Here is a 144179-nt window from a genome sequence, read left to right as displayed (position 1 = left end):
TTTCCTCCTCCTATAGCAAAGAACTGTTGTTCTCTAATGGATGGCTTTAAAAGCTCTATATAATTGATTCATTCCTTCTATTTTTCAATGACATTTTTGAGTTATTTCTACAGACTATTCTTGGCTTCCCTCCTACCAGCTTCGCCTGACACTTGCCTAAGGGGCTTCTGCATTTGAAATCGACAGTTGCAGAAATCTCTTTAAACTTTAGTTCTCTATCTTTATTTTTGCTCTTCTTTTACATTGCCATAACAGCAGCCTGCATTTTGCTGTAAGAAACCCACTGGGCACGACTTATTTTGTTTCCCAAAGTAGGAAAAAGTTTGAACTTTCAGGAAACTATGCTGAATTTTCAAACAACACCCAAGTAACACATAACCTTACTCACTTGCCATGTCCTTTAAAAGCCCAGCAGAACACACATTGCTTAGCAAGACCTGGGGCAGATTTATTAAATACTTAGAAGATGCAGCTGGATGCCAGAGGGGATAGGGTCTTGCATCCCCAGCTGACTGGGCAGGAGGTACCTCTCCATTTCTTGCTCCAGGACCCACAACAGACACTCTGCACCAGTACACAATGGGGGTCTGCCTGTGTTGGGGAGGGGTCTAAATCGATTTGTGGGCCTCAAAGATATTATTGCTTGGATACAGAAATCAAAGTTGCCTCAGGCTATGTCAGTTCTGTGCAGCTCATGCTGCCCATATGACCATACAAAGAGCACTGTTTTATATGGCAACATTTCAGGCCTTGTGCAATTCCAGCCCACAGAATATGCAAAATTAAAGATTTATCTTTTTTTTTAACATATCTTTAGATCACTGTTTCAAGGCTGTTTGAATATGAGGTGAGAAAGCTTGCCAATTCCTTAACAAAAAAACTTACAAATAAATAGAAAATAAAAACACTCTGATACATGTGTTGCTCTGATCACGATTCATTGCATCCCATTTTGTCACAGAAAGAGAAATAAGGAAATAATTTTGTCTATAAACAGTCTTTTGAAGAAAGGAAATAATTAAGAACATATAAGAACATTCCAGAGGAAGCCTTATGACATGGGCAGACTTGACTCCTCAGAAGGGAGAAGGGAGGGGAGATTTGCTGCATGGCTGAGGTGCAATCCAAGACATCCAACTATATCCCCAGCAGGATCACTGAGACTCTGCATGGCCTTGGGAAGTTAAACACCTGCAGTATAACCTTGGCCCTATTAAAATCAACAGGCAGGATCCCCATCAGCTCCAACATTGCAGAGACTTTACCTTTTGTGCTTCAGTTCACTGGCATCTGTACCAGGTGTCACAGCCCCTCCTGAGCACACACAAACATGCCAATAAATTGGGCAAGTGCCATGATCCCAAATGCCATAATCCACATGTCTGACATGCTTATCTCAATGGAAATCTCAGGTGCCTCTGGAACAATCCAGAGCATTAATTACTATAGTCCTGTTAAAGTGCCCAGTCTCTGTTTCTATGGATAATGACCAAGATGATCTTGTCACGGTGCAACTGGAGACCTTGCAGCCCAGATTAAGGTAGGAGGGAATCACTGACTGCAGAGGGAAACAATTAAAAAGAGATAAGCCTGGGCAATGTGCTAAGCAGTCTCTTAGGCTAACTGCTGTGAATTTTGGGAGGGCATCATGGCATATGCTGATTTTAGGGAAGACACTGAAGCTGCTTCACCAGCAGTGATGGGAGCACTGTGGACAGAGGGAACAAGAAGGGAAGGATGTACACAGCCAATTTGTTTGTAAGGACATAGATTGGAGCGAATGTTAATCTTCCAAACCCCAAAACTCATCCAAAAATAATGACAGAGCAATGAATACCAGCAAATAAACCTCTCTGCAATGTTTATTTAGCTCTGACACAGACTTTCTACACATGCAGATAGAACATGGTAAAGCAGTCCATGTATTTGAGCCCCTGTATTGTATTCATATAGAGTCTCTAAGAGAAAAACACAAACTTCCAGAAAGTGTTTGAGAGCTTTGGAGGTGACTGTGATTTAAAGAGACACTAGAAGAATGAAAGAAAACCAGGAAGACAGTGGTTAATTGACCTTTATTGTGCCTTCTGGTTCATTTAGAAATGGAAATTAAATTAACATGATAATTCAGTCCTACTGTGTTAAGACTGCTATAAACCCATTAAATTTTATGGCTTCTGATTTAACATTTTTTTCTATTAACTGGGTTTAATTTTCAATATTGTTGTGCAGGTTCTGAAAAGTGGTAGTTTAAAAGAACCCAGGTGGATGAACAACTGTGTAGCTGCTTGAGGCCAATGGCTCAGTTATTGAAAAGCAGGAGCCCAGACTCTTACAGAAATACACTGATTCTGGCACCCACCCTATGCAAAGCACAGGGAAATACCCAGTAAAATATTGGCTTCTATCATTTCCAGAGTAAAATTAAGCCTGCCTGCCAACCCACACACTAAATTTAGTATCAAGGAAAGAAGGTAAATCTTTTGAATTGTGCTCTCTCCTGATTCAATATACTAGTTTCCAAGAAATTTTAAAACAGGGCTCACATTTGCTGTGTCACCTTGCTCCTTCCATCAGTTTTCTGGGCTACTTCTTCAGAAAGAAAATTGATGTACATTTCACAGCCCTAAACCTGCAGCTAACACTGTGTAGATATATTCTGGTGGCTGCACAAAGCCTGAATTTGTTATTCCTTTCTATTTGATTATTGTATTGAAATAATTCTTATGAATTTACAAAAATAAAGTAATCAAGTTTAAAGTAGAGCTGGCTGGAAACCTTTCAGGAACTTTCATCCTACAAGCTCAGAAGGGGTGACTGAAAACACACACACAGAGCAAGGTTAGGGAAAGGTTTCTCATGTGCACTAAATATCAGTGACAGACCTGGAAATGTAAGGGTAATCCTCCAAAAGTGTAGTTCAGAGAAAAGTGTTAAATATTATTCTCTGCAAATTTGTATGGGTATTTTTTCACACCTTAAGAAGACATTGTGCAATGTTGCCATGTTTTTCTCATAGCAGTCATTTTTGGGTGCTTATAGTACTTTAAAATAATATTTTTCCTGCCATGAAGTAAGAGTTAAGTGGAAGGAGATTGTTATTATATGCTTTTCTTTCTGAGTACTATTTATTTCTATATGCATATTCTTGCTTAAATAAATGATACCAAATTCATAATATGAGCTTTCTGTCTACTGCACATTTTCCCATGGTGAGATGGTTACTTTTCACTAATTTTTCATAATAAAAACATAATTGCACACTAAAGGGATCTTACAGAAATCAGAAATACAGAAAACAACTTTTAACTTTTCATAGCAATGTATTACTGACAAAAATCCCACTCCAGCAAAAGTGACACAAACCTATCCTACATTTTTCCTTCCCTTTTTTTTTAGCTGAATCTAGAAGAGTTCACCAACCTCTCCATGTACCAACAATGTTCTGATATGACAGAACATATCAGAACTTGGCTCTTTAACCTGCCAGAGCTGTCAGCAAATTAGGGAATAAGACAGTTTCCTACTATTCTTGGCAATAAAAGCCTGTCTATGTCAATTCACTTTACATTGATATTCATCATTCAGTCAACACTGCCTGCTTTGCAGTTTGTCCACAAATTGCCAATCCCCAACAACATTTCTACCGACACCAAGCCATGGCAGAAGTAGATCTGGCTCAAGAGAAGCAGCAGGGACCTTTTTCCAGGTAAGTGAACTACCAGAATATGATCTGGGAGAGGAGTAGAGGAGGCAAAAAATGAAAATGGACGAGCTTGGAAACAAAGAATTGAATGGGAAATGGGCCTGAGCAGAATTCAAATGGCAAAATTCTATATAAAGAAAGCTGTGGGCATTATTTATAAACTTTTTACCTGAAAACTCAGAGACATGGGAGGTTTATTTAGCTTACCAAACCTGATTTCTAAAGTTTTTAGCATGGTGGTTTCTAATCTTTCTTTCAGATGATTTAGAGTTGCTATGATCCCATCTTTCCACTTTCCTACCACGGAATGAAAATATGTGTTCACCAAATCAAATTCTACAGCTATCACATGCTGTCCTGTATATACATGTCTGTAAATACCATGATCTCCAGAAAAGAGTCCAGCTGAGGGTTGGATCAAGTGTATATGGTCTTTGTCACAGCAGATTCATCAGTCCTAGTAAGGCTGTTTCAGACTTGAGACTACTTTTACTCTTATTTTGTGCAGAACAGTGGAAATTCACCTCCTTTTCCTAATCCATGACTGACAGAAAGTCTGTCTCAGTGTAAAACATACAAAGGCATCAGCTCCTATGATGCTTCATTACTCCTGCCTGGAAGAACATTTTGTTTTCACCATCATAGTCAGAACAGGAAAAGCAGGACCATGTTCAGGTAACTTTAGACAATGTTGAAAAAAAAGGTGAATTATCTACTTTTTTTCTTCAAAGAAAAAGGTCAAAACTAGGACAATTTATTAGCTAGGGGTCACTGAATACTTTCAATTACTTTTTTTATCATATGAAAGAGCATAATTTTTTATTGAAATAGAGAGTCACAGGGAATATTTGTTTGTGATTGAAGCTTGGAAAATTTTACTTGAAAAATCCAGATCCTGTTAACTAAGATTAAGAGATTTTGAAGGTTTGGGATTTATGGAAGGAGGTGTAAAAAACTTTTTTATTATTATTTTTTGGTAATCAATAAAATCACTTTCCTACTAGAACTGAATTTACACTGAGTTCTAAGGCAACTATAATAAAGCTGCATGGCAAGCTGCAAACCTCCTTAATGCTGATTCTTTGGGAGAACACATTGGTTTAGGGAAAAGCCTGAGTCACTGCAAGTTCTACCATGGGAGAAGGGCATGAAGGGGAATGGAGAGTGAGAAAAGGGGGAGAAGAGAGGGTAGGATGTGCTTGTTTCCTGAACCATTCAGGTCATCCCAGTTTCCCCCTGCAGCACTGCTTGCAGGAGACTCAAAAAAGAGACTTTACATCCTGGCTTGGCTCACAAGATCTGTGCATGGGCTGATGTGAATCTGGGGACAGGAATCTGGTCCCAAAACTTGCATGCCTTTCATCAGCATTATGGGATTTTATTGTTCTTATGTCTTTGAGTTTTACAGGGTTTATGGGTTTAAACCAAACAATTAACAACAGAATATGGTTTCTGTTTGTGGTTGCATTCCAACATTGATTGTGAAATGTTAGAGTGACACATTCCCTTGTCCTTGTGTATCCCAATTACTGCTGCAGATGTACATCTGAACACAATCAGTTTGTAAAGTTCTGTTGTTCATCTGTCTAAAACTAAAGACCAGAAAACAGTCTTTAATGTGTTTAAGACTTAAAAAAAAAAAAAACAACACTAAAAAAAAAAATCAGGAATGTAAAGGGAGGGAGAGAAACCACAGAGACAGATTTCTTTTTAAATTCAGTCCAGATTGGTGTTGCCCAAAAGCTGTTCCAAATAGCTCATCGTTCTACTGTCGCCTTTGTGATAGCAGTTGGTGGCCTCAGTCACATCATCAGCATGTTTTTACTGCAAGAAGCCTCCCTTTCACCACAGGAAGGTCACAAGGAGCCTCAGCAGGAGGGCAGAGGACCCTGGGCCACACAAGAGCTCCACCAGGCTCTTCCACACAGCAGAGGTGCCCAAGAGAGAAGCCAGAGCTACTCCCTGATGGTTGATTGGGAGAGTGGATCCTTGGGCATGGAGGATGCATGGAGGAATGCAGATATTTGCATCCTACTCCCTGACAACTCATTCAGAGTCAAAGTGCCATGCTCTTCTGCCATGCTCTGTGGTAACCTGCCACCTCCCTGGGCTCTCAGGCACCGTGCTTGGCCACAGTGCTTGCCCAGTCCATGCCATTACCTAATTTTGTGGGCCTGCAGTCATCACAGGAAGGCATGCAGCAATATGAATGACTGAAAAGTGAATTAATATAAAGTAGTAGCAAGCCATAATTTTAATTAGCTCTTCTTGTGACTGAATTTTTGTTTCAAGCTTGCACAAACAAATTATATTTCGCAAGGGAGCTCTCAAGCAAACATGTGGCAGTGTACTCCTAGCAAATAACTCAGATCAATACTCATCTTTTTCCAGACTCAGATTGATTAATATCCATGACATACTAACTGCAAAATGATCACAGTATGATTAATCCTCCCTGTGCAACAGAAATAACCCATTAACTGAACCAAAATACACAGTGTGTCAACACCTAGCAAAAGCTTAGCAAGATGAAAACTGCAGAACTTTGAATCTGACTGTCAACCCTAAACTGAGCAAGGCAGCAAACAATCTGAATGATCCAATTGCATTGTGTAATCTCACTGAGCCCAGCAGAGTCCTGGGCAGCATTTTATCCTCATTGTTCCAAGTTTCCTTGCCTACACCAGGGAGAGTCAACTGCTCTGGGGATCTTTCTGATTCTCAATAAAGGTGTGAGAAATTCACCTTTCCAGGGGACAAACTATTCAAACTATCCCCTCCCTCACCCTGCTGGCCCCCTGCTTTGGATGCAGCCCAGGGTGCCACTTTCTGGGCTGGGAGTGCACATTGTCAGGTCATGTCAAGCTTCTTCATCAACCAACACCCCCAAGAACTTCTGGTAATAATACCAGTAAAGAAGTTAAAAAGTGGGATATTTTCACAAGGAAATAACTGGGAACAGATGACCACAGTTCAAGGCAGTGTGAGTCAGAGTTGAAGTGTTCCTTTTTAACCATCTTAGGTCAGCCAAGCTACTCTGGGAAGAACAGTGTAACTGTGACTGATCATCACTACCATGAGGTCTTGACAGCTGTGATGTCTCTTTTTGCAGCTATGGCTTGCTTGATGAAGAAAGATGCAAAACCAGAAGCTTAAAGATTGAAAGTTCTGAGTTCACACTTTCTGGGAGTTAAATCCTATGCTGAGAAAGCAAAAGGATCATGGAAATACTCTCAAGCCTGAGATCAGAAGTGTGGTATTCAGCATCCCTCCCAAAACTGACTGCCAAGACTCCTAGTTTCAGTCTTGTTGAGGTAGCAATCAATGACGAAAAATGGGGAAAGTGTCAAGGTGAGGGAAATATTAATATCTCCAGGTACCAAATTCCATTTTACTGCTGCTTTCTGAGCCAAACACAAACACTGCATTAGCATTGTGAGCAGAACCACAAGCTAAGAATTGCAAAAACCTGGTGCAACTGTAATAAAAGCAGGAAAACTTCCAAACCCATAGAAGTCCAAGGGGATTTCATTCACAGTATATCTTTTAGAAGATAAAAAGCTATTTTGACCATATTTTAATATGTTTATCAAAGGAAAGATACAAATCCAACAATAACAACCCAAATTTATCACAGATGGAAAATGGGAATCAAAGGGTTTTGCATAGAAATCTGTTGAAGTCAGGTTCTGTTTAGACAGTAATTCCTGAAAAGAATCAAACTACTTTCCTCTCCAGTTTTAACTTGAATTGTGCTCTGGATGTTGGAAGCCATCTGTCCTTGAAAATCCAATGCAACAGAAACAATCCTGGCTGACTTGAACCACAAATACATGGTTATTTCAGTATGCATCAACAAAAAAAGTGTTGAGGTCAAACCATCCCAAGACTATTTCAGTGCAAAATGACTACACAACCATTTCGACATTTGTAAGAGAGTGTCTGACAAAGTAGAGACTCAGTTAAAATGTAAGTTTGAGTGAAAGTCATATTTTATATCAAAATTTATATATACTGCCCAGAAGGATGTGCAAAGGAGCAAGGGAGAATCCACTTCCACTGACTCAGGAATGGTACCCATAAACTCTCCAAGGCATTGCTCATAATGATACTGTTTGTAAAAATCTCTATTTTCCACAAAGAGAGAAACAGAGTTTGATTTCTTAGTACTGCAAAGAACAGCATATAAGTAGAAAACAGCAACTGGTACAAGGAACAGAAGCTAAAAGACATGCAGGTTATTGAGTGGAGCAAGATAAAGTTGCTCAGTCAGGGGCAAAGCCAACAAACTGCCTGGAAGAGCCTGAACTGTCACTCTGGATGGAGGTGAATACTGCAGTCCCCACTGCTCCAAACTGCTGCTAGGGTAAAAAAAATATCTCAATGAGGATAATTGAAATCTGATCCAATGAGACCCAAGGAACCTCCAGCACCATTGTCTTGAAAACAATCTTATTGGAACTCTTTGTGTAGTATGAAAAGCAAAGCAAGTGATCACATGCAGATGCAGATCCCAGCTCTCTTCTCTTCTTCATTGATTGTCTACTAATGAAAAATAAATAAAGATAATTTTAAAATTATTTCATTGCAAGGAGATTTAAATTTTGGCCTTTAGACAGCTTCTTTTTTTCCCCAAAGGAGGTACAACAGGTACAACAACCTAGACATACCACACTCTTATCTTTTTATTTCAAAATATCAGAGCACATTTAACTGTGCAAATATACCTCTCAAGATGACAAGTCATCAACATTAAGCTTTCCAGCATATGACATGTAGTATATGACCTACTGACCTGTATATATGGGGGGATTAATGAGCTAAATACAGCCTCATTTCTTACAGAAAACCTCCTGTCACTTAAAAAGAGAGCTGAGATCTCTGGTAGCAGGTCCCTGTCACACCTGTGCCTATCTCCCACCTTCCATTGCCCAACTAGTGGCCTGTGCTACACTTAAATGAAAACTGGCACTTGGATAGGAAATGTGAATATCGAACACTTTCAGAAAGCAAACAATGCAAACAACTGGAGACCATCCTTGTTTTCTCACAGTCCACCTGGCCAGAGTCTTGCCATGTGTGAGACACAAGGAATCAGACTCCCTGGTGACAACTTGATATCCCAGGGAGATCCAATTGAATGCTTAGCTGATGAGACATAAATAAGATAAGTTTTTTCAACAAACTAAAATATCTTGATTTAAAAAATAAAAAAAAAAACCCTAAGTAATTTTTGGGGTTTTTTAAATCTAATATTTTAATTGAAAATATTTTCTGAAAACCTGCTGAATACAACACTGTTTTTCTGGGATTTTTTGAGGGAGGAAAAAAAAAAAAGAAGGAGAGAGAAAAGAGACATATTTAATATGGGACTGGAGAGGGAAGTCATGAGAGAAAAGCATTGTTGGGAACTGCCAGATTTGCTGAAACCTCTGCTAGCTTGCAGATGAATCAGACCACAGAATATTGAATCAGTAAGATTTATGACTGGGAATTTGAGGAAGTTACCTGTGATACAGAACACGTTGTGTGAGTGAGATCTCCTGTATTCTCCTGGCAGAAGTGTATAATGAGCCGGGAGCCGGGTCCCCCGCACTGCCTTTGGAGATGCTCTTTGACTGACAGCTGAGCTGCAGCCAGTCAGCCACGGGAAAACAAGGGCAGCACACTCCCAGGAGCTACACAGCAGTCCTCTGTGTGAAACTTTCTGAAACTTAGCAAGCTGAAAAGGGAGGAGGGGGAGAAGTAAAACAAGTATAAACTTTCCTTCTCCCCTTCTGTCATTAAACTGACATACGCACGCACACACACAGAGGAGCCTCAGAGTCATTCAAGCACCTGGGAGGGCTGGAGCAAAGGTCACAGAGTCCACATTTATTTACCCAGCAGCTGCTGCAAGAAATGCAAAAAAGCTCCATTGGCATCTGGCAGCATGAAGAGCTAACAGGCGACTGTTTTCATGGAGGTTTCCAAAACGCTGGAGCACCACACACTACCCCCTTCTCACTGTGCCCACCAGAGTGATTGGCTGCTCTAAAAGCTAAGCTAAAATCCCACCTCTCCAGGCGATCCAGGCTGCACAAAGCTGTCTCAGCTGTCTCTACAGAGCCCATGTTTTTTAGGGGCAGGTGCACACCCCAAGCAGAGCAGGAGGCTCCTCTGCCCAGCCCTGAGCAGCCTCACTGAAGGGAAGAGCACAAGGAGCCCACTGGGCTGCAGCTTCTGTGCCACATCCTGCACTCAGCAAGCACTGGGGCTTGGCCAATAATGCACTGTGGGTTTCATCTCTCAGAGCAATTTACAGCAGTGTAATAATTATCTCCATCTTATAGACAGGCTTTTCATTGCCACAGGGACTGACAGGGATAAAAAGCTCCATGTTGTTTGCACCAGCTCTTGTTCCATCTTTTAAAGCACACAGCTGTAGAGGACAGAGTAGGCTCTCTGAGTTCACAACTGCACGGGCAGGATGCAGAGAGCTACCTACTTTCTTTACAATGCAAGCAGAAACCAGCCAGGTGCTTCCACAGATTTATAACCACATAATTGCATTCAAAAGATGCATGAGTGTTGTTGGATGCTGCTGGGAACCAGGGGAAAAGTAGCCTTGAAGTCTTGCCTTCCTCAGCCTTCACAAGGATAAGAAATTCTAACAATGATTATGCACCTGCAGGGTGTGTGAGAGCCCTGTGAGTGTCTCGTGATGTTTTGCAGAAAGGATGTTTTCAAAGAGGTGTTGCCTTCTTGGACCAAGAGTCTTTTCTATTTTGTTTTTCATGTACTACCCTATATAAACTGTAGTGTTTCTTTAAATAAAGCTCTCTCCTTTGCTTCTCCATTGCATGAGGAACTATGTTGCATTATCCTTTCCACTGCTCACCTATAGCCTAAAATGCAACACATGTGATCTGATAAGACACTGGACAGCCTGCTGACACCTTCCATCTTAACTTCAACAGCATCTCCTTGCAAATGTGTGTAACTATAAAATTGTTTTCTCAAACACTTCAGTGTTACAGCTACCAGATAGAATGCACCAGAATGTTTCATATGAGAATAAAATAAATCCCGTTTTCCCTTTGAAATTATACCTCCATTACAGAACCTTAGCAAAAAAAAAAAAAAAATGCTTAGCAGATATCATTATAAATTGTCTTTTATAGTGTGACATATATAATGACACTGTGTTTCTCTTTGGGCAAAGGCACAATACTAACATTGAGCAAATCCTAACAATGCACAGATGTGGATGGCACAATGAACATCAGTGCTGTCCCTTACCAAAAAAAACCCCACATGAAATACTGTATCTTCATAAATCTTATGGGTTTTATGCATTGCTGCCATTGGATAAACAACAACATATTGAGAGGTGCATTTTGAGGCAGAATGAGTTTAGTCAGTCTACCTAACTTAGCTGAACTTCACCGTATGCTGATCTGAAGGCCGGTATCCATCACCCCACTTTACAACATGCATTGCTGCCAGCATAACAAGGCAGGCAAAAGGGAGGAAATGTGTTTGAACCACAAAGTGAGAGATGTTTTCCTCATTTATTAATTGTTGTGCTGCATCCAAGATATTTTTCTACAAGAAAAGTCACACGCTCTTCTTTCTTTTTAAAATAAAAAATTCGTGCCATTGTTTCTGTTGTTCCAGGAAGGTGCAAAAACATTGTACCCTACTATTTTATGTTTTAAAAAGGTGACCTATACTTTCCATTTCAAATGCGGTTTCTTTAATGAAAATATTGTAATGTCAGTCCATGCAAAGCAAATGCATATTAATATGCGTTTACATCTGTCTCATATTAATATTCATGCCTGAATCCACATCCCTACACAAAGCCAATTTTCTGACCATCTGTGTGATGGCTGGTGGATGCAATGAATAAATTTTATTTGTGAGGGGAGTGATAAATCATGTATCTTCCGTTTTTCACCCACAATCTCTCCTCTTAGGTGCTAAAATGTTTTCATTGTGGTTAAGAATTGTTAAGAAACCAAGCTGATTAACTCCTTAGCACATCAAGTAGCTTCATTTGTCTGGTGAAAGTCCTCAAAAAGGCACAATATGACTGAGAAAATAGAGCTGCAGTTTTAGCAGGTTTAATTATTTACCTTCTTGAATTATTCCAGTCTCAGAATCACACTCAGAGTTACAGTAGAGACCAATTTTCTCATACTGATGTTGAGAAAACAACAAGGTCTGCAGTTGCAGGGAGCTTATCTTTGGAGTTAAATACTATTCAAAGACAATTGTAACCAGAACTTCAGCAAATACTCATGGCTTTATTATCAAATTCACACAGCTTTATTAGTGTTAAGTAACTGGCTGGTTACCAGCCAAGAAAGCCTGATTGCTAAAGCCCCAACTCTACACCAGCTTCTGAGTTTCCAGAATACAAACTGACTCTGACTTTCACTGCAAAAACAAGTTTGCTTCTAAATTCCCAAAGGATAAATTTTGACCTTAGTCACACCAATGTCCACCCAGAGTAACTTTTCTGGTAGTGAGAACAGTTTTTTTACCAGAGGGTTATTCAGTTCATAGTGTAAATGTATGACAACTGCACAAAGCCAAGTGCAATAACACTCAATTGTTGGGTGTAGATAAAAAAAGAATAAACTCTCAGCTGAGTTTGGGATCCAGGCAGCTGCAAACCTGGGAAGGTGATTAAAATGTCTTGTGTCCCAGCACTCTCTTGCCTTGTCCACACCTTTTGGTTGCTTGGTGGGTTGACTGGTTTTTTGAACCAGACCCCTAAACATAGACATTTGCTCTTACTCAGAAGAACAAAATCTGAACAGATTCATTCCTACATCCTGCCTAAGCACTGCAGTAATTTAGTGAGATGGTACAAGGAGTGCCACAGCTTCCTCTCCCTTGGACAAACAGACCACACCTGACACAGAGGAGCAGCAGCACTGGGTTCATCTCTGAACACATCAGCCCTGGGCACATACACTGAAAAAAATGCTGGAGTAAGTAGTGCCAACACCAGCCACCTTAGGCATGGTTAAAGTGTTTGCTTGAATAGTAAGAGATTTGTGTTGTAAGTCTTTTTCCAGTCTACAGTGCTCAAACCATGGCTGCTATCAGCCCAAGGGAATTCCCTATCCTTCAGGCTGCTTGCTAATCTTCACCTTTTTCTTTTGAATCAGCTCCTCTGAAGGACATGTATGCACACACAAATTTCAAATCAAAACATGTTTTTGCCAATACTAGAGTAAATTATTCCCTCTCACATTCTGCAGTGAAGTCAGGTAACTGAAATTATGGTGACACTATTTAGTTTGAGATACAAAATTCTTTCCTTAAGGATGGACTTCGCACATTTTTGTAAATACAGGTTACAGAACCAGCAAAAAGGTGAAATTATTTTTTTCTCCTTCTAATGTAGGTCAAATCATGTCAGCAACAAATAACCTACTTCTACCTTGACAAACCAACCGTAGGTAGTTTGAAGATTATTGTGTACTGAACTGGAATCTGAAAGAGGAATTGTGAATGAGCTTCACACTTCATCAGCATAATTGGCAAGAAATTATTTGTAGTTCAAATAAAAACATACAATTGCTAAATAAAGAAGCTCAAATGCTACTACAGAAAATAAGCAAGATTGTCAGTCAATCACAATTTCCAAGAAATCAGATTTGTGAGGAAGTGCTGGCTGAAAATGCATTTATGTCTAATATCCTTTTGTCTTAGCAAATTGTGTTCTATCTACAGCACATCATAATGGGAAAACTGGGCATTTCGAGAGACTGCAAAATCCAGAGGTTTGAATCTTTATTCCTTCATTCCTTTTCATGAAACAAAGACAGGACAAAGAAGGAGGCGGCAACTTTCATCACGACCTTGCCACTCTGGGCCAGTAGTGGCCCTGAAAGATATTGCTGCTCTCATGGGTGTCAAGGGACCTATGAGAAATGAGCTAAATTTCATCAAAGTTCCCAGTGGAAAGCATCTGTATTACAGATACTGCTAGGAACTAATTGGTTTCCATGACTAATGAAATTCATATGGAAATATTGATCAAAACACTCCCCTTAGGTTTCTGTTGAAAGTGAAGTGTGTAAAATTAAGATATTTAATACATCTAATATTTTATATTTATTCCTAATAAGTTTAAAACATAAAAATCAAATGGATAGATGCATATGAGCCACCTGGTCATGTTAAACACGTCCCTGCTCATTGCTGGGATGTTGGATTAGGTGACATTTAAAGGTCTCCCAACCCAAATTATACTATGGTGTTAGGACCTTTTACCCACTTGGTAAAACAAAAAACTTCTCAAAACTGATTTTCTCTTCTCTTATTAGTTTACTGAATCACTATATCCTCTGAGACACATGGAAAATCTCTTATTCACAAAAACAGCAAGGTAATAAAACTCCTGATGTTCAAAAGGGCTATTCACATGCCAGAAGATATGAATGTTTATAGATGCTTTATTAGGCTGTGACCTGAATTATTATTGTCATTTTTAAGATTGCAACTGGCCAGCATAAAAACTGTGTGTGCACAAAGGGTGCAGAACGAGCCATCAGAGGGAGCAAAAAACAAGCATGGCCTGCCTAGTTTCCTAGTTTCTGTAGCTTCCATTTCACATCCTCCACACACTCTAACTAATGGGACAATCAGCCAGAAATTTTAGAAAGGCAGAAATCAATTCTGCAATCAGAGGGCTCCCCAATTCAAGCCTAAAGGGGAATTTTCAAAGTCCCTGCAGATCCACTGTAATTGTGCTGAAAACAGATAAAAGCTGCAGAGCTGCCATGGGAAAAGCCCCTGGTACCAACACACTCCCAGAGACCCCAGGAGTGCACTCAGCTCCCAATGCCCTCTCTTTAGTTACCCTGTCATTCTTTGTCCACGGTCCTCCCTACCCAAAAAAAAATGGCAGTAGCTTTGTATGTTCTAAGCTTCAAAAGATCATTTGTGTCTAAACACCAATAAAAGAACTGTTTGCACGTTTCCAGGAATGCCAAAACAGGAGGGGTTTTTCCCCTCACGCTTTGGGCAAAAGGCATATGTACACTGTTATTCCCTCCAGGACCCTCTCAACAATTCCAGCACCTCTCTGTGAGACTAATTAGAAGAGAAACAGAGAGGAAGCTGGTTTTGAATCTGAAATTCAAGCCTGAATCAGAGAGCTCGACTTCTTCATTCCCATTCCTGATGCAAAGATGGGACAAAGCAGGCAGTAAAGCCCTGCTCAAGCTCCAGATGCTGTGTTAGTGTCTCCTTTGGTGCCAAAGCACACACAGTGCTCACAGAGGCCATGAGCTAATGGAAAGCAGGCTGGACAAAGAGCTGGTGGCTGCTGAGCCCCCTGGTCAGTGGGGCCAAGCAGCACCTCAGACCCTACAGCCCCATGGTCAGTGCCCAGCCCTGGACAGTGAGTCCAGGCTGCAGCCACAGAAGAAAGGAAGCAGTGTACAATAGTAAAATAGCTCCTCTCAGATCAATTGCATTTCTTCATAGTCTTTCTCCTCCCCAGCATCCTTGTGGGCTGTTAGAATCTCCCTGGAGAAAGAATTTTAATTTTAAAAAAGCCTCTGGTGGATAATGTGCATGTAACTCTTCCCAGAGGAGCTGCTGCACTTGCAGCAATAATATCCATGCTGAAGGCTGAAATCACTGACAAGCTGAGCTAGGTGCTCTCTTTTGGCATGAGCTGCCCATCCACCCAATGCCACCATCTCCTGTCCAGTGTGATCAGCATCTGTGAGCTGCCCTCGGGACTGCAAAGACAGCTGAGATATCTCAGCTGAGATAATCTGCTAATTTTATTGACTCATTCCAAGTAAACTAAGCCTATTCTGAGAAGGAGATTTTAAAGAACAACCAGGAATTTCTGAGTTCCCACCAAACTGGTGCTGCATGAGTGCATTGAAAGACCCACTGAGGGGAAGTTAGGTTGGAGGGAAAACTCTCATTGCTTTTCCTAGGTTTTGAACCCAACTTTGCTAGGGTTTCACAGGTAGAAATCTGCAATAATTCCCCTGTAAACCTCCAGTACAAGATGCATTTCTGTGAAATAACATTTTAACAGCAAACTTTATGGCAAAAGTTGGAACACACTACTTCATCTACAGAAACAGTTTTCATGGAGTTTGTCTGAGTATCAGTAAGCTTCTGCCAGAAAATCTTCTCCAGCAGCAGGATAAAATTTCTGATCAAACTGGAAAAAGGATATTGACTCTGCCTTTGTAATGGGGATGCCAAGAATTGTGCAAAACTCCAGTTTCCAGATCTGCTCTGCCTGACTCAGAAAAAACATGACCACTTAAAATAGCCTTAGAGCTTAATTTTTCAGAAGTGTCTCTGGGAATTGAGGGCCTCTGCTTGCCTCTCTGAAGATGCTTCAATCTCTATAAGAAAGCTGAATATTTAGAAGTGTGAAATACTCCTTGAACTGGCAGGGGAGGCACAGCCATGTGGTCAAGGCTCAGACAGTAACCTGGCACCACACATGGATGAAGGTGAGCTTCTCCCAGGCAGGCACAGTGCCCTAAACACCTTCTACAGCCCCACACATATATCTCTCTTTTTTCCAGAAGAAAGAACTTGAAATATTTTTGTCACTTCCAGAACAGAATAGCAAGCTCCTTTAACTGCAGAGGTTTTTCAGGCCAAGGAAGACAACCAAGGAGCTCACAGATATGGGTTTCCCTTCTCACCTCCTGCTCCATCAGGAGATTCTTCCTCTTGGCATGCTTGCATCTTCTTTCCATCACGCTCTTTTCACTTCTGTGCTTCTCCTTCTTGCTGTTTGATGTTTTCATCAGTTCTAACGCACAGTAGGTGAAGGATGAGCATCACCACTTCCCCTGGGCTACCACTGGCCAGACCTCTGGAGAAAGGAGCCCTCTGGCATCCTGACCCTCTGCCAGAGCTCTCTCCACCTCCAAGGCACCAGAGCTGAGCAGCAGCCTCATCCACCCTGCCCCAGCTACTGCCCCCAGCCCTGTTCATGCTGTTCTCTCAGGCAGTGTTTCTCCTGTTTAGCACATAGGTACAAGGAATCTGAAGGAAGAGTGATGTTAAAATGTTGCTGCAACAAAGAAATCATTGATGTTAAACTAGAACTATTTCCTGAAGAGATACCACCATATAGGATTGACCTTGTTCTCACTGTTAATGTAGGCAAATGTTGGGTCAGCACTCCTCTAGTTCAACAGTGGTCAGGTAATACACAGGCTGGTGAACTTTTGTAAACAGGCAAAATTTAACTGCTAAAAAAGTCATTTTAAATGGAGAAAAGGGTGAAAATTAATAACACCTATCTGTCTATGCTAAAGTTTTTAAAGCACACCACCTCCTCTAGCAGAAATTCTGAATTCTCAAAATGCTCATCTTGCCTCTGCCTATTTTTTTTCTTCCAAACCATTGCCAGTTTTCTATTTCAGCTCCTCACCAGGGGCTCTGCACATGAGAACACTGTGTCATCGATGCAGTTTATTTGACTGTCCTTAGTGCTATGTCAATTCTGAGAGCAGGCAGAAGTTTTCAGATAGAAAATGTCACCATCAGAAAATGTAGAAAAACAGTTCATGTAGATGACAGAACTCAAAAGTCTTTCAAAACTGCCTTCTTACCTTCTAAGCCTCTGTACCCAACTACAATCTCTGCAAGATTTCCAATTTTTTAAATAAAATATTTCTATTCTTGCTCAAACTCTTCGTAATTTCCCAAAAGTAGGAAATACTCAGAGCTCCTCTTTCTATTCCCCAAACCAACTTAGTTATTTTTCCAGGTTGTGGAATTTCTCAAAGATGGCAAACAGATCAAACCTGATCAACTAATTAACCCTTCCCTGTTTCACCATCAGTCACAGTTTCTACAGCATAAAACTCATGTTTCTGTCCAGGGAATTGAATTTCTCAATGCTGCATTAAATCCATGGAGGCAGTTTGGAGAATCATAAGCTCTTAAAACTCTAAAACATTTAAACTCAGTCAGATACAGGTTGGGATGGGAATTCTCAGATGTGGAGCTCCCTGTAGTTTCACTCACTCACTGGACCAATGCCAACCCTATGAGCCAGCATAAAACCTAGTTTGTAGTTACTGCATCTCCAGGTGATTATCTAAAGGAAGCCAAATCAGCAAAATAAAACTTAATTTTTAATTCAAAAGCAGAAAGGTCTGCAGTTTGAGAAGGGCTGGGCTGTTCTTAGCAAGAGTCTGGAAATATAGTCTTTATTTTAGATGTTCCTCATGTCACTTCACTAGTTGCCAAATGATATTAGTAAGAATCAGTTCCAGAATGAGTACACTTCATTTTTATTAGTCAGTATAAATGATCTCCCTGCTTCTGGCAGATCTTGGGTTTTCAGCTAACAAGCACCAAAACCTCTCACTGACAATGAGCAATAACATCCTGAATAAGCACAGGAACTCACTTATCATTAAAACTTCTTATCTCAAAATCAGCTGCCATATCACTTGGCATGAAGGAATAATTGTATTGCATTTAACCCCTCAATAACTCAGCTACCTAAGTAATTTCCAAATTATATGTTCCCTTCTCCTGACAAATATCCCTTCTGACTGTGAATATCTGTGTCACTGTGTGAGCTACAAGTTCCTTGGAATGAGCAGTCTTCCTTGCAGTGTTATTCCAGCTGATGGCAGAAGCAGGATGAGTGATTTGTTTGCTTTGTGAGGCTGGCTCTCATTGTCCTCAATTCAACACTAACATCTTGCTAATCCTGCATTTAAGTCTACAGACACTCATGTGCCCCTTTTTGGATCTCCTCACTGAAGTATCAAAGGCTTGGAAGGGCTAACAATAATTTCTCCATCTGTAGGGTTCAAAACAACTTGAGGATTAAAATCTTTGCAGTGGGTAGGTTGTAAATTATGTATTTCTCTGGACATTACTATGAGTAATTCTGCTTCACTTGGGGTGCTATGATCCAAAGTCAGAAGGATTAATTAAAGGATTCATTTCCTTCTTGATTCATTATTGCATGTTTTGTTCATTTTTTTCTTATGTTTCTACTCGGTTTGTGTACTAAAAATATTTTATTCATGGATTCTTACATAATTTTCCATGACCATGGCACAAGACACATTCAAATACTTTTTTCCACATTTTCAAATATACATCTCATTTTATAGTTTATGATTACACAGACTATAACTGCACTGTGTTCTTTTATTCTGATGGCATGACACAAAAACAATTATAAGCACAAATTCAAATTTTGCAGCATAGTACTCAATTTCCTGTTACAAAATATCCAGATGGAAGACTGTGCTGGTTACTCTATAAGGTTCTTTTTGGGAATGACTTTTGCCCAGAGTTTTTCACTTTATATCTTCCATGTCCACAAAGTTAAAAGACAGAGCTGGAAGGGGAGGACGAGAAAATACTAGAAACCCACATCAAAATTTTAATGAGATTGCAATATCTCTCATTGACAGCTTTTTCATCACAATTTTGATCAACATAAAAGTTATTTGTGCCTGGATAAGAATTTCCAGTGCAGTTGGAATGGCACAGGATTCTTCTGAAACACTCCTGCAATTGTACAGTCATAGTATACAATAAACCCTCTAATTAGCTGTGGTACAACATTGCTCTCTATTCCAGTTTACTGATAAAGTTAAGGGATGGTGTGTGCTTGTGTTGAATACATTAAACACTTTGCTCTGATCAGATTCCATGCACATTTCACAGAGGAGAATACATCTGCTCCATCAGTGGTATAAAATGGGTATTTCCTCAGGGGTGTGTAAAGTGTATATAAATCTCTGCATCTGCCTGAGATTTGCATAGATGCTGGAACACAGGTCACTTGTGCACTTAGTTTTCTCTGTGATCTGGGAGTAATGCTGGTTAGCTCTCAGTGCTGCAGTGAGATCACAGACATTTTTTGCTTACATGTGTAGAGCTTTATGCTGTTATGCATAAGGCTCTGTGCTGCATTCTGCTTTTTTCATATTAGAATTAAAAGCTTCCTTTGTATGGTTTTGATGTTCATGCACCCAGTTAGTTTCATGTTTTATGTTAAATAAATAATTCACATATTTTGCCCACCAATGACTCATAACTGGTCTGTATGTTGAAAATATTTGTCCCAGCAAAGCACCCTTTTGTATAGCCTATTGTCTCACATTAACTCACTTTTTTCTCAAGGAATTCCCCCTGCAGCAATCCCCACTGTAAGCCATTAGCTGTGCACATCTGCCCACTCTAATGACCACTCTAGTGTACACATACCTGACTGCCATCTAATTTAGACATCACCCACAGGACACTAACACTAATGTCTCCTGGGCCAGCTAAGTCCTGGATTATTGACTAGCTACAGTTATCACTTCATTTGGTCTTTGGAGGTGAACCAAGTGCACCTGAGGTCATAAATAGGTCAAATGATTATACAGCTTGTGAAGGATTCGAGTATTTTTGTTACACTAACAAGAACCAAAAATACACTTTCTAATTTGTTTTGACAGGGGATCCAATTGCTCTGCCTTTATGCAATGTCCCCTTTGTGTAGCTATGAAAATGCAGCCAATTAGGCATAAAATTCTTTTTTCCCTATGAGCAGCAAGTTAAACAAATTGATGCCATTTAAAATTAACATGGAAAAAAGAAAGAAAATTGGTGGCATCAAATATCCAATAATCAATCTTTTATTTTATAAAGCAAAGAAAAAAAGGAAGAAATCAGGGCTGCTATTTCTAATTAAAGTTGCAAATAGAGATGTGATAAACAATGAGGTTTATGATTGCTGCCTATAAATATGTTGTAGGGAGGTAAACACACGAAGAGAGAGCTATTTAAGCTAAAGGAAAATGAGAACAAATGGGTATAAATTGTTCCTGAACATGTAAGATTGCATTTAGAACATTTTAAGCCTTTGGAAGAAAGGGTTCCTGAACAGTCCTTTAATTAATATTAGAATGGGGAGGAAAGTATATAAGACAGGTAAATGGAAGATTATTAAATAAATTCTACAACCCGTTTTCATCTGAGAGTAAGGGATTGCACACAGTAATCAAGGATTTCCCCTTCAGTCTAAAACTGTGTTTGCACACCAGGGAAAATTCAGATCTGTTGCAAGAAGCAGAGTATTTGTACCACTGCACACTTTTACATTGAAAAGGAAAAAACCACCTTCTTCGCAAACTCAGTAGACAAATTGGAGTTAATACCAGTTCTGAATTTGGCCCAGTGTGGAACAGATTCAAATTTTCATGTTCCCAATTAAAGATGTCCAGTACAGAGCCCTTTCAGGTAAATACTCAGTCGTAGCAAGTAAATGTGGGAGAACAGAAAATTCTTGGGTTTCCCCTTCTGTGGATACTTATGTGCATGTCAGCCCACAGGAAGGACTGACATTGTGAGAACCAATTAGAGTGAAGCCTGGATTTTGACAGGTATAGACTTATGAGAAAATATAAAGTATATGCTTAAGAAACAATTTATTTTTGTGCAAAATATGCAGTGGTTGGACACACAAACAAATGTGAGTTCTCATGCAAATCAGCAAATCTACTCAAGAGCTGAGTGTGCATGATCCTAGATATCTCAAACCCCATTGCCTTCAAGTGAGCTTGGCACTTACAAACGTGTTTATAAATTGATCCATGCCAAGATGCCTGAATTATAAAATGTGAGTGCATGCTGTATTAAAACATTTTGATAATAAAGTATAAAGGTAGAAGAAAATTAACGTACAGCTCTTCTGTCTGTTCATTTTTGCTTCAGGGTAAGAAGCAGATATATTGTTTTCTTCAACCAACTTTCTACAAAAACCTGTACTACAGCAAAAAAGGTCAATGCTACAAAACTAGGTGCTGTCCTCTCAAACTTTCATACTTTTGCCTAATGTTATCAACTATTGTATGGAGCATTGTGTAAAATCCTGGGATATTCATTTATTCACATTTCTTTCTTAGGTGTTTTTCGTTGCATGAAAAGTCACCAGTGATCTGCCCCTGACCTGCCTTTGACTCTGGGTGAAATTTGGTGACTGCTGCATTATCAGCACGAGGGGATGAGGAGGCAGCTGTGCCCTGGGAGAGCTGGCTGAGATGTGGTGAGACATCCAGGAGCCAAATGGGAACCTCCCTTGTTCTCATCACATACAGCAAGTATCACAATAAATGGGGAGTGATGAGACTTAAAAAAAAAAAAAAAAAAAAAAAAAAAAAAAAGATGAAGAGGAGTAATATTGTTACAAACAGCAGCAGCATCCCCAGAGTACCACTGCAGCTCAGAGAACTGTTGTTCTGGGAATAGCTTTGCTATTAGTACTAAAAATTAAGCAGTCTCACTAGATGCAGCTAACAGTTTTTCAACTGTCAAAGTGTTTCATATACAGTATCTCTGTTTCCCAATTCCATTTCCTCATTAACAAAGCTAGAAAAAAATTACTACATTAATTAGTTCTCCTTCAGGTTTGTGTTTTTTTTTTCTTCTAATTACACTGGCTCCCCTCCCCTTGCCCATGTTCATCAAAAAATGTCACCACCTGCAGGGGAGAGATTTGTGCAAGCCTTGGCTGAAGGATCAGGACCAGTGTTGGAGCAAGCACTGATTCATTCTTTCTCCTGCACAGCAGAGCACCAGAGATTGAAACCTATCCCTTGAACACAGGAGCACTAATTGGGCCCAATGCAATGGTTCAGCATCCCTAACAATTTGCACTGCTTTTGGCTGGGGTAGAGTTAATTTCCTTACTAGTGGCTGATGTGGGGTGGAGTTTTGGATGAAAAGTGTTGACAACACAGGGATGTTTTAGCTATGGCAGGGTGGGGCTTACACAGAGGCAGGACCTTTTCTGCTTCTCCACCCCACCAGTGAGGAGCCTGGGGATGCACAAGGGGCTGGGAGGGGATGCAGCTGGGACAGCTGTCCCCAGCTGACCACAGAAAAACTCCAAACCATACACAATCATGCTCAGCAACAAAACTGGGCAAAGGTGGAGGCCGGTGGAGACTGATGTTGCTCTGGGCACTAATCATTTTGTGGTGAGAAATTGTTTGCTTTTGCATCATTTGTGTTTCTTGGCAGTGGGGGTGGAGAGAGAGAGGGAGGGGTGCCTTCCCTCTTTGTTGTTTTTTACTTCCTTTGTTTAATTGTGGGGGCTGTGGGTGGGGTGGTGTTAAATATTATTAAACTGCCTTTGTCTCAATCCACAAGTTTTCTCACTTTACCCTTCTGATTCTCCCCTGCATCCCAGGGGGAGTGAGCAAGCAGCTGTGTGTTCCTTGCTGCCTGCTGGGGTTAAGCCACAGAACCACGCCAGGGCTTTGCTCCTTGCTGGTGCCCTGCTCTGTCCCCCAGCCCAGCAATGCAAACCATTACAGGGACACACTGGAACCTCCAGCAGCTCCTGCTTTCCCACCCAGCTGCAGCAGCAGGTGTGCATGGGCTGCTCACACACTTACCAGCACATTTCCTGCACTCAGGCTCCAGCCTTGTTAAGGCTTTTGTTAACACCAAGGGGAAATAAGGATAATGCCCCTTCATCAGTGTTTTCCTTGGTCTTATCTTCCTTTCTTCTCCTCAACCACAAAAATGACTGTTCTCCAGACACTACTTTGTCACTCAGCACTTTACAGGGGAAGAGAGATGGGAGAAATTGTTACTATTTCACAATTATTTTCACAATACAGTAAGCACGTGCAAGGTGAAAGGCTGAGCAATGACAGCAGTACAGAGGCAGCTGCTGCCTGTGCCTCACATCCCTTTTTCAGCCTGTCCCCACACAGCCTGCTGGTTTCATTTCCAAAAAAAAAAATCCCACTTAAATATCTATGTACTAAAAACATTTGCCAAGGAAAAAAATCTCATTTGCACTTCACAATGCTGAATGTAATTTGATTCCACCAACATGAGAGGTTTGCAGCATTGCACAGACACCTGTGTGATGAACCAGCTGCCTCTCTCTCCATGACATGAGCACACAATGTGCACCTGCAAGCCCCCATCTCTCCCTTCAGGAAGAAGTGTACAGCATTAAAATGTAGACATCTTCCAGAGTTTTTGGAAAGGACTCAAATCCAAAAACTGAACTGAAGGGGTAATGCCTGGGTAGAAAAGTCTTTGGTGCTATATCATTGTTAGCCTGTTCTTAAGAGGGACAAGGTGAGCTCCAGTTTGCACTAACTGGGTAAATTATCTTAACAAGAGTGATGTCTAAATTATCTTTACAAGAGTGATGTCTGTGCATTCAAGACTGGATTTCATGCAAACTACAGTCACTGAGGCCAGCCAGGTTCTGGATAGTTTGATGGCTGTTTAATTGACTCAGCCACTTTTTATCTGGTCACAAAATCAGGAGCAGTGCCACATGACATTATTAGTTCTATAAGCATCCTGTTAATTTCTCTTCTTCGCTGTCCTGTGAGTGCTCAGCCCTCCTCTCCACTCAAAAAATAAATGTCTGGAGAGCAGACAACTTGCATGGTTTATGGACTGGCAGAGGACCCAGGCACCATGGCAGAAGGTGCCATCTTCATCTGCACATTTCTTTCCTGGGCATGCACGGGGTGTGCCCCACAGCAGCCCCTTCAGGAGCAGATGCAAGATGAGGCTTTGCTCTGCTCCCCATCGCTGCTGGGAAAGCACAGACAGCCCTGTTTAAGCCCCTGCCTCCAGACCTGCCATCCTCCCTGTCCTTGCTCCTGCCTGCTGGGGCCTCTTGCCCCAGGAGAAGGGAGAGGAAAGGAGAAGGGTCACAAAGGACATCTTTAGGGAGCGAGACACCCCTGCCAGCATGCCTCAGCCTGAGCTGAGCTCTCCTTCCCACCCCATGCCTGGGCACTCCAGCCATTCACTTCCACTTAGAGTCACTGAACACATCTTCTGCTGCCCTGCCTCTGGCTATGGTTAGCCAAGTTCTCATTCTTTAGGCAAAAGATGTGACAGAACACATTAGATTTCAATAGATAAGCTCTTGATGGAGATTGTTGTGAAACTTTAAAAAGTTTTTGGACGAAGAGTCATGCAACCGAAAAAATGACCTCTTATAGCACAGAATATCCTCAATTTATCATTGGCTTTGGAAACACTTTTTACATCTGGGCTTAAAAAATGCAGACCTCTCAAGACAAATACATGGTTTATTTTATTTTCTGTTTGTGTCCCAGTTTAATTTAAACAGGGTATTACAACCATACTGCTGCTTTGATATGCTAAGTACCTGTCAGCTCAGGAGTGCAAAATAGTTTGAAGAAGCATTCTTACATACATAAAAATATGATATTTTAATAGTATTCAGTTTAATCAACAGCAAAAACTAAATCTAAGATCTCAATACTATTAGATTAATAGATCTGCATTCTCTAAGTTCCAGCTCAATCAGGAATTTATAAGACCTAGAAACAGAGCATTTTACTCTTCAGTATTTGATATCTGAAGGCAACTGGTTTAACACATGTGCTAGCTTGTTTTTTTTTTCCTGTAAAAATAAATAATCTAGAGTAACCTGAAATTAATTTCATCATTCAGAACTTTCAGTGCAACCAAAAGTAGAATGTATCTAGTTCTGCATGTTACCTTATCTTATGATTGATTTTTTAAGCATTTTTGTACTGTTCTGTTTTGCAAACATTCTTTTTTAATTTTTTTTTTTTTAAAAAGGACACTATTGTTGAACTTTCTTTTACCATTACTGTTGCTGATATCTGCACTCCACCAAAAGGAACAAGTTTATTCGAGGAGAGAGGATCAGAAAGTTAATTTTCATTTTCCCCATAAAAGTAACAAAAATATTTATGAACAGGAGAAGTTTGCTGGAAACTAAAACCCTGACTTCCTTCCCTGGTGTGAGAACTACAAAACTTTTCAGCTATGATTAATGAGAGTTCTAGGTCAGAGCTTGTAGTGATGACAACAGGTTAGTGAATAATAAGGGAATGATCTTACAAAGTAATGAAGTATTTCTTACAGTGTATTTCCCAAGCTGCACACACCACATTTAATACACAGCTGATCTAAGTGAGAATGCTTCAGGAAATGTTTTTTTGAGGATAAGAATACCAGGTATCTTGACACTATCTCACACTCTGTATTTGTTCAACATTAGCACTCCTTCACCATGAAATTTAACTTTCCTCTGTCCCAGCAAGCACTGTCCTGAAATTATCTACATTCTTCACATCACTTGCCATTCCAAATAATCCAGTCCCCAAGGTCCAATTAGCTGCCTGTGGCTCAGGTCCTGCCCACAGGTGTTTTCCATCCACCACACTGCATCTTTCCTAGATCAGACTGAGAATCCAAGCAGCAAACACTGCCCAAACAGTGTGAATTTTCTCTCTCCATGTTTCCTACTGGGTCAGGTAATGCTTGAGAGGTAAAAGATTTCTCTAGTGTCTAGGCTATCCTAGAGCATGGTGATAACCAAGGAGAGTTTTTATAATGAGCAGACATATAACTTGCTAATTCTCTTATTGTTTTTTGATATTGACAATTTGTCATACATTTAAGGTATTTTTAACAAAGAAATAAATAAAAATAATGTTCCTGACCAACAATGTTCCTGTTTCATCTGCATTTAAGTTAGTTGTTGCAGTTTTGTTCTCCTTTGGACAAGAGAGTCACTAACAAAATTTTTGTTTGCTTGTCCATGTACCAGTTTGAAAAAGTGTAGTTCAAAGAGATTAACTTCTGGTTTTGGTAACAAAGTCTTGAAATAGGCCAGGATTATAAATCAACCTATAGGTTGTTTTTTATTTTAGTTAAATAACACCCTAATGCAATTTCATTCAGCCCTATTAGTGTAGACTAGCCACATTTTTTTCCCCTTTGTTGTTTTTTCACCTCAGCCATGATAACTCCACCTTCCAGCTGATGTATTATTAAAACACAACTGTGTCACTCCAAGTGTATTTCCCATTCCAAACAGATGCTTCTAGTTTTAATGATTTGACTAAAAAGATCATACTAACTGCCTGTATTTCTCCTCCTCATTTTCCTTTTAGTCACAAGGAGTAGCTGGAAAAGCTGGACAATCCTAAATAATTTTGATAGCCAAACCCCCTCCTCTCCCCATATGGCTGCTTGATCTCTAAACTCTTATATACACCCTCTCTTACCTATTTTGCACTTAAGCAAGCTCAGCAATGCTTCCCAAAACCACACTAAAATGATTCCCATTACCTTAATAATAACCCTTCCTTTCTGCAGCTTTGTGAGGTCTCTGAATCCCTTCAAAAAATCCAGACTGAAATTTCATTTGCTTCATTTTGCAGTAAAAATGCTAGAGCCACATTTTGAGTTGTTCGTGCTTTTTCCCCTTTAGTTTTTCTGTTCCTCTTTCATTTCTTTCCTTTTCTGCTTTTGAAATCAAGTCATACAAGACTCAGATTATATGAGTAGTCAAATAGATTGCCTTCATATCAGCTTTATTTTATTAGAGAAAACAGATAATAGTCCCCAGGTTCTTTCCCTCATCCCCTCTTTTATGCATGACCTAATCAGGACTCATCAGATGCACCACAACGACTGTCTCAAGGCTGTACCAGCTAATAACAAATATCACTGCAGTCACAGTCACCTGTTTGGGGCTCAGGTGACAGGAAATGGGTGAACTCTACGTTGCTCCAGTTAGAGCAAGGTGGGATCTGTTAATTAGCACTTTTTCTGGAAGTTGTCTCTCCTCCCAGTTTTTCCTTTACTGACAATTTTCAGCCCATCAACATCATATATCTATCCCTCTGAACAAATCTACTTCTCTCTTGAATCCCTCTGTGAAGTTTGCTAACAGTACTCACAGAAAAAAAAAAAATACACAGCAATAAACTTTGTAATCTTGAGTAGTTCTTGATGTGTACAAAAGCTTACAATACATCAGTCCCATCTGCACTGTGCAGATGCCTGGAGCACTCAACACTTACCTTCCAGCCAGACTATAACCTTTTTCATTCCTGGCTTACTCATTTTATTTCTTACCTTTGTAATACTTCACTTGTATGTGTGGTATATTTTATAACTCTTGTAGGTTTTTTATAACCTTTGTGCAGCAGCTAAATTTGTTTTTCAAAATCACTCTGATCTGCAATTGAAACGTGTTTATTTTCACAGCAAAATTTAGTCACTCCAAAATGGTTTCAAGTCTCCAGCTTCAGAACTACAATAAAAACCCCTGTAATATCTGTTTTCTTCTACACTGTTACCTGAAAGTCTGCAAGTTTAAAATTACATTGGATTCACTCCTACTTAATGTCCTACAAATACCTGTAAGATTATTCCAGGTGCTGTCTGCAGGAAAAAAAATCTGCAGAGTGGCACCATTTATTAATCTCTGGTTACTGATTCAGCAACAGCAGTAAGTGTTCAGATTCTTACTTCCTACGTTGAAATAAATTAATAGATTCACTCTCAGCTCCACCACTTTAACACAAATCACAAAGCCTGACCTCAGTATGTAGCATCTCAAGAGAATCTATAAGACTGAAAAAAACAGAAGATGAGCTGGCTTTTCTCCAAGAGGAAAGCTAAATGCCAAAAGAACAGGCAATATTACCAGTATTAACATGTTTATTGCTGCTTTTTTTTTTTTTTTTTTTTTTTTAATTCTCAGCTCTGCCCAGGATCTGCTGGATGTAGCTAAGGAAAAGCTGCTGCACACAATCAGGTTTGACTCCATGACTCTGGATCTACTTCTCCACCTCTAGTTCCAGTACTGTTAAAAAGATACTTCAGGCCACTCAGATTTTATATTTGCTGGCCTAAAATCTAAAGGAACATCTTCTCTTTAAGGACAACACCCCCCACCCCCAGAAGAGCCTCCTTAGGCAGAGCAGACTTCCATAATCCTGCAGACACTGGAAACAAAGAGCATGGTAAAACTAATTAAAAGCCAGACTGGCCCAGCTCCTCTGCAGAAGAGGTTGTGTGTCTAGAGCACAGCCTCTGCTGACTAACAGGGAAAGCCATGCTACACCTACTCATAATTATGTGAATAAAACCATTCGTTAATTGTGTTTAAATCAGTTCTGTATCATCAAAAAGCACTATTATATTCTCTTTTGTTCAAAAAGCTTGTTCACATCTTCTGAAAATGTGCTGTTATTTCATCTTCACACAGAAGTTTTACTCATAATATAATACAGCAAGGAGAGACTTTTGAAGACTCTGTAAGGGTTTGAAAAAGGAACTTTTGTATTTAAAATTCTAATTATGCCAATAGATAACTTAAGACCATTCCAGAGGACCTATTATTACCTCCTGAACACACAGCATAAAACTGGATTTCAGCTTAAAAACAAACCCATCAAATTCAGATAGAAAAGGACTGCCTTTGAGAGTAGCACTATAAATGTATTTTTAATCACAGACATTATGATAGAAATAAGACTTGAGACTGTCTGCCAGCCATTCAGCCCCTCTTTTCTCCTGGACATCCCAGGAGGAGTACTGGTTAGGCAACTCTGGTTAGCATAAGACACTGCAGGCAGTGGCATAAGATGATATAAAGTTCATGGGAATGTGACAACAATGAGTTTCAGTCACTCAAAATATGGATTTGAACAGATCTGCCAAGTCCTTTGTAATCCTTAAATTCTCTAAGGCACCTACACCCCCAGCCCCTTTTAACACAAGTGTGTACTTTCACCACCCAAATTTAGTTAGCCCCACATATCCAGTGGAAAGAAACAAGTTCTTCAAGGGGGTGATTTCTAAGGAACAACATATGAGTTATACCAAGTCACAAGAAGAAGCATTGAGACTTTAAATGCTGTACTCCAGGCCTAAGTTAGAACTATTCAACAAAAGCCCTTACAAAAGGTAACTGCCTTTGGTGATTTGTACCCTGTGCTGCTGCTCAGTGAATTCTGAGGGGAAATTCTGCATCCATTAAAGGCAATACAATTTCCCTACAGCAACAACAGCCTTTCACTTGCTTAGCTCTGAAACAGTTCATGGTTAGAAAGTTATCCAGCCCTAAAATCTGAAAGCTAGGGCTCAAGACAGAAGCCACATATCCATTACTACTGCATACAATTCAATAAAACAGCAGGAGAACACATCTTTGTAAATATTTTTCCAGATAATAATAGAAAATCCTTACAAGTGATTCCAAACCTTTTCATGCTTAAATGGTATAAATCTGAAATAACTCCACTGGAAATCATGGAGTTCCAAGGCTGTAAAGTCTGTATCAGGATCAGAGGCTCAAATTATTCATTTTTGGCATACGTACCAACTTTTCTTCATGTATCTGACTAAACTGCTAGGTGTAATTTAGCCAAGAGAATAAGCATTATTTGAATTTACAGGCTAAATGATTGCATGTCCTGGGAAATCCTTCTAGCAGGTGCACTTTCATCTAAAGCAGATTTAGCTGGGGCATCATTGCTAAGATTGTTGGCACCTGGCTCTTTATCTGTAACAATCTAGAAAGAGTTATGGCAAAAGAAAAAATCTGTGTTGGAGCAGACAGTGTGCATTAGACTCTGGGTATGTGTAAACCCAACACATCCAGCTGCATTCTAGGCATTGAAGAGTTATATATACCCACTGGAAGTGTACCATGGTTCTGGCAGAAGTTCAAGACTCTCTGGACTTATATAACCCCCAAAAGACTTGTTTAATAACCAAAGTGGATGAAAAAAAGGTTAGCATATCAGTCATTTTTTGTTCTTATATAACAAGGCTTCTTTAAGCAATAAAACTGAATTGTCACTCTAAAAATGCTAAATTACCTTCCAAAGACAAAATTTGCAGAAAAGCCACACTGGAACAATCTCAGGGGGAAAAATATGTTCTAAACAGCAAAAACAAAAAGTTGATGAGTTAAACAAAGAGAAAAATACATAGCCATGGATATAATATCAAAGAATTTGAGAAGAGGCATAACCCCAAGAGTTATCCAGAGACTTTGATAGCAGACAGAAGAGAATTAAATACAACACAATACAATAGGTAATTTTTGCATCCAATAATTAATAAGTAGTTTATTGGTATAAACTGTCCATTCGTAGTACATCAATTGAAACAAACACATTCTGTGCTGAAAACTCATGACACTTTCAATATCCTCTTTAATTCACAGAAGTTAGAAGAACTGATGCAGCACAGCTTCTGATATTAATTACTGTCCTTTGGCTTTGCATTATTCCAGAGACTCAAGTGGCTTTGAGAGCAGAATCAGCCCTTGTAGCTAAAATGGTAAATCTGCATAGCAGGCACTACACACCTGAGACAGGGACAGATTAACTCCACAAGACATCTCCACAACTGTAATACCCAGGCACTGTTTTGTAGCAGATCTCACCAATGCCTTACTCAAACATCCTGGGAGGCTGGGGGCCTGGCAGCAGCCACCTGCAGGGATCTAAGTGGATTCAGCTCCTTTGAGTTCAAAGTGCTCACTGCTCCTTTCTTCTGGATCTTTTGACTTTTGGTTTTAAGGCTCACTTTAGTGTTGCCTTTCCTCTCTCAGCTGTTACACTACTTTCTCTGACTTCCAGGGACATTTTCCCCAGTTTCCTGTTCTGTTCCTTGTGTCACACATGCAGCACATGGCAGCACCTCTTCTTGACTTCGCAAGAGAAAAATTCTCAGGAAAAATGTTATTACACTAACTGCAACCCATGTCAGCTACCATCTGTTTGTCCCAGCTTCCTTGAAGGACCCCTTTAATAAATGAGACTATTATCAGCACCAGGGCCTGCCATGGCAGGTGTCCATGGCATTTAAGGCTTACTGGGAGGTGCCCACTAATGCAGCCAATGCTTCCAGGTGGCCAAGACAGAGGCATTGAAGACTCCAGCAACTGTGGGTGACTGACCAGCCAAAGAAAACCATACCATTGATATTCTTCCTTCTTCCAATTCATTCCTGTATCTACCACTATGGTACACAACTATCAAGGCCATTCTGGCTGCTTCCATGGCATTTCTGAGAGTTATTGAAAATCTGTGTGTTTTAATATTTCTTTTACATCAGATGATTTCGTATCAGTTGCATTTGGGGTTATATTTTGGTGCTAGGTACAGTAGTTAATGACTAATCAACCAGAAAACACAGGTGGTTTATACAAAAAAAAAGCATCCAATAACTGCTACATTGGAGTCAGTAAATACAGTCTGATTGGAAATGTCATTAATCAAATCAGATTCACATGTTGTTCTGAAACACACACATCTTTTTCACCCACATCCTTTTCATACATAAGGTAATGCTGTTTTCTTATACCTCTGCAGAGTGATGTTAAAATGATACACAGGCAATCATTTAACTGAGAACTTTATCCTGGATAAAAGTGAAGAGTTTCCATCAAGTCTGTGCACTCTTTATCCATAGCTGAATCCAACACAGTCCTTCTGATCTCGGTGGGGAGGACAGTCTCCATCTCAGAGCATCTGCTGCAAGTGCTGTTCTTAACCAAGAACAAGAAAGTTTGGTTTGTGTTTTTGTTTTTACTTTCTATCCCTTCAGTACTTTCAATAACATTAGATCTTTTCATTTGTGGATTGATTTTTTTTTTTCAGACAGGCAACATATCTCCTATGAATCACTGTTCCAGTACTGTGGCTTGGCTTCTGTTCAGTCAGGAGGACTTACAGATCTTGTACAACACTGTAGGGGCTCCAGCTCTCAGGCTACTGATCTGCCTGAGTTCCCTGTTTCCTGCTCCTCTCAGTGCCATGGCCAACAAGTAGGATCAGCCAAACCTCATATATGAAGCAGCTGTGCTCAGGGTAGACAGAAAAGATGTGTCATGTCGCCTGAGTGTTAAACACTGGACAAGTTTGAGCATAGTTTTTAAAATTTTATTTTCGTATTTCAAATATCTTTTCATGTAGCCTTTACACTTCTACCAGTATGTGCTACTACTTTATCTGTCTTATTTAAATATGTCTTGGATTCCAACTCCTTTGTTAGAGTGTCTTTTCAACTGGGAACTATTACCTTTCCTGCTAAACTTCTCACAGGTGTGTTAGTTTTTTCAGGTGCATTGTATCCTCAGAGCTATACGTGCACCAGCAATCAGGGGAGACCCTGAAATAATAAATTTGAAAGTACTTGCACTCAAACAAGGCCAGAGATGCTGTAATATTTACCATTTTCTCTGTCCCAGTCAGGCTACATTCTGATTTTTCTGCAAAATGAAAGTCAAACCCTTAACTTCATTATCTTCTCCATGAGTTTGAATTTGAGAAATAGAACATGTTTTTCTGATCCTTCTTCCCCTTTTTAGATTTAGCTGGTGGGGCTGGCCTACTTGACACCTCTAAGAAGTCTCATCCCCTGAAGTGTCAGCATGTGTTTTTTCCTTTGACTCTCTGTTACTCAGTCTCCCATATTTCATTCTGCCAGGTGCAACAAGCATGCTACTTTATCCATCTTTTGAACATTTGCTTCTAATGTATGCTCGGCTACCTGGTGGTGTGTAGCTGACACTGTCTTTAACATGCCTTGAATCCATCTGTCTGTTGGGCCATATGGTTGTAATTTATTTGGCAGCCACGCTCCTAATCACAAATGGAGCATCCTCAAGTCTCTTCTATTCCAGGAGATGCAATAGTTCCTCATTCCAGCATTAGGATTATTGGGAGATTCATTTCTCAGACTTTCCCTTGCTGCTTTGCAACCTCTTGTAGAGCTATCCTCAGTGTTCAGCAGTTCTCCCTGGGGATGTCCAGCAATGCAAAGCCTTTGTGCAAACCCTAATGCCAGACACAATCATTTATAATTTTTCCTGTGACACACAGGCCCAAGTCATAGCCAGCTTCTGTCAGAGAAACATCTGTCCTTTCGTTGTCTGAGCAGCTGTGCTGGCTCTCTTCCTGTAAGTTGGAAATACTTCAGTCAATTGGTGAAAATATTATAAGTTTGGGATAAGAAGGGTCCATTTCACAACCTGCTCTATAGTCTAGACATCCTCTTGTGAGTTTATTACTTCTGCATGTAACTGGTGGTCATAAATGTTATATTCCTAACACACATCACTACATCTTCACTCATCTGAGATCATCAGGCACCACTTCATAATCTTCTCAAAGTTTTATTCATTTCTGAATTTCCCTGAGGGTTAGCACATGTTAACAAACAGATTTGTGTGTTTAGGCACAGTCAAGTTTTTATCTAAGTTGATATGATACCATACCACTTTCCATCCCACTAACTATCCCACCAAATCAGAGAGGGTTAGATCTGCTGTTGGCATTACTATCTTGCCAAAATTCTGTGTCCTTCCTCAAGATGATGGATCAGGCCATCCCTTAAAGGCTTACAGCCTTGAATGCTGAAGCTGAAGGTGCTATTTGCTGACTGCATGTACTTTTCCTGCAGAGCTGGAGCTGGTGCCTCACTTCACAACCTGAAACAGGATCTTAGCAGTGGCTGATCCACCAAGGTGTCTTTTAATGCCATCTATCAACCTGAACATAAAGTAACAAAAAAAAAAAAAAAAGCTTTTCCTGGATCATTTTTCTAATACTTACAGTCCCCATCACACACATTCTGTGTGAGCTATTCCCCCTCCATTGTAATCTGGGCTGCCTACAAACCAACCAACATACCCTCTAATTGTTTAGCTGTGTTGCTTTTACAGTACCACCCAAAAAGAGTAGTTTCTGTGGATTTGGTTTGGGCAGGAAGCCCTCATAACCTTACATTGCCTTTTCTTCATCTACTATGAAATCAGACAGAGACAGGGATGGAGGCAGATCCTGACCTCCTCCACTGTGTTCAGCTGAGGCAGTGGTCACAGGTTTGGTGTGACTCTTACAAGCCTTTCTTGACAGCAGATGCATCACCAGGTGTGTCACAGGTGCCTCTTTGCATGCCATAGCTGACTGGGTGGGAGGCATATACCTTTGAAGAGTGAATTGCTAACTTCCAGTTATTTCCAATCTATTTCATAGTAATGTATGAGGAGATAACTGCTCCTGTTTCAGAACAAAGTTATCTCGGTGCTTCCACCTTCCTTGCAGTCAGAGAAGGAAACAAAATGATCCTTCAAACCCCTAGTCCTGCCTGGAAGCCTATCTTTCTCACTTCACTTAACTTTCAAGCCCACCCAGAAATGCCAAATCTGATGCCAGAGTGATAAATGTGGATCGTGGGCAATCAAGAGCTGAGATAAAAGAGTCCATCCTCTAACAGAGGAGCTTTACTGGAACATACACAACCCTGCAGAGCTAAGCAGTGATATGTAGCCCTTGTTAATAAACTCACCAGTCTGCTGGCCAGATGTCCTGTGAGTCATGAGACTGGAGATGCTCTACAGCACAGATCATGCAGATTCAACTCCTTAAAGTTCAAAGCATCCACAAGTTCAAAGCATCCACAACTCCTCTGTTCTGTTCACCTTTTACAATTTTTTCCAGTTCTTTGTTTAAAGCTCATCACTTTCCCTCCCTGAGCTGTTGCATTCCTTTCTTTATCTTTCCAAGAAGGCTTTTTTTTGCTTTCTTATCTCCTGTTTTGCTTATGGAGTCTTAGATAATGCAATGGCAACAGCTACTCTTGCTCCTGAGGAGAGGGGGAGGAGGGAGGGTTCAGCCATAAAACAATTATGTCAACTGTTACTTGTGCTGGCTACAGACTACTTGGCCTGCAGTCTACTGACTTAAAATAAATTATAGATTAATTTAAATTTAGCTTTTATTTGTTTAAATCTAGTCACACTGGTTGATCACTAATCATTCTTTACTTCCACAGTATTTCAACAGATATCAATGCCTTATAAAATCCAAGCAAATGGTGGCTATGAATTCTGCTTATCTGTTTTTCTGCTGAAGTATTTAAAGTATTTTTGCTCTACAGATGCAAGATTTTCCTTTATATAACTGTCATTCATGCTCTGTCATATCATATCATATCATCTGAATGCTTTATAACTATTTCTAGCTATAAATTTCTAGTTATTTCATCCAGTTTAGCTACCACAAGTTAACTACCATTGACTTTTCTAGGATCATCCCCGAATTTGCTACTATTCTCTTTCATAGTGTGGTGGTTTTAATCAGTCACAGTTTCAGTCCAGGGCATGTGTTATTGCAGGAAGCTTTAACCATATCCTCATAACTAGGTGTCTTGGCATTTCCTAGGTGTTCCCCCAGACTCCTAGAGGTACTTTGCCATTGCCTTTAAAAAATTGTTCCTTGTTGTCATTCCATCTTTACCTGACACAGGTAAGATCAATGTAGTGAACTCCCCAACACCTTTTGAAAAGAAAGACATTATTCAGGTTTTTGGCAGCCTATGCATCTGTCATAACCATTTGTTACTCTTCAAAAGCTAGCAAAAACCATCACTTCCTTTATGGGCTTGCTGTTCTTGATATACTTAAAAGTTTCTTGGTTTTTTGCTAATGTTTCCATAGAGTGATTCACTATATCCCATTTAATTGGAAGAAAAAATTGGACTTTAATTAGTATGTGCTCCAGACAGCACAAGGAAACAATTCAAATACATAAACATATGTTAAAAACATGGAAAAAAGGATTATGATCAGAAACAGTTGGCATGGATTTACCAAAGGCAAATTCTGCCTGACTAACATGATAGCTTTGTATGGTGAAGTGGTTGGCATGGTGGGCAAGAAGAAAGAAGTAGGATAATTTATACAATGACTTTACCAAGGTCTTCCTCTCCTGGTCATCTGTGGCCAGGTTGGTGAGATATTGTCTGGAAACACAGATGATGTAGAGAAAATAGTCTGGATCACCAGGCTAAAAGGGTTGTGATTGGTAGTACAAAGCTCAAACAGCAGCTCATTACCTGTGTCATCCCTTAGAGATTGGTACTGGGGCCAGCTCTGCTCATGAAAGACTCTCAGTAAATGCAGAGATGATCCAACTGAGTGGAGCAGTTAATATGCTGCAGGTAGAGCTGCTATGCAGAGAGACTCAAGTAGCTTTGAGAACAGGTCTGGCAGGAATCTTATGAAGTACATAGAAGCCAAATGCCAAATCTTCCAATGCAGATGAAACAATACCAGGCAATAGTACAGTCTGGGTAAATAAAGAGAGTGGTTAAAAAAAGGAAGTTTTGCCTGAAAGGACTTTGGTGTTTTGGTAAGCAGTAGTATGAACACCATCAACACATCAGTCTGTTCTAACAAGAGTTTAGCCAGAAGGTTGAAGCAAGTGGCTCTTCCTCTATCTGGCACTAATCAGTCTGGAGGACTATGTCCTGGAGCTGTTGCCAGTCCAAGGAAAACATGGACATAGTGAGCAAGGCCAGTAAAGGACAGTCAATGGTCAGTGCTGGAGCACAAGATAAATGAGAAAAGGATGAGAAACCTGACTTCAATCTGCCTGGACAAAGGCACACTGAAGCATTTTACTGCTATCTTCACCTGATGGGAGAGTATGAAGGAGATGCTGAAGAGAGCTTCTGCAGAGGTGAACAGAGAGGTGGCCAAAGGCAGCAGACTCAAGTTGTAACACAAAATTCCCATTAAATATTAGGATAACCTCTTCTTCTACAAGGGCCATCAAATATTAGACTCTAAGGGTTTATGGATCCTGTTCAAAACTTAACTAAATCTATTTGGGCCTCCTTCAACACTTCATTCCAACCTCCATCTGTAAATATTATACATCCACCTTGGTAAGTCTCAGGCTGCTTCCACTTTCTCTGAGATTTTTCTTTGCAGTCAAAAGTTGCCAAATGACTCTTATGCCTGCAACATGAAACTTTTTCATTGACAGCTAAGCTAGAAATCAACTGCAAGGGCTGAGAGGTTCACCCCGTTAATAGGATTCAACAGCTTCTGTGAATCAGATGATTTCTCTAAGTCAGAAGCTGGGCACCTCTCAGCAGCTGGTTGTTATATATAGCACCTATGTATATGGTACCTAAGGTAAAGATGGTTCAGGAATGTCTTCTCTAAAGCAATCATATTTCATAGCTGATATTTAAGAGTAACCTGCATCCTCTCCCATTATTAGTAATCAATAGAAGGAGGGTACTGAGATAGTGACATAATTTTAGGAGTTCTCCTTCCCACAGAGCAGATCACATTCAGATGTCCTCTTGCCATTTGAAATTTTTCTCTCAGGCAGCCCAGCATGTCACTCACTGCTGAGTGACTCAATTTCCATTTTGATAACTGAGAACATTGACTGTTGTGTTCCATCCATTCTCCCTCTGCTTTTATGAGAGGAGACAGCAACACTATGTAGCCCCTATTATTTACACAAGCTGGGCTGGGGGGTTTTTCTCCAGAGTAAATTCTATTAACACAACACCTGTTAATTCAGCTACACTTTTGAGGGGAAAGAAGTAGATGTGCCATTTATACTTAGACTTATGCATTGTCCAAAACAAAACAGACACACATACACAAAAAAGTCATTTCCTCAAGTTCCCTTCAAGTTAGTATTACAATTAACTAAAAAATTGTCTCCTGACTTCAAAAAAGGGATGGAAGTTATCCAAACAGAGTAAACAAGTAGCTTTCTCTGCAGTGGAGCCAATACACCCTGCTGGTTTAGATCTTAAGGGGGAAGCCTTCCACTGGGATTCTTTGATGTCTCTTAAAGACAGCAGACTTCCCTTTGGCAAGGTCCTTAAAAGGGCTTCTTTCCTCTACAAGGATTTATATTTTTTCACAGAATGTTTAAGAACAAAGTGACTGTAAGACTTCCATCCCTTCATTAAATTTTGTAGAAATTGGTCAGATAAACAGTAAGACACTAAGGTAGCTGTATTCATACCTTCACAAACATAATTCAAATACATGTATATGCCCATTACCACATTGTCTTATTTCCTTAAGCAAGCAAAATAAAGATATCTTCACAGAAAAATGAAAAAAAAACACAAAAAAGCCCTATGAATAACACTCATCCTCAGTGCTTTCACTATAAAAGTTCTTTTCAAGCAATAATTAAAGAGCAATTATTAATAATTCATTAGAGCAGACTACCAACCAACTACTAACAGAGATGGCTCACAACTATAGCATAAAACTCCAGGGGAAAAAAAAAAAGAAGAAAAGCAAGGTAAATCACCATCGTTTATTTATGTTACTCATATGTCTTCCAATTATGAAAATTCATTTCAGGGATGATGATCCCAGCAGGATTACAAAGGGTCTGTGTCAACATTTCCAGCTGTTCCAGCACCCCCCCAACAATCACATAGGGTCTCAATTAAGGAATATTCCTTACCATCACCCCCACTTTCAGCTCCCACCTAGCTGAAGAGGACTTCAGGTAGAAACATCCTCCTCTACCTCCATGACCAAGGACAGTAAAGGATAGGCCATGGCAACACCTGTGCCTGCTCTCAAACTCACATTCTATCTCTGCCCTCAAGGCAAGTATTAAAAATAGTCAGAACCATTTACAGCTCTAAGTCAAAATTCAAAAGCTGGCTGTGTTTTCACTCAGTAACTTCCAGTCTCCTCTGTGCCTGTACAAATGAGCAGCCCATCCACACCCTCCCCATCACCTGCTTGCTGCCCCCACCTTTTGCCACTGGTACCGTGGGACCTCCCACCTCATCCACATGAACCAGACTTACTGCTGCTGAGAGCTTAGCTTCTCTGTGTAAAATGGAAAAAGCTGAAGCCCATTCCAGTAAAACTTATACTGATGTATAAACCAATACAGGAGAATACTGCAAACATGTACTGTGGATGCTGTCAGATCCACTTAAACCCAGGCTGCATCTCTTTGTTTGTGCTGATATCTGTCAATCCATCCCAAGATTCAGTCAGTGTGAAAGGATATTTGCAGGTAGATTCACACAGTGTGATTTAAAATTGGCTTGGTTAAACTCAGGTAGGTTTTGAGCCTAGAACAGGCATGAATTACTAATATGATCTTTCCAACTGCCAGAGTAAAAAAAAATATATATTCTAAAGAGTACTTATCATCTGAAAGAATTCTAAAATTATTCTAAGTGAAAATTATCATCTCTATGGGAGATGAAAGTTATAGAGGCAAGCTTCATTAAAATGCATAATTAGGTACAGGAAATACAAAAGACTGATCATAAAGCAGCACAAACTAAAGCCCTGAACCACTGAAAGTATTCCTGAAGGATTATTCCAGAGTCTTAAAAAGGTGATTTGGATTTGATCAAGAGATTTTAAACCCGTGAAGAAAATGAGTAAAATTTAGGCTGAAGTTATGCCAATGGGAGCTTGGTAACATAAGTGTTGTAAGAAATGTTCTACATTTATAATATCCAGGGAAATTTGCACACTGGCATTCACGGTGACAGAAGTATAAATCAAATTTAACTTATCTGTTTTTCTATTATTTCATAGTATTAAGGGTGTTTTCTGTCAAGCCTTCCTTTCATCCATCAGCTCCCTCCCCCTCAAGTCAACACCAAAATTTCTCAGGATCACAGAATGGTCAGATGGGAAAGGACCCCAGTGGGTCATCTGGTCCAACCTCCCTCTCAAGCAGGGCCATCCCAGAGCACATGGCACAGGATTGTGTCCAGACAGTTCTTGAGTATCTCCAGTGAAGGAGACTCCACAGATTCAGCAGCCTGTTCCAGTGAACCTGCACAGTAAAGTTCTTCCTCATGTTCAAATGGAACTTCCTGTGCATCAGTTTCTGTTCATTGCCTCTTGTCCTATTGCCTGGCACCATGGACAAGAGCCTGGTTCATCCTCTTGGCTCCCTCCCTTCAGAGACTGATAGACACTGGTGAGGTCCCCTCTCAGTCCTCTCTGAACAGGCCCAGCTCCCTCAGCCTTTCCTCCTAAGAGATGCTCCAGTCCCCTCATGATCACAGCACTCCAGGTGTGGCCTCACTAGGGCTGAGTAGAGGGGCAGGATCACCTCCCCTGACCTGCTGCCAATGGTCTTCCAAATGCACTACAGGATACCTTTGGCATTCTTTCTTGTCCTCCAGGACTCCCAGATCCTGCTTCCAGCAGGGCACCCCCAACCTGTACTGGTGCAGGTTGTTCCTCCCCAGGTTATTCCCCTGCATTCCCCTCTGTTGAATTTCAGATGGTTCTTCTCTGCCCATCTCTGTTGGGTCCCTCTGAAGGGCTGCACAGCACTCTGAGCTATCAGCCACTCCTCCCAGCTTTGTGTTGACAAGGAAATCACTGAGGAGGCCTCTGCCCCTTCATTTTTTTAAAGTTACTGATGAAAAGATAAGAACCACTTTTATAAAACTTCCATTTGACTAGTTTGAATTTATAAATTTCATTTCCCAGATTAACTTCTTCAGGACATTTCAGTAAGGAAAGGCTTCTTTTTTGGCAGCTAAACTCAAGTCCTTACTGTTGCCTGTGTCACAGAAGCAAAAGTCACTGTGTAACCCTTAAGAGCTCCCAGCAGAGCATGGACAGCAATGCAGGTGGACACCAGTGACCCACAGGGTGCTCTTCTCTCGAGGCTGTGGTGCCAGGAGGCTCTGCTCATACCCACACAGCAGCTTTTTCCTTTCCCTGGACTGCACACACATTTTGTACTCCAAAGCAGACTTCACTGAGTGCCATTTTTCTATCAGCTTCTCATCCACATGCACCCCAACCACAAGCAAGGTTTCCGCCAGGCAGGACTGCAGCAGCAGCAGCATTAGGTTGGTCACTGGTCCTGGCACTCACAACATTCTCACAAAATGTTGCACTGCCTCTATCACAGCCTGTAAATCTTTGCAAAGCACACTTCTGCACTGAGCTCTGAGAGCACACGCTTGGGCTGCCTCTTCACAGTGTTACACTGCATAGAGAGATGCTGTATTTGATTTTTTTTCCTTTTACTCAGCCAAGAGATGTTCACTCTGCCAGTTTTTTAATATTCTGTCTTAATGAGAATATTTCTATTTGTCACTAAAAGTGAGCAACTTCAACCTGCTGCAGAGTTATTATTTTCTATTGCATACATATATTAGGTCTAATTTGCAAATATATATAAAAATTCTTTGGGGATGAAAATCGTGCTTATCTTAAACTACACCATACTCTCCACATACAATATTTTTCTAAGAATTGGTGTGTACTTCCCTTCCCATCATTTATTAATAGGCTTGCCATCTGTATTCATCTTTAAATTCCACCAATTAATATTCTCAAGCCTGGAAACACTGTGGGCACAGCTTTCATAATGTGGAAAATCTGATATTCAATTCATTTTACACTGAGGAATTTAACCCAATACCAAAGAGATTGTAAGAACAGATTTGTTGCAAAGACTTAAAATAAATTTATTTAGTTGGATGAGACAACTTTCACAGGCATTCATTTAAACACTAAACTTTACTAGCTGCACAGAGTTAACAAACGTGCTACAAAGCTCTTCAACTCCCACACAAGCTGACTCACACAAGATAACAAAACTATTAGTTCTCAAAAGAACTCTCTATTTTCTTTATTGTTCCAATGACTTCCCCAGTTTTGAGGGGCACAATTTCAGAAGTGTACACTATAAAGAAAGTGATGTTTGGAGATGGATGGATGACCAGATTATAAATGAAGGAAACTAGCTGTGATGCCAAGTAGTTCATGTCACCACCCCAGCTGCAAAATTCATCCAAAACTCAATAATTTATTCTGCTGTATTCATTATTTTCCCACCAGCTAGCAGCCCACCCAAAGCAAGCACAACCATTGCTGTTCAGCTCCTTCTTTTCCCTGCATCCCTCTCATCTCATCCTTTTTTGTGGCTTCATTTCATTATTTGTGCCACGTGTCCTCAGTTAAAAAGTTAGAAGTTAAAAATGCCCACACTACTCATTTGTGGGTCTAAGTGCCATTTCACATGACTCACAAACTCTCTTATAATACTTTTTTAATTTCTATGCCTCTAGAGTGAAGGAGCTTTTTTTCTGATGGATCCATACAGACCTGTCAAATGCTCATCTGAAGCCAATGGCTCATAAATGTCAAATTTAGATCAGACACATCTTTGTTTTAATTTTGATTTGTTTCTATTTTCATTGATATTCTCAAAAAGAGGCCTTACAGTTAATTCTAGGAACATTATTTCTTTGCTTTGTGTAATACATCTTAATGTATTTTTACTAAAAGCAGTGCCTTGCAAAGCAGGTAACACAAATGCAGCTTTGTGGGTTTTTTCCTATTTTTGTCTGAATTTGGTCCAAATATAGATAAGTAATGAAAAGAAAATAACAAAATCCCTGAGTGTTCTTTTAGGCTTTTAGGCTGTGTCCAAGCTGGGGCACCTTGGAGCACTTCCAATCTCCTTGGGCTGTAATATGCATTCCAGAAATCTGGACTTGGGCAAAAGGCAGGCACACACACCAGCTCCTTCACCCTGACATTGCCTGTTTTCCCTGGAGTGAAAGCCAGAATACATGAGTCAGAGCTACCCATGACCTGAACCTTCAGGGGACTGTGACTGCAGGGATGCTGCTGTACCACATGCACCAATTCATTTACACACAGCATTAGAAATATAAACAAAATTATTGGACCATATGAGACAACCCCCCCTTGTCCTGCCACTATATGTTCCTGTAAAAAGTCCCTCTCTGTCTTTCTTGTAGGCTTCTTTTATGTATTTGAAGGCTGGAATTAAGTCAACTTGAAGCTGTCTGTTATCCAGGCTAAAAAAATCCCAATTCTCCCAGCCTTTCCTCATAGGAAAGGTGCTCCATCCCTCTGATCATCTTGGTGGCCTCCTCTGGACTTGCTCCAACAGACTGATGTCCTTCCTGTGCTGGGTACCCCAGAGCTGGATGCAGCAGTTCAGGTGAGGTGTCACCAGCACAGAGTAGAGGGGCAGAAACCTCCCTCTACCTCATGCACACACCTCTTCTGCTGCAGCCCAGGACACCTTTGCCTTTCTGGGCTGCAAGGGCACATTGTCAGGCACATCCAGCCTCTCACTCACCAGCAACCCCAGGTCCTGCTCAGCAGGGCTGCTCTCCACCTGTTCAGCCCCAGCACCTTGCTCTTAGTCTTGTTAAACCTCATGAGATTTTTATGGACCCACTTCTAGAGCTTGTCCAGGTCCCTCTGGATGGCATCCCCTCCTTCAGGTGTGTCAACCACACCACTCAGCTTGGTGTCATCTGCAAATTTGCTGAGGCTCCATTCAATCCCTTTGTCTACGTCATTAATAATCACATTAAATAACACTTTTACTAATGCGGTCTCCTGAGGGCCACCACTTGTCACTGATATCCACTGGGATTAGAGCTGTTGACCACTACCCTTCACATGTGACTCTTACATGTGACACTTCCTCATTCACCAAATAGTCCACCCACCAAAGCCATCCCAGTGCAATCCAGAGAAGGATGCTGTGGGGGACTGTGCCAATGGTTTTACAGATACATGACATCTGTGTAACCCTCCCCTTGCCCACTGATGCACTCACCCCATCATAGAAGGCAGTAGTTTGGTCAGGCAGGACTCACCCTTGGTGAAGCTGTGATGGATGACTCGAGTCACCTCCCTGCTCTCCATGTGCCTTAGCACAGCTTCTAAGAGGATCTGTTCCATGAAAATTCATTGCTGTGAGTGTAGTGAGGCTGACCAGAGAAGCTGTGGATGTGCCATCCCTGAAAGTGTTGAAGGCCAGGTTTGGGGGGCTCTGAGCAACCTGGTCTAGGGGAAGATGTCCCTGCCCATGTCAGGGGGGTGGCAACTAGATGATCTTTAATGTCCCTTCTAACCCAAGCCATTCTATGATTCTGTGATGCTATGGATTAAGTCTTGTACTGGTATCTCAACCAGAAAGTCAGGAACATAAAAAAGCAGTCCAGAACAAAAGTCTGCTGTTTTCATGAGAGGAAGGACAAAGAAACTGCCCAAGTAAAGGTTTGTGGGAAACTATAAGAGGGAGGACTGGAAAGGGGCTCCAGGAAAAGAGCTGTGCAGAGGAAACCAAGAGCCAATCAAGCACAGAAAGAGCTGATGATATGTCTGAAATATGTAAAGCCAGAAAGGATGGAAGAAAAAAAAGATTGAGCATCTAAGTTTAGAATAAGATTAAATTTGAGTTTAGATAATGATGTGTATTGCTCAAGTCTGGTTATGGGGAAGAGGAAGGAGGGAATGCAGTAGGTTTTTTGATCCATCCTGCCATCAAGAATGGGAATTCCTGGATCAGTCCTGAATAGGATGAAGAGAAAAAAACAAAATTCTGTGCTGATCTGTACATTGATATGTAGAAATAAGATTAACTGCAACTACCAGTTGATCTATTGATTAGATGCCACAAGATGATGAACTGCGAGCTAATGGCAAGCTATTACCCAATTCAGTCCAGGAACAGTGGAGTAAATCAATACACAGCAGATATCTGAATTTTATTGCTGGTTTGCAGGGAGGAAAACCTGAAAGTTGCTACATTCTTTTAGGTATGTACAATACAGATATGCACCTTAGAAACTACATTTGGCTCTTAGATTTCATAGGACAATTAAATGGTTTTTTCTTCAGTGAGCTGACTCCACCATCATTACTGTAGCTTTAATCCCAGAAGTATTGCTAGCTTCCTTGTTTAAGCTGCAAAATTGATTTCTACCTCAGAAGTAAAAGATGAAAAGTCTCTACAGGAGATGCAGATAATATCTGGAACTTTACCATTACTGGAACAGCTAGCTTAAGTCAACTGGGGAAGTCTCATTGAAATTCTGGAGTATGTGGCTTTCATCCCATCCCTTATGCAGAGATTAGACCTTCCTGCCCTTTTAACTTAATGAATTTTGACAATGTTTATGATATTATTTCTAGACGGTGGAAGAAGAATATTTTTGCAAATGTCACTTTCAATATTCAGACTGTAGCACTCTCCAGTTGAAAACCCAAATTGTAGGATCAGCTATATCAGTGACCAGATGTCATAACTTCAGTGCTGGGGATGAATATGATATTAGTGTCTCTCCAGACTGAAAAACTCCTTGAGATGAGTTTCATAAAAGTTTTAAAAAGGAAACATCAGTTCAAAATGCTATTACATCAAATTAACAGGTTTCTTTGAAACAAATAATGGAAAAACAAGGCAGACTGCAGCAAGACCAATGAAGAGCCATCAGTATGGTTGGGAACTGGTATAAAGACAGTGTGAGAAACCTGAATTTGTTCTACCTGCAGAAAGAAGGCTCAGTGGAGCATCATACTGCTGTCCTCAGCTACCTGATGGAAGAGTACTGAGAAGATGGTGTCACTTTCTTCTCAGAGGTGCACAGTCATGCAACCAGAGGCAACAGACACAAGCTGAAACATGCAAAATTTCCATTAGAGATTAGAAAAATCTCTTTGTCTGCAAGGGTGGTTAACCTGTGGACCAGGTAGCCCTGAGAAGTTATGGATCCTCTGTATTTGGAGTTGTTCATAATTTGAGTTTATATGGCTCTAAGTTATTTGATCTAATTGCACCTGATGTACACAAACTAGTCTATTTTGAGCCTGCTGACACTGTGTACACAGACCTCTGTAGTAGCTAAATGCAGCCATTCCCTGTCTTTGAAGTAAAAAGAGTATTGTTTCATGTTTTAAACCAGTCTCCTACTGGCTTCACCAAGCTCCCTATATATCTAGTATTAAGAAATTTGCTAAAAAGCCATTCTGCATTCAACTTATCCAATATCTCCACAATTTCCAAAATCTTGGTACCACAACCCCAACCTTCTTGTCTCCCGTTTGAAATGTATCAGCCTTTAGAGTTTCTCCTCATAAGGAAACCACTCTATACTCTTAATCACCTTAGCTGTCTTTGTACCTTCTCCACACTGTCCTTGATATGCAGAGACCAAAATGGCATTCAGAATCCCCTGCCTTATTCTGAATACCCTTTCTGATGATTTCCAACATTCTGTCAGCTATGTTTGCTGCTTCACATCAACAAAAAAATTTATTTGGTTAAGTAATGAAATTTAAAATTATTAATCCCATCATGCCATGCCATGTCTTTCTGAGCTACACTGCAGCTTATTTATTTACCTCAGTCTCAGTCATAAATTCATAGAATGTTTTGGATTGGAAAGGACCTTAAATATCCCGAGTTCCAGCCATTCTGCCATGGGCAGGGACACCTTCCACTGGACCAGGTTACTCAGAGCTCCACCAGCCTGGCCTTGAACACCTCCAGGGATGGGGCATCCACAATTTTTCTGGCCAATCTGTTCCAGCACCTCACCACCCTCTCAGTAAAGAATTTCTTCCTAATATCTAATGTAAGACTACCCTCTTTCAGTTTTGATACCATTACATAGTGTCACGTTTTGAGTAAGTTTACAAGTTACTTCTCATGACAATGACCATTTTTCTATTTTATTATGATGTGCTCATAATACTCTTAAGCATCCTGCAGGCCTGATAAGCAGGAATGAGAATAGCAGATACAATAATAAATGTGAATTACTGCACTTTGGGGCTAATAACAAGAAATTTTGTTACCAGTTGGTTTACTAATACCCAGAGATTAAAAAAAATAGAGTTTTTTAACTGATTATATAGTTGATGCTAAGCAAAGGTGTCAAAACTGGAGGTGATTTTGGCATGACAAATCATGCAATTTAGGATTAACTGGGTAATGCAAAAAGAGGATTGTCATTACTGCCATTGGCAGTACTGTCAACAGTAACTTCTCATTTGGAATGCTGTTCATCAGCTTGGTAACCAATTTCCCCCCAAAAAAAAAAAATGGGGACAACGCTGGAATGGTCTAAAAGAACTATTAAGGGGGGGAGGGGGCAGTGAGGGTGCAGGGAGGAGGAAGAGTCAAAGAGCTCAGGTTGTTAACCCAGCAAAAGTCTCAGATGAGATACAATTTCTCTCTAGGAATATAAAAGGAGCAACATCAGGGCTGGAAAGAGCTATATAAATCAAAGCAAAACACCAATGCAAATGGCCATGAATAAATTTACATCAGAAATTGAAGACCAGAATCAGAAGAAAGAGGGCAGTGGGTTGCTACAGGAGGATTTAATGTTCAGTCAGTTATTAAAAATTGCTCAGTCTCTCCCAGATCATGCAGACTTACTTGAATGATTCCCAAGAGCAACCACCTTTTCCAGCTGGGGACAGCCTAGCACCTTGTCCCTTTATTCTGTCATAACAATCAAAACTTTACCCTGTTAACCAACCAAACTGGTTTCTGCTGGAGGTACTGGTCTCATAGAAGCCTCAGCAAATAATAAACCTCTAAAATTCCAGAAACTAGATAGTGAGTGGAAAAGCACTTCCATAAAAGATTACACAAAGATACAAAGGATTCAAAAGATGGATATTTTTAGCTTTAGGGCTATAGATCTATTCAATCTGCAAAGTTGCTGTTTTCTGTATCTGCCCTTAAGTTGTTCCTTTTTTGCTGTCTGGGAAAGCAATGCTATGGAATTCTATTCAGCACCAGATCTGTTAGGTCTCAGCTGGAGAACTTTGTTTAACTGCTTTTCAATAGCTCTTGGGAGAGTTTAGAGAGAAGGCATGTGCACACACATGCAGAAACAGTGCTGGGAAGTATCCTGTGGTGAAAGGAAGGAGCAGTAAGCCTGCCCACCATGGGGAGAGCCTGTGACATCTGCTCACAGGTACTGACAGCCTGGGCATCATGAGGAGAGAAGCTCTCACGTGGTGATACGACTCAGGCTCTTCCTTCCAAGGAAGTGAGACAGTCAACTGCAGACTATCCCTTCCCAGGAAGCTGAGAGGCCATTTACACAGGAAGAATCAAAGATCTGGTTCCAGCAGCTCACAAACTAAAATAAAAGGTGAAGTCCTGCCTTCCTGTTATTTGTTTTCATATTGCCTGCAAAGTTAATTTTTCACTCGAATATTTCACAGGTCAAATATGGAGAGGAGTATGAAGAGGGAATTATCCCTCCCCTCATGCCACAGTGCTTATTCTGGAAACCAAGGAGGATCTTCAAATATAACTTTTGCTCCTTACAGCTACTGATGATATTAGAAGTAATAGTCTGGTATTTATGGGAGAAATCAGCAATTTATTTGATCCATTTTGCTCTTCTTCTTGTAAATAATCATTGCAGCAAAATAATTTCCACTGCAAAATGGCCTCATAACTTTTTCAGCCCTCTCCCTGGGTTATTACTACATACAGCAATCCTATGAAAATGTGGGGAATCAAATATTGGCCTAGCATATTGGTTAAAGTCTATGAAGTGTGAACATAAAAAGATCAATCCAGATTCAAAGCCCTATTCCAAATTTTTTTGTTTATTCAGTATTGCTCCATTCATCCACTTCAACAAAAGATTCCAAAGAGTATGACAAATCATGATTATGGAGAGGCTAAGTGTTTCAATTGCCTCTTTCCCCATGATCTGAGCAGGAAATGATCACCACTCTCCTATGAGATTTCACAAAGATCTTTCTTACTGAGAAATAAAATGGGTTTTTGGAGAACGTGCAAATGTTCCTGTGAATCAGATAATTCTGCCCCTTGGCAACTTTTCAAAAGTTACCAATATCAGGCAGAAAGTCAAAGAGTTATGAGCTGGATGAGGGCAAGCCCTCCCAGGGAAAGAAGAGAAAAGCTTGAGGATGCATGTACGTGCCCTACAGGGAAGCTTTCAGATCAAGATCCTTTCTGACTCATTTCTGGTGTCAGCTCAGTGTAAGTTAATGATCACTTTGATTTTTCAAAAGAAGCCAAAATTTCTCTCAACTGATTACTAAAGCTGCACAGAGCATATTATTACCCACATAAAGGCCTGATTCTGTCACTAGTAGCAACCAGGCCTGCTGCTCTACCTGCATCTCATAAAAGCCAGGGGGGTTTCCTGCAAACTTAGCCTGCTACAGACCCTGCATCTCACAGGACCTGTGTGCCTCAGTAGGATGCCCAGTCTCCAGGGAGACAAGTTCAGGTGTGGGGTCTCTGGTGACACCTTCTCAGTGCTGCAAAACTGTGACTGACACCAGTGATATGCCAGAAACCCAACGAAAATCAAAATGTCAGCTTTCAATTTGAAAGTTATCCTTCACCCTGCTGCCTTCAAAAGAGTTCCCTGATGTATTTCCCTGTATGCTTTCAGCTGTAATTTCAGCCATCAGCTTTCTTTTGCTACCCAGCATGCCTGAACTTCCCTCAGGTGATACAAATCCAGCCCAGACAGCTTTTAACTAGTGAGAACAATATTCACAGGTGTGCCTCTCCTCTGGAAAGCCATCCATGCACCAAGGCAATGCTCAGAAGGTGCAACACTGAGCCCAGCCAGGGACCTTGAGGGAACCAAGAGGATCCTCACAAGCTGCTGGACCAAACTGTGCTGCTGCATCCCCTGGCCAGCTGGGGCTCAGCCTTGTGCTGCACAGCTTCATGAGCCTTCTCAGAAAGGTGGCACAGCTCCATGAACCCTCTCAGAAAGGTGACACAGCTTCATGAACCTTCTCAGAAAGGTGGCACAGCTCCATGAACCCTCTCAGAAAGGTGACACAGCTTCATGAACCTTCTCAGAAAGGTGGCACAGCTTCATGAACCCTCTCAGAAAGGTGACACAGCTTCATGAACCTTCTCAGAAAGGTGGCACAGCTTCATGAACCTTCTCAGAAAGGTGACACAGCTTCATGAACCCTCTCAGGAAGGTGGCACAGCTTCATGAACCCTCTCAGAAAGGTGACACAGCTTCATGAACCTTCTCAGAAAGGTGGCACAGCTTCATGAACCTTCTCAGAAAGGTGGCAGAGCTTCATGAACCCTCTCAGAAAGGTGGCATTGCTTCATGAACCTTCTCAGAAAGGTGGCACTGCTTCATGAACCCTCTCAGAAGGGTGGCACAGCTTCATGAACGTTCTCAGGAAGGTGGCATTGCTTCATGAACTGTCTCAGAAAGGTGGCATTGCTTCATGAACCCTCTCAGAAAGGTGGCACTGCTTCATGAACCCTCTCAGAAAGGTGGCACAGCTTCATGAACCTTCTCAGAAAGGTGACACAGCTTCATGAACCCTCTCAGAAAGGTGGCACAGCTTCATGAACCTTCTCAGAAAGGTGGCACAGCTTCATGAACGTTCTCAGGAAGGTGGCACAGCTTCATGAACCCTCTCAGAAAGGTGGCACCTGATGGAGTATGGAGCAGAAGACCAAAAGGAGTATCAGGCGACTCCTTGACTGGAAGGCATCTGGTGGAAGTTTCCCAGCCTTGCACAGTGCCTGGCTCACCAAGGAGCAAGCTGCTTTCTAGAACTCTCCAGTGCCTCCAGACCTCTACATCCAGCTAAGCCTTTAGCCTCTCTTTCCTATCCAAGCCCCCTGCTCCATTACAGCCCAACTCACAAGCACTTCATTGCACCTTCTCACTGAATCACTTTCCATACACAAAGACAGATATTTGTAAGTGGTCATATAGCTGTGATTTCAAATTAAAATACACTGTGCCCCCAACAAACGAAGAGTGGTGATGAAACAGGCAGTTAGCTTAATTCAAAACCTGAGTAAAAATATCAAGGTCCTACTCAGAGAGTACAAGGTTGACAGAAGAAAAAATCCTGTTTAGTTCTGCTTGCATTTTCTCTAGCAGAAGTGTAGAACCAGTGCAACAAGTCTAATTTACTCTAATTTAATTATCAGGCAAGTGTCCTCTCTACTTTTATTTGTTGCTGCTCTGAAATAAGTTATTGAATTTTTAGAAGAGAAACAAGAACTTGTGAATAGAGATGCTAAAAAAAAGCCACCCAACCAAATAAACCAGTATTAGCTGTTTCAAAATAAAAGAAAAATTACTTTAAAGTAAATATTATAAAAGAATGGTTAATTTTAGCATATTGTTCACTTTCCTGTTTAGTATGCATTCCTGTTACTGTGAAACAAAAGGTTAAAATAACAATAAATGATAAAATGTCATTTTATTATTCAAATGAGATTTGATATTTGTAATATTGTTCACTCTCTTTTGGTTTTCTAATAATTTCTTAGGCCTCTTTGCATATAAAACCAAAATAAATTTAATTGAAGTTCACCTTTAGCACAATCAGTCTTCAGCAAATTTCTGCAAACTGTCCAAGTATGCTTGCACCAGGAATGTATCCTCCTGCTGCCATACTAGAGATAAGAATGGACTTTCTAACTTCCAAAACAAGGCCAAACACTCAACTGAATCCCTCAGGCCCACTAGCTTTCCAACCATGCTTATAATTTACTAAAATACCAGCATTTTTTTCACCATCACTTTCCATTTTTCTCCTCTTTTTCCATGAAGCATGCTTTGTGTACAAATGCCTATGGCCAAAAATTGTCACAAGCTTTTTGTGGTAATTCACCATTCAATTAACAAATTGTGTTTTAAGCTTCAGCACACACAAACACAAACTGTTTTAATTTTAAAAGTGTATCCATAGAAATCTTCTAGCACATTGTAAACTGTCACTGGAAATATTTCTGTGTTTTCTATATTTTCATTTTCCTGGTAGAATATAAAATTGCAGTTGTGCAGTTCATACCTAACAATAATTTATGTGATATAAAGAACATTTTAAATTTCTTTTAAATTAACAATATAGAATTAACCACCTTGTGGGGACATGCTTCATTATTTTCTCATCTTCAAGGCTGACAACATTAAATCTCCCTTGTAATTTTTAAGCTTTTTGACAGACAGAAAGCAGTGTCTGCACACAACCTCAAGAAGAAATAATAACATAGCTATTACTTTTATTCATATATTATGTAGTACAGGAACTATACACTTAGTTGAAAACTAATAACTTTTCCATTTTTCATTAAGCTGTATACACTCTTCTTCAGTATTATCTGTTACAAATGATACAATATCACAATGATGCATTATCAAAGTTCAAAGCTGCAGTCTCTTAGAGCTGGAGACACTAGTAATGGGCTATTATTAATGTCTTGAAAATAGTCATGCCTACAGTGGATGATTCTGCTTTAAACTGTGTAGCTAAAAACCATTATGGGAAACATTTTAATATTTCCATTATTTGAGTCCAAAATAAACACATGCCCATTTGAAAAGCCTTCATTTTCTCAAGTGAAAAAAGGAAATAACATATTGTTAGCAGACGGAATATCTGCTGTAACAGGATCTATCATTTTAAGAGGAGAACCTTAGAAAACAACACTAATTTGTCATTGTCATTACTCAAGCTTTGAGGGTGAGCATAAATTCGATTGTGCAATTTTTGTTCACTCTTAAGGAATTTTATTTTTATAGATGTTAGGAAAAATTTCTGTGTGTTTTATTTAAAGCCATGCTGAAACTTTTCAGACTCACTTGTGTCTGGCAATCCACAATGATTAACTGCAAAATTTCTGCATAAGCTACAGCAAGCATGAAGAGGGATATTCCCATTCCTCCTTTCCACCTGGAAAGTGTTAGGGGTTGAACATTAGGTGTCACAGCAAGAAGGTGACATGCCCAAGGGCTCCCTAGCTGGCATCTGTGCAGCCAGGATGACAAACTCTGCAGGAAGAACACAACCTCACCTGGCCAGGCCAGTCTAAACAACCCTTGGTACTACATTTCCAAGCCTTGTGACTAGCTGAACCTCTGCAGGGAACATCCCTACTCACAAAGCCATTAGCACACCTTTCCAGGGGTGTTCTTGAGTGTCAGTGTCTGAACTAAGTTTAAAACTGCAGAGAGGCCAGGGTTAATGCAATCTTTTAAAGGACAAATGGTCAATGATTTATCTTTTTTCTGTGTGAACTTTATTGCAACTTTGGCGAGGGACACAACAAAAGTATTTTATTAAATTACTTTTAGGGTATGGCATTTTCTTCTGATCTTTAAGTTTTGCCAAAAGATTTACTTTCTTTGGGCTGCCTTGATCTCTGAAACAAAGTTTGAGAGTGGCCCTGCTTAGTGCTACTCTTCAAATCAACATTTACCATACTCATATAACCAAGCAGAGACTGCTATACTGAGGAAGCTGCAGAAAAAGTGTAGCATGAATTCTTCATCCAATATCACCATTTCTAGGAGAATTTGAAATGAAAACTGGTAGACCATTTAAAAGAAAGTTATTTTCTATGTAATTGAGAAAAAAAAATCACCATTTTCAATTACTTTCTGATTAAGTTAAAGGGTTTACTTTTATATGTGTGTGTGTGTGTGTGTGTGTGTGTGTGTGTGTGTGTGTGTGTGTGTGTGTGTATGTGTGAAACTCCAGCATATCATTGGATGTAGGGATGAGTTTATTGCAGTTCATGTTCCTGTATAGCAAGACCACCTCCACATGTGCTCTGAGTGAGATATTGGATGGATTTTTTAGGAAATTCTAAGCAGCAACAAAGGCTTATTTTGGTTATTTCACTACTGTTAGTCTGAGGTGGTTTGGGGTTTTATATTGGCTCATAAAGGTGGTCATGTTCATTAAAGTAAAAGGACCACATTCCTGCTTTTTGCAGGTTTAGTGCAAAAAGCTGGGAACTGTTCATAACCATTTCTCTGTAGGAAAATTAAGCCACTTCATGTGCAAAGAAGGGAGCCTGTGGCAGAGAACTCCAGGTGAGCTGCCCTGTGAATGTGCACTGCTGTGCAGAGACACCAGCTCATCCATCAGCCCACAGCCAGCACACCCTGTGCCTGGACGGCTCCTGGAGCCAGCACCAACCTCCCATCCCTGGCTGCACCTCCAGCTCCAAGGGCAGCACACAGCCCTGCTGTCTCTTGTGCCCACAGCATACTTATGCCCTGGTATAAGGTAAGCTATAGACTAAGAGGGTGTTGACAGCTCCAAGCTAAGTCTCAACTTTTCTTTTGTTATCTCAGTCCTTTACTTCCGATCGCTTTGTGTTTGAGCTTGTGCCTGTCAGGCTGGCTTACTTGTCTTCTTCTGTATCAAAATGAAAGCATGGCTAGTTTAAAAGGGCTGACAACAAAATCCTCTAGTCTAAGTGAAAGAAAGCAAAACAAAACAAAAACTCTACCTCAGCATAATCATCTCTCTACAGCAAGAGAAAGAAAAAAGTGTCAGCAATCTGCAGATTTTTAAATTATTTTTATTGATTCTCATTGATGTTCCTGCTGAAATGTGAACAGAAGATTGAGTCATTTACTGAGGTCTATTCAACATTTTTCTGATAGCTTAATAACTATTATTCTGATAGAATAATAACTGTATGAAAAACTCAGCTGGGTGGAGACAGAGATCCTAAAGGTGTCTTTATAATAAGGGAAGAGTTCACAGAGCTGCCACAGGGCACTATACTCACTCTTGAATACAGCAGATGATTTCTACACGGAGGCTGAAGGGTAGAGGACCAGCATGGGCATCAACTCTGCTGGTTCTGCCCTGCTATGGTGTATTTGGTTTGCATGGCCAAGCTTTAGTAGCCAGGGACCTACAGAGGCAGCTTCTATGAGAAGCTACTGAAAGTTTTCTGTTCGTCCATCAGAGCCAATCCATGGTTGCTCCAAAGATGCACGAGCCACTGGTAAAGGCTGGGTCAATTAGAAGTGGTGGTAACACCTCTGCAATAACATATTTAAGGAGAAAAAATACCCAAGTTATTGCACAGCTGTAATTGAGGCCAGAGAAGAGCAGGGTGAGAGCATGTGAGAGGAACAACCCTGCAGAACTAAAGAAGGAGGGGGAGGAGACGCTCCAGGCATTGGAGCTGGGGTTCCCCTGAAGACCATAGTGAAGACCATGGTGGAGCTGTGCCCCTGCAGCCCCTGGGGGTCCATGGGGTCCAGACATTCACCTGGAACCCATGAAGAAGACTCCCTCCAGAGAGGGTGGATGCCTGGAGGAGGCTGTGACCCTGTGGGAGCACGGAGAGAAGAGCCCACACTGGAGCAGCCTGTCCTTGAAGGACTGCAGCCCGTGGGAGAGTGACGCACACTGCAGCAGTTTGAGGGGGACTGTTGCCCATGGGATGGACTCACACTGCAGCAGCTTGCAGGGAGCTGTTGTTTGTGAGATGGAGCCACATTAGAGAAGTTCACAGGGAACTGTCTCCCATGGGAGGGACCCCACGGTGGAGCAGGGGAAGGGCTCCTCTCCCTGAGCAGCAGGAGAAACCACAGGTGATGAACTGACCATAACCCCCATTCCCTGTCTCCCTGCACTGCTGTGGGGAGGAGACAGAGCTGGTAAAGAGGGAGGAGAGGAGGGGAAGGTGTTTTTAAGGTCTTACTTTGCTTCTCATTATCCCGCTCTGGTTTTGTTAGTAATAAATTCAATTAATATCTCTAATTCCAGTCTGGTTTTGGTATTTGGTGAGTGATCTCTTCCAGTCCTTATCTCAGCTCATGAATCCTTTGTTATATTTTCTCTTCCCTGTCCAGCTGTGGAGAGGAGTGATAGAGAGGCTTTGGAGGGTGTCTGGAGTCTGGCCAGCTTCAACCCACTACATAAGGGAAAGGCAGATATGGAAATTTATTGTAGTTAGTAGTAAGTTATGATTTGACTAGCACAAGGAACTTATTTGTTGAATTATCTTTAAATCATCACGTTTTAGAGTAGAACCACACTTTAAGTATGGGAAATGTTATTTGTTGTATATGTATTATGTTATTAAGCGTAATTAAAGTTGAAAGCCATGAACCACACTCAAAGCTACTGCAAGGCTATAGAACATTTCTGTGGCCAACAAAATAAAGTTCCATATGCTGGAGAAGTCAACAGGCAAGAAGCAATACACTTAGTAGCCTAAACTACAGTATACTGTGGGCCAGTATCTGTGCAAATATTTCAGAAATGAGTAATGAATAACTATTCTATTCTAAGAAACAAGTATGTGATGCTAACATCATCATTTCTAGATATGCAAACTGCCAAAAACTAAATCTAAACTTTGGAGAACAAAACCTCTCTTTTTATGGGTGCAAAATTCTACAGTGCCCTGTTTGAAGCATCTCAAAGATATCGTATCTAGCTAAAGTATTTCACCTCTTGACTTTTCTAGAAGCCTTGCTGTGATTTTTTCAGGCACTAAGTCACACAGAATATTCTATGTTTCCTTTGTACCCTCAGAAGTAGACAACAAAAGCTTTTTTTCCCTTTATGCTATGTTTTATTCATAACCATTGAAAAGAAAAATCGAAACTCTGGTGTGAGTCACTCTTTAGACTTTTCTATTAGAAAATTGAATCAGAACTGTAAATGGTTTCAGACACAGATACCCAGGACCAGCACTGGAAACAGAGCAAAAAACTAATGCAGACCTGGAAATGGCAGTTCCAGTGCAATGTTTTAAAATGTAACTGAAACGAGACCTGATTTGCACCAGGATTACCACAAGAATCATTTACTAGTAAAAGAAGGGCTATCTCTAAGACAAAAAATAATAGCTGCAGGCTTCATTGGACTCCAGAAGAGAAGTGTTTTACTACACACATCCTCCTGCCACAGCTCTGCACTCTGAGCACCCTCAAAGGACCAACTCTCCCCAGAAAGGTCACCACGGGCAAGAGAGGTGCAAACACAATCCACCGTGGTTCTCCCTCAAGCAGAGGCATCCCATCTAATGCTCTGGGATGTTTCTCAGCTGAAAGAGAGTTTCTCCAACTCTCTTGGAACAATCCCCTTTCTTGACCTGCATAGCACTGAAATGACACCAGAGCCTGATTCTGTTACACTGATATATTTCTGATATCTGATACTTGGTAAAAATGCCCTCTAGGCTAGAGGAGATACAACCAATGTTCCCAGCCAACAACACAGAGCTTGCATTAGCAGAATGTACTGATCTGGGGCTGGCTTCAGTCTTCTACATTCATAAGTAGTCAGAAGGAATAAATCACACATTAGAGAAGCTCAACAATTTCATCAGTTTATATCTGGAGCCAGGTTGTCCTCCAGGTATGTGGAGCACAAAACTTCAGCTTGCTCTAAGCAGAGCCAGAGTCAAAACAGGCTCTGTAAAGAAGTTGTTATCTGACTGTTCCCATTCCTCTACCTCTGCACAAATTCAACTAATGAAGTTTTGAGAAGAAATTGTGCAATTTTTCTGGGGGGGGGGGGCAGGAAATAAAAGAAAAAGGAAGGGATCCTGGGGGCTACAGAGCTAGAACAGTTTCTGTGGAGATAGATTACTGACTGAAAAAAATATAGTAGTTATGTGATTTAGTCAATTCATCACCATTTAGATTACACTACATTGGTATAAGCTTTTGTGAACATACTAGGGCCATGATAAGGAGGGCTATAGAAAAATCTATGCTGTGTAAACCTATGTAAATAAAAGTGAAATGCATTTAAAATAAATATTTTACTTGCAATATTTATTTCTTTCTTTTGACTGTATTAAGCAACACTTGTGAATTTATTAGTGGTTGGTTTTTTCCAAAAGAAAGGGCACCACCCCCAGCTCTCTACCATGTATGGACAGAGCAAAAAAATCATTCACATTCCTTTAAATACCACAAAACAAAACAGATAAAAACCCCAATGAGCTCATATTTATATAAATATTATTACATTTGTGTCATGTACTTTTTATATCTGATGAACTGTAGCCTTAGAATGTTAATAAAAACCATAACGTTTGCATCCATAGTTCATAGTTTAAAAAACTTACAATTGATAACAGGAGTCCAATGCATTTTTGAAGCATTATTTATCCACTTAAAAAGTGGGGGTGGGAAGAAAGCAAGGGAAGCACCAGGGGTCTGATCCTGCTGCCATCAAAGTAAGAAGTTTTCCTGTTGTCTGCAAGATGCTGGATTGTGCCTTTGGTTTTGCTGGCAGACCTGTATGTGATTTTTTGTTTCTCTCATGGCTAAAACACAGTCATTTGCTGCCCTCTAGAAGCAGACTGGCACATATACTTTAATTTACTTCAATACAGTCCTTCTTACTGTAATTTTAAAAACACACCTAACAACAATGCCAAGCAATGTCAAAGGAGAATCTTGAAGTATTCTCTGAATTCAGTTATTTGATAACATCACCGGTTATTCTGTTTGAAAAATGTAACAATGTCATGTATTGCTCCTGGGATTATCAAACTTTCAAGAAGAAATTAATTCAGATTATTGCTTCATTCTGCTTAATAAAACTGAAAATTAACAGAATAGAATAATGAGTGTTTTATTTAAAGCTCAATTCTCATCACACTGATATAGGACACTGAAAGGAATGGGAGATTCATCAGGTTAGGACGAAAGAACCACAAAATAAGTCAGTGAGTTTTAACTGATAGTTAAATCTTTTATTGCCTCCAAAAGGAGTAGCAATCTCATCTATTAATAATGATTATTTATCAACTGCTTAGAATTTTTTTTCAATTTCTTTTTGGTTTTATTAGTAGTGGGCAAAAAGGCTAAAAACTACTGGAAAGTGCCTGATTTCCACAAACTCCCCAATGAATGAGAATTAGAAATGAAATTTATTTTAAACTTAAAAAAGAAGAAGAAAAAAATAACCTGCAAACCTTCTAACTTCAGGTCCAAAAGATCAAAGAATCCAAGCATGAAAGCAATGAACGAATAGCACTCAAATGTAAAGATACCATTCAATTAGCATTGAGTAATGCAATTAGATTGCAAGTTACAAGTATGTGGTTTTCTAAGATTTTTATTTATTCATTTATTCACTATTTCGCTTCCATCACAAGTGGATTTTATGTGTGAAATATGTAAAACTAAATATTGTTCTAGTATGAGTTTACAAATAGCCAAATCCCATTGAGTTATATCTCACATCATTCTCATTGCTATATTATGTTCCTGAAGTGACAAAGGACTTGCAGACCAAGTCTTGAACAGCTGAAGAATTCTTGATTCTCCTTAAACCTGACTATCAGAAAAATTGTCCACATAGGGATATATACACTAACCAACCAAAAATCAATTCATAATTAGCAGCCATTTTAAAAAAATTAGTCTTAGAATCACCAAACTGTTTACATTGGAAAAGACTTTTCCAACCTGTCAAGTCCAACCATTAACCTTGTGTTTGCTTCACTTCTCAGTACTTTGACAACAAATACAAGCAGGACAGGCTTGCAACTTTAAATCTGAAGTTAGGTACTCATATAATTCAAACTGAATGCAACTGTTGTGCTATATGTCATTTCAGAGACAAAGACATTCAAATTAAGATTTTGGCAGGTGAAATATATTTCTGATGTCTCATTTAAATGTCAAAATTTAGGTAAAATGAATCTGTAGTTGCTTATATTGCCTAATAAACATTCTTTAGTAATGCAAATTTTTCACACTTTCCTGAATGAGTCTGAATATTTTCCCTTTGAAGTGTAAATCAAAGATTCAAGAAGTCTTTTTAAGTACACTCTCCCCTTAACCAGATCTATGCCATTTTTGCTTCTAATTGACTTGTCTAAAATCCAACATTATTTTAAACTCAGATAGGGTAAGCAGCAGGGTCAAGACCAAGGGTCCAAGAGCTTAAGCATTTTTCCTGTGAATAAAAAATAGTTGAGCAGTCTTCCAAATAACAGCAGTGGGATAGAGTTTAATCACTTTGATTATTTGAGTCAACTGCAAGGTCAATAACTGTGTATGATCCCACACTAAAATACAAACAGAAGGTGGGTCATGCATGTCAGGCCCCGACCAATCCAGACCAGGGTAAGGTTACCTATTTTAAACACCTTTAAGGAGTGAATGTCAAGCCAGGTACTCCTAAAGTTTTCTCAGATTGCTGGCTGTGGAGTTTTCAGCTAAATAAAGTATGGTGTGGATGCCACCAAGTGGTAGCTGTTACCACATACCAGTGTCTTCAGCATGGCCTCACTCTGGGCTAACACTTCAGTTGTAGAAAATATTCCTCGTACAGACATTTACCAGAAATGGAATATTACTATCGCAAAAAGAGGAAAAGAATTCTCTAAGGAAAAAAATTTGATTCCTACTGCTAATGACAGAACTGTCAAGGACTTAAATGAAACCAATACCAACTTCCTTTTGAAATCTTATAAAATACTTATAATCTTCTGAGAGCAAATTCAAGGCTGATCAACAGACCAGATCTGCAGTTCAGATTCACAGGAAACCTGCAGCGAGATCCCAGGTGTACCTGGAAGAGACCCTGTGTGTATAACTGATTCTTTGGGTATATATACACTGATAAATGCCATAGGGCCATGAGACAAATCCAAGTATTGCTTATCTGTCTTATCACTACCCTATTTTTGTCAGTGGCAAATTTTTCTCTCTCAGACAAAGTATAAGCATAGTGCTGGGAACAATTTCCTCCAGGGAATAATCACAAAAGCCAGTTGGCTGAAACTGCTCTGGGTTTGCCATGCCCATTTGCCCTGCAATTAACTCCCTGCATTCTCCACCATCCTTCAACAATATTGTAGCAAGGTTTGCAAATTTCTCATAAACCACATCTCAGGACATGGATAGCAGCAGTCCCATGCCATAAAAGCACTCATGAGGGCTGTTTCATCCCTTTGCATTATTTCAGCCACAGTGGCTTGGCAAGAGGGCCACAGGATCCATCCAGGCACACAGCACAGAGATGGGTAGTCTCTACCCCTACTGAGGAATTACAGCAAGGATGTAAGACACCCCTGCCACTGGCTGGCACTTCTGGGAAGAAGTTGCTTATGTGAAAAGCAATTTAGAAACATGCCCTGTCTATGATCTCATTCTTGGAGAGCATTAAAGACATCCTTCAGGAATTCTGCCATGACTACCAGTGTAAGTCTGGCAGAGAAGACACGAAGAACCTTCCATCAAATGCATCGCACCTGGCACATGCTGGAGATACCTGGTACATGACCTCCATCCATATCATCACTCTTCCAACCTCACTCACTTCAGTTGTGAAGGACCTAGGAAAAATTCCCTGCCTGCTGAATGGGGCAATCAAAGAACTCTGTACTCTCTGCTCTACTTTTCAGGCAGCCAAGTGACTTGCCACTAGTTTCATAGTTTAACAAATACCAGATTGAAAGTGAATAATTCTAGCTTGCTTGTTCTCATTGACTCATACTCATTTCAATAATAAAGTATGTCAGTAAAAAAAAACTATTTACTAATTAAAATTATGTACTATATTAATAATAACAGTGTCTATTTAATTAATGTGTTTATTAAGGCAGTTATCTGAAAACAAAAAGCTGATTAGATTGCTTCTGGCACTAGCCTGAGGGGAATGGCAAAACAGCCTGGCTCCACTGCCTACCTTCATCAGTCAGAGCCCTGGAAAGCTGAGCAGGCTGTGACAGTGCTACTGCCACTGGAGAAAGGACAGACACTGCTGCAAAAAGAGTAGCAGACCTGCTACCCAACACTTCTTTTCCTCACCATCTATACACTAAGTTCAAATAAATACTTTGCTTTTTATTTAAGATTTTCATGCAGATGTGTAGTAATAGTCTCTTTCCAAAAGTCCCCTCTGCCCTGTCTTTCCAAGAACAGATATAGATTGGCACAATACTTTTGTTGTCAACAATGTTCACAATGTACCCACACAGCCCAGGAACCATAAGCAGGTTTCAGGTGAAGCATTCTGAGAGCCTAATCTTGGATTTCTACAGTGCAACTAACAAAAACTGGAGCACCATTTGTTGATATTAATGAATAAGAGCATTCAGAATCACATAGTGTTTTCCAACTCCTTCTCTGGAATATGAATCAGTACTCACCAAACATTACTGAGTTCATGGTCTGCATCACAACAAATATGATTGCCTGAAATAGAGCATCAACCATCATAAACCAGTGTCAACAAAGAACATCTTCATCTGTCCATATTTGAATGGTAGGTCTTAATGATAAACCAGAAACAACATGGATTAGTCAGGCTGGGGAAGCAAGCCAAGGACTCAGAGTCCTACTATACAAGTGAAAGTTTGGGAAAAACAAGTCTGAAAGTTGACATGGTAGAAAAATGTGGCAGTAACACTGAACAAAACCTTACTGTCTGACAAATCACTGAAAACAAGACACATAAAAAAACTTGTACAGCAGCATGTTCCTGGCATATTTTGCATTTCACCTTTGAACGCAGTTTGCATAAAGAGAAGCACAGGAGCAGAAATACTTACACAGATGTAAACAAGGAATCAAACAAAAGAACTCCTCTGTGTTCATAAAAAAAAACCACCTTAAAAACATGAATGCCTGTGCTGAACAGATCCTGCTAGCCCAGCATCCTACCTCTGACAGAGGCTAAAGCTCTATTGCAGAAGAAAGAAAACAACAGAAAAATGCATAAATCATCAAGAGGCTGCTATACTTTCACCAATACTGACAAAATGGATGACAGAAGGTTATATTGGCCTGTGGGTATTAGCCTGAGGAAACAATGTTTTACTCTTTTTGTAATTATGTTGACAATTTTTTCTCTAACAAACTCACTGATTTTTAATTAAGATATCTGAAACTTGGTATTGGAGACTTGTGCATCAGAGAAGGATGTTTCTCAAAAGCTGCCTCTTGTTCCTGAGAAAACACACAGCTAGGAATGAGAGGTGGTCTAGTTCCTGCATTAAGTAAGGGAGCTGCAAAACCAAAGAGGTGAAATAGCACAAAGAGGGAAATGGCTGCAGAAGGAGAAAACACTTGAAATTTCTAAATCTAAATAATGCCAAATCTGCTAGGAGCTAAACTTCTCTGCTAAAATAATGTTATTTGACATTCAAGATCTACAGTGATTGCCTTTCCATACATATAAGTCTTGATAGCATGGGTGAACAGGGAAATTATATGTTTCATAAAAAGTTAAAGATTGCAAAAAAAAAAAACATTCTAAAGTTATAAATACACTGTGAGAAAAGAAGTAGTAACATGAATACATAGGCAGCTCATCAACTACATGCAGACTTAATGAACTGCAGTGCATCTCTGGACCTTTATGGATTACTCTGTAAATACTATACCATATAAATTAACACCAGTTAACAAAAAAGTTAACTGAACATTCTGTTGTTATTTTACATACATCTAGAACACACTCATTGATGAAATTACAACCCAGAAATATAACCTTACCTTACTAATGGCTAAGGCATTCCCTAAATATGATGGAAGAAATTCTATCCAAATTAGTGTTCCTGAAGTTTCCACAGACTTATGCATACCCTGTTTTTCTACACAGTAATGACAGGCAATTCTTCACTGCTGCTGAACACTGCTGGAGTTACATACTGTTGTTCAATAAACAAGTACAGTGAATTTACTCAAGCTGATTTAAGTCAGGAAGAGTCTGTTGCTTATCCTCTGGAGGAATATTGGAAAACACTGTCAACTGGATATTTCAGAGCTTTCTTATCTGCAGAATTTGTCATTTATAAGATGTCATCATCTTTAGTATGTTATTCTGGAAACTTACTTAGAGGTAATGAGCAGGAAATTTGGCATTACTTTCAACATAATTCTCCGTAATTATTTCTAAATCATAGTACAAAAATATTTTTCCACTCCATGATTTATGCAGCTTGTGCTTTTGTACACTCTGATGACTCAAAATTTCAACAGACCCTCATGACATTATTTTCAACTTTCTATGTGCAGCTGGAGCTGGTGGGCCATATATTCCAGGGGTATCTACAGCATCATATTAAGAACTATTAAGTCAAACCATGTGTGAAATCAGCACATACAAATTAAGTTTTTTATGTCTATGCCAAGTACCATACTTCAGGACTGAAGTAGAATTAGTTTGCAATAACTGAAGATGACCTGTCATTTCTCTTTCATGTCTTACTCCAAGTACTTCTTGAACTTTAACCACAAGTAACTTTTCCTTATTTTCAGTCTTTTAGTCTCTCATTAAGTGGCAGTCTCTGCTTCTCACTGACCCATAATTTGAAGCAAACAGAATTGCACTTTCTTTTTTTTTTTACTGTTTGTATAACACCTCATATAGCACCATTCTGCTGTTTATTAAGAATTTCTGGGTATTCTGGAACTTGCTTTGCTTGACCATTCCTGGGTGATGAAGTTCAAACATGCCCTAAGTAGCAGAATAGATGTTTTTAACTGTCAGAGCTCTTAAAATTTGTGAGTGAGAGGTCCTGCTGGAGTACAGGTCCTTGTGAAGAGACAAGACTACCTCAGGAGACCAGGAGATTGTCCAAAGAACATGTCAAGGGCAATGACTTGTAATTAAGCACTTCAGAGCAGGATGCTATCTGCACACAAAAACAGTAGGGAAAAAATAAATTAACAGGATAAGCCTTGCTCTGGTATGTCAATTGTCTGCATATAGGATAAAATGCTTAGGATGTAAATGGAATAAGGTGAAGGAAGAAATAAAATGAAATTGTATGTCTCAGAAAGTGTGCCACATAAACAACATGCAGATAGCAGCAACTACATAACTGAAGGAGGATTTAGGTGAAAAGTCTCCCTGAAAAAGTCCATCCAGAGACAGATTGCACTGCACCCTGATAACATGCAGTGTGATGCAGTCAAGAGAGGGGTGATAGAGTTGTAATTCAGTGATAGTTGTGTGGAATGAATAAGATCCAAGAGTGACAAACTTGGATCTTGCTACAGTGTGGGGAACTACTGGATTGTACAGTAATAATAGTGATGTCATTATTTGCCAGGTCATTTAGCTGATTTATTAGATCATCAATAGTGGGTAGATTCAACAATAAACATTGAAGCCTTTCCTCTCAGGCCTGCAGTTGAGAAATTAAGACTTCCAGGTAAGAGCTGCCCTCTCAACCTTGAATCCTCTGAAAGACATTTTCCATTTAGACACATAAGTCTACCAAGTCCTTAACGGTTGCAAACCTTTGGAGTGAATTTTACCACTGATTTCACAAACTTGCCTTAAGAAAAATCAACAACATTTTGTTTTAGCTTACGTTGGTGCAAACCTTTAATTAGATACTCATTATTTGAAGAATATTCTGCTTTATGTGAATTAAAGTTTTCATAGAAGTGATCTGAATTATCGACTTTCAAGAGAAAAACAAAGACGAAAAGTTAAAAACCAAATTTTAACTAAATCAGTTTCTATTCACATAGAAGCTCATGCAAGCCTATAAATTTTTTTTCATACAAGAAGCACTTACATTCTCCCTGGCTGACACCTGGGGACAACCAACCTTTCACGACCCAAGGTGGGAATGGGAAGAGGCAGAACCCCTTGGTCCACAGACAGGATCCCCAGCCAACAGGGCAGAGACATTTCTGCACCATCACCTCCATCCAAGGAGACTTCCCTGGACCAAGTGCCCCTCACCACTCTCTCCCATAGCAGTGACTCTTCTCATACTGCATATCCCTGAGTGATCCTTTGACCCTTACATCTTCTGGCACCCTTGAGTGAGAGACTTCTTTGTGTGTAGTAACATAATCCCCATAGGTGCACCAAACCTGCAACCTGATAAATGCCATGGGAGCACCTTGTCCATTACTTTTGGCCAATGGTCGTAGTTGGAAATTTAAGTTTGTTATCTGCATGAAGTCGTTGCCATATACTTCTTAGGCAGCATGCTCACTGTCGTCCAAGTCCTGAGCTCTCATGGGCCACTGTAACATCAGATGGATTTGTGTTGCACACAGCACAATTCCCACTCTCCTTCCTTAAGAGTCTTTTCTTCATTAGTCTCATATAGCATGGGCAGGGACTCTGACAGGATCATGGCCACACAGTCCTGAAGCCACATTCCCCATACATTAACACTATAGAGAGGGGATTTGGGATTTTTTTCATGTTTTTGGCTTAGTTTTGTGGGTTTTTTTAAGATCTTTCTTGGGATTTTTTCCATGGCTGCCCAACTTTGAGAGCTCTCCCTTAGGCGAAGACAAGATGGCCTTTTTTTTTTTTTTTTTTTTTTTTTTGGGGTATTGGGAGAGGCTCAAGCATTCTGGCTTTGTGCTCCTGTACCAGCCCAGGCCTTGACAGTGCACTTGTCCTTGAACAAACCCTGCCCCTGCCCTTGTGTGGGCTCATGTGTGGGGAGCACCAGCCACTACTTGTGTCCCCCAGGGATCAGTATTGGTCCCAGTCCTAGTCAGTATCTTTACTGATGATCTGGATGACAGAATCAAATGCACCCTTAATAAATTTGTGGATGACAATAAGTTGGGCAGGAGTGTTGAAAGGATCTGCAGAGGGACCTGGACAAGCTGGATCAATGGGCAAAACTAATTGTATGAGGCTCAACAAAATGCCAGGTCACTCGAGTCACAACTCCCTGCAGTGCTGCAGGCTGGGGGACGAGTGTCTGAAGAGCTGCCCGTGGGGATGGACCTGGGGTGCTGGCTGATGGTGTCTGATCATGAGCCAGTGTGAGCCCAGGTGGCCAGGAGGGCCAGTGTCACCCTGGCCTGTGTCAGCAATGGTGTGGCCAGCAGGAGCAGGGCAGGGATTGTCCCCTGCACTGGGCACTGGTGAGGGTGCACATCAAGCACTGCATCCAGCTCTGGGCCCTCAGCTCAGGAAGGACATTGAGGAGCTGCAGCGTGTCCAGAGGAGGGAAATGGAGCTGGGGAAGGGTCTGGAGCACAAATCCTGTGAGGAGAGGCTGAGGGAGCCGGGGGTGAGAGGAGTTAAATGAAAACAGGGGGTGTTTACCCTGGAGTACAGGGCAGCTCCGGACAGCTCCCTGAAAGGAAGCTGCAGCCACACAGGGTCCGCCGCTTCTGCCGGGTGACAAGTGATAGGAGAAGACATAGTCTTAAGCTGCGCCAGATGAGGTTTAGGTTGGACGTGAGGAGGAATTTCTTCACAGAAACAGTGATTAGACACTGGAAGGCGCTGCCCAGGGAGGTGTTGGAGCAGCGGTCCCTGGAGGTGTTTAAGGGAAGCCTGCACTCAGAGCCGTGTTCCAGAGCACGGTGGTGCTCGGTCGGAGGCTGGGCTGGATGATCTGTCTCAGCGCTCCTTCCCAGCCGCACCGACTCCGCTTTTCTGGCGCTGCGGCCGCACTGAGCGGGAGCTGCCGCAGCCCGTCCCGCAGGCCGGGGGCGGGCCGGCCGGTGTCCATGGAAACCGGGCGCACGCGGAGCGCCGCCCTCCTTCCCTCCTTCCCTGCTTCCCTCCTTCCCTGCTTCCCTGCTTCCCTGCTTCCCGCCGCCGCGATCGCCACCATGATGCTGCTGGGCCGCGGGCTGGACGCCAGGTAGGGGCGGAGGGCCGGGAGCCCCGGGGCGGCGGGAGAGGCCGCGCTGCGAGCGGGGCCGGGGGCGATGCGGGCCCGGCCCTTCCAGCGCATCTGCCTCTCTGCCTTCTCCGGCAAAGGCCGCAAAACTTTTCCAGGCCTAGTGTGCTCTGCAGAGATGGAGTAGAGATGTGCTGCCGATATTTGTTTGGACCTCTCGCGAATAATTCTGCGAACAGTTCTAAACGGTCGCGATAATGAGGGGGGAATAAAAACTTTTACGCCCCCATATAAGAAAATGTCGTGTTTCACATCCCAAAATTAAATACTAGTTGCATGAGTGTATTGTAAGATCTGAATTGTAAAGTGGGTGATTAGGTCTTCCTTCTGGAGAGAAACACTTTCTGACATGAAGATCCTTCAAGAAAATAGGAAATACATACCTTTTATTGAAGATTTTATCAGGTAGTATAATTTTGAAAAACAGCTTTATTAGTACTTAATGAAATTCTTACTTGCCTATTCACCTGGTGAAACCATCCCTATTCAAGTGGTTCTGTGCTCCCGCATTCAGTCTTGGAGGACTGAATAACTTCCTTGTTTGTTTTTTTAACCTTAACGGAATCTCTTTTAAACAGTTCCACACAGCTTGCCATGAAGCAACCCAAATGGATTTTTGCCCAAGGCAGAACTTGGGCATGAAATACTTTTCCTGAAGTAAAGTTGTTCCTCATTTGAATTGATTGCATTGTTGTTTAGTCTAAAAGTACCAAATTTCTTCGATTTTTTCTGATCATCATGTATCCTGATACAAAGTCAGTATTTAAATATTGGTCAGTTGCATTGGGATAGCTTAAGTTTTTGTTTCTGTCCTTTATCAAGACAGTGGTAGGAGTGAATTCTGTTGCAGGGAATGCTAGCACTTCACATCAATAACCTTGTGTTACACCCTAGAGACTTCTTAGGACCTGGTATGTGGCAGATTCTGTTAGCTGAATAGTCTTAGAGCTGGTTCACTCAGACCAACAACTGGCATGAGTTCACATGACCATCAAATAATATAGGAATATGAAAGCAAAATACAGAGTGAAATATGTGAGTTACTGGAACGTCTTATCTAAATCATTAATAATGAAACATACAGGCATTGGATCAAATAAATTAATTAGATTTATGTAATTTAAAAGAAAGCAATTTATTAGTGTAATGAATGTCCTTTCAGTGGTATTAGAGTTTTCACCTCTTGTGTCCATTCACTTCTCTTCTTTAATTCTCTGTAGTATTATCCTCTGCAGTGCAGTTTGGTAACTGTTTGCAATTTAAAGAATATTTAATACCTTTACCAGTTTGTCCTCTACTGCCTAATTTCTCCAGCCATTGCCTTGCCTGTTTGGATTGCAGGGTGTTGCAGGAAGGGGTGGTCTTGCAGAAGTCTTGTTTGAGACTGCAGGTGTTACCACTGCATTAGTAACTAGTACCATTAGTAATAGTGAGCTTTTGCTTAAGTGCAGGAGGAAAGCTTCCAAGCAGATTTTTGTGATTTGGGTTTTCATATATTGGATCATTAAATGTAAATCAGCTTTTTTGTTTGTTTGTTACTCATTTATAAATAAGCACATATTACATCAGTTAAAACATTCTCTTTTTCAGAATAAATTTCTGCTTTGCACTGAAATGAGATATCCAAATTATTAATAGTATAATTATATAGTTTTTCTTCTGTACATGTTATAAACATTTTTGCCCTTCTTATTTTTCACTTGTTTTTCTTTGGTATCCAGGGACAAACAGACTAGACAAATGCAAGATGCTGTTTCAAATGTGGAAAAACATTTTGGTGAATTGTGCCAAATATTTGCTGGATATGTACGTAAAACTGCCAGACTACGAGACAAAGCAGATCTTCTAGTAAATGAAATATATGCATATGCAGCTACAGAGACACCAAACTTAAAAGTTGGACTGAAAAACTTTGCAGATGAATTTTCCAGACTTCAGAATTATCGCCAGGCAGAGGTACAAAATTAAAGCTGTACATGTTGTGTTTGCCATCTGAACTTTTCAGTTACTTATCTGTGATTAAAAGGGAAATCATATTCTGCAATCAGAAGAGAAACAGGAGAAAACTCATCTAAATATATTAATGTCTGAGCAGGGTAGGCTGCCAAATCATTCATCATTTACCTTCCTAATTACTTCAGGGAAAACTGCTTAAAATTAGTCCGGTTGAAGTCAGCAAAATTATACCTACAAACACTTAAAGTATTTGAAAAAGAGCAAGATTTTTTTATTAGTCTTAGAGTTTGGATTATGATTTATGATTAATAAGTATTCTTTTTTAGTTGTGTGACTTGAGTTGTCTAGCAGCAGATGACATAAAATCAATCATTTTTCTTTTGCTGAGCATTATCAGAAATAGTATTGAAGAGGTACTGTCAGGGGCCACTGTAGATTTCATAAGTTCTGCAGTTCAACATTAGAAGTACAAACTTGACTTGGACCATATATGATTATATAGTCACATTTCTGCTAGATGAGGGAGAGTGTAAAGAAAGGTGTTCATGCCACTTACACATTTATGTGTGGTGCCAGTCAAACTGTAACTTATGATGCAGAATCCCAAATACTAGGATAAAGAAAAAATCATTCACATATACTCAAACTAGAGTATGTATCTATTCTTTTAGTAGAACATAGAAAATGTCCATTTATATTTTGAACAGCTATGATTCAAAGAAGAGACTGAAGTAGTTGACATTCTTTATGTCCTCAGATAGGACTTTTTTATTATTGCAAGTCATAATAACAAGTATAATGTTTTTTATTTTGGAGAGCATTGCAAGTTCATAATAACAAAGTGGAAAAAGAAAACATTTTAGAAGCAGTTAATATGGGAAGCAGAGATTTTGAAATGCAAAGAAAATGTGTGGATCTTTAACAATCTATTTAGGGAGGGATTTTGAAGAAGTAATAAGAAGCCTTAGGGTGTGTGCAATTTTTATTTTTCCATAAGTTTTTATACATCTGACTCCAGCCACATGTAGATCCTTATGCTTCAATCGATGTAATAGCAAATTATCCTCTGCTATTAAATTTATACTGTGGCCAAAGGTGAATGTGAAGTCAGACTGTAGGATCTCTCTGTTTTCATCATTCAACTATGAAGCTGTAATTTTGAGGTACATATGTAGCAGCTTGAGTTTTGCTTTTGTTGATTTTAAATCTGTTTTTTTAAAAACTGACATTTGGCCTACATCCTCCTACCATGCCTGTCTGTAAACCAACATTGCCCTGTGAAAGGAAAAAGGCAGAAGCAGCAAAGGAAAAGAGAAGCTTTTAGTCTTTAAATCAAGATTTCCTTTGCTCCTGAAAACAAAATATATTATCTCAGCTTTGTTTCTTCTGGGCATCAAGTCGCTTTACAGTTTTCCTGTATGCTGACAGAGTGGGCAAGAGAAAATAAGCTTGTAAGAATTATCAATTTCTGGTCTGTAGTTGCAGTGCTAGATATATAAATACTGAGGTGTGAGGTACCACAACATGTGGTAGGGTAAGTAAGATGGGCAGGTTATTTGGTACATCTGTAACGTGTTGTTTAGAGCTTTACTGCCCTATTCCTTCCTATTCTATTGGCAGTTCAAGTGAAATTGTTTAACAGAGCACTGGTAGACGCTATCAAGGAGAAATGTTTGCTCAGCTGGCATAGATTTTGGCTGACTGGTGACTGCCTGCCAGTATAGAGAGAACTGTCCCTTCCCAGTAGACTATGCATCTTGTTCTAATCTGGATATAACAGCAATGGGCCACAGGACTCACTCATGGTCCATAAGTCATTGACAGATTACACTGGGGCCACTCAGACTGTTATGTCAGATTTGACAAGCAGGTCTTATCCTACTGCCTGTCTGACCATATGTAGCTGTTTTTCTGACTAGGAGAACTGAAACAAAAATTTAGAACCATTCATCTGTGAGAGCATTTATGCATTTTACATAGCCTGTTATTGGTATTTTTAGTGCACTCAGTACCAGTGATGCTGTTTCCATTATTTTTAAGAAGTGTTCCATTTTGTACAGTATAGTTAATAGCAAAGATTGCTTAGTCCCTAACCTATCAGTAACTGTGAGCAAATACACTGAGCTTTTCATAGAAAGCTACAGAATTCCAAGATGCAGTGTTGGATGTATTTATTACTCAGTTTGATGTATTCATAATTTTCTATGTTTCATTTATCCTGATCTAATTTTAAAAATAGAAATTCCACTAGAAATCAGCTTGAGCTCTTCAGAAAACAAATTCCTTCTTGGTTAATCTACTTGACTATAGTTTTTACAAAATTTTAAAAAACTCTTATCCTAATATTTTTTCAGCATATATGGATTTAACTTGTAATAAGATGAGTCACTGTTTAATTAATTGTTTCCCATTTCTGCACACCATGGATATGGATGATTTTAGCAACCTTATGATTTCTTTTTGTAGGTTGACAGGCTGGAAGCCAAGGTTGTTGAACCTCTGAAATGTTATGGGACCATAGTGAAACTTAAAAGGGTAGGTTAAACATGTGTTTTCTCACAAGGTACATTTCAGTGTCCTGGCCACTCAGTTGAAAACTTTTTGTTTATGGAGAAAATTGTTCTGATTTTTCATATTTCAATTATCAGTTTAACTTAATTATGCAGTTAGACATCTGAAGTGAAGCTATACATACGTTGTAGGAAAGAGCTTTGATGTGAAGACAAGGTTATTCAGGGTCTTTAAACACAAGCAAATGCTCAGAAGGGGCATTAGTATGAAACTTCCTGGATAGAGTAAATTCAGGACTTTTTATTTATAAATAATGTCATTTATTATTGTTTTATTATGATGATGATGGTGATGATATTATTATTACTACTACTATTACTGCTTTGGCTCTTACTCATCTATATGCTGCTTTTAACAGCTTTTCTAACTCAGAACTATGTTCTACATTAAAGTTCATAATTTAGAAAACACATTTGAACCTGATAAGTAGGTAGTGGCCTAAATTCCCTTCTGTTAAGTCATCATGATGACCTGAAGATACACAAAAATCTGAGCTCTCTTCATTCACTACATTTTCTAAACAATGTTTATAGGGATTCAAAATATTCCCTTAAAATATCTGTAAGCTTCTTTCCTCCAGGATGGATAAGCTTGAGCAAGTAATTTTTAATAAGCAGGTAATAAAAGTAATAATAAATAAATAATACTTGTATTTTATACATAGATTACCTTAATCCTGCAAACTCAAATCTGTAATTGATGGATATGTCTGTACCGTAATCTATATAAATCAAAAGCTTAAATAGTGGTAATAATAATAACTATTATTATTATTATTATTATTATTATTATTATTATTATTATTATTATTATTATTATTATTATTATTATTTATTGTTGTTGTTGTTGTTTTGTTGTTGTTGTTGTTGTTGTTAATATTAATATTAATATTAGATATTTTACAGAAATAAAAAAAATCTTGTGGTGTGTTCATCATTATTAATTTAAGTAGATTTTGGCACTGCATCTCAAGCAAGCAGTTTTCCTATGTCTTTGCTGTGTTTTTCTTCCATATGGTGAAGAACCAAGTAGTGTTTGGAATTTACTGCACAGTTACCATACTTGGTGGTTAGAGAAATGATTGTGAAGGAAATGCATCCTGCACTTGAGTAGGACTACCCATGGTAGTCCTTAGCAGAGCTGTAGACTATAGAGCTTAAAACCTGGTGTCTTAATGGTCACTCTGAAACTCAGTTTGTGAGATCTACAGCTAAGTACTTCTCAGGATATAAATTTTGAGGGTGGAAGACAAGTTTCATGTGTCTGTGGCAGTAGGGTTGCTGAGGAGACACAAAACATTACAGCAGTGCCTGGGGCTTCCAAACCGTTGAAGAGACTGCCTTGAGGTGCACTGCCACTGATAACCAGTAATGCTGAGGACAGAAGCAACTGCAAGCAAGTCATTGCTTGCAACAATGAATTGAATTTCCTGTGGTCTTTGCCTTGCAGAATGTCAGAAACGATTACATAATGTTTATTTTAGCTGCACAAGAGCATTTTTAAACTGTAGATGGGATCAACTATTTTACCAGTTTACCTTTGAACTGAGATTAGAGTTCACTAAAGATGTAAGCCGTTAAATGGCTTTTTTTTTCCCACTGCACGTTGACCATGAACCTTGGTTAAAACTTCAACTACCTGGTCTTCAGTTATCATCTATAATCACTGGACATATTTAGTGACAAAGGAAATTTTGTCACTCATGTAAATCTAGCACAAGCTGGTAGTTCTAGGACTGCTGACTAAGTAAAATCAGGCAGAGTATGTCATTATAGCTACTTTCTATAAAGGGGATGTTCTCACTGCTGCTTACTTACTGGATTTGTTCCAGGAAGTACACATCAGCACTTCTGGGCTTTATCTAAAAACAAGTGTTGCTTTTTCTGTGGTGTAAGTCATCAATGTCCTGTGCTACTAAATGCTTTACAGAGGCCCAGGTCAGTCAGAGTAGTGTTTTCCTTTATCTGCTAATGCAGTAAAATTGTTTCATTCATTGCTCTGGTTAACGATGCTGAAGCTAGTTTTAGCTTCAGTGGAAGCAAAAGCTATATTCTTGTCCTGTAACACAGCTTAAATGTAGGAAATGAGGGTTTCTTTCTGTTTCATTGCTCTGTATATCAATCTTCACTTTTCTGCTTTTTGGCAACTCCGTTCCTGGTTCCTTTTCTTCATATAAAGCAGGGCATCATAAAACCAAGGTGATCCACAAGCAGAAGGAAGGACTGATTTGCTTTAATAACTTCACTGACTAAAGCAGGTAACAGTACAGTGATGAGGCTCTGCCAGCTCATTGTCTGATGGATGAACTGTAGCTGTAGTTCTGTATTATTTGAAAATAAATAGGTGACCAGAGTTCTTATGTGTGACTTGAATTCCTAGAGGGACTATTATTAATTTTATATTCTTTGTACCTTTTATCTCATTGCCTATTCCATTCCACTTTTCCTTGAGTGTAACTAAAGCATATTTTCCAAAAACATGTCAAAGCTTGGTCTAAAGAAACTGGAGGTGAATGAAGGACTGTTGGTGTTAGTGCTTAGTTGATGCTTGTGGTGTTTTGTTTTAAATGAAAGACTTCAGCTAATCTTGTTATATGCTCCACTGAGGTGAAAGAGCTCTGTAATGCTCTGGGTTTTTTTCTGGATATTTAGATGCTAGTAAAACAAATTCTTCATATTTTTTTTTTCTATTAGGTAATGTACACCTTGATTCTTTCACCATAAACTGCATTTTCCCCAGCTTTTTAATATTTTTATATTAAAAAGTGTGGTTTTTTCCACGCTCTTTTCTTGGACAAAATATGCATGTAACTCGGCCATACTTTTGCACATCCAAAACTTGTACACAGCTTCACCACTACGGGCACAGTTGCAGTATTTCTTTGTCACACTTTGGCTAGAAGAGAAGTATGTTTCATGGTGGCTGTTGCTACAGAAAACCAGGGTAGAGGACGGAACAGTTCAGCCCCTGTAGGTATTTCTAAAGTCACTATGTGCTAGAAAGAAAATACTGAATTTAATCATGGTAACTCTAGAACTTTGCATCCTCAAGTACACTTTGCATGAAAGTCAGAACCCTTTCAAGCCACAGTGTTGAATCTGATTGACTGTTTTAAATGGGCCTAGAAAATCAGTGCTGTTTACAGGGCTCAGTCATTAAATAGTACTAAACATGCAGCTGTGACAATTAGATAGAAAACTTCATTGTTTCAAAAATAAATATGGTATTTTCTCTTTCTCCACCTTTAACATTTACAACTGGAAAAAAGAAATTAAAAATTTCTATTATTTCTTTTCTTGTAGCCACATGGTTTTCATAAAAGCAGGAGGCCTTTTCAATAGTCTTTGACTTTAGAGGTGGTGTAAATTCCCTTCTGGAGGAACAGCAGTAAAATCAGCTTTGATGGGCTGAAGATGAAGTAGCTTTTATTATCAGAAGCCACTCTGTGTCCCTAGAGATGAAGCAAAATGACAGTTATATACACGGACACACAGACAACAAGGATAGAAACGAGGAAGAAACTGCATGTTTTGAGCCTGGCCTCATGTGCAGCCTAGTTATTAAAGGAACAGACAGCACTCTGAAACCTGGCAATCTTCTGCTTGTCACTGAGTAGTAATCTGGTCACAGGATCACAGAACTTCCTGAAAGACACATTCTTAGTTGCATATCCTTCTGAGTGATGGAGACATACAAACATTAAAATTGTGAAATCCAAGGAAGGAGCACAGACAGCTTCTCAATATGATAGTTTCTAATAACTCTACTACTCCAGTATGGAGTAGTAAATAAATGGAAAGTGGTATTTTTAGAGTAAAATGTCATTTGAAATGCATGCCAAATCCTGCCTCAGACTATATTTCTGCTTATTCTAAACTACTGCTCCTTTCAACTGAACCATCAAAATTAATGACCTTTTTCGTACCAGCATCAGTGGAGTAATAAATACTTGCTGATGATCTTACAGTCCATTAAATAGAGTTTGCAAAACACAGTTTTATAGCATCTAAAAATTTGAGAAAACTGGTAGATGAACATTCTTAAATTGTCACAGGTCTTCTTAGAAGTACATACTTTGGAAACGTACTTCCTAAAAATATATACATCTCCTTTAAAATGGAGCAAAACCAGTTATCAACAGTTTCTGCCTTTCCTAGATCAGTTGTTTTATCTTCTCCAGCTACATCATTATTTGGATGTATTTTGTTTCAAATGGTTTTAAAAACTTTACTGAGTATGCAGTTTAACCCTTTCAGGTATAGAATTCCTATGGTACCTTGTAGCACAGAATTGTTTAGGTTGAAAAAGACTTCTGTGATCATTGAGTCCAACCATTAGCCCAGCACCACCATATTCATCAGTAAACTATGCTCCCAAGTGCCATATCAACACCTTTATTGAACACTTCCAGAATGGCGATTCCATCAGTTCCCTGGGAGGCCTATTCCAATGCCTGACCACCTCTCCAGTGGAAAAAAATTTCCTAATATTTCATCTAAACCTCCCCTGGTGCAGCTTATATGTCCTCATCCTGTCAGTGGTTGCCTGGGAGGAGAGACTGACTCCCACCTGACTACAGCCTCCTTTCAGGGAGTTGTAGAGAGTGATAAGGTTCTCCCTGAGCCTCCTCCAGGCTAAACACTTCCAGCTCCCTCAGCCACTCATCAGACTTCTGCTTTAGCCCTTCAGTAGCTGCAGTGACAGCAGTTACATTTTCTTCATGACTTCTTCTTGGTACTGACTGCTGCCTGCTTTGCTTTTTTTTTAATTATGCCATTTTATTTAATGCTGCTTTTATTTCTAAGCACCACATTTATTCTATTGCTAAGTCAGAAATGAGTCTGCCTTCTTAATTCTTTGGGGTCTCAGCTTGTGACCATCTGTTATACTTTTCATGTAAAGCTGTGAATATCTTTTTCTTTCCTTCTCCACATTTTCAGTTATAGCATGTGTTGTAGGGAGTTGCACAAGGTGCTAAACTCTCTCAGTCTCCAGAGTTCTCTTTCAGAGGATCAATAAACAGATCACTAAAATCTGTTTCTATTCAAAGCAGAAGTTTTGTCCGTGTTATCTAGGCAATGCATGTATGAAGGAGAGCATATTTTGTATTATCCTAGATGTATTTCAAACATGTCTAAAACGTTTTATTTCCAGGATGATCTTAAAGCAACTTTAACAGCAAAGAACCGAGAAGCCAAGCAATTATCTCAACTGGAAAAGACACGCCAGCGGAATCCATCAGATCTACACATTATTGTATCCTGCATTTTTAGTCACTATGAGAAATATTTTTAAAATTTCTTGGGAACTAAACTGTTATGTTTAGGAAGTAGCAGAAATAATAATGCTCCTCAGAGGACTGTTTCCAATACTGAATCTTTTCTTAAACTTCATGAAGAGTTACAGCTTCTACAGAACAGTAGTTACTCACTTCTGAATTGAAAAAAAACTAGGAATTATTTGATATGTTTATGCAAGAGCAGTAGGCATAAATTACATCTAGGTATTTGGAAGTTTTTGAAAGTAAGTGTAATCAGACAATTTCCTTTTTATTTCTGTAAATTTATTGTTTTATTATTTTTCTCCCTGCCATTTTGGTCATTGTGCTTCCTGATACCTAGATGGGATATGAGTTTTCTCCAGCTGCATGAAAAGATAAGCTGTTATTCTGTTAGTAGAATTAGACTCAATTAGACTACTATTCCTTTCCAAAGACCAGTCACCCACCCCAGTATACTATTCTGTATCACAGCAGAAAAAATTAAGCTTCCTTTAAACTGAATTAGAATTTCCATTAAAATCTCATCAAAGTTTCAAATTTTGAAGCAATCAGAATCTAGAGAATGCCAAAGTAAATGGGATCGAGGCAATGCTACTTCAGTCCCTTTATGCTTACATATTATGATACAGGATCTAGGTTCATGATGTGCTGTTTACTTTTTATTACATTTTAGTATTGGACTTTGGAGTTAAGCAGTCCTGTTCATTGTTAGATTTTATCAACTCTATTTCAGAATCTTCAGGATCTTTCTAGTGACTGGGGCATGAGACTGTAGGAAGAATGAAAATTACTCTGCTGGTCAAACAGAACACAGAGGAAATACATTTTATTTTTGTCTTTGTCAGAGAATATCCATTTCATATTAATCAAATTACTTAAATCAAGTCATGACTAATTTGAATACCTTGTCTAATAAAGACAGATGTGTGACAGGGTTAGAACTTGAGCTGTGTTGCAAAGTTCTGTTTTGTTGGAATTAAGGGAGTAAATTATAATAATAAGCCGTTTTCACTATAGGGAGACTAGTCCCATTTTTCTCCCTCAGGCTAATTCCCATTTCATTTCATGGGTATGTCACCGGCACCTCGTTAATTTCTTGTTTCTTTTCTAAGCTTCTCCCAAATACTCTTCTGTGACTTAGCTTCTTCTAACACCTGTTTTCTGTACTTGAGGTTTTGCTTGAAGAGCTACAAAATCTCAGTATAGTCAGATTCTGCATATGGCAAAGGCACCAAATGTTGCCTATTTGCATTTTAAAGTGATTGACACAAAATGCATAAAAAGGTTTTAGGAGCAAGAATGTATTCATTTGCTTTTGAGGGTGTGTGCAGGTCAGCTTTCAGGTCTGAGAGAGCTTTCCCATATCAGAGCACAGCAGCTGAGCTCCTGCAGGGGTTCTCTTATTCTTGAGCAATTGCCATGTTGCAGCAGTGATCAACTTTGGCTACAGATAGCAAAGGATCTGTAATCACTCCCATCTTACAAATGGGGTGTTAGCAAGACTTTGAAAAGGAAACATTACCAGATTTTTAAAAACATAAAAATATTCTTCTGTAAATCAAAATTGATTTTTTTTCCTGAAGAAGTCTGCTAAACTGTAAGTTGTCTGCTTTTTATTTTATTCTTTTAAAAACAAATAACCAAACTCTCAGTCCAAAACAAACAGCTGTCCTGAAATGTTTTTGCCTATATACTTGAATTCTAGCAAAGCTGTAAAAAACTGTACATCTTACAGCCAGAAGCTTCAGACAGCATAATAATAGCACTAAATGTACAGACATTTTGAAACAACTAAGGTAAATATTTCACAGTATATAAAAAGTAGAAATGAAAATAAACATGTCCATGAATATTGATTGTTACATTGCCATTTTTTCCTTTACTAATATTTCCAGTCACAGGTGAGTGTTCAGAAGAGAAAAATGCCAAACTGCTGTTGTCCAAATTATGCAGGCTTGGCGACTTTAGACACCTCACTCTAAAACAACCAGAATTCCTCTCCCAAAGCATATCTGCACAAATTATGTCCAATCTAAGATGTATTGAGGAGATGTATTTGATTCTCATAGAAATAACATACTGTATGTGTATGTCTGAGGGCTGTGTATGCATAATAGCTGCCATCATTTACAGAGTGACTGATTGAAGAAACTGAAAATACACAAAATCTCTTTTCTTCCCTCATGTGGTTTGGGCAAAATCAAGAGAGATGAACATGTGACCTTATGTACTACTGAAGATCATTATCAATTTTGTTTGCCCCATAGTGGCAGAAATGTGTGATTTTAGGCTGTTTTTGAAAGGAGATTGTTTCAAATTGATAATCCTGTAAAAATAAGATTAGCAGATTACAATCAAAGAAGTGAATAAAGCATGCCTTATGCCTTAGGTTTTTGTATGTGTAATGCTAAAAGCTAGATCACAGGAACTGAACCTGTAGTGGTTTTTTCCATTAAAGGAAAAAATCCTCTCTTAAGTTGCAGTTTTGTAGAAATGGGAAGAACCCTACAACTTGATCATAGGATACAGTACTACTTGATCCATATACTACTTTCAAATCTCTTGACCATATAGATTTGTGATTATACTTACTGACTGAGCCTGTAAGTATCATTAGTGTATGATGTTTGATCAATAATGTATGGAAAATAACAGAAGCTTAGACCCAAATCTTGTAGATTTTAATTTCAAGCTCTCGTATATTGTTAATTTGTAATAGTACACAGTTCTCAGACTTGACTTAATCAGAATAGTTTCAATATCTTGCATTAAATGGTAGTGGACTTTCTATAAAGTTCATAATTAAATCTAATTAAAATGCTTTCTGTACTAACAAAATAAGAAATACTGTGTATTTATGTGTTAGAAATTGATGTGTCCCGTTCCCAGTTAAATATGTTAAGTATGTTCTTAATAAGATATGTTAATAACACAAAAATATTAAAAACATAAAACACCTGAAATGCATTTGAATCTAAAAGTTATAATAACTCTAGCCTGCAAGATTTAGATATTTACAGGATAAGTACGTTAGTTCCAGCTATAGATCTCTATTTAAATAATTTGTAAAAACTTAGTAAGATGAGGTTCAGCACACTATACTGGAAAAGATTTTTCTGGACCCAGCAGGTTGATCTGCAGTAGAAAACAAGGGGTGATCTTTTCCTGCTCACCCACCACTCTAGCCTGTGCTGGCTTAAGTACCTAAACCCAGTCACTGTGTTGCCAAGGGGGTGTCAGGGCTGGCTCAGTAAAACTATCACATGATTATTACAGAAAATTAATCAGGGCAGAGGGACTTTCCTGACTGGCTGCAGCTCATCATCTTTCATGTTTCACATCAAAGTCACAACAGTATAGAAGGCATGTTTAAGTGTTCATTAAGCTACAGATTTCAAATACTGTAACACAGATAGGTATTGTTTTAAAAACTCAGACTTAAACGTTCTCATGGCAATTACAGCAAATAGCTCTGTATCAAATGCAAGACTAATTTCACCTCTGTGTTACTTTACCAGGCTGAAACTGAGCTGCAGAGAGCAACACTGGATGCTACTCGAACAACTCGGCACTTAGAGGAAACCATTGATAATTTTGAGAAGCAGAAGATAAGGGACATAAAAGTATGTGTGCTCACATTTCATCTTCCATAATAAAATTACTATAGTTAGTCAGGGGCAAGATAAGCAACATTCACTGAAATGCAAATGTCATGCTATTTCTGAATATTCCACAGAATTGTAAATTACAGATGTATATAGAATCTACAGATAACTTATCCTCAACCTGTTACAAAAGACTGTCTTCAAAACAGCAAAACTTATGAATGACTGCATCTTGTGAATACTTACTGGAGATTATCAAGTGACTTTTCAGTAAGATGTTATTCCTAATAGGTTTCCTCTTTACTTTTTAAGTATTTATTTAGAATTTATTATTAAAATAATAACAATAATAATATAAAACAATAAAAATATATTATTCTATAATTAAGATGCATATTATATTATTAATTATCATGCATAAGTGATAGCCCAGCCCAGCCAGCATTTATGTTTAATTTTAAAATTCAGTCTGACTACTTAAAAATATTAAGTATCATGTATTTATTTGTATCATATAAATACCACACACAGAATAATTTTTTTAAGTACAAATATACTTTACTGTATTAAGCAAATCTTTATTTTCATTTGCTTTCAGAACATATTTTCTGAATTTATAACTATTGAAATGTTGTTCCATGGGAAAGCTTTAGAGATATATACTGCTGCCTACCAAAATATCCAAAATATTGATGAAAATGAAGATTTGGAGGTAAGAGTGATTGAGATTTGCTTTTCTGTTTACTTCCTACATACAAGCCGTTTTCACAGTTGGACTACACATGTCTCACGCAGAAAAATGCAACAAATATTTCAGGTTCCCAGAACAAACTCTTGTATACTAAGTCTCTTTTTTGCACTTCTTCAGCAAAAGCATGCAGGTTTATAATCTCAGAGAACACAAACAGAGAGCAACTGCCGTGGCAATCTGATCTTTCCCACAAAACACAGAAAAGAGACTCACAAAATTACCTGCTACTCCAAGCTCAGCTAACATAGTTTCTAAAGAACACTTCTGCAGTGAGTCTTGCTCTAAAGACTAATTACTGCATTAAAGATCTCCTTCTAACCTGAATTTTGTTTGCTTGTTTCCATCTTATAATCATCTTTATTAGGCTGTTCTAGACTTAAGAGACATTTGTTATTTACTACATTGGGTTTTTTGCCTTGTGGCAGTAACCAGCTTCAAGTCACCCTTTTCTTTTCTATTTGAATTATAGTCTCTCTTTCCCAAGATGTGCTTTTCAGTCTTCTTTTAATTCTTGCAGTTCTTCTAGATGTTGGGCCTTTAAACTTAACATCATTGAAATGTGTGTTGTGTATATATGTTTGGTTTAGCAAAAAAGTTGAATAATTTTCAGTCTTTTTTTGTAAAGTGGGTTCATACTTCTAGCTTAGCCTGAAACTCAGCTATACGTTGGTGGGAAACTATTGCAGTTTTCGCTGTGCAAATGTCCCCAAACTTTTGAAGAATGTTTACCTTGACCACATAAGTATGTTGATATGTCTCAGGTTAAGCAAGGACATTGTTTCAGCTAAAAGTGATCAGTCCATACTACAGCTGATGTGCATCTCTAGATCAGGTTTCATTGCCCAGTGCTGCATTTCTGCAAGCTTCAGTCTTGGCGATTCTTAGCTTGCAAGCATCTAAGTCCCAGCTTTCTCCATTGATTAGGTTTTTCGGAGCTCACTTTATCCACCAGACTATCAGTCTCGCTTAGACATAGTTCGTGCAAATTCCAAGTCCCCCCTGCAAAGAACTGGCTCCTCAAAATCTTCACTGAGAACAGCACAGGTAAGAAAAAAATTACATACTAAATCATTATATTAAACCTGTACTTAAGATAATCTTTTAGCTAAAGCACATGGATCCACTGTCTTTACTCAGTTCAGGACCATCAGAAATGTAAAGAAACTTTCAATAACTTTTTAAATATCATATTAAGCTCTTGATAATGCAGCTTTATCATTGATGGGAAAAAATCCCTCAGCTTTTAAAGCTGTGTTGCTTAATTATGACAAATGCCATTTCCAGCAATACTTGGTCTTCTATCAACAAACTGTAGCATCTTGCAGAGAAGAGATCTAGGAGCTTATTTGAAAGAGTAGTGGCATTCTTTAAGTACTTGCATATTTCTAGTATTCAGATTCTAGAGTGTGGCCTCTCTGCCAGGTCCTAATCCAGACTAGTGATACCTTCTAGCTGAAGAGCAAACCCATGACCAACAGACCTCTCCTTTTATACTCTGAAAAATCACAGCAGGTGAGGAAAAGGATGATAAAAATGAGTGAAACAGTTGAAGACAGTGCCACTGTTTTTGGACCAGTTACCTTGCAAATATCTTTGCCACTTGTTTATAGCAGTAAACTTGTAGACACTGTAAAATGGCTAAATTATTTTTAATTTACTGCAGCTGTAAGCCTGTAACTACAATGATTCTTACCAGTGTTTCAGTTAAAAGACAAAGCCACATTTAAGATGTATGTCTTACTTTTCTTCTTTGAATAGAATCATGCATTGATATTGTAGTAAGGAAAACCTTTCTTGACTTTGTACACACTTTATACCTTCTCTGCTCTCAACACAAAACACATCAGTTACCACAGTTGAGCTGTTCTACTGTTGAAAATATGAGTTGTGTCATCTGAAGAGATACAACCTAGTGATTCAGTGCATGAAATACTACCCTTACTAACTTGCCAGTCCTATCACTCCAGCAAATTTCAAGTTCAAGCTACTTCAGAAAATATGAGAGAAAAAAAAAACACAAACCAAGAGAAAACTGAGTATGTACATGGATTTCTTCCAGACGTGAAGTGGAACTCCATTTTGACTAACTTGCAAGTTAACCTTTCTCATTTCCTAGACAGCTCTCTTAATTATAACTTTGGGTGTTAGTGTTCTCATAACTTCTGACTTACCTGAAAAGAACAGGAAGTCATCTAGACCCAGGGGGAAACTGCAATGCAATTCAAAATAAGGTCATCTTACTTGGCTGTGCAGTGTGTCTGCAGAGGAGGATCATATGGCAGCAAAAAGGGGTGGAACACCCTACTAGTGCAGTCACCATAGGGCAGTGAAGGACAGCCTTTCCTGATTCTGTAAATAGCATGGTGCTGTATTACACTAAGGCCTCTAATCTTTGGAACCACCAAATAGCTCATGGGAAAAAAAAATGCTGTATTCAGAAAAACTTTCAAGTGACTTGTTTGATCTTTTCTGTGGATCTTTTACTCTGAAAGGTTTGACAAATCTAATTTCCTGCTACACAGTAATCCTTTACTGTCTGTAATACAGTACATTGCAATTTCCAATGTAAAACAGTATAAATAATGTGGGGAGCAGTTCACAGAATCACATGGCCCAAGTCTGTGGGGCAGGGGAGGACAGACACACACACACAAAGACTAATCTGTAGGTGGGGGACAGTGTGGGAAGTCACTGCATACCAGATAAAATAAAGTGTGCCAGTAACACAATTCAGGTCTTTTCAGAGGATTTAACACATACCATCCTTGAATTTATTTCTGGCTCTGTGAACTAACTTTTTGTATTATCTTTATGTTAAAAATCTAAAGTACTCCTTGAGCTTGATTCATTTTCCCACAAATAGCTATGTCCTTCATTTCACAACACTTCACTTGGCAATTTATCCTCAATGTTTTGGTTTACCTATTCAGGTTGGTGTATCTTATATTTTAGAACTATAGCAAAACAGAATGATCTTTTCCAGCTATTTTAAATCAAACTTAATTCCATAGGTTTTATCTATATGCATTAAATATAACAAACTTTGCAATGACACTCTGTAGGACAGCAAAGTATCATTTGAACCATTACTGAAAATGTCTGCATCTGAATGTTCCAACACTAAGATGTGGAGAAAATTGCCATGCTCCTGTAGTAGCAGCTGCAGTAAAACGTGGAGCTGAACTGCTTAAGCAAGGACAGTCATCACCTACATGCAACTGATAGAATTAATTTTTACATAAAATTATTTATGGTCAACAAATTATCATATTCTTTTTTTGCATAAAGTTATGAAAAATTAAATTCAATACTGGTATGTTTTCTTTGACACAATAACTTGGATTTAAACTGCGGATTTTCGTTTCCCACTTTCCTTCAGAAATACGATGCAAGTTCAGCTGAAGAATTTCAGATGCCCTGAACTAGAAAATAAAACTTAGAAAATTAGTCTATCCCAGTAACATTCATTTCACCTTAACAGGCTCAATCTGCAGCATTCCTTAAACTCCAATTACAAATCACTGCCATTGTCTCTCTCTTTCACAGAATAAGAGACTGCTGCTTTAGACATTTCAACACAAATTAACCCAGCTTCACCCAATGATTAACTCCATTTTCTGTTGGGTTCAGGAATTTGTAAGCAAGTATTTGCTTTGAGCTAAATTATGTATACTTTGTGAGCATCAACAAGACTAAGGATTTTTCTGCTATTAGAAATTCAGTGACTACAGTTTGCTTTATGCACACGCAAAAAAAACTTGCATATATGGCTGTATGAATTATAACATCTCAGAAGTCAATTTAATAATGAGCATTTAAGGACTTTTAAAATAGAGGGTTGCTTAAAAAAAAAGGCAAGCTCTGTCTTCAGTACAGAAGTCTTTATTATATCATTGTATGTGAGAAGACACAAACTATAACCAAAATTAGAGCTGCAGATGCCCTTAGAGAACTATTGAACCTGAAAAAAATTTTCAAAAGCATTCCAGATGACTTGGATAACTGTCTTCAATGCTCTCTTTCTCACTGGGGAAAAAAAAAAAATATCCTTCTTAAAATTGTAAATGTTGCATTGTCTGTGAAGAATCTATCTTCAATAGGAATTAGATTGAGCCCTCATTAAAAAAAAGTACAGACTGCAGAATCTGTCAAATGAGATGGAAGCTTGGCAGCTGGCACTTGTTTTTAATGTTTGATGAACCAAAAAGAGGAGTCACTCTGAAGGCAAGCAGTGATGGGCAGGGAAAGAAGTTCATCTATGAATCAAATTCTTACAAAGTTTGTCTAATTCATTCTTGAAAACAAAAAAGTAAAAAGTTTAGAGTACCATAGTTTTGAGCTTTTAACTGAAGACGTCTGATGTTTTCAAGATAGGTTAGGTCCTAATACTCATCTTCAGCCTGCTGTTTCAACAGCCAACCCAGGAAAACAGGGATTTGCATCTTATTTTTAGCACTAATTGGATAAAAATACCATTTTCCCTGTTCTATAACAGTTGTCATGGACTACATGGATTTCAGCTTTTAAAAATCCTTATAGTATTTTTATCCTGTGTCACGTATCTTTCCATTGGTGTACATGTTATGAAGAGTTAATAAATAAATAAATAACTTACTGCCTCCCATAAATAAAAACCCTTCAAACATTTAGACTGAAAATGCCAATGGAGAATTATTTTTTGTTTACAGAAAACAAACAGTTGATATCCTTTTGTTGGATTTTTGTTCTAGCAGATTTCCCGCAGAGTGCCAAGAAGAGATGAAGAAGAGGACGAGGAAGAAGATGATGATGATGAAGAGGAGGATGAGGAGGATGAATTTGATGCCACTAAGGAAGTGAGATAACAAAGCTGTTCTAAGAGGGTTTTTTTATTAAGAGGAAAAAAAAAAAAAAAAAACCCTTTACCTAAAGGCTTTTTTATTTTGGATCTAAAATTTCACTGGGACTATTTATTTAGAATTCTAGCAGGAGCAAGAATCAACACTGATTCTAGAGTGCCAGACAACAAATGACTGGTTTGAAAGAATGGAAAAAAATTCACTGAAAGTGGACAATTTCAGTAGCTAGAAAATTAAATATTTAAATAGATGCCTGTATTATATTTGCATAGATGTTATATTGTAATCACATTTGCTTAAACTTAGGTGATAAAGTGTCCAAAAACTGCACTATGCTTTCAAGCAGTTACAAATATTGTTTTCTTGTTACTTTGCCAATATATTACCTCTCTAGCTATGCACCTCTTGAATTAAGTACTTCAGCTGTAACTGTTATAATTTCATTTATACATCCTACAGTAACTAGTAGTTAAGAAACTGTTTGCAGCAACATGTTAAGATTTCATTTTGCTATCCCAAATAGATGGCAGAAGGCAGGATGAGGTGTACTTTTATTTTCATTTTCCTCAGGCTTTCATCAGGTACAGATGACGTTTGATTCCTTTATGCATACAGAAAGAATAGTCACAAATAAGGACCTGGCCCAGTATCTTATGTTCAATCTGATGCTCTGCTTTTAAATAAAAGTGCCTTCATGATAAAACTAGTGGATATTTTATGTAGTTGATATTTATTATATCAGTTGACATGCTATACCATAGTTCAAATGTAAGAGTTTGAACCAGTAACAGTTCAGTTACTGGTTCCATCAAATATACAAGAAATTACACATTTTGAGTGCAATTTCTTATCCTGTTGAAGACAGAGGTTACATGTGTTCATTTTTAAGTGTATGGTTGTCTGTCAGAAAGCTGCTACCACACTGTTCACATCCAGCTTTAGTATCTGCTAAAGAACAAATGGATAAGAATTTAAACTTGTGACTAAGAAAACAATTTAAAGTTATAACAAAATCTTCTTTCAGTTACAAAAATAAACCAAGTGCATTTATAATATTGATGCTGCTTTTGTCCACTGTTGCAAAGTACGCAATGCATACCTGTTTTGATGTGAAAAAATAGGTTTTGCCAAAAATTAATGTGATGAAAGTAAGTGAAAAGTTCACAATATAGGGTTGTTTTAAACCCAGAAAATAATTTTACACCAGCATTACATACCATTGATATTGAATTACTGCTGGCAAGGAGTAAATACCAATGAGCAAAACTTTCAAAAGTAGCTATGTAATTAATTCCCATCTATTTCAGCAACCAAGGCACTTCAATAAATAGTTGTATCACATCAGAATTCTGGTGATCACCACTTTACCATTTCACATGCAATGAAGTAGTCCATCTCCAAAACAGATGGCTAACTTCATAACAATTTCAGGTTTTCATATGATATACATAGATACAAATAGCAAATATTTTTGTACTATGCCTTAAGAAAGCAATTCTGAAAAAAAGGCAGTTTTGTTTAGATTAATTTCCCCCTAAAAAATTATGCAGTTCACAAGGATAAAATTAATTCTCCTTATGTCACAAAAAAAGTCAACTTCAGGAATCACAGAAAAACTTCCAGAAAAAAAGTACAGTGTTGGCCATCTTTGTCCTGTGTGATATCTTCGCATGTTGCACAGAAATTGTGACCTCAAAACAGGTCACAATGAGATGAAAAGTCCCTGTTTAAAATACTGCACAGCTAGAATAACAATTCAGGATGTTAGTCAAGAATTAAATATTACCTAATGATACTTCTGCAAAAAAATTTCACATTGTACAAGTGCATACTGCAAAACTGACTTGCAGTTATTCCACTCACCCATTTGTATTTTTTATTACTGGCACCTAGATGATGCAGGCTTTTATTCTCACACAGACTATTTTGCCTCTCTGTGAACACACTGGCACATTCCTCTGGGATTAAAGGTGCTCATCAGACTGTCCTGTTAGACCTTCCCTAAATGCCTCAAGCTGCTTTCATAGTTTTTGACAACAGAAAGTTCTTTTACATCAGAATTTTTGGACAATGGTAGCAGAAGTAACTTTGGAGAAGGCGTAACTAAGGAAACTTGCCAGGTTTTATATCAGCATCACAAACTATCATTTCATTTGTTACTCCTTACTATATGGATGATACTTAAAAAGGAAGAACAGTATTTCAAGCCATGTAATTATTGACAGTCTCTGATTTGTCCCTTGTACTGGAAATACAGTGCCTCCAAACCACTAAACACGAAAAAGCCCTATTATCAGGAAATGTCATCACACCATGCACCTGTACCATTATTCAGGCAGAGTCAGAATATAATGCCCAGTCTGGAGAGACCAGGGAAACAAAGGTAGACAGACACACAGACCCCCAACAAACACCAACCAAGTAACAGCTATAAACTAAGAACCAACTGTCCTATTAACTGTATTATTTAACTGATGTACTGGCATCCCTTCCCAAGTTATCTATGTTTCAGTGCATCTGTACTTTGAGATACAGCTCTTTACAGACCTTGAAAAAAATTTTTTTTTTGGTCTATCAATCAGACATTTCAGATGAACCTAAGGTAGTCATCTAAGCTGGTTTTATATTAAATACAAATCAGCTACAGGGCAAAGAAGAGACCATTCTGTAAAGCCTTGAATTATGACCTCGGCCATTACAAGCTTTATGATACTTTTTATATGTTCACTGAGGGGGGATAAAAAATTTACCATATGAAAAACTAATGGCATCTTATCAGCAGTAGCCTTAACCTTTTCTGAAAACAGATCGTTTTATAAAAAAGATAATTTCACGCTTTACTGGCAAAACAACCTGCTAAACTCTTACCTTTTCAGCCTCCAAGTCTGAAATCTCCTATTCTAGTAGTAACTAGAAGCACTTTAAAATCAACAAATCATCTAAACTGATTAACTGGAGAAGTTAGTTGTATTCACATTTTCAACACAATTTAGTAGTAAAGATACTAGCTTACAAAATTAGTCACAATGAAGTTTTCAACGTGATGGTCAGGGAAGTTTGAGAATTCTCATGTCTTTATTTTCCCTGCAACATCTTCTGGCTCCCTGATCTCTTTTACAGTAGCAATTAAATAAAGCACAAAATTGTTGGGTTTCATTTCCTTTTAACTTCCGAAGAGGTTTCAAAACTGTATGATTCTGAAGCTAATTCCTACCAGAAAGCAAAAAACAGTGTGCCAAGTTTTCAGAATTTGAAAACTTGGCCATTGCATTTCTTTGCTCAGAGGAATCTATACATACAGACCTGGCATTATCATTCAAAACATTTTTTTCTTGGAACTTAAAAAACAGAACAAAAAATATGCAGAAGAAATAAAGCTACACTAACCTTGTAAATATTACAGGACAAAAAAATCTAGTCATTTGGTTTTCTTGTACCAAATAGTTGGCATGGAAGTTCTGCAATCACAATGATGACCTCACATAAAGTAATTAAGGTTTGACCTCTTGTGAGGGGGGATCATTCATTGGAAAGGCTGCCCAGACAGCTCTGTCCTTAAACCTATTAAAGATGCAATGGAAACGGCCTTAAGTAGCCCATTCTAGCCAAAACTTGCTTTGAGGAGGGGATTGGAATAAAGACCTCCCTACTTCATGGATTTAGGAATTCTGGATATTGAACAAGCAAAGGTTAGAAGTTTTCACTGCCAAGTTGCAACTTTGTTGTCTCAGTTTGAGGGGACTGAGACTTTATCCTTCAGAACTACAGATACTATCTTTCACAGTTGCAATGTCAATGAAAGTCCTTCCTTATATAATCAACGTTTCCTACTAAGCCTTAATTTTGAAGACACAGCTTTTTCAATCTACCTTTTATTTCTTTCTAAAATTTAAATGTGCTGGTAACAAACCAATGAAAACAACACGTTCTAAATGCTGACATAAGCATTTATTTTATTATGTAAGAAAATAACATAGTTGGTTGTCAGCTTGGTTGTCAGTGACAGATGCTAGTTAAAACTAATCAGAGATTGACCTGGAATGCATCCAGACATCATTAGCCAGTTAGTATTCATATTACGCAGCATGTGAAGATAAAACAAAACCACTGAAGTTAGAATTCTTGATCTAATTCCAACATTCATTTTCTGCCTCAGGGTACTACAGTGAATGAGAAAAAAAGCCTAACTGATGAGTACAGCCTCTGCAATCTCTGTAAACTACCCATCCTTTGCTTTGCTGATAAACTACCAGTTCACTCTTTCCAGAAAAAGCAGCCAGCATCATTCTCACCAAGACCCAGATCTGCTGAGCATAATAGTTGAGATCATTAACTATCCAAGTTTTAAATATAAGACACACATTTAAATGGCAATTTCCTTTTTATTATAAAAAAGTTGCAAAGCCAGCTAATGAGAACAGGAAGCTCTTAAACAGGAATGCCTCCAAACACATAAAACCGAATAAAACCTGAAAGGTTTACACAAAAAGAAACAAAAAAAAAAAAAATCAGTAATTTTTAAAATTTTATTAAGCTAACCTCAATAAGAAGTGTCATTTATTAGTTCAGGTAGCACTGAAAATTTTCTATTTGAACCGTTTGTGTGGTCAGTCAACCAGCACTTATGTTTTTATTTGATGCAAAGACATAAGGCTGAAATTAACCTTTAAAAAAAAAAAAAAAAAAACAAAAACAAAACCCAAAACCAACAAACCCAAAACCCAAAGCATTACAACTCCATCCTTTTACACCTTGATGTATGACATTCAATGTCCTACAGGTATTTCAACCAAGAGCTAAACAACTGAACTGGGTATTATTTACAACCGTTGATGGAAAGTGTTTTCCATCTTCCAGTAATTAAAAGTTAAAATAACTGTTAATACTGTCAAACCTAGAATGTGTTATTAGAGCATCTTTTCCTCTACAGCAAACTCAACTTAACTTTCCGTTGACCAATGGGCCTATCATTCAGTTCATTAATAGCAGCCATAGCTTCCTCATAGTTTGTCATAGCAACGATGGCATCACCAGATGGTAATCCATATTCATTGTACTGCATAGAAACTGACTCTGGTATTACTCTGTAGCCATAGAAAAAATCCAGAATCTCATTAGGCGTAGCTCTAAAAGGTAAATTTTTCAATAGAATAGGAACAACACGTTCAGAACCACCACTGAAATTTGGATCTGGCATAAATCTTCCTTCAGGAAAATTTCCCATTTTATTATTCCCAAACTCCATTCTGCCAAAAGGTTCACTGTCACCACCAAAATCCATGAGGGGTGGTGGACCCCTAAAATCCTTAGGAGGGCACATGAAGTCCTCAGGGGGATGTCTAAATTCAGAATGATGCCTGAAGTTCCCAGGGGGACCAAATGAATGCATGGGTGGCCCTTGTGGTGGCCCAGATGGTGAACCAACTGGACGGGAGAGGTCAACTCTGTCATACGGATGTGAATGACCATGCATTTCATTTGGTGCAGATAATGGTGCAGGTACACCAAACTTCTGCATCTGATCTTGAGATATAAGTCTTATTAATACTTCTGTTCCCAAAAATGTTTGACGATTTAAATTTTCTGCTTTCATGGCTTGTTCTTCAGATTTAAACTTCACTAGTGCTTCTCCCAGTCCAACTCCTTTTTCATCATAGAGCAAGTAAATATCATCTTCATCAATATCAAACCTTGCAAAGAATTTTTGCACTTCAATTTTTGACACATCAAATGGAAAATTCCTTACATAAACACAAGTCTTAGGGCTGGAATGACCTTCCCGGTAACTTTTTTCTGATATGGCCTGTCCAAGATGATCTCTGTCCAGTGATCTTTTCCTCTCACAAGAGTCAATTATTTTCAACATTGACTTTCTTGAAATTGGAAAAATGTACACAGGACGATTGAGAAGAACCTTTCTATGACATTCCAAAGCAGCCTGATATTCTCTCTCACTCCTTAACACCACAAAGGCATCTCTAGTCCTTTTCTGATGCTTATCTGTTAGAATCTTGATCTGTTTGCTGTGTATATCTAGATCAGGAAAAAAATCTCTCAAATCTCTCTTCTCCACATTAAAAGATAGATTTCTTAAGTGTATGTAATACTCCTGGGTGGGAGATGAACGAGAATGTGTTCTTTGTCTCCTTGGTGACCTTGAACGAGAATGCTTCCGTGAATGCATGTAGCCTGAACTTCTTGGAGAATGCTCTTCGCACAAAAAGTGATCCATTTCATCTGGCATGTCTATCATTCCACCACATTCAATCCACCGCTCCTCTGTGGTTGGACTAATTTCTATAAACCTCTGACCCATGTATTGTCTATGACGTTTAAGTCCTTCTAAGGCATCACCAGGTGTAGCACATTTTACCAAGCAATCACCATTGTTTAAACCATTACGGTGCTTTATCAGAATCACTTCATCCACATGTATCCCCGAAAGGAAAGCACGTACTTCAACTTCTGTTGCAGAGTAAGGTATACCACGTAGAAATAAGTAACGATCATCTGGGTTAAATGGGTGAGAATCCTTTCTTATCTGATAGTTTGACTTAGGTATACCCATATCACCGTATCTTGTGCCGTTGGTATGGAAACCAGCCTCCAGGCGATTTGGCGGCCCGTAACTAGGTTTTCTCATTCCTTTAGGAGAAGCTGTAACTAAGTGTGGTATATCTCCAACACTTGATGTACTAGAACCATTAGTGCCTGTTCTTCTAGAGCCAGACATAGTTTCTCGTCCCCCACGGTCAAATCGTTTCCGGCTCATTTCTATGGTACTCTGCATCTCTGCCTTGCTGCTGAGAAACAGCTCTATGCGCGAGTCCTTGATAAACCCTCCTGAACAGCTCATGGCACGCCGTGCATCTTCATCTGTTGCAAATATAATAAAAGCCTCCCCAATCTCTCCTCCAATAATATGCACACCTCCATCAGGAATATTCAATCCCAAGAAGAAACGACGAATATCTGGAGGACCCGCAACAACAGGAAGCCCCTGTAAACGGATGACTACAGCCATGCTGAGCTCAACCCACAGCAAAAATCACCTGCAGACAAAAAGGTACACATGATAGCACGTCTTTAGTACTCAGCTATTTTACAGTATCTTATCACTTAAGAAGCTAGAGCCTTTTTAATGAATGCCCTTGTCTCATCAAGAGAGAAGGTATCAAAAAACCCACAAGTTCACAAGAACACGTTTAAAACACAATTCACTGAATGTTCATTAGTCAGAACAATTAGCTACTCCACCAGCACACGTGCACAAATCTATCAATATTCCCTACACTAAGGGCAACAAAATCCACCTAAGTCACTCCTCACCATCCACAATACCTAAAGAACACCTCAAGTCTTTCATGGCATAGTTACTCTATGCCTGAGATATCTGCCCACTCCTAAGAACAAAAAAAATCCAGTTTACTTTTGAACAGGACACTGACTGATAAAAGGAGAAAGGAAAAAGAGTAACTGTCACTGGAAAATGAACTAATTCACAAACAGTGATGACTTTACTGCTTTGACAAGTTGCTCTACCCAGTGATCAGTTCTGTTCAATAATGTATGTTTTCTCAGCATTCAAAAATGTTGTCTCTTTGGCGTAGTCAGAGTATTAACTGCAGTGGCCACAAGCATATCCTAGTTGCCAGCCACAGCTCTGTGAGGAAAAAGGCTGTGTATGATCTTGCCACAATACTCAGTGAGAAGTGTTAAGCTTTTGGCAGCTTACCTGTTTCTGCTTTGGAGACCTGATAAATTCTGTAAAATCAACTTAACTGTGGAAAGAAAACGAAACATAATTAATTGCTGATACCTGTACTTTGCTTTACACACTGTGCTACACTGCTGCAGCCCATCCATAGCAGTGGCTAATACTAAAGCCAAGCATGTTATGAACCCATGTGAAGAACTCCTTCCATGTTCCAAGAGGCCATGCACTGGATCTTTGTTTCCATGATAGAAGCAAAAGAAATTCAGAATTTAAGTTGACTTCTGGAAACGATGAAAATACGATGAGATTACTTGGTCATCAATTGTGCCACACGGAACTGTTGCAATGAAACAGACTGACAGTATATTGAGGGAACAGTTCTCCACTGAGTTCTTGAAAGATGCTTAGGTCCATCTCAGGATTACATGGCATGTCCATTCTTCTGAAATCCACCTCGTTTCAAACTTCACAACAAGAGTATGCTACCCACCAGTCCAGCACTCCACTTAATGTACACAGTGAAGACCATCAAATGAAAAAGCAAAAATATTCAACAAGGAGAAACTTCAGAAGTACCTGAATTTACAAAGCCAACTTCAGTATTTTCCCTATATCCTTACTCTACTGCCTTTCAAACATAAGAACAAGAAAGCTTGAATACACTTAACATACCCTGATTCTCAACATGTTCTAACATTCTAACAATATTCTCAGAACAAACACAAGCCTCTGTAGCAAACTGCATCCCTCTAGAACAAACACAACAGCTCAACACTGAGCATTCAAGAACACTTCTCCTACAAACCATGCTCCATAAAGCACTAGATCCTGATGACAAGTTAACTATCAATAACCATAACTCTCACTCCACCTGAACTCAGCAAAAGAGCAAAGCCCAAACTCTGTCACTGATGGACTCCACGTCACTTCAGCACCAGTACTCTGTAAGCACAACAAACTGAAAACAACTGCCCATTTAGAAACTTCACTAAAGACCATCTGTTCTCTTTACTTCTGTGCGAGTCGACTCCAGCCAGCAGCCAAGCACCCACACAGCGATTGTTCACTCCTTGTCCCCATCGGCAGGATGGGAAAGAATAAAGTCGAGAAAACTTGTGGGTCAAGATAAAGAGTTTCATCAGTGAAAACAAAAACACAAAACAGAAGAAATCACAGGCTGACTGATGTCCAGCCTTCCTCCAAACAACAACTGCCTTGGGAGCCAAGAAAAAATCCCCCCAAAGAAACCAAAACCATCAGAATATTTCTTCCTCTATCTCAGTTTTTGTTGCCCAGCACGACGTTACATGCCTCAGAATATCCCTCTGGTGAGTCTGAGTCAGCTGTCCCAGCCATGTTCCTCCCAGCTTCTCACCTACTCTGAGCACACTGGAGGAACAGAGTAGGGAAAACAGATAAAGCCTTGATACTGTGCAAGTGCTGTTCAGCCACAGCCAAAACACCGATGTGTTGTCAACATTCTTTTAGCCACAAATCCAAACTGAACTGTATGGGCTGCTATGAAGAATGTTAACTCCATCCCAGCCAGACCCAGAACTTTACAACGTGTCTTCTCAACAGATGCAATGGCAGTGCCAAAAAGCATGGAGAATTCAAGGGCAGAATTTTCATACAGCACCTTCGTGTCTTGAAAAAGCAAATCCGCTGCCCTGCTACTTCATGATGTATTTAATCTGCAGTACTTATGGATTCACAACTCAGCTTTCTTATCCCAGTTTTTAAATATCATTCACAACAGCTCTCCTCCATAATTCTTCCGTGATAAACAGCAAGCTCTCCAAGATGCACCAGGGATACAATACACAACCTTCAGTGGTGAAAACCAGACAGTGATTCCAGATTATAACGTGATCTCTAAGAAGTCCAGAAACAAATGCAAGTTCAAATAACAGCTATTACTGACTGTAATAAACAATCACACATGGGGAGAAAGCATAGACAAGCCATGCAAAAAATTTAAAGTGCATAACCAAAAAGAGTTGACTTGTCATGAAAAGTAAGAGCAATTCATTAACAACAAGGATTTCAGAGAGCAAGGATTCAGAGAATAAATAAACAACTTAATGCCACAACTTAAAAGCACAGAAGTGTACACGGTTTTATGAAATTTTATATATGAGCAAAATTGGCTAGAGAACAGTACAATAACTATTCTTCCACAGCCTCCGGAAATTTCAAACATTAAAGCCATTAAAATAATCCACAACTTGTAAACACAGTAGGAAACTAAGTCTGCACTAGACTAGTATTTTTACCATAACACTGAAAGATTACACAGACTGCAAGTCAGAAAGAACACCCACATAAACATCCCAACTACGAAACTGGACCGGTATAGAATAACCAGAGGAACAGGGGAAGGCTTCTTATTCTATCCTTCAAAATAAGCCTTAACAGAAGAAGCAGGCTGCTGCGAATAGCAGTTTTCACAGTGCTGAAGGAAAACATGAGTGAGCTCTGCAGCTGGGCCCGCTACACGGTCGAACGTAGCACGGAGCCGCTCCCGAGCAGGTGGCCCCGCCGCACCAGCGCTGCGGGAGGGGCTCGCCGCGGGCACGGGGCAGGGAACGGGTGAGGGCACGGGGCGAGGGGCCACACGCGCCGCGGCCCGCCAGAGCCGCCGCTGCTCCGCCCCCACGAAGAAGCCCGTCTGCTTCCCGACACCGGGTCAGGGCTGAGGGAGGCACCGGGAGCGAGGAAGGGGAGTGGGAAGCCCAGGGACACGAGGAGGCCGGGGCGCGCGGAGTGGCCGCGCAGCGGTTCTGCGAGGGTCAGGCAGCCGACAACCGGCAAAATCCGTGCCGCCCTCGGCCACACGCCGCACCCCGGAGAGGCGTGTTCTGTCCCTCACGCCATCCATCCACGCACCCACCGGACACGCCGCTCGGACGGGTCCCGCAGCTCCCGGCACGGCTCCGCCAAGATGGCGCCGCCTCCACTGCCCCCCCCACAACGTTGAGGGGAAGCTGCGCTGCGCGAGCGCTTCCGGCCCGCGAGCGCGGGCCTGCGCGCGCACCCTGCGGGCGGGGCGGGGGGCGGTGCGGCCCCGTGGCCCCGCCCCCTGCGCTGCGGCCGCGCGCGCTGCCTGCCCTGGGGCGGCTCTGCGGTACCTGTGTAAATTAACTGTGAGGGAGCCGTGTAATGATAGGCGTGTGTGATTACAGACAGGCACGGCGACGGACCTGCACGGTGGCAGATCTGTGTACACAGGCCGCGCGCGCTGCCTGCCCTGGGGCACCTGTGTTAATTAACTGTGAGGGAGCCGTGTAACGATAGGCGTGTGTGATTACAGACAGGCACGGCGACGGACCTGCACGGTGGCAGATCTGTGTACACAGGCCGAGCGCCGCTGCCGCGCCGCGCGCTGCCCTCAGGCTCGTCCCGTCGGTGCCGCGCGTGCCCGGCCTCAGGCGCTCCCCGCTGCTCTTCCTCCAGCTAGCCGCGGTTTCTAACGGAGCGCCGGGCTGCCTCCGGCCCGGGCTGTGAGGCAGGGACGGAGGAGCGGAAGAGAAGGAAAAGTTCAAGATTAAGTAAACGGAAGGGCAGAGCCAGAGTACTTTGGTTGTGCAAGCGAGCTAGATTTATCGCAGTGTTTATCCTACCTGCCTTTTCTGTATTTGCGTGTTCTCCCCTGTCTTTCTGTGCATATCCAGTACGTCTGCTCCATTCTACGTAGGGAAAAAAAATAAACACCCTGTACTATTCATGGTAGATTCACCTAGCTGTGTTGTCGACTTTTAGGAGCTCTCTCAACACTGAGTCTTGTTTACAAAAAAGACATTGTTTATTCTGTGCGGGGTACAAGGTGGAGGTTTCCATGAATCAAGGTAAAAAGTGACATCTTTATATAGTCAAATTTTCATAAACTTGAGCCTGGGGACAGATAATTCGAGTTGAAAACAACTCAACCTTTTAACGGTTGTTAAGCTAACAAAATAAATTCAGTCAGAAATAAAACATGATAATGTAGAAAATGATAATAGCTAGACAATTAATTCGCAGGAGAGGGACAATGAGAAATATCTAAAATCCAGGACACGGTGTGTCTTGCAAAGTTTTGGTAACGTCTGAGGGAATAAGACAAAAGGCAACAGAACAGAAAGTTCCACCTAAGCGTGAAGAACTTTACTGTGCAGGTTCACTGGAACAGGCTGCCCAGAGGGGTTGTGCAGTCTCCATCACTGGAAAATACTAAGGAAACCGCTGGTGCCAATCCTGTTCGTGTGCTCTGGAACACCCTTGTTGAGCAGGGAGGTTGGACCAGATGACCCGCTGTGATCCTCTCCTACCGGACCCGTTCTGTGGAATGTGAACGAGAGTGTGACAAAGGTGCAAAAGGCAGAGGGGAGTAACTTTGGCTGAGCATCCATCGCTCTAGGTATTTTGTGTTCTCTCATCTGGGGAGAAATTACAAACACGTATCACGTTTGCATGATACACTGTGCACCAGTTATAGAGACGAGGTACCGGAAAGTGCAAACCGGGCCTCTCTGTCCTCTCGTTTCTTGCTTCTGATCTCGCACAAGACGGACAAAACTCTGTAAACCGAGTACATAAACTCGGGCTAACTCGGGTTTGTTCCCCGCCCCCGGCCCGCCCCCTGGCGTTTCGCGTGCTGCGGCGGCGGGCCCCCGGCGCTCGCCGTACCGCGCGGCTCTGGCCAATCAGCGCGCGCGGGCGGGGCGCGCGGTGCCATGGCGACGCGGGGCCGCGGGGCCGCCGCCGCCGCGCTGCTCGTGGCGCTGTCGGCGGCCCTGCCCCCCGCCCGCGGCTTCTCCGTCCCGCTCCAGCGCCCCGCCGACTGCGGCGCCGACCGCTACTTCGACAGCTCCCGCCTGGCCTGCGCGCCCTGCGGGGCACACCAGCGGCGGAGCGCCGGCGGTGAGCCATGGGGGAGGCGGGGCTCGGGCGGCTCCGCGCTCAATCCGCCCCGGCAGCGGGAGATCGCAGTCGGGCTCGGGCTGTGCGGTAAAGCAGCGCCCTCGGGCAGCTCTGGGAAAGGCCACAAAGGGCCAGGATCCCTCAAAGACCTAAGGGGCCCCAGCGCTGCCTTGATGTATCTGAGATGCGGCTCAAAGAAATTTCTTTAAACCTTTTTCTAATAACCTTTCTTTTCTCGAGCATTAAATTGTCTTTGCATTTTCATCTCTAAAATTCCACAGGACCCTGAATTTATGTTCTTGAGCACCTCTGTAACTTGAAACTCCTTGTCAAACTTGAATGTCTGAGATACCAAGTGTCTGGGAACTCAGGCTGTGCCTGTGCTGGTCCCAGTCCTACGCGGGAACTTGGAGCGGATACAACACAGCCTGACAGTACTAAATGGAAAATACTGATAGCTGGCTGCTTTCTTTAGGGCATAAGGAGGTATTAAAGGTTCCATCTTTTATAAATGCACGGTCCAACAAGAGTGGGAGTTCCCTGTTGTATATACAAATTTGAGGCTATCACCTAACAACATCCCTCTTCAGAGCTGGTACTTGAGTCAGAAGCAGTGATATGGAGGGCTGTGTTCACACTGCTGAGTGCCAGCTGCTCACCTTTTCCACTGCCACCATGGTGCACTAAAGACTAATGCTGTAATTCACTTACTGGAAAATAAATACATTATTTGTTTTCAGATCCCCCAATAACGTGGGTGTCTAGATCCATAACTCCCTTTTAGGCTGATTCTTCCTCTAAATAAAGGGCTTCAGGGAGAGGGGAGGTCAAGGGTTTATTTCCTCCTGCAGATCTGACTGGAGCAGTTTAAGTAGATGCCACTCAGTGCTGTTTGCATCTTGTCTGAATTCCACTTGTGATTGCCCCCTGGCTAGCTCATCAGTCTGGATTCTGCTTTCAGGTGACATGCTTAAAAATCTAGGTTTTGTCACTGTGATCACTGTCATTGATCTCGTCCATTTGGGCTTTTTCTTCTTTAAAATTAAGTAGAAATGGTTGATCACTGACAAATGTTTCTGTACAGCTGGTCTCATTAGAATGTACTTCAAGGTTATAAAACTTTCCACAGAATTTGACATTATTTCTGCTTGCACAAAAACAGTTTATTAGTACATATAATCAATTTTGGTTTGTGGTATGTGTTTAAAAGTACAGAGAGAAGTTCATGACACTGAGACAGGAAAAGCTTCTTAAAAAAAAGTTGTTGAGCACTAGCAGATGGGCCATGAAAATAGTGTTTAATTTCATACAAAATGTTAAGTATGTTCTGTTCCCACATTGAAAACCATTCAATATAAACCTTGATCTCCATGCACAGTTTTAAAAGCCTTGAGTTTAAAACAACTTTTCATACAACAGTTACATTTTGAAAAACCTTTTTATAGGAACGCATTTTGGTTTTAGGACTGACTTCAAATTGAAAAAATAAAACCTGTATACTGGTATTGTAGAGAGGAAAGGCTGTGGCAAGATTTAGATGGAGAGATTATATCTATCACAGACCAACTGGTAAAATTTAGTATAATTAGAAAACCCAAAAATACAAGCTCTAGGTCCCTGTTCCACGCTGGTAGATCAGTCAGCCTTGTAACATTCTCCTAAAACATCTGTGTGCAAACTGTAACATGGGCATTTTTTAAAAAGTGAGATGATTTTCATTCTCACTCAAGAGTTTTATATGTTTATCGAATAATCCTTCTTGATCTCTTGAGAACAATGGCAGTTGTTCTTACTATTCTGTTACAACCAGTCAGTTTTATATAGATTAAAAGTGAGTTTGTTTTGTTTTCTTCAGGTAGTTCCTGTGTATGTGAGCCAGGATACAGGATGGTTTCTAGTAATGGTGGGCTCTCTGTTAGTTGTGAAAAATGCCCAGAAAATATGGTAAGTATTAAATGTTTCATGTTTGCTATAATGATAAAATACTAATCATAACCATTATGAGTTTTTTAATTTTAAATTTTATCCTGACTGCAAGGTATTTTTAATTTATTTATAATATTTTTATGTAATAGTCTTTAACTGGGAATTTAGAAATATCTATTTCTCTAATTTTGCAGGCTTTTTTAATAACAAATTGGATACCACAGACAAAGAATTTTTTTAAAGTGTTTAACTTCCTTCCACTGCTTTTCTTCTCTGCTTTGTCCTTGCCCAGAGAGCACAACTCTGTACCTATGTTAAAGGTGCTTTGCAGCTCATAGGTATCTTAACTGATTATTTATGTAATTACTATTATTGTAATATTTAGGCTGTATCTTCATAATCTGCGATATTTCATCTTCTTACTTCAAAATGAGCTGCTCCTACTAAGTTACTTTAATCATAATTACAGTTTGATCAGTTTTTCTGATCTTCCTTGACAAATTAACCTATAATATTATGTCATAGTCTCAGCATTGATCCAGAGACACCAGGCTAAACCAGATTTCTCCCACTATAGTAAGCAAAGAAATGTATTTTTCCAGCTTTTATCCAACTTTTGAGGGTGAAGCCTTCCTGAATACTTCTTTCCCTTCAATAAGTATAGAAGAACTCTCAGGAGAGCAGTTTACTTGCCTAAGTTAGGTGTTAAATGGCTAATAGGGTATGTGGGTAATTTCCCTTTTCTTTCCATCTTCTTGCTGTGTTAGACAAAGACTTTGGCACACATCATTTCGTGTTGTGATCTCCTGCTGTTTCTTCCTCTTTTTTGCAATGGTAGCATTTGCCTTTGATCTACTGCCAAGGCTTTTGCAAAGATTAAATGTTGATAGTGGAGAAGGGAGTAACATAAGTAGCACTTGGGGATGAGCACTTCATTTTCCTCTGTGGTTTTTATCTGTAGTGCAGTTACTTAATAGTATAAAATAAGTGTGGATGTGAACTATCTGGCTAGGTACAAAATTCCAAACAATTATGTAAGCTGCTTCACTTAGAACTCTTCCATTTCCATTACTTCTGTATATTTATATGCACTTGCAATATGCAATTTATATATAAAATGTTTATGTAAGCATTATTATGTTTATTCAGTGTATCTCTTTTTAAACATTCTACTTTTAATTTTCCCTGAAGGATTTAAGCCAACAGGTTCAGAGGAGCTTAACTTTTTTGTGTGTGTCTCCTACAAATTACTTTTCCCAGGTTGTTTAGTCTTTTTTTTGTCTTTAGAAGCTTCATGAATGTTATCAATGTTTTCTCTGAACACATTTCTAGTAACTAATGGCTGGATAAGGCATTCTTCTGTGTGATCTCTATATTTTTGAAATTTCTAATAGTTTTATGTTTTCTTTTAGAGCGGAGTTACTCAAGATGGATGGAATTGTATTGCTTGCCCCAAAGGCCTTACTTCAAAAGGAAATTGTAAATGCCCCAATAATGAAATATTAGGTAAAAAAATATATGCCAATTATGAGATTATAGCATTTTTTTAGATATTTGAGTTTACTAAGATACACTCTTCTGTTAAATAAGAAAGACAATTTTGCATATGTTTTCATATCTAATGTAAAAATTCAACATTGCTCTTGAATCTGAATCTGAAAGATAGCAGATAAATCTGTACCATTGCTCATTGCAATAAAAACTATTATGAAAACATTCTATAAATGAATATTGGTATATCACTTCCTTCAAGCTCTTTGGCAATGGATGGAGTTACTGAAGTTGGAATAAAAACAATGTCAATATAGACTGTAAAAGCATTACAATGTTTTGAAATATAAAGAGCAGTAAAAGAATTATGCTGGATGATGTTCTTGGTAGAAGATGCAGTTTTGAAACTTGGGAATTGTGACATTTTCATGAATCATTTCAGATGAAATGTGATTTTTTTCCCCAGTCATTTGCAAACTTATTGTTTTGAATATTTGCTGTGTAGTGAGGCCTTTGAATCTTACTCAGAATAAGTAACAAAGGAACAGTCAAATTAGTCATGAAATGTTGCATTTCTCATTTAAAACTAAACTGAATTTTTTCACACTTATCTTAACGTATGTGACACTGCATCAGGCAGTTTTGTCACAGCTGCTTTTCTTTTCTACTTAGTGGAAAGAAGCATTGATGGCGTTTTGCTTAGTGAGGCACTGTGCATACATTGTAATGGAAGTGAGCAGTCCTTCTCTGCCTCAGATGCATCAGGAAGCAGGTGGGTGCTCTTTGCCTTTTGTCATGTTAAATTTGAACATTTCATGCTATTTTAAAGGGAATATTCCTGAGGAACAGAGTGTCTTTGGGATGACGGTTTTGAAGGCAGGGAATTGGAAATCCTCAACCCTGTATCAAACTCACCTTGTTTTGTTCTCACCTTGCTTTTAGTGTGACTAAAAAGCAGCTTTGGAATGGAAGCAGAACAGAATTTTTATTCTGATAATTAATTATTTATTTTCTACTTCACTGATAGTAGAGACAAATCAGTAAGAACTTTTGAATTTTGGGTCAAGCTAGTGAAGTTGCTGATGCTGTTCCTGGGCATGCTATGTAATCAACTTTCACTGGAGACTAAATATCATACTTAACTACATTTTAAGTACATTCTTCCTGTTTTTGATCCATAGGTGTGTAAGATGTGAAAAGACATTCATCCAAGTAAGCAACTCTTGTGACTGCAACAGACCAAACATTCTAGTAAGTAGAATAACGGTTATTGTATTGAAGATCAGAAAAAGAAAAGGTATTTTGACAAGTGTATCAATATCTTATCAAATTTTTTTATTCTTTTATTTCTTTCAGACTGGGGGGTTGTGTTTCTTGTCCCATGAAGGCTTACCCCCAAAGGGAGTTGCAGCTGTTCGTTTTGCACAGCTGGTAAGTGTATTTATTCTAAAACATTTTTAAGCTTTCTCATTACTTATTTTCAGTAAGTATTTCAAATTCCCTTTTTTGGAAAACAGAGGTGGTACTTTTTTGTCTGATCCCAGTGATTTTAAGTCATATGCATCAAGATAGAGTGTAGGTATGGACACCAAGCAAGCATTGTTTTAATGGAGTAAGCTCTTAAAAATTCATGCCCTCTCAGAAACGGAAAAAGGGAAGTAATTTACATGACTTTAGTAGCAAAGCAAGTACCATGTGGCCTTTTTTATTGATTGTGTGCATTTAAAGCACGCTCTTGTAACACAAAAAAATGCTAAAGAGTCCATGAGTGCCTCTGGACTTTTTTACTATTTGTATAAAATATTTGAAAAAAGATATAAGGCTTGAGTGTACTACTTGATCTTGGAGCTTATAGAGGAAAATTGACACCTTTCAAGTTTGAAATTATGTATGAAATAGGTGTACTCCTTGAATTTGCTGATGAATGAAAATATGTTCTATTGGGAATATTGAAGGTGTTTTCATCATTTTATCTAATGAACTTTCATTAATTGTGAAATCTGCTCAAAGTTAGGACTATTTTCCAAGTAGTTCTGAATTCAGGAAATGCTGTGCGGCTGAAAAATGTATTTGGCTCCTAAATGAATTGATACTAAAAGCTACCACTTGAAATAAAAGTCAAAAGCAACCTTCAGTTTTTCTTACATCAACCATTGGTTTGCTCTCTGATAATGCCATCTTCTAAGTAATATTTTATTGAAAATGTGTCTTTTCAGTTGCTTACAGTATTTGTATGAATGCTATGTGTAGTTCAAATGTGAGTAGTTATAAAAAGGAGATTGTGAAGTAATTAATTTGGCAAATTGGGTTTCAAGTTAGATTTTCCATTAAGTCAACATCTTACCCTTGAAACTGTTAGTACCTCATTTGTGTGGTTAGGAAAACTTCTGCATCACAGAATCCATATTAAAACTTAAAAATTTCAGCTCTTGTCCTGTATACTTTGTCTAATTTAGTGAAGTGAAAGAAATTATTGCATTATGGTTGTGTTTTGAACTGATATTTTAGACTGAGATATTTACAAAGGACAGAAAGCTCTTAGAAAAAAATAAGTAGCATCTTCCAGCTGACATAGTTTTCCAGACTGTTACATTATGGATGAGTTGTTCTGAACAAAGACAGTGAAAAAGTTCCTTATTTACAGGGTATAACACTGACATCAGCATGGTTTCTGAAAAATATGCAGTCCTCAGCCTTTGCCTGTTGGGTGAGTTTCATTAATGTTTGCAGTTTGCTTTTTTAATACAGAATGGTACTCTATAAAAGCACATCACCTTTATTTTTGGAAGTTACCTTGCTTTTTTTTAAAGAATTCTTTTTGAGATGAGAATAGAAAAGAAATAATTATATATACAGAATGCTTGGAAATATTGAGGACTAGTCAATGTTAATGCAGATCTACAGCGTTGGAATTTTCATAAGATGAATGGTGTTAAAGAAAAAGTCCTTCAATGTTCAGTAGTATGTGACCTACTATCCATATATTTGGATGTAAATGAGCATATCCAGTAAGGGATCACTCAGAAAATTAACCTCTCACATATCCAGTATTTACTGGCACCTGCTCTTTACCTCTTAGTTGGTTTTCAGTTATTCATAACCATGGAACCACCCTTTCTAGCTTTGCTTTGCTTTCTGTATGCAAGTGTTATTTACTGTTATGTTGCTCTGGGTGACAGTAACTGTGGATGAAAGAGTGGCTGCAGCCACAGAATCACAGACACTTGTAAAGGACATGTGCCTCTGCCTCCCTTTTGCCAACTCAATTATCACACATTCTCATTTTCCTTCTGTATTGCTCTCCTGAAGATGAGATTTTAAATTTTCAGGTTCTACTTTTTTTCCCTATCTGACACAACCCAAAGGATTGCCTGGTCTAGAAGTCTCTAAAGATCACAGTATGGATTTGCAGGATTCTGTAGTATATGAACACATGGAGTCTTTATTTCCTACAGTTTTTATTACAGATTACTGCAAATTATTACTGGTAAAGTGAGTAGAGTTATGATTAGTAAAGCAAGTGTATATATGTATTCCAGTGGTAGCAGCAGGGGTACATTTCAGTATTATGAGTTGCTATAGAATGGTCACCAAGAAAGCTGCAAATGTGCTTATGAGGAATTACCCATAGGTGTGTGTATTATTCCAAATTGTACCAGTACAGTACTCAAGAAACCACTCCCAGGAGTGGGGCCTTAAAACTAATGACAGATGAAGTTTCACTTCAAAGATGATTGATGTTGCAGAATCTGGAGGCAGGCAGGCATCCCAAGCCACAGGCTGGTAACTTGCCTAGGAGAGCTCATAGAAAAGTTCGTGTAGGGGACCTTTTCTGTGTATAGAGATTGAGAGAGAGATGAGAGGCAGATTTGTTCTCCATTTTGGATAAAAAGTAATTTTTATACCAGAGAGACATAGGTGATGTAGGGCAGCACCATCTGGAGCAGCCAGTAGATGACATTTTATATCTCAGGCTAGTTTTCGTTTTTTCCAGGCTGTTTTTCTACTCTTTCAGTTTCAACCATCAATAGCAGTTGCCTATTCCTACCTACTCTTTTGGAATGCTTTCCCTCTTCTAGACTGTTTCATCTTTCCAGATGATAGGTTGCTATTACAATTCCTTGTGTTTGTGTTTATTGGTGTCTCAGGAGGTCTCTGAATTTCAGGTACCCAGATGCACTTCTCAAGGATATTTCAGACTCCCAGGCCATGTTCCTAGGCTGGCAAGTGTTCTGTCAGTCAGTATTTCAGCAGACTTATGTTCAGAATTTTCCCAGATCACCCTTGTGGCTGCTCCTATCACCATCTCATATACACAGCTCTGAGATGTATTCTCCCACTGGTCCCATTCTCATCAATGACATCAGTTTATTCTGTTTGTCTGCCTCACCTTGCTCAGCCATTCAGAGGTGCTGCCTGAATGTGATGAGCAGCTGCTGGTCTGACCCACACAAATGAGGGTGAAGAGATGTCAAGTTTATACCAGTGCAGTGATCCCTGCACACAGATGCCAGGTGTCACCTCTGCATATCACTTGGCACTGGTGTGTTTACCAAAATTGAACAAGGTACATAAAACTGAAAATTCTTACACTACATGCATTTGTAGTTGTCAGTCTGAGGTCTTTGAAGGAGTCATCTTTGCCATACAGTCTAAGTGATATTAAACATTTTGATTCTTAATTTATTTTCTAAGTGTGGATTTTGATATTTCTATCACTTTTTGCCATCTAGCAGATGCAATTAAAATAAGCTGAAAAAGTGAGAGTATTGATTTCATGCTGCCCTCTGCAGATCTTTAAAAATATGGTACCTGAATACCTGGGAGAAAATACTAGGTGTTGACAAAATGAAATTACTTTCAAGTGAAAAGAAAGGTTTAGGAGTGGCTTCTTAAAAACAACATGAATTTTATGACTGCCTCACAAAAGGGAGCGGTAATTAAGTACTTTTTCTGTTTTCTTGTGTTTCTCCACCACAGTTGTACTCTAATCTAACAGCATGCCAAGCTCTTGGAAATATGTGTGTGATGAATATGAACTCACTAAGTTCTTCAAGTACCGATGCCTGTGGTTTGTTTCAGTATATTTTTGTCAGTACAGCAAGGGTAGGCATCATTCATTCAATACCCTACTGGTAAGTTGCCTTTTCCATAACTTTTGATCTTTAATAGCTTTGTATGGGAATTATTGTTCTAAATGTTCTTTGATGAAAAATTCTATGTTTCCTTAGAAAACATTGTAATTCTTTTTCAGGAGGCATAATCTTCCATGGCTGTATTATGGTGACCAACCAGGGTTAGCATCCCAAATGCTTGAGAAAAATCATTTTCCTACAACCTTCACTTTTAAGGGAACAGATAAGGTAGGTGTTGGGTAGTAGACATAGGGAGCCATACATTAGGAAGAGGACATAATCACATAAAAAGGCTTAGATTTATTATACATGTGACTCTGCTAAAGTTACTGTAACAAAACTCAGTGTGAAATCTTATGGAAGAGGAAGGTGATATTTACATAAAATACTGTCTAGTCACTTCCTTTGCTTACACTCTCATATTCTCATAAGGCCAAGATGTGCTTGCCTGTGTGGTCTGACCAGGGCACAAAGAACAAATGATGCCAGTCTTTAAGTGTTCATTGTGTCCTCAAGGATCTGGATTGGCAGGGGTGAGCTAATAATCAGACAAACCTTTTAGACACCTTAGAAGTTCATAGTTGCTTTGACAATATCTTTTGCTTCAGAGTCTTGTTTACTTCCATCCTCATAAATATGAGGCAAAGTTGGTCTTTGTCTTTTTTGCATGTTTAAAATATGTGCATTCCTTTGTCAGATTTCATGGTGAACTAATGTGAAAAAGAGGGGTAAATGTGATGTGCTGTATCTTTACTGCCACCCTCCTGGTGTGCCAAAGTGCAGGGTCTTTTGCTGTCAAGTGTTTATCACAGTCCATTTATCAGCCCTGTAGCTAGGAACAGTGTTCTTCATCACTGTTCTGTGGTGTTTAACACTTTCTGTTGCTTACACACACATTTCTCCCTCTACTCAATTTATTTGTAATATTTCTGATACAAATCTCTACAAGCTGATTGTATCAAAGATGGATTCAGTGTCTTACTCCAGCCTTTTCCTTTTACTGCAGTGAATTAGGGTAAAAGAAAGAGGTGAGAAAAACAATTTTAATGTTAACAAAGACAGATATCCATCTCCAGGAGGGATGACTGCTAAAGTAATTTGTTAATTGGCACATTTTTATGAAGAAATCAGATAGCAAATCAAACAGAAAAGTGATTTATTTTTCCAAATTCATTGTAAAAATAGAATAACTGGAATATGTTATTCAGTTCAGCTAATCACAAAAAATAGTACTAGTCAGTTGTACTAGTCAGTAATAGTCAGTTATATTGGCAAATTTATCTAGAGTTTTCTTATTGACTCAAAAATAAAATAATAACCTTTTTCAGCCACAGACTACAAGGCTATGTTTTAAATTAAACAGTGTTGAAATGTAGCAGTTGTTTTAATAATTAAAATTCTTGTTATTCCTCCTAACACTGAAGGTCCTGGAAGCCCTCTAGATTCAACATAGTATACATTAGAAATCTGCATAGATTTCTGACTAGTTTAGGGCATGTCTATGTGTATAGAAGTTCCTTTGGAATTTTTTCCATGTCACCAGTGAAGCTGTAGAAGAATGGTATTTTTTTTTAAAAAAGTAAACTACCAAACTCAAGATTAAAAACAAAATCAAAAGGGCAGAAAAATGAAGGATTATGCTTAAAGTGTTAGGAATCATCTAATAATTAGTCAGCAGTCTCTAAAATGTGTGTGTCCAGATCAGTCTCATTCATCTTTATTTTTTTATCATCAACAGGATGTAAAGCTGAAATTTATTGCAGCCTCATTTGATGCATCAGGAAACTTTCTTAAGTGGCAAAATTTGGAAGGAGGTATCTTACAGGTATGTTTGATTTTAGTTATCTTTTCTTGATAACACAACGTTCTGAATGCTTTTAGCCAAATTAATACAAAAGCCAAGAATTTGGTTATTACACTAATGACAGTTAGTAAATGGAGAGCTAGATTAGGAAAAATGGCCTGTTATTCTCATGATGATCTCGACAAAATCAAATGTTTAAATTCATTAACACTGCCTTCATCCTTTGGACCAGTATAAATTTGGCATTTTGGAAAGTTCTGAAAAACAGTCATTTAGAACTACCTCTGTCTTCCATTCAGCATAATTGCTCATGTGGGTAGTTTCTTATTAAACCTCTTTTTCTTGTTGAGAAAAGTATATTCTTTAGCTCTTTGTCCACATGTTTATAGATGATGCTGTGAGTATGTCCCTATTAGATCCTGTCACCTATTTGCACACATCATGGTGGTGACAATCAAATCAGTGATTATGTCACTGTCAAGAGGGGTAGGAAAGCTGATCTGTACCATTTTCTTTGCATTGTCTTAGGAATTTTTTTGCTTGCTTATTTCTTTTGCTTTTAAATATAAAATGTACACTATGACTGGCATGTTCATAAGAGAAAGTTATAAACACATGCTGGGGGACTTTACATAGGAAGGGGGAATACTGGCTGGAGGTACCCTTGAACACTACACCCTCAGATTTCAGGGACACAGACATTCTACGTCAGCAGTGCCATGCTGTGTAGTTAGGCTGTGAAAAATACAAGTAAGCAGCAGTTAGAAAGTGCAATAGTAATTAATCTATCAGAGAGAACAATTGGCAGCTGCAACATGTTACAGAATAGAATTTGTTTAGCAGTCGAGTGGTGTTCTACACACTCTCAGTATTTCCCTAGGCAATACAATAGGAATGCTAACAATAGGAACACTAGCAAGAACAATTGGGAATTGTTGGTTCCTTTTCTGTTGGAGCACATCACTTCAAACACTTCAGTGTCTACAGAAGAGCAGCTGACATTCAGGATTTATTTTGTTATTGCCTCAGGATGAGCCATCTTGTGTCTGTGTCTCCAGTTTTAAGGAAAACTAGTGTTTAAGAGAACAGGTTACTAAGAGAGTTATTATGCACAAAAAATTATATATTCTGACATATAAATTTAGGTTTATCGGGGCACATTTATTTTCTAGGGCAAAGCTTTTAACAGCTATCAAGAGCCAATGGGAAAGGGATAGCTTTTCCATTCAAAGTCTCCTTTAATGTAATAGATTGTGCCTGATGATAAGACATCACAGTGCTAAAGTGGTTTCAATGCATAATTGTAGCAATTCCCAGAATTTCAGTTTCACACTAATAAAATTGTGTTTTATGGAAATTTAGACTTGGTTCTTATTTTGGAAAAATGGCTCTGCCCTCCACCAAATTATATGCTAATTCATTTTGGACCATTTTTTTCTGGATTTAGATGAATCTGCTGTTCTTTGCTGAAAATACAGGTGTATATTAAAAAAAAAAAAAGCTGTTACTTGCTGTAACTTTGATTCTCTGAGGATGCCAGCTTAAGAGAAACAGGGCTGTATGAATGTCAACTTCTTTTCTTATGGGATTCTTGAATTTAGCAAAGTCACTGATTGAGCTTGAGGGAACATAGTGCATTGAACATTCAGTCCACAGAAAGATTATTCTTGCCTGTTTGGATGCCGCTGTCCACAGATTATGGTGATGGAACTGAAGAATACTATGCAAGTATGAATAAGCTAAACCAGCATTTTAAGAACAACAATATCAGTAAAATAAATAATTGTGTTTCATCCCAAATAAATCCTTCTCTTATTAAAAAATAGAACAAAATATCTTTTGTGAGAACTCTGAATATGTAAGTGTTTGTAAATTTTTTTCACATGAAAAGACTATACTTTTGAATTAACCTAATTATAATTATATTTTATTCAGCTATGTCCTGATACCCAAACTAAATTGAATGCAGCTTATGTTTTTGGAACAACTTACCAACAAAGTGTAAGTAAGATATAAAATGCTATTTTGAATTTTGAATTAAGCCTCCTTATAAGTCATTAGTTACTCAGTGCATATTGAAGAATGTTTGGAGTTTAGGCATATGCTGCATATGGAGTCCTTTCTTGGGAAATTGAGTGAAATAAATGTAGGGTTTTTTAAATTATTTAACTACATTACAAAATTTGTTTACTACATAGCATAGTCACAATAAATTAAACTGGCCTTTGTGAGGTTGCTGACTTAGCAGTGGAAGAACACAGTGCTTGAATTATGACAGCCATATGCTTTGTATCATATCTCCTAATTTTCCTACTACCATCTTTGGCCAGTTTTCATATGAAAAGAAGGCTAATCCAGTCATGTCATGCATGAATATTGTTCCCATTTACTCTTTATTGTATGCCCTTATTTTAGTGAATTCAGTTAAGAGATTGAAAACATATTTTAATTGAACAGATGACACATCAGAGGAAAGAGATTCTTTAGCTGTCTTAACTGTGAAAAAAAACTGTTGGGGTTTTCACATTTTATTAAACACCAGGAAGGGAAAAGGGAATAGAACACTAAATTATGTCAGCCACAGAAATGCTTCTGCCAGCGATAAAGCTTCATTAATTTTTGTCACTTAATATGTTAAATGGGAAGGTGGTAGTCTCTTTGTCCAGGGAGTGGAGAAAGAAACATCATTGTAAAACTCCATATATGTGCATAGCATCTCATATATTAATATTGTTCATTAACTCATCTAACATTGAAAACCATTCCCCACATTATGTGTTGAAGTGTAAAAATACAGAACTCTGGCTGCTATTGAGATGGTGTGAAAGTCCTGGAAAGTAATAGCTGCCAAAGCTTAGTCTGGGAAATTTAAAGTGTTCACCAAATAACAGTGACAAATCATTAAATATTAAATATTTCTACTCTTCCATATTGTTTAACGTTGTTTAATTCATATTTCAGTATTTCAGACAGATTGAAAACATGTTCTATTTAGGATCTTTGAGCTAGTTGAGTATGGGGCTTTTTTTCTTTTTAAAATCTTTAGAGATATTGAGTCTGTTGTTAAGTATTAATAACAGTTAATATTGTTGGGTTTAAATAGATGCATCACTAACTTGAGTATTTTTAAATATAATTTTTGTCCATTGCATGCATTTTTTTTCCATGTGGCTTTGGAGAAAATATGGTTGACAAATTATATGAGTATTTAAAGATGCATGGTTGTTCACATGTGCAAGAAGCTACCTGCTTTCACATTTAATTTCTTCACACTATCACAGAGTGTTTGAGGTAGCCAGGGACCCAGGAGGCTGTCTTGTCCACAGGACAAGCAGGACCATGTAGTGTAGGTTGCCTAGGACCATTTCCACATGGTTTTTATCTCCAGGGACTGAGACTCCACAGCCTCCCTGGTTAACCTATGACAGGTGAAAACCCAGCTTATGATGCTCAGAGAGAACTTCCTGTTCTAGTTTATGCCCATTGCCTCTGGTCTTGTCACTGGGCACTGCTGCAAAGAGCCTGCTCTGCCTCATACACCCTCCCTTGTACAATGTTTGTACACAGTGATAAGATCCCCTGACCCTTCTTACCTCCAGGCAAAAGAGTCTCAGCTCTTCTTGGTAGCAGAGATGCTTCAGTCTCTTCCTCACCATAGTGGCCTTGCTGGACTCTATCAAGTAGTTTAGTTTCTCTCTTGTACTGATGGGCCCAGAACTCCATGACTTCAGCATTTATGTTTCTTGACTTTAGTGTTTACACTATTTCAAATTTTATGTCTGTGAGGTTTGCTAGGATATTTTTTACAAATCTGTTGAAAAATTTTAAGTTTTGTTCTCTACATTAGTTGTTCTAGTTAATTGCAATAATTTCCAAGAAGTTTGCCTAAAATTGTAAGTACTTTGTAATTGCTTGTAGACAGCTGGAATACCTTGTATATCAGTACTTCAGTAAAGCATTTGACACCATTTCCCAAGGAATTCTGCTCGTGACTTGGACAGGTGCAGTCTTCATGGGGTGAAAAAGTGGCTGATGTCAGGCCCAGAGAATGGTGACTGGTCACTGGTTGTTCCCCAGGGCTCAGTACTGGGGCTGGTCCTGTTTAACATCTTTATCAGTGATCCTGGCAAGGGGATCAAGTTAACCCTCAGCATGTGTGCAGCTGACACCAGATTGGGTGGGAGTGTTGATCTGCTGGAGAGCAGGAAGGCTCTGCAGAGGGGTCTGGACAGGCTGGATTGATGGGCTGAGGCCAGTGGTGTGAGGTGACAGGGCCAAGTGCCAGGTCCTGCACGTGGGTCACAACCACCTCATGCAGCACTCAGGCTTGGGGAAGAGTGGCTGGAAAGCTGCCCAGCAGAAGACCTGGGGTTTCTGTTTGACAGCCAGCTGGTGAAACATGAGCCAGTGCGTGCCCAGGTGGCCAAGATAGCATCCTGGCCTGTACCAGCAATTGTGTGGCCAGCAGGAGCAGGGCAGGGATTCTCACTTAGAAAGGACATTGAGGAACTGGAATATGGAGAGAGGGGCAATGGAGCTGGGGAAGGGTCTGGAGCACAAGTCCTATGAGGAGCAGCTGAGGGAGCTGAGAGTGTTTAGCCTGGAGAAATGGGGGTTGGTGCAGGACCTTGATGATTCTGTGATTCTCTCTTTTGTGAAGAAATGGGATGGATTCCACAATAATTTTGTAGGGAAGGAATCCAAAACTTGATAAAGTTGCTAAATGGTTAAAGTGATCTTTTTATTTTCACTTTTTTTCTTGCAGTGCAAAATTTCAGTTTCTAAGATTTTATTGGATTTTGCTAATCCAGTCTTTTATGACCTGTTCCTTGAATATAATGGTGGCAATGAACAGCAACAACTTTGGGCCGTGCCAGTTTTAAATTTGAATCTTCAATACAATGAAAAGTTTGTTAATCAAGGTAAGATGGTGATAGTAACATCTCTATGAATTTAAACAATCTGAAAACTTCAAACAGAAATAATCTATATTAATTACTGTTACTGTGTTGTGTTTAAAGATACCACAACACACCATAACTTGTTTCCATTTTAAAAATTCAGTATTTGTGGGGAAGTTCTGGTAGTTTAAGTGCGGGCTTTGGTTGCATTCACCATTCCAATCATTATTATGCAGAAATAAAATAATCTCATTTCATTATATATTTGTATAAGTTGAAAATAAACAATTTCATATCCTCAATAGCTACTTTGTGTTATACGATTACATGCATTGTTTCTAATACATTTCATTCTTTTTGTATGTTGAATTATGTGTCTGTGAAATGTGTCCTGTTTTTTCCTAGGCAATAATATGAACAACTGGCTTTTGACTCGCCGATTTTTTTTGGTGGATGCACTTAGTGGAAAAGAGAATGACTTGGGAAAACCACCAAGGGTAATTCGGATTGCTAGCAAAATAACAATAAGGTAATTAACTCATATAATATATAGTACATTCAGAAAATAAAGCCAATGGATTACAGTCTGCATTTTATTGTCTTAAAGTTGTTTTGTTATGTATTTTCTAATAAGTCTAATGTGTAATATGTGCTGCTTTTTCTATTGCATATTTGAAAATGGCAGGAATTTCCATAGGTTGTTCTGATGAGTGAAAGAAAGCAACATTGACTAGAGGGAGTTAAAATCACCATGATTCCCTTCCAGGTACAAGGATCAGACTATGTTTGCATAATGCAAATTAGCAGGTATTCAGTCACCTCTTAGAAGCAGGCATTGTCTGGAAGGATCTAAAAACTCCTCTGTTAATTCTTTTTTAATATGTGTGTTGCTGACTATACAAGGATATTATTTCATACTTCATATTCTTTTTTTTTGCAGTATTTTTGCAACATGTTGCCTATTCTGTTATACAATCCAGAATAGGCTTTTAGTCATATAATTGTGAGACTGCCTGTTAGGGTCATTACTGATTGCACATCTCAGCTGGAATATATTTTGGAAGAAACTTTTGTTTTCCTTCTTTATGTGATGTTCTCCTGTAACATGCAGACAGGTGAAGATTGATTTCTTAAAAGTAAACGATCCTTCTCATATTTTTTTTTAATATATTGCTGTACATGCCTTTGTACAATCCAGTTGCTTTTAAAATGTGAAGTGCCATGTCATTGGGTTAGAAATTCACATTTTATTGATCAGGTTGTTCTGTTCATTTGGTATTTTCTTGTAAGTACAAGTTTCAATGATTGCTTTCCAAGCACTCATCTGGGTTTTTTTGTATTAAAAATCGTACTCTGTATTTCTGCAGTATTCGTCTGGTATCTCATACACAGAGAGGAACTATCTACCCTCCTCTAATTACAGTTGGTTACACAGATGTGCTTGTCCAAAACCCTGAAACCCAGAGTGTGATGGTGAGATCTTTGTGCTACCTTAATTATACTTCTAGTTCTATTGGAATTTCAGTTTTTGGTAGTGGGTTATAAAAATCTAATAAGCAGTTTCTAGTTCTGATCAGTTCTGAAATTACAAGTTTTCACAAAAACCTTTTAAAACAAATCAGTTAGAAGTATTCTCTTTTCAATTTATCTTCAGGTTTTTTTTTTTACTTAAAACACTTAAAATTTGAGGTTGGTTTTACAATGCTAAATTAGGCTACAGTTCAAATAAAATTATTCACCCATAAAATAACAGATAAAAGACTATGCAGCACTGCAAGGAATTTATGCAAGGAATTAGTATTTTTATTTAGAGCAGTGCATTAAGAGGAAGTTATGACACAAACATTTCAGGTCACCTGTAGTTTAAGTTAAAATATTGGTAATATATTTAAAACATCCTTTAGTCTTTCATCTTTCTGTACTGAAAACCACCAAATCCTGCTGTAGCAGATGCAGAAGGGGCATTTCCTACTTGCCCTTTTGTCTGCCTTCATGGGAAGCGGCTCAGATGTCCCGTTCTTCTGTCTTGTTTGTGTGTTAGATCACACTGCATTAAAAAGTAAAAATGTTGATCTTAGGATGGTAGAATTAAAAAAAATTAATATTAGCATTTTCTGCTTGTCAACCTTCAACTGTTCAGGCTTCCAGTACAAACAGACATCTGGCTAGAATAAATTTGTGGTACTAGAAGCATTCCTTGAGTTCCATATTAGTTGCATGAAAGCAAGAGGATTAGAAAGATAGAAAAATCAAGGCATTTTTTTCCTGCCTAAGTGATGTCTTTAACTGCTGAGACAGCACTGTATCTAGAAAGTAATTCATTCAAAGGGTGATGGTAGGAACAGTTGTTTTCAGTTCCTCAATTTTCTGTCATATTATTTCATCCTTACATCTATGTGAGATCTATTGTCAATTTTGGATGTCTTGTTGCATTTAACAAATTTCATGCAACTAAAAAGATACATTGAATTTTGTTTCCAGTTTCTGTAAACACTGAGCTTGTAGTGGCTGAGGATAAGTGCATTGATAGAAGGAGGTCTGACAGGAACAAATGTTTGAAGAAGACAAGATGTAGGGAAGGAGGGATTGTTTGGTGGGGTGGAGGGGTGATACTCTTTTTCAACCTAATTAACAATGCTTTTTATTATCATGCTTGTGTTAAATTTAGCTGTGCAGCGACAAAAACTCAGGTCAGAATATTATAAAACCAAGCCAAACATTTTCTCTTCCATGTACAAATCTTTCAGACCAATGTCAAAAGAGATCTTAGGTTAAATTTAAGCTAGAGGGAACTATTTTGATGTTGCATGACAATTTTTATTTCATTCAAGCTGAAAAAGACCCAGTATCTGAGCTGTGCAAACTTACCATATAATTTTGCATGTAGTTACATCAAGGTTACCTTTAATCACTGATGAAAGGGAAAGTATCAAACATTCAGTTTCAGTTTCAGGAGGAAAAAAATCATGCACATTTGAAAGAATTACAAATAGGTATAGCTGGTAACTTGCAGATGGCAGGCACCCATACCCAGCATTACTGGTGGTAAAATCTGCAGCAGTACATGCTGGTACTGACCCTGATACCAGGTCATATGCAGTAAAAAAAAAAAATATGTGTGGTACTTGTACAGTAGCCCCAGGTAGGAATTCCCACCAGCTAAAACTGAAAACTACCTCTATCTGTAATGCCTGTAGCACTTCAGAATTTCTATGCATATTTACTTTTTGTATTTTAATATTCAGGTTTCTTTCGCAGTCAGCTATGAGATGAATCAGTCAGAGGCTCAGGTTCAGACTGATGTAAGTTGTAATTCCCTTTAATTTGTTGATACTATTATTTACTTCTATTTTTTGTGTTTTAAAACTATCTGCAAATAATTTTTGGTTATGTTCAGATTGCACTGGGTGTGTTGGGTGGACTGGCAGTGTTGTGGTCCCTTCTGAAGACTGCAGGCTGGAAGAGGCGGACAGGAAGCTCTATCATTGACTTGCAGGTATGAACAGCTGGCAAACTGAAATGGACATCTCTTCTTCTCTTTAAGGGCACCTTTATTGTCATTCTCTGTGATCATAACTGAGGGTAACTGAAATAATTTCTAGCCTAGCTGCATAGAACTGTTCCCCAGAGTTAAGGAGGTAGGTTTTTGCATTCTTGTTAATTCTAATATTGTTGTTCAGGAAATACTGCTCTAAAAATTTACAGGACTTTTCATGTAAGAGTTTCAGCTAGTGAATATACCATAAATATATAACCTCAGTGGAAAGCTTTTGTTCAGGGCTACTTTTCACTATTAGAGTTTCCTATGTGTGCTACACAACATTTTATATGAATGCATTATGGACATATGCATTAGTTAATTAGCTTTACAGATGTCTACAGCATGTTTTTATAATTGCAGACAGTTTTCAAGTTCTTACTGTTCTATGCTGGAGACCTTGCCAACGTTTTCTTTATCGTCACACTGGGCACGGGGATTTATTGGCTTGTATTCTTCAAAGTAAGTGTCTTTCCAGATTTGGATGTATGAAAACCTAGTAATACTAAATATATTTTTACATGGACATTAATTTTCTTTTTTCTTCTTTTTTTTTCTTGTCAGACTATTGAGGCAAGTTATATATAATATTCTGTTTTGTGTGCTTAAATTTTGTGTTCACCTGTTTCCTTTACTTAGAATTTGTTGTACTTGCCATCTCCTTATTAGTCATTTAAATTTTTTACACATTCATTGATCTTTTTCTGGAAAAGCTTATTCACACTTAAGCATTTATTATGTTGTCATGTATGCCAGGTGTACTGTTTCAATGTAACTTCTCAATTATAGGCTCAGCAGTTTGTATCTGTCCTTTTACCTCTTCCATCTCAAGAAGAAGATTTTGTTACATACATAGCATGTGCGTTTAGTTTAAAGGTAAATAATTTTTTCCTCACCATAAAATACATGACAGCATGCTTCTGTATATGTTCAGTAGGCTTGTTTTTAAATATCTTCTACATTTATTAGTTGTTAGAGTGTACATGTTATGTCCTAATAGTTATGTTCTAAGAATTAAGTCATTTTTCCATAAAAATTTATTTTGTGGAGTCTTTATAGGAAAATAAATGTCTCAAGAAGGTCACAAGAGAAAGAATGAAAAATAATTCTTTCAAGGATAAAGGTGTAAAGAAACCCAAATAGAATAGCATCATACAAAGAAAGCAAGTACTTCCATTTAAAGTGTAATGTAAATGCCATGAGTTCCTGATTAGAAAGAAGACAGATCCAAATAATTATGTTCAAATATGTAGAATTCTGAGTGCAGGTTAGTAGATTATGGGGAAATAGTCAGTTTTTTCAATTTGTTACTTTGCTGTATTTTCTTCATAATTTTGGACATCATCACGTGACTTACCATTATTACAAGCTTTTAAACAAACAAAAAAATATCAAAAATTGGTCATAAATTTGCAGTTTCATGTATAATCAAGCTATTGATTGTTATGTTTAATGAATAATCCACACAGTGCCTATTCCTCCATCTTTGTGTATATGCTGTTTCTGTCCTTACTTTTCTCTCTTAGGCTCTGCAATTTTTACACTTACTGGTTTCACAGCTTGCTGTTGATATTTTCTTTATTGACTGGGAAAGACCTAAGGGCAAAGTTCTTAAAGCAGTTGAAGGTAATTCAAACGATGCTTGTTTGTATAAGCAGCTTTGGTGAAATTCAGATATTACTCTCAGATATTAAATTTCAGAGCTTTACTGTATGTACTCTTTTTAGGTGAAGGTGTTACTAAAAGTGCTGCTGCGCCTGTGAGCATATGGAGGACATACTTTATAGCAAATGAATGGAATGAAATTCAGACAATTAGGAAAATAAATCCTCTCTTTCAAGTGCTTGCAGTTCTTTTTTTTCTGGAGGTAATATTACTATTATTATTAGTATTATTATTATTATTATTACAACTCACAACCAGAGTGTAACATAAGGGTCTGATGTTTAATTCTTGCATTCTGTGTGGTAATAATGAATCACCTTTAAATTCATTTGAAATCATGTAATTTAGTAAAATAATTATTTTGATGCATTTTAAAATTTATATGGATGTATAGGTCATTGCAATATTTCATTAAGGAAGACTTAAAAAAAATCCAACCTTTAATTACCTTGGAGATCTTTGTTAGTTTTGTTTGGGTTTTTTTAACGTAATGAGTTACCTTAGAGGGATAGATCTGTGTACACACTTGATTCTTTATTTGCCTACTAGCACCCTCCTGCCACAGTCTACAGCTTTATTTCTGATTTCATATTTGTCTGAACTGAGCTTCCTTCCTGCTGATTTGCTGCAGTGCCCTTTTATAATGCAGGAAATAGAATGTGCCAGTTCTGTTCCTGATGGCAGTATGCCTTCAGTTACAGCTTGAGGATATGTGAGAAACTGTGCTTTAGCTTTTAAAAATATTTGGGCTTGTTTCTTTTGTAGGTAACTAATTTTTTTTTTTTTTATCTTGGGAAGTATTCCTAAAGTGTGCAGCATATAATTGTTTTTTGTGAGGTTCTTATACCTATTTTAACACTTTTATTCAATTTTATAGTCCTTTTAAACTTTTTCCTTTTAATTAAATAATGGAAGTCCTGAAACTTCCTTCATTCACTACGTGATCATTTTTGCTGTTGGTAAGCATCCAGGGCCAACTTAGGTGCGATATTAAATGAGAGAGAGAGAAAAGAGAGCACCTATTCTTACTGCATGCTGCAGCTACCTGAAAGGAGGGTGTAGTGAGGTGGGTGTCTCTTGTCCCAAGTAACAAGCACTAGGACATGAGGAAATGGTGAACCCACCACCAGTGTATTTTGGTGCAACTTTTGTTCTGAAAGATTTTCACTTATATTTCACCTCTTAAGTGTTTCAACACATAGTGCTCCTCTCATCTTTTTTAGTTTGGAATTTTTCTAGATTTTTTGTTTAAAATAGATAACGGAGGGAAATATATTTGTTTTCAGTACAAACAAAAGAAATCAGTCTTTTAAGAGTTGTAAAACAAAATTTGCTTTAACACTGGAATATATAGAACTAAAAAGCTGAAATTTGGCAGAAGTTATATCCCTATGCAGTACAGCAGTAGAATCTTTTGGAGTTTTTCAGTAAAAGCCAATATTGACTTTTTGTGAGATTGAACTGCATGTTTTTTAATTTATGTATCAACCCATTTATGTACAGGTTATGTTTTAATTATGTGTCACACAATTGAGCTCCATCATAGTGAGCGGGCTACTATTCCAGGTCCATTTTTCATTATTTTTTCTTACTTCCTGTTATGATGGAAACAACAGGATCCTAATTAATACTATTCATTCTCACCTGTTGTCATATTGATTTTCTTTTCTCTTCAGGTGGTGGGATTTTCAAACCTGGCTTTAATGGATGCTTCTTCCAGCCTTGCAAGAAGCAGTGAGAGCTACATAGCTCCCTGGAGCCGCATTTTAAGATTTGGTGTGTCTGCTGCACTCTGGGTAGCCATTGCCATCCTACAAGTATGTAAAACACATGACATCCTGAATTATCATTTTTAGGTTGGTTCTTGGAAGCTAGAATAAATCATTAGACTGTCCAAACTGCTTATCATAGCATGGGATATATTCTTAACTGTTATGTTTAGTTGTTTTAGCGTTTTGGGACTCAGAGTGAATCTTCTGAGATATGAGACATCTGACTTTGGAATCAGAATTTTAATCCTCTCAAAGATGTGAATTGATGCAAATACTTTGTTTTATTTTAAGTAACTTTGAAGCATCTGAAGTTCAAAATAAAAAGCAGGTTCTTACTACAACTTTACTTCTTAAAGGAAGTAGTATGTCAATCCCATTTCATTAAGTCCAATGCAATGGTGGTCTCTACAGAATTTATCTATTATTTATGGGTGTGTTAAGTGGTGAAATTAATTGCTTAATAATGTCAAATCTGATGACCTAATAAAAGAAAATTTGGTTGATTTATTCCAGGTTATATTTTTTGCTGTGATTTATGAAAGATTTGTTGAAGATAAGATAAGCCAATTTGTTGATTTGTGTTGCGTGAGCAATGTAAGTATTTCTTTCTCTCATTTGTAGTGTGGCATTTTAAATAGAATAGTACTTAAGATAGTTGTAAGAATATTAAATAATATTTATTCATTTAATTTAGATTACTAGTTAACAGCCAAAGCTGATGTTTCCCTCAGCTCATTTTATTGGTGAACTTGCAAGATTTCAATTAAACTTTAATTGGAAAATTATTTCAGAAGCATAGATATCAATGTGTTCTTTCAGACATCTGATTTTGGGGTCTTTGGTTGTTTTTCTCTTTTTTTTTTTAGTTTAAATTGGTTACACATGCTGATACAGAATTCAAAAGTAAGAAGTTATAACAGAAATTAGGTGTGGAACCATTTACTGCCATTGTGTATACTGGTTTGTGTTTTAGTCCTTCTGACTTGCAAGTGTCTTGGTTTTATTTAATACATATATCTCCAGTTTCTGCTCCTGTCTTGTGCTTGTCCCTCAACTGCTGAACTTAATTTTGTCCCTCTTAACAGTTACCACCTTTTGCATGCATTTTCTCTTACTCACATCTGGACTTCTTCTTTACATGTGGGTTTGGAAGCTTTTGCAGGAATTCCCTTTTAACCAAAGAAGAGTGCAGTCAGAACAGATTGGATTACCTTATTTGTCCAGAACTTCTTAGAAATAACAATTTACCTCTTTTATCAATCTTTCCAGCCATGGTTATTCTTCTTCTGTGAAACACCCATTTAATACCTGGGTTGTAGAAAAGAATTAGTTTTGGAGTTTATGTGATATGTAAGCATTGTATCATAGTGAATGAAGTTCTGTTAAGTACAGTCTTTTAGGAGTTCAACTGGAATCATGCATATGTGTTATGTAGCACAGAAATAACCTTTGAATCAAAATAAAATCTAATAGTTTTAACTTCTTGGCTCAAGGGAATTAAGCAGCAGCAGATCCTTGCTGCTAAACTAATAAACTAAACTAATAAAATTATTTAGTTGATAAACTAAACTTGAAGCTAGTATATGTTTCTAGTTACATATAGATAAAACTAATCAGTGAAAGAGTTGCTAAATATTTTTCTCCCACATATTTTTTCAGTACCTTCAGTACCTACAAATACTTTGTATTTGTAGCAGGGCTAGCTGATTTGAGTGAATTTCGCTATTAATTCAGAAGATCAAAAATAAAATTATAATTGTTGATTAAAATATTCTCTCTTCCCCATCTCTTAGATTTCAGTGTTTCTCTTGTCACACAACTGCTTTGGTCATTATATCCATGGTCGCTCAGTGCATGGACATGCTGATACCAATATGGAAGAAATGAATATGAACCTGAAGAGAGAAGCAGTAAGTAAAAGTATTCAAGTTTATTCCTGCTCAGTTATTTATTTTATATAAAGACAATACACCTTTGCATTATGGATCTGCAGGTGTGCACTACATTGAACCATGTTACTTAAAGATGGCAGCTGTTGGTATGTAAATATATGAGTCAGTAGTTCTTTTAACTAGTTCTTCATCTTTCTTTTTCTTTACTATTTCATTGTTACTTCTTCACATTTCAAGGATACAAAATTCCTGTTTCTCTAAAAAGTTTTTTTCATGTATTTAAGAACCTTCTTTTCAATATTTAAGCTTTTTATAAGGTCACAGCCACATTCAAAAAGGTGCATACCAAAAAGGTTTCATAAAGAGACAGATCTGAAACACTAATACAGAAACTCGCAGTCAATTCTTTTATTTCACCTCTTTACTATGGTGATACAGTCCATTCTTTATAGAAATTAATTTGCATATGTATTTTTCCTAGTTTGTCATATGTTGTATCTTTGCTGCAAGATCAGGCAAATATAAAATGTCTAGTACAAGAGGCTGCATGAAATTTCATGACATCTTGTATCTTTTTAGGGACAACTAAGAAAGTATCTTAAATAAGGACATTGCTTTTTCAATGTTAAGTGGACAGAAAAAACCATAACCATGTGAAAATTAAATCTCAAACACTTGAAATACAGAGGAGTCTTATTAATAATGTTTTTCACTTATGTGTTCCTACAATTTTTTTCCTAATTGATTATTTTAATATAATTTTGGGGAAAACAGGGGGTTTCCCCATGAAGATGTCGAATTTTTTTATTTTCTTGGGGTTTCTGAGATGTATTAAATTTGATCTGAGAAACACATGGGAAAAAGTCAGGAATTCAAAAAGAGTGAGACAAGTATAGAAGAAATAATAGACCTAAAAGAAAGTTCTTCAGAATAAATATCAGAATATGTATTATTAGAAAGTAATGAACTGAACACAGGTGAGAAGAGAAATATGACTTTGCAACAGCAGGGGTCAGGATTTCATGTCATAAGGAAATCTTGCTGCAGTAGAACAAGAGTGCAGTGGATTAAAATATATAGAGATATTAAGTATTATCTAGACAGTGAAAGAGAGGAAATGAAAAGATTTTGGCTATTTTTGGGTCTATGAATGACATTAATAATGCTAATTTACAATTGCTTTAATTATATAGGAAAATCTGTGTAGTCAGAGAGGTTTGTTACCAAACACAGATGGCCAGACATTTCAGATTTCCATTTCAAGAAAAATGCGACTGCACTACGACTGGATTCATGAAACCTTAACAAGAGTAAGTGAGATATTGGTGTTCTTTAAATGTTATTTAAAATATGAAATTTTTCTGTTAACGTCTTGGTCTTGTTGTATTTCAGAAACGTGGTCCTACCAGGCTCTTGGACTCATCTGCAAATACTTTTGAACAAAGCACAAGGGCCTATAACGCCATGAACAAATTTCTCAGTTCTTTTATTGATCATGTATGTATATTGACATTACTCTATCAAGGAAAATGCACTTATTCTAAGTACAGACTAATAATTGCAAATCTGAAGGACTGTAATTCCTCTTTAAGTGTATATGCTTTAAGGTTTATTGTTAAAGATTTTATTGCATACAGAAAAGTGCTTCATTCAAAAAAAAACCCATACAATTAGAGTGCTGTCCATCAGTGCAGACTGCACTTAAAAATGACAAATCCTTTTTTATTATGTACTCATTTTTGTCTTGGGTTTTGTTTCATTCACAAAGGTCTAAATAGCTGCACTTCATTTTGTAGCAAGTTTGAAATAATAAAGCAAGAAGTGTTGTTTTTCTTTTTCTTACAGGTTCATAAAGAAATGGATTATATTGTTAAAGATAAATTGCTTCTTGAACGACTTCTTGGCATGGAGTTCATGGAACCAATTGAGAAAAGTATTTTTTATAATGGTAAAAAGATGTGTGGTATTTGTACTATTTTAAATATCATGGTTTCTGTGTAGATTTCTTTCCCAGGTTTTACAATCTAAAAAGGACTTTGCAGCAGGAGGTATCATTGAAAGACTGCTTGTGAGGGAGGCATTTAAGAGAAGTTATTTAGGTTACAGAAATCCTGTTTATAAATTGTTATTTGACTGTGATGTTTTTTATTTAAGGCAGATGAAAGTGACAGATGTGCACATGTGTACAGATGTTGGTGTTTATGAAATTCATAATCATAAGCATTGATAGAAATACATTGTTTGATAGTCTAGATTGCTATGGTTTCTAGAAGTTTAGATATAAATCAGGATGTCATGGTACTGAAATACACAGTTACCATGAAAATACACCATTTCAAATCAAACTTGTATTGGACATTTTTCGAAAAAAAAGGAAGAAGAAAAAGAATATGTTTCCTGTAATTGTTTAGATATTTTTTTTGCCTTATAGAAGTGGTGTTTTTTTATAAAATAAAGAGGTAGATAAATGGTCCAGAGTACTTTGGCTATGAGAAAGGTACTTTAACCTTAAAAGACCTATTTTCTGGGGAACCATTAAACAAGAATAATGCTAAGCTTTGAACCTCCTCCTAGATGAGGCACTAAGCATATGTTTTTATGATTTTGTTGAGTTGGGGCCAGAGCTAATAGTTACTAAAAATTTCAGTGACAAGGAAGTTACATCTGCTTCTTTGTTTAAAACAACTTTTAAAAATAATCTGATTGAGATTTCAGGAGTAAATAGAGTTCTGTGTGACACATGGGTTTTACCTATTGTGTTCATGAGTATGATGCCATTTTATAAATGAAAAGTTTGTACTGTTTTTCAGTAGAATGACAGGACTATCTCTGTGTTGCCATAGTATGTCATAAATTGCTCTATCTCTGATTTTCCTTTTTCTTATCAGTTTCCTCAGCATGGTCTGGTGAACTCCACAAACTTGCAGCTCACAGATTTTTTTAAAAAATGTTTTCTTTCCATAGATGAAGGACAGTCTTTCAGTGATGTTCTCTATTATGGCAATGAAACAACACTGCTCATCTTTGATATCCTGTTTTTCTCAGTTGTGGATTTAGCTTCCCAAAGTTTTGTTTTAGCAGCTATTCTAACATACTTGCAACAAGAGGTAAATTTCAATTTAAGAACAAAGTAATATTTTTTAAATGGGAGTCAGTATGGCAGTTTAAATACTTAACTAGTTAATAAATCCAGTGAGTTAGCAATGTGCAGTGAGAGAAGATTAAGATTATTCTGAGACCTTATAAAATAGCATTTTTATTTATTTTGTAAAATAGACTTGTGAGAAATTAATTTTGTTCACATGGTGATCCTGAATGAAAAGTTTACAAATAATTTTCAGTAGAGAACATTAATATCTGTTAAAATTAATCTCACACATTCTATCATAATTTAGAGTGGAAAGGTAGTGGAAATGTTTTAAAAATGCTAAAGGAAATTAAGCATCCAATTAATCTTATTTATGATTTAAAGATTATCTATAGTTGCTATTTTATGTTAGATATTGAAACTTACTAGTGTAAGTATTTCTTCATTAATACATGTTTGTCTTCCAAAATGTTCTTAGATATTTAGGTTTATTCGTAATACACTTGGGCAGAAGAATTTGGCATCCAAAACCTTGGTGGATCAAAGATTTCTCATTTAATTGAGAAGATGAAAAACTGTTACGGATTTAATCATGGAAACTATGAACATGATCAAAGCGTCTCTGACCTGCAGATTAATTTTTCAACAATAACTATGTGATGGGTTTGAAGCTTGTTATATTTTTTATTGGGTGGTATTAAGCTTTATTTTTATGTATTTGTAGTTTATTTTTTTTAAATTTGTGAACACTAAGCCATAGGCCTTTAAAAAGAAAGGTACATGTAAATAAGACAGAAGTAATCTTACTGTTGTTATTATTAGAATAAGATAAAAGTTATTTTATGGCTTTTGATGTGGACCACAGACTTTGAGGCAACAATTGGAGCATCTGACTGACAGGAGAGGTTGCCAACTCTGAAATTCTCTGAAAATAATTAAAATCTTTTTTCTTTTTTTTTTGAAGTTGTTTTGAGGTATAATGTTCAGTAAATATATGTCAAATTTTACACAGTACAATTGAATTAAGTTAATGTTTCAGGAGGAATTTTTAAAGAACACTTATTTGCAGTGACTCCCACTTGAAATTTTAACGTTTCTGTCTTGTGTCACACAGTATTGTATAATTCTGTCTCTTCTCTTGGAGTTTATCATTGTTTTTTTTGTGTGTGGCTTACACATGACATCCCAAAGATGAGGTACAGTGATGTTACAGTGATGTAGAGAAAGAGGCTATAATAGAGCAGAGGAGATGGTCATCAGCATTTGGGATTTGTTCTTGATCATCTGTCTTGTGATGCAGGATATTCAGGGAAACAACAGTAATTATTCCATTCACTTTTTCCACAAAAGTGAAATGGAAGCAAATTTTTTAAACCTTTTTAGGATTGTTTTCACAGGTGCTTATGGTCTTTTAATTTTCTGATTTTATTATCTTTAGATATAACAGAGACCATGATCATTTTACCATCATCATATTTTTGGAATTTAGAAGAGTTAATAATTACTCAAGTGCCAAGGGAGATTGTGAATGGCCTTCAAATCACCTTTAACTGAGGTGTCTACCTCCCATTTTTATCACTGAAAAGTCTCCCTACCTTTTTATACTTAATGTTTTGTCAGTAGATGGTTAAACATGAATAGTGTTGGCTGGGTTTATAGCTGTTACTTGTCTTTAGATGATTCAACAAGGGACTTAAATGAGCAAAAATACCAGGAAAATACCAGTCAACATCATCTCATATTTATTCTGAAACAGAGACTGAGGACATGATCAGTTGAACTTAGCAGATTTCCAGTGCAGACATGCTTATCTGACTTGAAGCAGCATTGAATTTCAGATGGTTTTTGGCCTCATAAAGAGGAACATGTTCTCATGTTGGTACCATGTCATATCAAACTGAGAGTAGCACGGACATAAATCTCAGTCGCTATTGCTCCACTGCATTTGCTTTGGGTGTTGCAAAGCCTGTGTCACTTGCTAGTCCAGTACAGTTGTATTGAGTGATAGAAAGTTTCTGCCAGTAAGGTTGTGAACAGAAAGAGATCTAAAAAGTTAGTTTGCAGTGGAACATCCATTTTTTGTGCAGTTTAGCATGGGCATTGCCATTTCATGCTTTCCTTGCTTCTTTCTGCTTATGGACACAATTCTTAGTTTGTTGGTGCACACTCTGCCTCAGAAAAGGTGGGCATACAAAATTTCTAGTGGAGTGCAGTGTTGAGGATAAATAAAATTAAGGTTGTTGTACTTACGATGAGTATAGTAACTAAAGTGTCCATTAGGTTCTGGATCTGTTTAAACAGCCAAAAACCATATTTGCACTGGGAACCGTGACTGTATGACCTCATTAGTTGTGAGGTTTCTTGTCAGTGATCTACTGAGAGCCAAAACTGTAAATTAAGCTAAGGAGCCATCTGAAAAATATTCTGCAGTAGGACATTCACAAGGCAAAGTTAGCCTCACCTGGAGTCCATGTATTTATTTGGTGGATATCTTAGCATAGCTTAACTAAACTTAAGTCCTTACAGTCCTTACTTTGCAGTTCTACTGCAAAGTCAGTGTATGAGAGGTAGTAAAATCTGTGTCATGTGACCATATTTACTCCAGCTAACAGATGTGACTAAAGGAGTGTAGGGAGTTGCTGAGGTCCATTAATGAGCAAGGGTGACCTAATACTGGTCTTTAGACCAATAGAACTGCACATCACTGTCAGTGGTCACAGGCACACTTGTTCTCTCTGAATTCTGGTGATGTGTTCATGATCATGAAGTTTTTCCAGTGAATACCTTGACAATACCTTCTCCAGACTGGTCAGATTTATGACCACCTCCCATCAGAGTACCTAAACTGACTAGACTTGGGTGAATCAGAGAATGTTTGAAAGCAGAATGAAGATGTGGTTGTGCCATCTGTAGATGTGTGGATTTAATTAGTTCAGTTTTTATCAGTTCAGTACCAGCAGACATGGAGACATTTCAATATGTGGGCTCTCACTCTACCCTGTTCTCAATGCTTGTGCTAACCAGCTACACCTCTCCATGCAAAACTCCTGCTTTGAGTTTGCTTTAGATATTCCTTTAATTAGCTGCTGCACAGTAGGGCACGTGAAAGCTTTAATGACCTTGCATTTTGCAAGAACTGTTGCTAAAAGCAACTCTTCTTAACAGATAAATGATAAATTAATCTAAAAACTTCCTGTCAAAACAGTTCAGTCACTTGGCCCTCTCTCTTTCTCTTCAGTGTACATGGTATTCTGTTTCACTTTCTTTTTCCAGATAATTTGTCTAAAATGTTAATATAGCTAACATAGGCACTCTCCATGATTTAGGAAATAATTACAGGAGTCAAAAGCTCCAGGAATTCATAGAAGCTTTTCTTCACTCTTGCTGTCCAATGAACTTGGAATGGGTTGACTGAGCTTTGTTCCCCTATTCTTTGATATTTGTTCAGGAAATATCAAGTTTGATATTTGTTCAAGAAATATCCTTTGTGATTGTATTATCAGCTTAATGTTTTTTATTTTTTTTAATCAATATGCATCTATAATGTGTTGTTCATGTGATGAGTGTCTTTTAGGTTTCTAAATGTTCTGTTTGCCCACATGACATTTCAGTCTCTCCTGTCTGTTTCTCTGAGCAATAAAAAAAATGTCAAAGATTTGAAATGGGTTTTTTCCCACTCATTAATTGAGTTGATCCAAACCTACAACATGTTTCTTCTTCCATGCACATGAGAGTAAAGCCAGAGGCTGCTGCTGGTTCTACAGCCCAGAGAAGCTCTGTCAGAACAACTGTGAGAAAGGGGTTTTGCAGCCCATGGAACAATGGAAGGTATGGTTTTGGATTGCCAAAACTAATGGGATGAGATAGTTGTTTTTTGCCAAGTTAAATACCAAACAAATTATTTCTACAAATAATTAAAATTTGTGTGTACAGACGAGGTACAGTAACTTCAAAAATATGTTAAAATGTACACGTTTCATTTACTGGTGAGGACTTGCCGTTTTACTATGACATTCATTTGAATGGTAGGGGCAGGTGTGTGACTGAGGTAAACCCTACCAGAGGTGAGAAGTGGAGCTGGCAGTGTGCTCAGCTTCCACCCTCCCATCAGCTGCTGCAGCACAGTGATGCCAGCCAAGCCCAGCTCGAGGGGTTTTAGTTTGCTTTTCCTGTTTTCAGCAGGAGTGTTTGAGCAGTGGGTGAAGGGGACAGTGACATTGTTACACATTCCTAGGAAAATTACACATAAATGCATAGTGGAAGGAGTTAACTACCAAAACTCTCAAAACTGGTCTCCCTCAACACTACCTAGTTTCCCCTAATGCTTTTTCTCTACCCAGTATCACGCCTATTTCTCCTATACCTTTTCACTAATTAAAAGCACCGTTCAACTCTCCTGTGCCCCAAGCCACTGCCTTCAGGCAGTGACTGACACAACCTCTTCCATCACCCCATCACTCAGCTGAGATGCAGATCCTGCCTTCCCTTTCTGCAGGTCTGGCACCCAGGCTCTGCTGGGGCAGCTGCTGCCTTTCTCCACTTCCCTTGGCAAAGGGGGAGATGTGACCTCAGGAGGAGAATGCTGCTGAGCTGAGCAGCACTGTGTGCCAAGGTGTGCCTCAGGGTTGCAGCACAGGTTCTTTGGTGACAAGAATGAAAATCCAAACATAGCCTTAAAAGTCAAATTAAAAGCCTGAAATCCCAATTTCTGTGTATGTCTAAAAGAAGGAATGAAATCAAGACAAAAAAAACCCTGCTCTTTGAGCACTGGCTGCCCTCCAGCTTTGCCTCTTCTATTGCCTACATACATCTCCATCCCAGAACACCACCTTCCTTCCTTCCTTCCCACCTCTTACCCTGACACAGCAGACAGATGACCCCTGTGAGAAAGTCACAGTCCTTGCTGGCCCACCTCTGGCTGCCAAAGGGAGCGGGGCTGTGGATGATGTCCTGCAGGCAGGGTGGCCAAGCTGTGCCAGCCTCCATGGTCACAAGGGTGGGGAGGACCTGGATCCACAGGTTGGGCTGGAGATCCTGGAGCCTGTGGGGCCATGCCCGGGAAACTCCGTGGGAGATGCATTTGGCTCTCTGCAAGCTGAGTAACATTTTACCCTGGCAGAGCTTCAGTAAGTTGTGATGGTCCAGAGGCCTGACCAGCTGTATTCCTTTCTGTTCCAGTCTGCTTTACCAGCCTACTGATGCTATTTGAGACTTGTCACCCCTTTAGTTTTCCCCTGTGACTTGAGTCACAGCAGGAGTAGCTCCAAGCCTGGGAGCTGGGGAGAGGAAAGGCAACCTTTGGGGTTAATGAGGAAGTATTTGATGTTCAAAGATTATCTGTGGAATAGCCCTGCAGAGGCCAGGAGGCGCAACTGCATTAGCTGACACGGAGAATTTCCCTTTGAATGTTCAGAATTGTTTCTTTGTTACTGTGAAAGCTAAACTCACATCTATCAATCTCCTCACAACCTGTGGTGTTCATAGAATCAAACCAGAGGCTGAGTCTGAGCAGAGAGAAGGAAATGTATTTGCCATAGCACTAAAGCAGTTATTCCTAGAAAGCCTGCAGCAATTAAGAGACAGATCTAGATAGTTTATTTCAGTGGTTGGGTTTTATACGTAAGTTCATTTTATTACGGAATTATCAAATTTCCATTTTACAGTTCTGTGTCAGGGTAGCAGAAAGGCTCACGCAGTATGGAGGAAACAGGAATGGATAAAATTAACTGTAACCCCATGGTCACCATAATCTTCTCACCCTGGTTTACAGCTACAGGAAAATAATCCCCTTCAAATATATAAGAAGTAAATCTCCAGTTCTTCCTGAAAATGCTGAATGGAGATATTTGCTTTTGGCTTTGCCTGATCTCTGGGACAAGAAGAGTTGTACCAAGTGACCTTTCAAGCAAACAGCTCAGTACCTCTCAGAGCCTGATTCCCCTTCATATCCGTGCCCTGCCACTGGCAGCCAACCTGGGATGAATAAATTTTGCACTTTCACGTGCTACAGTTCCCTCTGAATCCTCTACACACTCCATGGAGCTGTTGGGGCAGCAGCCTCTTGGAGGATGGATCTGGGCACTGACTTTGGTGCACATCCCCAGACTGCTGCCCCACCTGCACCAGCCCTTCTCACCTCTTCCTTTTCAGGCTCACCTGGGCCTGCAGAGAGCCAAGCCCCAGAAACATTGTCAAGGGGATTGCAGGAGTTAAGCTGAAATCTTTATGTTTAATAACAACTGTGCTGAAAGCTCCGTATTTACTGCACTATCCTGGTAGGTCAGAGAAGAATGACACCAGGAGAGGGCCCTTCAGGTGTTCGTTTCTCCTAAAAGCACACAGTCAGAAACGAGTTTCTGTTTTTTAGACAGTTTGAGACAGGGAAGGAAAAGGCTGCATTTTCCATTTGCAACATTTTCTTTTTTCATGTGTGTAGGTATTAAGAGCTGAGCTTCACTGTTGAAAAGACCAAAATTACTCTCCTGTACCTTGTAGTGCAAGTTATTCTCTCTACAAACACTGGAAAATATTACTGCATGGTCAGGCACATGACAGGACATGCAGATTGCTTTCTGTGGAGATTACAATGCAGTGAGTGTTGTGACATGGGGCACCCAAAAGCTCAGTGCAGAATTTGATCAGACTCAGGATTCTCCCCACATCATCCAAAATCCAAAGGGATAGGGAGATACACCTTTTCATAAGGATGGAGGAAAAGCCTGACAAATTCATCTGTGTAGACATAGTTACAGTTCTTAAAAAAAAAAAAAAAAAAAAAAAGCGAGAGAGAGACAGAGGGAATGTGGCTGCCTGGCTTGCAGAGGCAGCTGCAGCTCACTGTGGCTAGCACTGATCTTACTGCATATTATTTCTCTTAGGTGACACCCTGCCTTTGCATTTGCAGAAACTGCAGCACCGTGCTGTTTGGAAGGCAACACAATTGAATTCCTTTGAAGGCTGCAGATGCTGTGATGAGGCTCAGGGATTTGTGAGCACAGTGATGGGAAAGTGCTGGGTCTGAGACCTGTGGATCAGGACCATCTGGTCTATCAACAGGAAGAGCAGGATCCTACAGCTATGCTGTCTGGTTTGCAGCTGCAGATGTGCAGCTGTGACACCCCTTTATACAGGTTGTAAGGAAAGGTTGGCTGCTATCAGTGAGGAAGTTTTGCTTTCTCACCCCAAATACTGTGAGCAAACCACAATTTCCTCAATCTCTTTAGCTGTTTAGAGCAAGCATTGCTCTCCAGAGGTTTATTTCTGACAGTCTGAATAAATGCAGAGAAATGCTTTGATGACACACTTCTTTGAAATAATAATATGCATTGCCCATGCTCAGCAGACATGAAGCCAGAAGAAACCATGAGGTAATGGAACGTCCCTTGGCGGCCACTCAGGGCTCTTGGTTCTTCTGCACAGTCACAGTGATTCCCCATCCCTTGTCATCAAGGGAAACGCTGCCTTCGCAGCAACCATTGCCAGGGAAGGGCTGGGATTCTTTATGATGCAATTAAGTAGCAGACATTTAAATGTATCTAGATGGCAGAACAGAAAGGAGTTCATCTGCTCTGGAGAACGACTTCTGTCTTTACCTAGGAAAGCTTGAAATGGATGCAGTGGGTAAGGGCAAAAGAGAATTCAGAAAGCTTCACCTCCCACTAGTGATTGCCATGCCATCCATAGTTATAAAGCTGTACTGGAAACCACAGTGTATAATTAGAGGAAGTGGATGTTTTCACATTCTCTGCTTGTGTGTATATGCAGGAGAGTAAAATCCTGCCTGCTCTTCACACCCCTTGTCAGTCTCTTGGCTCAAGGATGGTGTAATAGACATCAGCAAGGAGCACCAGCCTGCTCTGCAGATGCTTGTGCTTGGAAATAAACACCTCTAGAGCCCAGCTCACAGTTGGGAACAAGCCTCAGCCCCTGATATTATCTGTGCAGTGGCATGAAATGGATCTAGCCGGGCAAGTGGCTCAGAGGGTTGGTGGTGAGCAAGGAACCCTGGCAGGGTTTGTTGTCCTGCAGGGCCAGGAAGATGCTGGTTGCACCAGGTGAGAGGAGGAGGAAAAATTGGAGAAGCCAGGCCCGAGAGGAGGTGCGGGTGGCAGGAGGCCTCAATTTTGTCCTGAAACACCAGAGTAAAGTGCAGCACTGGCCCAGGATAACGAGCCCTTTTAGCTGTTTTTTGGCATTGCACAGGAAATATAAGGCAGCCCTTTCTTGTGTGCTCCTTCTCTGCAGCCCCTTTGCCACAAGGAGAACAGTAAATGTGAATGCTGAACACGAGGTACCACCCCATCCCTGGCTGCCAGCAATCTGCACACCGAACTTGGAAAGCTGGGACTACAGTGAGGGACTTGAGCAAATGCAGCAGAGACAACCACCCAGTGGTTGTCACATGGTTTTGTATTCAGACCTTAGCTAAGAATTACCAGATTCCCCTGTCCCAGCAAATACATGAGAAAAGCATTTCTTGAGAAAAGTGCCCACAGTCCAGGTTGCCATCTTCCAGCTTTGCCATATGACAAAGGCACAGGAGATCCACAGTACAGAAGGCTGTATGCACCAAATTAAACACTGTGGGAGGATTGGAGCCATCAGCAAGGTGGGGAGCGGGGTCTTGTAGGGCTCCCAGCAGTGGGTCTGGGTAACCCCAGAGTGCACTTTCTTCCTGCAAACCACCTCTGCAAACAAAACCAATGGCTCCCAGCAGGGAGGCCATGCTGGCAGGCAAAAGGTACCTGGCCCCCAGGTGTTTGTAACCATTAACTCAAGAGTCAGTAGGGACCAGTGACCTTCCTGCCCCCAAGTTATTGCTTAAGAGTTTAAAGGAGGGATGTAAGCAATAATAAAACACTCCAAAGTTCATATCCCTGTCCAAAATCTGGGGATGCTGCAGGTCTGTGTCTCCTTTGTTGCCAATGAGTGATTTAGCTAAAGGAAAGGGGAAATCACCCCATTTGCTTTGGCTGGAAATGTTTTTCTCAAAGAAACCCACCAAGCACATGCTGAAACCCCACTGGTGGCCTGATCCCCTTTGCTGTGTAATAGCACAGGCTCTTGCACAGTTTGCTCCCAAGGTAATTATTTTTAGGGTTAATTTCTGAGCAAGGGAAGGTGTTCATGCTCCCAACGAATTACACTTTTAAACACAATTTTCCTCTGGGTTTACACACACATAAAGAGGTTGTACTTAAGCCAAACCTGGAATAGAAATGTTTCAAACAACCTTCCTCTTGTTCACTCAGTCCCAGAGCAGCATTGCTTTAAGAATATTGTCTTAATGGTAACCTGTTGGAAGTTTGAATTCCTTTCACAACCTGGGGAGAAAAGGGGGCCTCTCAGTAAAGGTTCTTCCTGGCAATGGCAGGGGTAGGCACTCCTCAGGCAGCCATCGTGCTCATTAATTCTGCTGGAAGGCTACACTGGCCCATCATAGGAAAAAAAGGAAAAGCATGAATTAAAGTACTTGGTAATTCCCCTTTTTCCTGTACCTGAGCATGCAGGTTTAAATGAGATACAGCTTCAAAGCAGTGATTTTGGAAGGCTGTGCCAGTGCTGGAGCGTGCTGGGGTTGGGCTGGCTCCTGGGTCAGGGGGCTGCACTCCAAAACGCGGCAGAGAGCTGAAAGGGGCGAAGCATGCAGGGGCATCTCTGGGAGCTGTGAAGCTGTGGGACAAAAGGCCCGCAAGTGCGAGCCGTGGAGGCTGGAGCAGGAAGGGTGTTTTCCGGCATCCCTTCCTCCCTCCAGCTGCCGCTCCCAGCGCAGCCGCAGCACGGCTCGCACAGCCCTGCGCCACCCTGCTACCTCCCTAAGGGCCCTTTTGACAGGGAAGCGGCGCTTTTTGTAGGATCAAAGGATTGCGCAGCACCAGCTCTGCTGCCAGGCCGAGCCCTGCTCTGCAGGAAACTCCTCGCAGCTGCAGAACGGGGAGCGCAGGGGCTCCGACAGCTGGCCCGGCGCCCGAGCGACAGGGAGCAGCTGTCACACTGCTCTTGGACACTTGCTGGGGGTTGCTTGGCTGTCGCCCCAAACTCGCCTTCCCTTCCACACAAGTCTACTCTTTCCTCCTAAGGGCACTTCCTCACCTTATGCAAGACTCCAGGCGTCTCCCTGCCCTTGTGTCCCACGGCTGGCAATCCCGCTGCCTTGCAGTCTCCTCACGGGGCCAGGGCTGGCCACTGGGAATGGGCGCTGCCGGGCAGCTCTGGCCACCACCATCCTGTCCAGTTGCTGACAGAAGCCAGGCCAGACAAAGCCAAGCTGCTTCTTGGACACACTTGGCCAAATTCTCCATCCACCACAGGACATTATTTTGGTTCCTGGGATAGAGAGGACTGAGCCAAAGAGGGTAAAAACATCTGGGAACATAGGAGAAATGCCTTTAGATGAAATTAGCGGTTGTTTTCAGAAAATACCTGGGTTGAATGCTGAAAGTTTTGGTGTGGAAATTTCTGTGATGCAACTGCAGCAGAGAGAGTTGGGGATGCCCAAAGAGAATTGTGGTTGAAACACTCCAGAACACTCCCAAATACTTTGAAAAATGTTGTACCACCTCTTTGCCATCAAATATCTGCTGCGCACTTGGAGGCCCAAGCCTGCTCTGTGCAGCCTGCTCTTGTACTAGGACAAGCTGTAGCCTAAATACTGTCTTTCCAACAGCGATCCCAGCACAGCCAGCAGGATTTCAGTGCTGAGGCTTCTTCAAAGTGAACAAAAGTGTGACCTCCCCTGACCACCCCATTCATGGGCTCTGTGTCAGACTCTCCTTCTGCTGGCTGCCGAGGGACCAAAGCCAAAGGAACAGCCTTCCATTTCTGCTTGTGACAATCTCCCCACTGAACTCCAGTGAAGTTATTTAAGTGCCCAACAAAAGCACAAAATGTATATTAAAGGTACTTAAAAAAACCCATAGGAATAGGATCTCAGTGAGGGAAAGGCATAAACATGAAAGTATAGCCTTAATTAAAGCCAATCTCCCTGTAATTATTTCAAGTTAATGGTCATTTTGTAATGTCATGCCTACAATAATCTGAATTAATGTTCTTTTATGTATATGTTATATATTGTTATATGGAACAGCATGCAAATCACTTTGGGATTATCAGCTTGTTGTCATCCCCATCTATATTTTATGAGTTTTATTCAGAAAGTATGAATTGAGGCAAAATAGCTAGACCTTACCAAAGCCCCAGTTATTTTAGATCAATTATGATCAGAAATACACTTCCATGAAACCATGGGGCCATATAGACACCTACATACATGTACATTCCCTGGTCATGATCTCAGTCAATTCAGGGGTTAAAGCCACATTTTTTTCTCACCCCCAGCATAGTGAAATGTAAATAGGCCACTTGTTTTGCTGCTCTGCTTCATGTATCAGGCACAGAGGGTCCAGAAGTTAGTGCTTAGCTGGCAATTTTGCTGATAATGAGGGAGGCAGAGCAGCCTGTTCATTTACAACCACATCACCTCTGCTGACAGAAGTAAAAATGGGCTTTTGTCAACATCAATAAACAAATTAGAAACTGCTCTGGAGAGACAGGGCTCTGGTAGCCCCATTGCATCAACAGCAGCAGGAGGGGAGGGCCCTTCCAGCCACCAACTGCAGGGGATGTGAGACCTGGCTGCCTGGAAGGCTGCTCCTCTCTGCTGCTGGCCTGGTGTGAAGGCAGCCTGGGGACCCTGGCCAGGTGCACACTGAGCAGGGCTATGCTCACTGGATATGGTGGCTCAGAGTTTGATGGCCTGGCTCCCACTGCAGCTCCACCAGGCAATAATTGGTGTCCTACAGATGGCAGGAATTTTCATAGAAACAACAGGTTTTTATCAGAAAATGCCAGTTCATCAAATTCAGCAGGCTTTGAACCAGCAGAGCAGTTTCTAATGAACTTCTAAAAGAAAAACAGATAGATATTTTTCAGGACCTGCTTCATTCCTTCCTGGTTTCTTGAGCTGCACAGTTGCCAAGGACTCACAAGATCCATGGGGCTACCAATATTTCAGACTTTTTATTTTCCAGGGATGAGAAGCTTGGAAAGGCCTAGCACGAATAGGGCTTATAGGTCCCTGCAGAACAGGACATCATTTCCTCTCACCTCTTGCAGTCTCTGCCTGTATATTTCTTATGGGAAAATACATTTCCCTCAGTGCGCCTTCATGGTATTGAGGGCACATAATTTGTTGTTTTATCCAAGTGCTTATCTCTCCTGTGTTTGATGTTTATAAGAGCTATTTGCCAATGATTTCCAAAGTGTTTTAGTAACAGGTGTTGCTTCCTTTATGTATGCCAGAGTGAAATTGCCTGTATGATATCCAGAGATAGGGCAAATAAGGGATGCACTGCTCTGGCTATGATAGTCTCTTCTTCTATACCACCCAGGGCGAGACTGGATGTCCGATTGGGTGGGTCATTTTAATGCTGCTGGAGGGAGCAAAGGCTACTCTGTGCAGTCCAAAGGCTTTTCATGCAAGGAGACAAATCCACAGCCCTCATTGTCTTACATGTGCAGAGCTGTTTGGATGCCCTTCCAGCCCTCGGCTCAGGGAAAACTGGTCCCCAGGGCTCACAATAAAGGTGACATTCATGGCATTTTGTAAACATGCAGGTGCCTAGCTCTGACAGACACACTTCCCAGACCCCAAAGGAACAAGACACATTCATAACTTCCCTCACAACTTAAAGTGCTTCCATTGCTGTTTCTGGACTTTTACCTGTGGCTAACCATCTGCTCAGTTATAGGGTCCAGCTTGAACTCCTCATTAACAGCCATATTAGATATCCACACATTCCTCCAGAGCTCTGGTTCAGCCTTACATGGTGCTGGTGAGCATAAAGAAGCACCAGCTGCCAAGGGTGTCAGACCCAACCTGAGAGCAGAGAAGGTGTCCTATAGTTCCACAAGGTTTGGAGGAAAGGCACTAAATACATCCCATTTCTTTCCCATGAGGGAAGTAAAAGCAGCGAGTGACACAGGGAACAAGAGAACATGAGGAAAGATGATGGGGAGAGAAAAGATTTCCCCATTGTCACCACCGAGGCTTTGTGCCTGCAGCAGAGACTATGAGATGATTTCTGATGTCAAATAAATCATGCATCACCCTATTTTTCTTACAATTACTTGATTACCAGATCACCTTGTACATTAAAAGCGCCTGCCTCAAGGTTGTAATATTCTATCTTCAGCAGAAACAAGCAAAAATCATCACCGTGCTCAGCATGGTGCTTTTTTTGGTCACAAAAACATCAGAACCAGAGGCAGCTCAAATGACAATGCAGCCCTCTGTAACCAGGTGGCCATCCCCTCAGAAACAGAACAGATGCGAAAAATAAAATGTTAAGAAGAGGTTAGGATTCAACAAATGGAGAGACAAACACTTTGATTTGGGGACTGGCCTGTCCTTTTCCTGATGGCATAGGTTTACTGAACCCAGAGACAGAAGACTGCTCAGTTCTTCATCATTTTCTCTTTCGTTGTCTGCTTTTCTTGTGTTTGCTGCTGGCAGAGCAAGTTCTGCACTCAGTCAGTCACATCCAGTTGTCATGAGAACTGATCAACCTCTTGCACAGACACCTGTGCACAGAACATGCCTTTACTGACTGATCCCCATCTCCATCAGTACTTCACTCCCAGCCTCATCAGATTTCCATCACAGGAAAATCTGGGCACTCCTTCCAGTGATTTGATTTTGATTAAAAACATAGCTTTAATTCTACTCAAAATTTTGAAGAACTTGGATAATTTTAACAGAGCTTTAAGAAAAAAAATCACGTGATTTTTCATCTTCTAATTACTGCATCGAAGCTTGAACAATTATAGATTTGCTACGGTCCATGTTTCAGATGAGGGCTCAATGCCAGTTTGCCATTGGGAACTAAAGATAAAGCAAAGATGAAAGAATAAATGCAGTCCTGTGTGTTCAGCACAGAAGCCAACCATATTGTTTCAAGGCACGTTTCAGACACAGCCACATAACTGATTTGGAAAGGAAAACTCAGCTACAGTTTGAGAGAATTCAGTGCTACCTGGAGCAATGATCACTCAGTCCCTTAATGGAACTTTATCAGAAAAACAAAAACATCCTTAATATTCCTAGCACAAACCAGGCATGGATCCAAAAATATTTTACCTCTGAGTAACTGGGAAATGAGCTTTTTCCACCGTGCGTTCTCCTGCAGTGACTCACCAAGGAACAGAGCCCCCAGTGTAAGGCATCCTTGCACAGTGATCCATCAGGAGCAATGCTCAGCCAAGCACATGGCATCACAATCACAGGCAGCAAGCAAGCTGAAGGTTTATTTCATCATGGGTATGAAATGCGTATTTCATTATGTCCACTATGCAGATGAGCTGGGCATGTAACCTCAGAGAGCTTGATTACAATATTAAAGCATGGTGAATGCTGGTTTTCCTAAAAGTTCTACCAGTATTTCAAATACTTGAAACAAAGCTCTGTTCATGTCAGTTTGTGGTGGTTTGTCCCAAATGACAAGGGGATCCCTACTGTAAGGCACATACATGCATAATCCTGTCTGGGAATAAAATTATAGGAAAATATTCACAGGACAAAGGCTGGCCCTATGCCATCTTGTGCTGTGAGTGTTCTCTCCCACTCACCTTCTCATGAGAATAAAGCACTACTCACTACTGTATTAAAGAAGAGATGCTGATTGTTTAGCAAATCCTATGGTAACACATACCTTTAAGCTCAAAAGGCACAGCTGGATGATGGAAAAGAACCAACATGACAAGCAGATCTGCTGTCCTCGCTCCCCTTTCTTTCTCCCCAGGTCCCCTCACCCCAGCCCAGCCACCCCCTGCCTCCTCTATGGGCAGATTCAATTCACTGAACCAGCAGTATACAATGCAGGGGAAAAAAAACAGTCGTCTATTTCCAGCTTTAGAAGTTGCGCTGTGCTGGCAGAGGATCTGTGAAGCATGGCAGGCGGCACAAGAAAGGGGCTGGGCGGCAGGTGAGCAATGCGGGAGCGCAGTGAGGATCCTGTCGCTGCCATATCGCTGAGCCGCTGCCCCGCTCGGGGCCGTGAGCAGGGGACGCGCCGGGCACACCCAGAGGTGCCGAGTCCTCACCTGCAGGGCGGTACGAACCAGCTCCCAGACTGCTTTATATTGACTCAGGAGCCTGACAAAACCCCTGAATCATTGCCAGCTATTCATATGTCATTTCTGATGTGTTGGAAAGCAGCTCATGGAGACAAGTTGTTCTGACAGTAAGACATACCTTGTTGTTGCTCAGCTAGGGGAGAAGGCATTTGCTTTTCAGAGGATATTCCATAAAGTCCTTGACGATTCCTGCTTACCAGACACCATTCTGAGACCTATCCAAACCACACAGAAGTCAGTGGTAAAACCTGCCACTGCAGTCAGTAACATTGGCACCTCTGTTTTTCTGTCAAAATAAATCTCAACATAATGAAGGTCTTTACATGCAATATAACTTATATAAAGGGAAGCTTTCAGTGTACCTGTTTACTTGGTGGTGTATATTTTTGCAATGAATTAAAATGCCAAACTGAATTTCAAGGACTCAGCTGATGATATGCACAGAAGGCATGCAGACTGGGTGAAGGAATTACCATGTCACTCACTGAGTTTGGGAAAAACAAGACAATGGAAAATGTCCCTCACCTCACGTTTTCTCAAGCATTTTTAAATGAATGTGCAAGATCTTTCACATCACAGTTAATTTCAGAGATGGAAATGTTTCTCCTACTGTACCAGACCAAGAGAAGCAAGGTAAGAAATCAGAATTACAATACCATAGTGCCAGTTTCCGAACTCAGCTGTAACTATGGCAATCTTCATTCACAGTATTTGACTGAGACTGTAGAAGAACAGTGCACTTAGCCAGCTTGAATAAATCACTACCTCACCATCACAAACGTTACAAAGACATGAACTTCTACAAAAATAAAGCTTTATCAGAAATTTGTATTTTAAGAAATCATTTGACATTACCTCTGCATTGCCTGTTCATGTTGACTACAGGGACTTGGCTTTTCAGAGTAGACAAGCATTAAGGGAGATACATTTCAAGAGACAGGCAAAAGAAAAAAAAAAAAGAAAACTAAGTATTAACATCAATTCTAATAAAATGTCCTGTTCCTCTGCAATTACTGTTGAAAGCTGATACTGTCAGCAACAGTATTTTGCTTTTCCTGGGTTGTAAAAGTGAAAAGGGAGCACTGGGCCAAATTCTTCTCTCACTTATATGTGTTTTTCCCTCCCACCTTCACTGGCGTCAGCAGCCTCAGCTTGCTGCATTGTCACAGTTCTGAGTGTTCCCCATACATAAGCTCAACTAAAGGAGTAGTCTGGTATTAACAGAAAACAAAACAAAACAGAAGAAATGGATCAATAAGCACATTTCGTCTCTGCATCCAGCTCCCCTGATGTTCTGGGCTGTCAGGGAGTGCTTCACTCACCAGCTGCTCCCTGGTATGTGGTACAAGCCTGTTGTTCATCTCTGCTTCATGCAGCATTTTTCTCTACTCTTCAGGTACAGAAAGTAACTGACAGAAGATAAAGCAAAACAAACAATAAAAAAAAAATTTCAAACATCAAAACCAAACCTTTCTTAATAGAAGTGTTTGGTTTGAGACAGCCAGTGGACAAGTTTTTGCTTGCTACTTATTTATGTCCAAGAGAAGCCAGAGAATGCTCTGGGATGCTGTATTTATTTCAATATTCACTATACCAATGCACCATGTGGAGCAACTGCATCATACATGTGTTTGACAAACACTTAAGCTAATCCATAGCCACAAAAGTCTGGTTACTGGTGCTTGAATGCAACAAAGAAGGCATTTCTAATTCACAGGGATGGGCACACTTCTGGCAGGACTCATCACTGAATCCCAACCGGGTCAGAGATACCTGGCTTCCCAATATCACACCACATCTGGTGATTTGGCCTTGGTAACAAGACCAAACAGGCTTGGCCACAGTAGCAAAACAAAAAGTAAAGGTGGCAAGGCAAGGCACTTGGCAGAATCATGATTGCTGCAGGCAAGAAATCATGATGAAAACATGATGGTCTGCACTGTGAGCGCTGTAAAGATGGCTTTAAGGAATGACCATGGAAAATGGTACAGTGTGGGAAGAGACTCAGTTATGCTATAGTCCCTTTTCCCTTAAGTTTTCTTTGAAACTTTTTTTTTTTTTTTTAAAGAAAGACCTGGCAGCAAAACAACATTTTTGAACTTTTCTTTACTGACATGAGTGGAATGTTTGGGTGTGAGCCTTGCTGCAGTATGTGTTACAGGCTGAACACTGTGCAGCAAGTCCCTTGCCTTTGAGCACAAGCTGGGCACGGGGAGTGCACTTCTTGTGCAAATGGGAGCTCTGATTTTCACTGTCTGGAAATAGTTCAGAGCTGTCAACGACGCAGATTGGCTAATCAAAACTCCACATGGCTGAAGGACACACACACACTGACCTTTACTACAGCCTGGGGAATGCTGCAGCAGCCTGAAATGACTTTCTAGAGTTGCTCCCACTGTTTGAGTTCTTTGCAAGTACTGGCAGGGACACTGTGCCTCTGAACAAAGCACCTTTTAAATACGTACTTTTCAGAGAGAAGGGAGGAATTATCTCTGATTCAACAGGGCTTTCAGATACCCTTTCCAGATTACTACTGTGGTTTCATTCAGTTATGCAGACTTCAAATTAAAAGTTAATGAAAACTAACACACTTCTTATTTCTCCTGAGGCAAATTTGCTCTCCTATTCAGACGGCTGAGAAAAGTAAGAAG

General features: G+C 39.3%; 3 protein-coding genes across 8 annotated transcripts; 2 read left to right on the top strand and 1 right to left on the bottom strand.

Annotated features, from left to right (window-relative positions):
- Positions 1 to 67309: 67309 nt before the first annotated feature.
- Positions 67310 to 87622, top strand: CIBAR1 (CBY1 interacting BAR domain containing 1). 4 transcript variants are annotated; one of them, XM_056484200.1, is made up of 9 exons: positions 67310 to 67524; positions 69285 to 69519; positions 71986 to 72054; positions 77245 to 77346; positions 79267 to 79272; positions 80890 to 80994; positions 81575 to 81688; positions 82652 to 82771; positions 86461 to 87271. In XM_056484200.1, exons 1-9 carry the CDS (start codon positions 67388 to 67390, stop codon positions 86569 to 86571), a joined length of 999 nt encoding a protein of 332 aa, XP_056340175.1. In that variant the 5' UTR covers positions 67310 to 67387; the 3' UTR covers positions 86572 to 87271. The 4 variants fall into 4 exon arrangements, with proteins under 4 accessions (XP_056340175.1, XP_056340173.1, XP_056340172.1 ...); XM_056484199.1 differs by having other exon boundaries at positions 67372 to 67524; positions 86458 to 87622; XM_056484198.1 differs by lacking the exon at positions 79267 to 79272.
- Positions 87623 to 90927: 3305 nt separating this feature from the next.
- RBM12B (RNA binding motif protein 12B) lies at positions 90928 to 97317 on the bottom strand. Of its 2 annotated transcripts, none has more exons than XM_056484195.1 (3): positions 97176 to 97317; positions 94301 to 94346; positions 90928 to 93617 (listed from the first exon to the last, which is right to left on the bottom strand). In XM_056484195.1, exon 3 carries the CDS (start codon positions 93587 to 93589, stop codon positions 91490 to 91492), a length of 2100 nt encoding a protein of 699 aa, XP_056340170.1. In that variant the 5' UTR covers positions 93590 to 93617; positions 94301 to 94346; positions 97176 to 97317; the 3' UTR covers positions 90928 to 91489. The 2 variants fall into 2 exon arrangements, with proteins under 2 accessions (XP_056340170.1, XP_056340171.1); XM_056484196.1 differs by having other exon boundaries at positions 97172 to 97238.
- A 1672-nt stretch (positions 97318 to 98989) lies between these two features.
- TMEM67 (transmembrane protein 67) lies at positions 98990 to 129877 on the top strand. Of its 2 annotated transcripts, XM_056485137.1 has the most exons (28): positions 98990 to 99184; positions 101040 to 101128; positions 102523 to 102616; positions 103274 to 103373; positions 103783 to 103852; positions 103958 to 104032; positions 105246 to 105308; positions 107582 to 107736; positions 107856 to 107964; positions 109475 to 109561; positions 111476 to 111541; positions 114306 to 114462; positions 114847 to 114970; positions 115809 to 115914; positions 117687 to 117743; positions 117839 to 117937; positions 118343 to 118441; positions 118769 to 118855; positions 119506 to 119605; positions 119707 to 119846; positions 121321 to 121461; positions 121930 to 122010; positions 123210 to 123326; positions 124502 to 124618; positions 124701 to 124805; positions 125154 to 125256; positions 126273 to 126415; positions 126875 to 129877. In XM_056485137.1, exons 1-28 carry the CDS (start codon positions 98998 to 99000, stop codon positions 126953 to 126955), a joined length of 2952 nt encoding a protein of 983 aa, XP_056341112.1. In that variant the 5' UTR covers positions 98990 to 98997; the 3' UTR covers positions 126956 to 129877. The 2 variants fall into 2 exon arrangements, with proteins under 2 accessions (XP_056341112.1, XP_056341113.1); XM_056485138.1 differs by lacking the exon at positions 118769 to 118855.
- Positions 129878 to 144179: the final 14302 nt, after the last annotated feature.

The sequence above is a fragment of the Oenanthe melanoleuca genome, chromosome 2 (genome assembly GCF_029582105.1).
Source record: "Oenanthe melanoleuca isolate GR-GAL-2019-014 chromosome 2, OMel1.0, whole genome shotgun sequence".
Taxonomy (NCBI): Eukaryota; Metazoa; Chordata; class Aves; order Passeriformes; family Muscicapidae; genus Oenanthe; species Oenanthe melanoleuca.
This window is presented reverse-complemented; position numbering and strand designations above follow the sequence as displayed.

Excerpts from the sequence above, each read along its gene's own strand:
- CIBAR1 (XM_056484199.1), top strand. The coding sequence starts at position 67,388 with ATGGAAACCGGGCGCACGCGGAGCGCCGCCCTCCTTCCCTCCTTCCCT. Across the intron at positions 69,520-71,985 it reads AGAATTATCGCCAGGCAGAG|GTTGACAGGCTGGAAGCCAA; the intron begins GTACAAAATTAA and ends TTCTTTTTGTAG. Across the intron at positions 72,055-77,244 it reads CCATAGTGAAACTTAAAAGG|GATGATCTTAAAGCAACTTT; the intron begins GTAGGTTAAACA and ends TTTTATTTCCAG.
- RBM12B (XM_056484195.1), bottom strand. The coding sequence starts at position 93,589 with ATGGCTGTAGTCATCCGTTTACAGGGGCTTCCTGTTGTTGCGGGTCCT.
- TMEM67 (XM_056485137.1), top strand. The coding sequence starts at position 98,998 with ATGGCGACGCGGGGCCGCGGGGCCGCCGCCGCCGCGCTGCTCGTGGCG. Across the intron at positions 105,309-107,581 it reads CCTCAGCCTTTGCCTGTTGG|TTGTACTCTAATCTAACAGC; the intron begins GTGAGTTTCATT and ends TCTCCACCACAG. Across the intron at positions 119,847-121,320 it reads CAGTTCTTTTTTTTCTGGAG|GTGGTGGGATTTTCAAACCT; the intron begins GTAATATTACTA and ends TTTTCTCTTCAG.